Below are 130,688 nucleotides of genomic sequence, written 5' to 3'. Positions count from 1 at the left end.
GCTTATCCTCTAATAGTCTCATAAATGCATGTTAAATAATTCTAGTTAAACATAATGTGAATATAAAATAGTAAATAAAATTTCTCTACAAATATGCCAATGCTTCTATAGAAAATACCACCCAAAGGCTTATTCTCTGAACTTCTTATAGATGTTAGTAAATAAGTATATTCAAACATATGATTAAAACAGCAAGTGGAGATTTATAATATAGAGAACATTCTGCTTATTGTTTTCCTACACTCAAAGTCAGGGAAATAAATTGCTGAGACAATGCAGGGGACAGAGGAGAAATATTTTCTAGGCAAACTTTGCTCAAAATGAAAGCATGCTCAACAAACAAGCTTTTAAAATTCTTATGCTTGAGGTTATGAAATTGCTAGTGATATTGAAGCTTTTTGATGGTGATTTCTTGATATACTGCAATGTTTAAAACAAATATAAACCCACAATATACTATTTTGATTAAGATATAATGTGCTACTGTCACAGAACAAAATTACGGTCATGCATGATGGCACCTGGCCTAGAATGGCCTGGAATGCCAGCACTTGGCAGACAGAAGTGAGAGGGTTGTAAGCCTGGGCTATGAAGAAAACCCTGACTTAAGAGGAGTAAAACAAAACAAAAAGTGTCAAGATTAACTTTCATTGAGGAGAAAAAAAAAAAGATCGGGACTGAAGAAATGTCTCAGCAGATCAGAGAGCAAGTGCTACCCTTTCAGAGGACCTGAGTTTTGTTCTGAGCAAACAAGGCAGCTCACAGCTGCCTCCAACCCCAGCTGCAGGGGTCTCCAGTAACCTGTTCTCTGTGGGCACCTGCACACGTGTGCACATACCCCCACACAAATACACGATGCATGTACATATGTGTGTGTGAAAGTTTCAATTAATGCATTGAAAAAACAAACAAAAATAAATCTTAAGAAAACAAATAACAACAAATGCTAGAGAAGAAACAGGGATAAAGGAACACTTATTCACTGACGAGAAACTTAACTGGAAAATAGAATACTATAGAAGCCTACACTGAAAAACGCTACAGGTGCCAATAAAACAGACTCTGCTCATGGTAGGTGAACTATGTGCTGTTTAGACTTCTCTCAAGGAATGAGGAAACTGTTCACGTTCTCAGACGTTCTCACAGGTTTATTTACAAAATAGTCTGATGAGTGTCATATCCGCTCTGTATGTGACTACATTAAGCCATAGGCTGTAGGCGTAAAGACTGCTAAAAACTACCACAAAGCATCAAGGTCTTAATTGTCTTTATTTCTGACTTTAGAGCTGATGTGTCATGTGTGTAAACTGAAAGAGTGTCTGGCACACTGACCAGAGGAGGCTAGCCGGGAAGAAGTTGTAGACGGGAAGCCTAGAAATGCAGAAACTGAGAGCAAAGTTCGTTTGTAATTTCAAAGCTGGAGACCGGATGGCAGAGCTAGAGAGAAACAAACTGAGCAGTTGACAACTTACTGAGAGTCTCATGGACTCCGTGCATGGTATCAACTTCACTGCGCTCGTTAAAACTGGCCTGCTTGGGAAACGGCTCCTCTCCCGCAAGCCCCGTCAGGATTTACTAGAAGGCCAGACATCAATTTAGCTGGAGTTAGGTGAAATGGACCCTTAGAACGAATGGCCTCATTTGGTCTGGTTTGTTTGTGCCCAGTGTGACAGCTTCGTTGAGAACAACGGGCTCCTGTAATGCTTATCCAACCATAGTCACCAGGCTTTCCTTCCTGGTCTGTTGTCTCCTTTACCTGTATTAATTTTACCCATGCCCTTTTCCGTGAACATTTCTCTGACCTGTAGAAACCATGATGTCCCATCTGCCTGTTCAACAGAAAAGAGAACCAAACATGCCTAGACTTGTGGTAACTTTCAAAGGCACTCAGTGTTAATGGCAGGAACAACAGTAAAAATTCTACCTAAGATTCACTGAAGTACAGTGAATCTCTTACTTAAATCCGTAAGTTCATAACTGTGCTAGAGACGGTTACAGAGAACACCAGGGAATGCAAGAAAATAATCTTATTATTGAAAAAACATGATTTTGAAAATAATTATGCATTTATGTAAGCTGTATTGTAGATGTACCAAATAACAGAAGACAGGAAATTTCTGTTTTTTAAAAAAAAAAAATGTCCTACGGTTCTTCCAACCTCAGTTATGCATGATAAAGTAGCTGGTATTGAAATAATCCTCCTGCTGGAAAAAGAAAAACTGTAAAGTATATAAGTCAGCTGGCTGAAGCCACTGGCAAGAAACCAGTCAGGGCAGGACTATCCCAGCTCTGTGAGAGGGAGACACATGTTGTATGCTAAGGCTTTGCTGAGGGCATTTTTCGAACTGTGATGAAGGGAGATACAGTGGCACTGAAAGTGAGGGTCTTACTGGACTGAGGAAAATCTGGTCTGAGTGCAGAACTGCCAAGACAGCTTGGAATTGAGCCTTGAAATCTCAGACAAGAAAAGAATCGAAAGAAGGATTCAAAAGCCATATTCAAATGCCCCTTAACTCACAGCAGCTTCTCATGCTGACAAAATGGAAAATGGAACCAGTACAAACAGTGACAGGTAGACAAACGGAGTCTGACTGCTGAGGGCTCTTATATTCGTGACCAGTGTGTCTTGATACGAGTTCAATAAGAGATGAACATATATACTGTAATTAAATGAAAATCTCTAAATTTTTTTATATTTATTTAGTTAGTTTTTGATATCAGAAGACAGCTTTCAGGAGTCTGTCCTCTCCTCACATTATGTAGATTCCAAGGAGTAAACTCAAGTCATCAGGTTTGGAAGCAAGTGCCTTTAACACTGACACATCTCACTGGGCTAAAGAATAAATTTAAATGCATATCTACAACGTTTACTTTCCTCATCACTGTGCCCAAGTATCTACCAAGAAGCCAATTAAGAGGCATGAATTTTGAATCATGCTTTGGATCATAGTCCATCATAGTCCATATTTCCTTCATGGAAAGCATGAAGGAAGATGTGGTTGTGGACGTATGAGAGGGCTGGCCCAAATTTGGGTGAGTGAGAGAGCAAAGACCAGGAATGTTGGTGCTTATCAGGCTTTCTCTTCCCTCCCCCCGACCCCTTTGTCAGTCTGGACCATCAACGCATGGGGAAGTTCCCAGTGTGTCTACAGTAGTTTTTCCACCTTTAATTAATCCTCTTTCAAATAGTTTCCATGTACCCCTTAGGAGATTTTAAATCCAGTGGAGGTGACAGTGGAAATTAAGCATCACAATAACTAAAGGCTGGCAAAGGGAATATGGAATAAACAATACCTGATTAATCTAAAACAGTTAAAGAGAGAATCAATAGTGGACCAGGAATAGATAGGACATGGGGAAAACAGATAGTGTAGATTTAAATCCATGAGATGTAAAGAAGGCAAAGACTTCAGTCAGAAGACTATCATGTTGAATTTCAAAAAGGAAAAAAAAAATTACGGCAAAACCCAAGCATGTGAGCTACTGCTTAAACAGAAGGACACAAAAAAACTTAAAGTAAAAAGAACTAGAAAGATACATGCCATACACATATTAACAAAGCTAGTGTTTGCTTTATTAATCCCAAAGTAGACTTTTAAGGGAAGACAAATAATTAAAGCACCAACTAAGCAGAAGGCTAGAACATTCCTTTCTGACTGCCATATAAAGGCTAAGGAGGCAAATTCCACAGCTGTACTTAAAAATGCAACCACAACTGACAAAATAATCAAATTATGGTAATAAAGAATAATCAAAATCATCAGTAAGAATATCAAATACTTGAGACAGTCAGCAGCCCTCCATAACTGGCAGACAGACACTACAGCCAACAACCTCAGAGGACAATTTTGCCAAATGCTTGTGGACATTTATCCAAACAGACCAAGGCAGCAAATCTATACCAATTCCAAAGAACTGACGTCACAGGATGTTTTCTGATTAGTAAAGACAGAAACTTAAAGATGATTAGGAAATTTCTCAAATGTTTGAAAATTAGGTGACATGCTTCTATATAATGTGCAAGAAGGAGGAAATGCAACAGCAAGCTTTACATCCAAGCTCTTAGCAAAATGCTTCCATGAAATGATTAGCTCTTCAGGGGCCATTTCAAAAACAGCTCTGGGAAATGCCAAGGAAGTTTCTGCTAGGCTCTACTTCTTCAACCTGAAATAGACATTCCCCTTCCCCACCTACACCCCTGCAATTATTTGTAAAGAACTGTAAAATAGCCGAAGTCCTTCTTCTTTTGCTACCTGATAATTCTAAGGATGCTACCAAAGAGCATGAAGCTTTGCAGGAAAGTCCTGGACTTCTCAGCTTCACAGGCATCTTCATACTGATTCCTGTTTCCCAGTTCCATAGCAGTGACACAGAGCAATACAAGAAGACACAGCTCTCTATGGTGCCTGCCCCAGTGACTGCCTTGCCCATTTCCTCAAGACTGAGGGCTTTTTCCTAGACTTCAGCACTTTGTGTTAGAATAATGAAATCTCAGGCAAACCAGAACACTGGTCATCCTTTGCACACAGAGTTTGCATCACAGCTGAGACACCCTGAGCTTAAGAATCACCAAACTTTTAAAGAAAAATGCTCTCAAACCTGCCTTGTTTGGGTATAGAGAAAGATCTTATCTTTATTAGTCTGGACAGCAAACATGTCTCCCCTTTATCTGGTACCCAGACCCGGCTTTTATCTTGTGAATGTGTTTGTCCTGTAAACACACTTGAAAAGATACTCCAGGACAAAAGCTGTAAATGTGTCTGTGAAGATGTGCAGAAGCACAGGAGACTTGAGCTGAACTATTTCCCACCAGCACTTCAGTAAAGCTATAGTACAGAATATAGAAATAAAATTATAGCAAAGTTGTCATGGGGGTCATCTCTGTACTAATCTGTGTCCAGGATTTGAAGATAGTGGTTCCATACCAAGTCTCTCTTGTTAAAATATAAAATGTTTGCTCATTATACTTTAATAGAAAGCATATGATAAAGACACATAATTCTACTGAAAGAGATGACCTGTCTCTCAAGAATGAGCTGCTATTTTTTTTTAATCTCAGTAACAAGGATTTAATAATAAAGAAGAGATTTTTTTCTGCTATCTAGATCAAGAATATACCTACTAAATCTTTCGCTTGTTAAAAAAAAGGGGGCGGTCAGGACCCATGAAGACTTAAAGAGAATTTTAAAATGGGAAGAGGGGGTTAAGTCAGGAAACATACTGCATTCCTTTTAGTAGATAAAGTGTATGCTAGAAGATTAAACTGATTTAGACTTTATGAAAATGGGACAATCATTTTTTTCTGGACTCCATCAGCCTGCAGATTCCAGCGACTCACATTAACTGTAATAACCGATGTCTCCCTGTTTTTTCCAAGCCTGTTCTGACACTGGGCACCCACCACACACCACAGCTCTCTGTGTTCCTAGGCCTCCCACCACGCTCGGAACCTGAGGCCCACAGTAAACAAACCTGCATCATACTGTGCTACAACATTAGATTTCTACTGACACACAGCAAAGTGCTGCATGTGGGATGCCTCACAAATTAGCTATCTCTCACTTCTGTAGGTCAAGTTTGTAAGTGGAGTGAGCTCTTTGGATGCAATCAGATCTCCCAAGGCTGAAATCAAGGTATCGCTAGGCTGGACTTTCATACGGTGCTCCTAGGGGGGAAAAATCTACTTATTCATATTGTTGCCAGATATCAACGGAGGTCCATATTTTCTTTCTGGCTGTCATCCAGGGACCACTCTTAGCTCTTTAGGCCACCTGCAGTCTTTGGCACAAGACGGCTTCCTCTCCTGTCCAAAAAGCAGTGCAGCAAATCTCCCGTAAGCTTTGAATCTCTAAATTCCTTTTCTGTTCCATCTACAGACCAACTGCCCCCTCCCACCCCACTTCAAGGGGTTTGTCTGATTGGGTTATGATTACCCAAATAATCACTGTATTTTATGGACACCTAACCTGAAACTTTAATTGCATCTGCAAAATCCCTTCCAAAAAGAGTGTCTAGGTTAGTTCTCAATAGAAAACTATTGAAAGGCCAAAAGCATTGAAATAGAAGGGAGGGGGCATTTTTAGACTCTTCCCCATAATCATTATTGGGGGCATAGTCTGTCTTTCATTTTTTCCCACTATAGGAAAGCATTGCTTGTATATTTATACTTGAAACATTTTAGAAAACCAGGTCTTGGTGTGTGTGTGTGTGTGTGTGTGTGTGTGTGTGTGTGTACAGACCCTTTGCTTTCCATAGGACTTAAGCTCACATCTAAAGATACCCTAAATACAAGTCAATTGAAAGTGCAAATTTTGAGCAATGTTCAGAATCGCATCCACATAGATATAAATAACGTTTTGACCCTCTGGGGTCAAACTGTTTAGAGATATCTTCAGTTTCACAGAAAATGGTCTTTGGGGAGGTAGCTTTACCAGTACATGCCCAGACATGCCTGAATTCCAGTTTATTGTTGAATCTTACACATTTTCACACTCTTGGTGTGGGAGCCACAGCCTTGTGTCCATTTGAACACTGTGCACATTTAACTTCTGCTCTCTGAGAGAGTCTGCTTCCTGCTTGTGGCTAAATGTCTGACCTGTAGTTTGAAACAAATGGGGATTTCTGCATCCCTGGTTTATGTGTTTCCTCAAAGGATAAGCCTCAGGTTTTGTGCTTGGAAAGGGTAAGAACAAATCACCACTTGAGCCAACACATTTCCCAAAACAAGACAAGTAGAAAAATGATCAGTATTCGGTCAACAAAATGGTCTGCAGGTTCCAAGCCCAGTGAAATACGAAGATTCATTTATTTAGGTATAGAATGGGAAGCAGGATAATCAAAAGCAGGAATAAAATGGTTGTATTTTGAGAAGTATGGTTGTTAATCTGGATTGTCAATTTGATTGGATTACGAAACACCTAAGAAATGGGTAAAGCAGACCTCTAGGCATTTTCAGCAAAGCTGGACAAAGGGTAGCCCTGAATGTGCTGGTACCTTCCTGTAGTGGTGGTCTAAACATCACAAGAAAGGAGAGCCTGCACTAAATAGGTCCCAAATCCGTCTCTATTTCTGTCTCTCCCTGTCTTTCTCCCTTTATCTTTCTCCCTCCCTCCCTTTTTCTCCTCCCTCTTGCCTACCATGAGGCAATCTACTGTGCTCCACCATGCCTTCCCAACAATGGAAGACTAAAACCACATACCAAGATAAATCCTTCTCTCAATTTTTTGTCATAGTGATGGAAAATCTGGCTAACACAGTTATGCAGTTGGCTGTGGGCACATAGATAGTCTGATTGTGTACTGTGACTGAACTGTGAAAAGGCCCAACATAAATGTAAGAACAAAAGTTCTACTACTCTGATCAAATTTTAATTTTTGAAATTTTTATTGTTCACACATGGCATATAAGCATGTGAAATCACTCTTAGAAGTAACAAAAAGGGGGAGAGAGACTTAGCTCTAGTAACCAAACAGGAAAATATGTTGGGATTTTCCATCAGTCTAAGATCTGTATTTCTGTTGTCTGTCTGTTAAAAGGCTCTATCTTCTGTTTTGTCTTGACTTCTGATTTTTTCTAAATGGAAAATAGCCAAGTGATTTACTTAATGTATTGCATTTTTAGGTAGTTTTCCCATGAGCTGGATAGTTTTATATCAACTCAAAACAAGCTAGAGTTATCTGAAAGAAGAGAACCTCAATTGAGAAGATGTCTTCATAAGGTCTGGCTGTAAGGCATTTTCTTCACTGGTGATTGATGGGGGAGGGCTGAGTCCATTGTGGGTGGTGCTTTCCCTGGGCTGGTGGTCCGGGGTTCTATAAGAAAGCAGACTGAGCAAGCTATAAGGAACAAGCCAGTAAGCAGCACCCCATACCTCCAGGTTCCTACCTTGCTTGCTTGAGTTCTTGTTCTAGCTTCCTTCAATGATGATCAGTGATATGGAAGTGTAAGCCAAATAAACCCTTTCCTTCTCAACTTGTTTTTTGATCATGATTTTTCATTGCAGCAATAGAAACCTTAACTAAGGCAGCCGATTAAACCAACCATTTACAGTTGATAAAGTAAACCAACAAAATCAATGAGGAATTTAATTTCAGGTTTTTATTTTTCTCTTTTGAGCCTCAAATTACTTACATGGGAATAAATTATACATATATAAATCTTTCACACGTATATTATTCCATCCAGAAGGATTAGGTTATATGATAACCCCATAAGAACAAGAACTAGATTGTATGTCTGTGTTCAACCAAGGCAAAATGATATAATGTCTTAATAGTTCTGTTTCCAGCCTACTATGAAGGAGGGGAGACTGAGGGAAAGAATGAAGGAATCAAGGAAGGGAGGGTGGGAGGAAATCCATAGGCCTATCAAAAAAAAAAAAAAGGAAAAAAAAGAAACAGTATTCCTTTCTGTAAATAACTAATGTAATAAAAATGAATGTTCATAAGAAGAAAATCAAATATAAATTATTGGCAAGCAAGCATATAAATCCTTCTCATATATTTACTCAGCCATGACTTCTCAAAAGTGCATGAATGTATTATGATTTGGTTAAAGTAAGAGACAACATACCATCACATAAAACTTAGCATCTGTTAACTACTGACAAAGAGCTGTAAATTTCTGAAAACTGTTAAGAATATTAGGGCCACCATTATGAATGTAAGGACTTGAAGTCAAATGGATGCATATTTGGTGCTTAATTATACCCTTTTAACCATAGGCAAATTTCTCTTTTAAAGAGTAACTTAGTTAATATATTTATATGTGTATATGTATGTGGACACCCAGGCCAAAGTGTACAACAGAGAGGTCTAACTCAGGTCATCAGGCTTGGTCACAAGCACCCTGACCCAGCTGAACTATCTCACCAGCCTGATAATAGACAATGTCCCAGGTTCTCTAAACTTCCATTTCTTTAGCAGTACGTAGAAATAACATTGTTCTTATTTTTTGTACTAGATATGCATTTCATGAACTTCCCTAATTCATCTTTTTTTCCCTAGATAGGTATGGCAGAAACTGACAGGCTATTTCTGTAGCTTAGCAGCTGAGGAGTGAGAGTAAGAATTCACGATTAATGTTACCATTTCCTTCAACTGTTTGAATGTGGCTTCCTGTCTCTGTATGATGGCCTCTGTTTTTTTGTTCGTTTCCTCTCTATATGCCACTAATTGTGTCTCTACTTGTGTCTCTATTTGTTTGGCTATATTTGACTGTGTTTCTCTGAGAGTTTTGTTCATTTCCTCTTTCTTTGCCTCCACTTGGGTGGCCAATTCTTTGAGAGAACTGTTCGTTTCCTCTTTAACTGTCGGTATTTCTATGGCTATTTCTCTGAGAGATTTGTTTGTTTCCTCTTTATATGCCTCTAATAACTGGATAAGCATAGCTTTCAAGTAATTTTCCTGTTTTTCCGATGAATTGGAATATCCATTGATTTGGGGGGTTGCTGGTGAAGCCATGATATCCTGATTTTTGTTGGATGTGTTCTTTCTCTGACCCCTGGCCATTTGCTTATCTGTAACCTTCACTGTTTGTTCCTGGATTCTGCAATTGAGACTGGTACTGTCTTTCTCTGAGGTCTGGAGAATTCTTCATAAAGATAAGAGATGTTCAGTTGTTTCAGAGTGTGCATTGGTGTTTCAGCTGTACCTGTGGGAGGAAGGTACAGAAGGTACAGGTGCAGAAGGACAAGTGCAGGCAAGTGTGTGTGTGTGTGTGTGTGTGTGTGTGTGTGTGTGTGTGTGTGAAAGTGTGTCTTGAGGGACAGGGTACTAGAGAATGTAGAACCCTTGAGTGTGTGGAAGGGGCGCTGCCTTGCAGGCATAGTTGGGGTTGAATGCACTGAATGTGTAGCAGGCGCTGGTGATAATTGCTGGCGCAATTTCTTAATGCAAATTCCCTGAATACCTCAGTGGCCTACAGGCAGTACTGGTATTCAGCTCTGTCAGAGCTCCAAGTGTTTTTTGCCTGAACTTCTTTGGTGGACCTGCAGAGCAGGGGCTTCAATGTCCTGAGAGTCCCTCTGTTTCCCACAGTGGGTGTGTGGGTGGGAGGGATTTGACTACTAGCTTAGAAGGACCCTGGATCTGGGGTTCTGCAGGCACTTGAGGGCACACTCACTCTCAAGCAGGTCACATCGGCTAGGATCTGGGTACCCCAGCTCTCTACTCTCAGGTTTGGACCTCCTGAGTCATATGCAGGAAGACTGACGAGCTCTGCCAGCTCAGTAATGCTGTAACTGATGAACTAAAGAGTCCAGCTGTAGCCAAAGACTGGAAGGCCAGTCCAGATGCCTTCTGGGAAGTCCTGGGGAGCTACAACAGTGGTCCACAGACCTAGGTGGTCCAGTGCCTGTTGCACGTGATTTGTTTGGTGGGTATGCTGGACTTTGGTGGCTGTACAGCTGGCTATCTGCCACTGAGGGGTTGGGCAGGCCTGTGGAGTCAGTGGGGCCACTTGCAGACGTGGGACCCAGGAGGATGGTGCCACTGATCTGGGACTCAGAAGGCTGGTACAGCTGGAAGCTGCGGCTGAGGAGGTAGGAGCCCCACCTCTACTGTCACAGTTCCCAGGCAGTGAGTTCTGTGCTGAGAATCTCTGTGAGTGGGGCTCCACAGTGGAGGAGGAGGAGGAAGGCCCAAAAAAGGGGAAGGCAGGGGGAACAAAAGATCGTTTCTCTCCGTCCCCAAAGAAGTCCGTGGGTGACCTGAGTCTAAAGGTCTCAACTCATGTGATGTTCCCTCTTGTTCAGAAAGCCTCCCTGTCAATTTTCTGGCTTTAGCTGTCCCTCCACTCACCAGTTCTGGAGTTTCGGATCCTCTGCCTCTCATATACTGTGTGTGCTGGTCGCTGCCATCTTGGATCTCTCTCAACGTTACCCAACTATGCTTCAAGGCAGCAGCCTAGCATAACTCCTCTGAGAGACTTCACCTAGAAGCTGATGAAGAGACACATAGCCAAACATTATACAGTGCTTATTGCTTGTCACTAACAGATTAAAAAGTTGCTATTCAAAAGCTTAGAAAAAGAAAATTAAATGGAAAAGGAAAGAAAGAAAGAAAGAGAGAGAGAGAGAGAGAGAGAAAGAGAGAAAGAGAGAAAGAGAGAAAGAGAGAAAGAAAGAAAGAAAGAAAGAAAGAAAGAAAGAAAGAAAGAAAGAAAGAAAGAAAGAAAGAAAGAAAGAAAGACCCAGAGCTTGCTGGATAGAAAAAGTCAACCAGTTTTGTCTACAAATCATAAGATTGGATTTCAATAGAGATGAAGCCTAGAGTCCTGTCTGACCGAATGACTCAGACTTTGCATAGAAATTCATATCTAAGGTGTGGTTTTCATGCTCTAGCCTGATAGCCCAATAGTTGATACCACTAAGCTGAGTTGATATAATGTGGGGTTGAAAGGAGAGAAAAGAAAAAAAAAAGAACTGAATGTAAGAAGAGAAAGTCTTTGCATTTTATTAGGCATATGGAGATGACAACATGAGTAAGTAGAAAGATGCTATTTTTTAAGAGAAATATAAGCCTGCAACAGAAAAGTTTTTAGTTTTGAAACTTACACAGAGCTTGGGTTTTCAATTTCCATGAGCAGGTAATATCCTGAAAGGTTCCATAGCTAGGGAGGACTTATTCCTAATATCCAGGTCAGAGGAATCCATGGAGAACAATAAACTGGGAACAATCAGCTAGCAGGAGCCACGAAAAGCAATAGACAGGGAAGATATACAAACAATAAAAATTGGCTTCATCTAATGACTTTGTCTCTCATGAGCAGCATGGCTTCAGTGGGATTCTATAAATGCCACATCTAATGATTTCCTAGCATCTTCCTTTCTGCCTTTCTTTTTTTCTTTTTTTCAAACAAAACCAGCATTGGGTGCTCTTGTTCTGAGTTTGGGCAGTGAATGGTAACAAACGAACAACTTGGGTTTTTTGTTTGTTTGTTTGTTTGTTTAATCACTGTCTACTGGTCCACAGGGAGATACATCCAGGACTAAAGGAGAGAATGGTCCATCAGTTAGACATTCTGGAGTTTAAACTAGATAGTGACAGATGAAGCAGAATCTTGGAATTCCCTCCTGAGAAAAGGGTGATTATATGGTATGCAAAAAGGGAAGCATGGAAGTGAGGTTTAATGACCAAAACACTGGTTGATGAGAAACTGCTTAAATACTTAGCATCTTTTATCTTTTTTGGCACAGAGCTAATCTCTGCTTCCCAGACCCTTTTTTATGTAGAACAGGACATATGACTAGTTTTCACCAGTGTAGAATGAACAAAAGTATCTCTACAAGTCAAAGGCAGTTCTTGACACTATCTATCAACAGTGTGATATTGGACATCCTTAGTGAATGTATCAGAGCCATGAGGGACAGAAGGAAGGGGAGGAGAGACATCCAGGGATGCAGACCAGAATCTGCACTGAAGTTTGTAAATAAAATGACTTCTTGTGTTGATCTGCAGAGATTAGCAAATTAGGTTATCAAACTATCCATGTCTCCATCAGGAGCCTCTGTAAACAGGTAGCTCTTTCCCCATCAATGACAGCTGAAAATGGTCACCTCACTGTGGTGGTTGAATGAGAATGACCCCATAAATCATATTTGAATACTTAGTTCCCCTGTTTGTGGAACTGTTTGGGAAGGGTTAGGGATACGGCCTTTTAGAAGGAGGTATGTTACTGGGGAAAGATTGGCGGTTTCAAAAGTCCTCACGCCATCCCCAGTGTGTTCTCTGTTTTCTGTTAGTGCTTTGCAATGTGAGTTTTAAGCTTCTTTAAGCTATGTCTGCTACATCCTGCTGGCTATCTCTATTCTGTCCTTGTGGGCTCTAACATCCTGGAACTGTAAGCCTCATTAAATGCCTTTTTTTTTTTAATGAGTTACCTTGGTGATGCTGTTTTACCACAGCAATAAAAAAATAATACGACCACAATTTTTTTCTCCTACAAATTTAGAGCTTCAGTGTGTAATAAATGTAACGAAATGTGTGCGTTACCATGGAGCCTTAAATGACAAATCAGTTCCATCCACGCGATAAAGTCATGAAGAGGCAGAAAAACCATGAAAACCAAACCACCGGGTAAAACCATAAAATGTAAGTATGGTGATTTAGACAGAGACTCTCCTCCATAGTCTTACATATGACCCATGGTCATTGGTGCCATTGGGGGGTGTTACTGAACCTCTAGGAGGGGCAGCCTTGTTGAAGGAAGTACTGGGAGCTGTCTCTGAGAGTATGCAGTCTTGCTCCGCTTCTGCTTTGTTCTCTGCATCATATGTGTAACTGAAGATGTGGTTTCTAGCTTCCTGTCAGGCTGCTGGCTGCCATGAGCATGGACTCAGATCCTTCTGGAACTGTAAGTCGAAATAAACTCTTTTGTAAGTGGCTTTTCTCCATGAGTGTTTTGTTTCTTTTGTTCTTTCTTTTTCTCTTTCTTTCTTTCTTTCTTTCTTTCTTTCTTTCTTTCTTTCTTTCTTTCTTTCCTTTCTTTCTTCCTTCCTTCCTTCCTTCCTTCACATCTTCATTCTCCCCCTCCCTCTTTCTCTTCCTCCTCCATCTCTCACTTTCTTTTTCTTTTATTCTTTCTTCCTTCCTTCCTTTCTTCCTTCATTCCTCCCTCTCTCCCCCTCTTCTCTCTCTATTTCTCACTTTTTCTTTTTTCTTTTCCTTCTTTCCTTCCTTCCTCTCTCCTCTTTGATCACAGCAATGTAAAATTAACTAATGCAGTAAGTTTTCAGGGATGAGCAAGGTAGCGGGTCAAACCTGAGAGAAGGTCTGTGGGGTAGCCACAGACATGTACAGCTCACATCTCCTACTTAAAGAAAAAAATCAAACTGTTTCACCTCCAAGAAACTGCCTTAGCATCTTAGCTAAAGCTGCATTCTTCGGTACCTTTAGTCAGTGACTGAGCATATGTTGTAGGTAGCCATTTGTGCCTAAAGAAGGCTTCTCCAATGCAAGCTGCAGACCTATGTGTTGAACTGTCCAAGACTTGTCAGATCTGCACTGTAGGTTGAAGTTCCCGTTACCTTTATTTGACTCCTTCAACCCTTTCTTTCAAGGGAGAGATCAGACCAATATCAGAGGCTCTTTGTCCATTCTTGCTTTCCACGTTTATCTTTCATAGCCATTTCTCCCAGTAAATGTATAGCAACCTTAAATTTATGCCAGTATTCCTTTCTAGCATTTCTGAGCCTGAAGTCAAAACTTTACAGAGATATTAAAAAGATATAGGGCCCTATCTATAATCATAAATATAAATATTGGATCATGAAATGTGTGTGAAGAATTTCTAAATTTTCCTAATCTTCATGCCAGTGACTACCCTGAGAAATTTGTGTTTCTTGATTTGTAAATATAAAAGTCTTAATCAGTACCACCCAACAGGTCATCCTATTTTTTCTTGATGTTTGATTTTTATATCTATTGGTAACTTAAGCCTCATTTCAGGGTCAGTCTTCATCCTAATGAATATGGAGATGGAAATAAGATGGACTTAATATTAGCTGTATATTGCTATGCAATAAATTATGCAAGACTGGGTGGTATAGAGCAACATTTGGGGGGGGATCCTCAAAAGGTAGATCAGCGGTGAAGAACATTTCCTACTTGTAGGGTTAGATTTTTCAAACACGTACTTTTTCTTGATAAAGAACTTATCAGCTTCTTTTTTATTTTTATTAATTACAGTTTATTCAGTTTGTACCCCCCGTACCTCCCCCACTCCTCTCCTCCCAATCCTACCCTCCCTCTTCCTCATCTGTGTCCCTCTCCCAGTCCACTGAAAAGGGAGGTCCTCCTCCCCTTCCCTCTGACCTTGGTCTATCAGGTCTCATCAGGAGTGGCTGCATTGTCTTTTTCTGTGGCCTAGTAAGGCTGCTCCCCCCTCAGGGGGAGGTGATCAAAGAGCAGGCCAATCAGTTCATGTCAGAGACAGTCCCTGCCCCCATTACTATGGAGGCCACTTGGACACTGAACTGCAATAGGCTACCTCTGTGCAGGGGTTCCAGGCCATCTCCATGAGTGGTCCTTGGCTGGAGTATCAGTCTCAGAAAAGATCCCTGTGCCCAGACTTTTAGGATCTGTCACTGTCCTTGTGGAACTCCTATCCTCTCCAGTCTTACTATCTCCTACTTCCTTTATAAGATTCCCTGTACTCTGCCCAGAGTTTGGCTATGAGTCTCAACCTCTGTCTTCATACCCTGCAGGGTAGAGCCTTTCAGAGGCCCTCTGTGGTAGACTCCTTTCCTGTTCCCTGTTTTCTCCCTCCTCAGATGTCCATCCTCTTTGCCTTTCTGAATGGGGATTGAGCATCTTAGCCAGAGTCCTCCTTCCTGATTAGCTTCCTTAGGTGTAAAGATTTTAGTATTCAAACACGAACTTTATTTAAAATTCTTAAATGCCTCTACCTCCCTTCCAACACCCCCCCACACAAACATGCACACCTTACATAGGAGATTAATATGGAAAGAAGCTGTAGACCTCTTTTAGCTACTTCCTGATGATTAGAATCATTGGGTTCTTTGGGGATATAACAATCTGATAGTCAGAATACCAGCAGTCCAGTCAAATAGCAAAGCAGCAAACCACAGCAAGTGTTCCAAACCATTGCAAGGTATAGAGAGAGATGCAGAAAGCACATTTCACTGTCTGTGGGCTTCTATTTATTCCTTCTCAGAGTCTACACAAGGACGTTTTCTAACTCACAGAAGCCATGCCCCTCTCACGAGGTAGTTTTCAGCTGACAAACATCACATGCTTTTTCACCAGTGGCTGTTTTCCATGGGGGGGGGGGCATTTCCACTTGCCGCACTTGGGACAAAAACCAGAAACATATTCACATGTCATACTGAGTTTCCAAAGAAACCAAAAACTTCCACTTTACCTGCTCTTACAGAGGACCTGGGTTCAATTCCCAGCACCCATATGGCAGCTCACATCCAGTTCCAGGGACCTGTTGTTCTCCTCTGGCTTCCCAGGGCAACAGGAATGCATGTAGTACACATACATTGAGGCCAGATGCTCAACACATAGAATAAATAAGTCTGAAAAATCTTTAAATGAAAAAAAAAACAACAAAGTATTTGGACTATCTCATAGTTTCTGCATGTCAGAAACGAGTGTGTGGCTTATGTGGGTCTTCTGACTTGGGTCTCTCCTTGTCCATATGTGACTTGACAATTCTCACTGTGATAACTTACAAGATGTGATGTGAATAAGAAATATTTTGATTAACAACACAATCAGGTGTTAAACTCTAAGTTTGTATCATCATCTATAATACAGGTTCATATCTCGGGTTTTGGGCATTGGCAGCCTTTAAGAGAGCCCCAGTGGTTCTTGCCTCCTGATAGTCTTTGTGCAATTCCTACTTCTTTTCAACTTCATTGGCTGAGTATGACAACACAAGCACTTCTGTGGTTAAGTATATAAAATAACAAAATAATAATAACAACAACTTTTACTTTCACCTTCCCAATTGATTCTGCTCTTTCAGTTTGTTTTTTGTGGTGATGGAGATTGAATCTGCTGCCTCACTCATACTCAGAAAGTGCTGTATCCCAGAACCCTCAACCTTTATAAATCTACTGGGAAAAAATGCTATAATGTAAAGGACAGTATGGCAAAGACACAGCAGCACTTTCTTGTAAGAGTCAAGGAGGAAGGGAGACTCATTGTCAACTCATTGTCCCGTAGTCCAGTTGTAGCCCCATCCACTGACTGTCTCAGCTTCTCAGGCCATACACACTATGATTTTGCTTAAAGGCTGATTTTGCTATTATTGAGGACCAGGGAACTAAAACAACGACTCCTGTGGCCTAAAAGGTGTTGATTGCCAAAGTAAAGAAATGTTTTGGAAACAGAGGGAAGACTGGAGTGATCATGGCTGTTTAAGAGTAACTAAAAGATACTGAAGCAATGATGCACAAAATTGCCTTCCCAGATGGTGGCTGCCACCTACCACGGACACTACAGCAGCGGGGCATTAGGTCCAGCTCTATGGCTATCCCCTCCCTTGGCCACGCAGGACGATGGAATGAAGTGGTTTTATAGGTTAATCTTCAAAATCGATTGCATTTCAAATTGCCTGGGGGAGCAGGTGGCCTAACAGGGAGGGGGAGAAGCAAAATAAAGGAGATTAAGTGGGGTAGGGGGCAGAATACACTAAAAGAACATTATATACATGTATGAAAATATCCTAGGTAACTCGGTGCTATGTGTAACGAACGAGGAAAAATTAATGAGGGAAAAATGAAAATGAATTTTTAAATTCCATTGTTTTATCCTTTCTTATTTCTCAGCCTGGCAAGATATGGGGTCATGATGGGCTATAATTTACAACATCACACCCAGTCCAACGTGGTCTGGAACTCACTTTGCAATGTCAGGAAAGCAAGGAACACAAATCAGGGAACACAAGACTCCTTATGAAACAAAAGAACAAAAGGTCGTTTGCTCTTCAACTTGAATAGGAGTAGAAGTAGTATTGTGTTTTTCCGCCTTCCGATTGTGTGTGTGTGTGTGTGTGTGTGTGCGCGCATGAGCGCACGTGTGTGCGTATGTGTACGTGTGGGACTGCTCACAGAGGCCAGAAGTGGGTGTCAGATCCCCTGGAGCTGGAGTTACAGGCAGTTGTGAGCTCCTGGATGTGAGTGCTGAAAACCAAACCGCCGTCTTCCACAAACTCAGCAAATAGTAGATGTTGACAGCGATACTCCGTGGCCAGAAATTGTTTCTGGTATACCATTTCTGGGCTAAAATTCAAAAGGTATGAGGCTGGAGAAACGGCTCAGCAGTTAAGGATGCTTACCCCTTCGAGCCATCCCTCTGAAGGATTAATTCACGGGGCTCAAAACCTGTGTTGTCAGCTTGTCCCTCTGATGTTTCTTAAAGCCTGTCACCTTTGTGCACTGGGGGAGCCTGGCACCGTATGAAGTTTTGATACAGGGATTCCTGGGCCCTTGAAGTAAAGTGATGATGGCTAAGGCTCTGTCAAAACAGATGGAGGTGTAGAAATTCATTAAGGGCAGTCATGCTGTGTACCAGTTAGAATCAGCCACAGATACTGTTGAGGAATGCTTAAAATCAGGAGTCATGTGTTTAAATTACGGATTTATTACCCAGAGGTGGAACTGTTTGAATCCAAACAAAATAACAATAGTAAAACTGTTCCGAAAGTAAAACGCTTTCTTAAAACAAAACATGAAAATTCTTCTACATTTATATTGAACACTTGAACATCATTCCGTTAAAAATAAAGTGATTGTTTTTGGTACATCTCCATGCACTTTAATCAGTCTCTTTGCTTCCAATAACATGTCACAAGTATTTTCTTTAAAGAAGGTAGTGTCTTCTAGAAAATCTTTAAATATTTTCAGTAAACTGCCTCCAGCATTCATAATTCTCTACTTTTGGACGATGAAATTAAGATCTCCATTGACACAAGGTAAAAGCGATACATCTTAAACCAAACAGGTTCACTGAGGTGAGAGTGCACACCAGGGCTTTTCTGGCCCAACCAGAACAACATGTACATTCTAACTAGAAAACCAGAGAGAGAACCAGGTTGGGATTAAACTGATTCCCACGCAGATGTCAACCCTCAAGTGACACATTGGTAGCAAAAACACAAGGACGTCAGCCATCAGAGGAGCCACCTCGGTTTCACACATGGAGCCTCGGAGACCCTGATTAAGTAGTGTCATCCGGTTGCACTGCCATCCAATTTCCCCACCCACCCTTTATAGAAGGAGAAGAAAAAAGCTGCAAAGTGACATCGCCAATGGGTAGGGAAAAGCATGTGGGTAAGATGAATATATCATAACACGGGGGGGGGGGTGGTGGTGGCAAGGAATTCAACTCTAAAGAGACAGTGTGTCCGCTAACAGCACTTATGGTCCTCTGAAGTCACACCGTCTCCGAGAGAGAGAGGTGGCCTCGCTGGTGATCCAGGTGCAGCTGAAAAGAAGAGGAAATTAGCTGACAGATACTTTTTCTTTTTACCCTTCAGGGAGAATTAAAAAAAAATAAAATAAAAATCCAAGTACTAAACAGCCTTTTGCAACCCAGGTTGAAGAGTCCTGTGCTCATGTGACATTCTTGGTCCCTCCCAGAAGTCACAGTGCAAGCTCACAACCCCCTGAGGGTCCGTGTCAGCACAGCTGAAAATGGTTGCGTAGGCTCAGAAAACCAGGTGAGAGAGAACCCACACACTGCAATTATCCATTGACGTTATCTGGAATCGGTATTTCTGTTTTCTCAGTATGTTCAAAACAGGGATTATTTTCCCCAAGAACCACAAGAGGGAGTATTCTCACTTCTTTGTCACTTGTCTGACTGCTACTGAAAAGATAACCTTATGTTTTTTTTGTGGGTTTTTTTTTTATGATAAGGCATATTAGTAAACACTAGGCAGGCTCCTTTATATTTATCTAAAATCTGAGTGATTACCTGCTTGTCTTTCATTGATTCATATTTATTATGTCCTAGATATCTTCTTGGCCCCTTGTGATGAAAGAGAAAGCAGACAGCGTTTCCCCCTGTTTTCTTCTCCTCTGTGTGTTACCTGGGCCTGTGAAGGGAGACTTCTCCATTAAGCTGCGTTCGCAAATACACGATCCGATCCGTGGGCAGGGCTCATGAACCAGGAGCAAGGAACTTGGTTAGCTAAAAGTAATGGCTGCTGCATCAAACTGGCTGCTTTCTTTGTCCCTGAAAGAATAACTGTAAACCACAAACCTGAGAGAGAAGGAGAAAGAGAGGAGAGCGCGCGCGGAGCTGGGCGGACTGGCAGAGCCTTCTTTACCCCAGCCTAGAACAAAAACGGAGAGCTGGTCTCAGAAAGCTAATGATATTTCCCTGAGGCAGACGGAACACAGCAAACTATGGCATATTCAAGGAGGCTGAACCAATGCAGAGTTTTCAAAGACGGAACAGATGATTTTTTACATCAGATATTTTGAAATAATGACCCTTGGCCACAGTGGTGAATAAGAGTGGTCTTGGTCCTGGACTGGGACAATTTGGACTGATGTCCCTGTACAAGTACTCTTTACATAAAGTTGTGGTAGCTGTTTGTGGCTGCATTATGGTGCAATGGAGACTGCAATTGTTTCGTGTCTTTTGCGGAGGTGCTTACCATGCAATTTTGCACAAGAAGCTTCCTTTATAACCCCTGCGCTCTGTTTACTTTTTTTTTTTTTTTTTTTGGTCAGAGTTGACAAGGTGAGTCTATTTTGATTTTGAAAAGTTTCACATTTCTTTTACACAAGGGATGACTCAAGGATTCAGGTGTCTTCCGTTTTTCTATTTCAGCATCTTCAGTCTCGGTTTGTGCGCAGAGTTAGATAACTGTAAGGGCTAAAGTAGGAAGCGGTCCATTTTATTTCTTTCCGTGCGCCATCTCTCCGTCTCATGACCCACTTGGATGGAAAGTGAGACTTTCTGTGTGCCTGGATAGAGGGTACAGAACTACGAAGTCTGTAGAGTGCAGGTCCTTAAGGTAGGTGCTGGGGGTCTTCCAGAAGGTCTGTCGGTTGGACTGAAAATAAATGACACCCTTTAACCCAAATTTAACATATCTTCCAATTAGCTGTGGCAGATGCTGTACTACTCAAAGCCTCATGCTACTGAGTTCATCTGAGTTCAGCTCAGTCAAGGTAAGTGACTGCATATGTGGTATCAGTGTCTCTCCTATGAGATGATGCAACTGTCCCTTTCTGAATGAGTTATAGAAAGGTCACTCAATGGATGCACAGGTGCTGCTTAAAAGTACAAACCGTCTCATGACACAGGACAGCACATACAAAGGGTTCAGTAAGGGTTCACATGTAAACAGACTGTCCTCGAGTTCCTTATTACAGCAATGCTGAAAAAAACTCTAAAAGTTTCAAAGTTTCCCGAGTAGACTCCGGTTCCATTTGTTCTTAGCGAAGACCAGTTCAACAGCAGAATACTTACTGACTTTTCTCTTTCCTATCCCGTTCTTCCCAGTTGCTCACTCCTTCCCAAGGTAACCACCCAAATAAACTATTTATAGGAAGGCATCACGTCAGCCAGTTTAAGAGCTGGTGTGGAAACAGGTTCTAGCAAAACATACCTCACTGTGAGGCTTTCAAACTAAATTGCCATAAAGTAATACAGCAACTGTCGCATGTTTAAGTGTGAATTTGAATTTAAGTGTTCAAATAACACGCGTGCTGTGACATCACAGTGACTGTAAATGGTAAAGGAACAGGACAAAACATCAGCACAGTTCTAACGTTGGAATGGTATAGAGGAGTAATTTCTCAACCTGTGGGTCACAGCCCCTATAGGGGACAAATGACCCTTTCACGGGAGTTGAACGTCAGATATCCTGCATATCAGATATTTACATTATGGTCCATAACAGTAGAAAAATTCCAGTTATGAAGTAGCAATGAAAATGATTTTATGGTTGTGGGTCACCACAACATGAAGAATTATATTAAAGGGCTGCAGAATTAAGAAGGTTGAGAACCACTGGTATAGGGACAAATGTCTTTTAAAGGGATGAATTATGTAACCTTGGTTTGGTGAATCATGTTCATTGTTCATAGTCCTTTAGGCAGAACATTCTCTATTTGTTTGAGGCAAGCATGAACTGCAAAATTAAGTTCCGGGATAGCCTGGTTTACAGAGTAAGACCCTGTCTCAAAACAACACCAGAAAGAGAGATGTGTAGATAAGAGTGGGAACTTGGAACAACAAGTTTCTTTTAAACACTTTACATCGTGAAAATGGTCCCTATCTTCTGCTAGAGGAACAGCCTTTGGTACACAGGAGTCCTGTTGTAGCTTAGCTAGAGGAGATGCTCATCACACGTACCTATTGTCTTCAAGATCTGTACTTCTTTCACTGTCTGCATGTCTGTTCCAAAATACTGCTACTTAGCCCATGGAGGGAAGAATAATTCTTGGAGTAAATCACACAATTTGCAAGGTTGAGCCAATACGAACTGACAAGCATGCACCTAGGGTTAGGAAACATTCTATGACCCTGGCTGAGGGAGGCTTTATTAATGAGACTATTCTCCCTCAGATCGTAATGTCCTAGAGTCACTTACTCCATGTTGCTACAATGGCTCCATTATGCTTGAATGTGACATTGTGCTATGTTAAATGAGGTAGAGATGACAGAATGTGTTTGGCAAATTGATGGAAGGAACAAAAATATTAGATGAATGGGCACTTCGAATGGATTAATTGTTTGAGACCGAAGAATCTGCTCCCTGACTCTGTTCCATAGAAGATAAAACACATCTTTCTCCAGGGACAAAAGTGGACCCTAGTGATGGAGATCCCAATGCCACTGAGAAGTTTGGTCCAGGCTGCTAGGAATATAATTCTCTTAACTTTATGGGTTTCTTGAGGATTTTATTTGGGACTCATTTGATTTCACATAAGTTATACCTACCAATCTCAAAGCAACACTATTTTTAAAACTTGTTTAAATTCACAAGTATCTATAGCATACAACATGATATTTTGACGTATGCATACTTTCTGGAATGGCTAAATAAGCTATATAGAATGTGTTGATTATTACTTCATATACTTTTCTATTTCCCATTAAACTGAAATGAGAAAATACTTTCCCTCTACTGAATTTAAGTCACATTTCTGAGAACCTTCCCGAAATCTCTCTGATTGCTGGACTACCTTAAGACGTTCTGAGACAGAAACAAAAGTAGCACACTCACATCCTTGGATCTGTATTTTCCTCAGTACCAAAGTCCTTGCCCTGGGACCTATTTTTACTTGCTTCCTAAAACAAATTTGAGAAGTAACTTTATTTTCATAAAGTGACTTTTAAAAAAAATTCAAATATTTTTGTTTGTTATTTGTCGATTTACTACATGTAAACAATGTCTCGATCTATCTACCCTGCTAGCCTGCCTCATCCTCTAGGTATCCCCAACTCATCCCCTACCTACTTTGATATCCACTGTCCTTCTGTTTGTAACCCACTGAGCTTAATTAGCTCGGCCTATTGTGGTGTTGACTAATATTGTGGTCTTGTACGGATAGCCGTTAACAGCTGCAGTGACTTTCTGAGTCTAGTGGCCGTACTCTGCCCAGAAGACAGAATTTCACGGCGCTCTTTTTTCAACTTCTCCCACTTGCATTCTTTCTGCCTCCTCTTCCACAATGTTCCCCGAGCCTTGAGGTAGGAGTGTTAAAGATGAGCATTCAATACGATAGTCCCTTATTCTCAGCACTTTGGTCAGTTATGCATGTCTGCATCAACTGTTACCTATTGCAGGGGGAATCTTCTTTAGACCGATGGCATCACTGATCAGTGAATATAAATGTATATATTTGAAGGCAATTTGGCAAAAATGTCTATTTAGCAAGAGAATTTACAAATAGTAGTACTTTCCCCCCTTAGGACCTATAGCCTTCTGAGCAATAGGCTCTTGCCCAAGCTTAGTACTTTCCTCCTGTAAAATGGGCCTCAGATCTATGCCCAACATGTTTGATTGCTGCCTTAATCTCTGTACAAAATAGTCACTTTCTGTCTGATTATTACATTCCGTTACCTTCCTCGCCTCTCCTTGCATCTGACTGTATAGTCTGGTCAAATATATTGACTATAGGTGCCAGAGAAAGCAAAATGGCACCATTACCACTGAGCTTGAAACTTTGGATAGCCTGTCAGTTTTTTAAACTAATTTCCTATTTTTCATATTAATGTCATATGTAGTAAGTAGTATGTATCAAATATCACATATCTACACAAGTGTCCCAGTTCTTCCAATTTACACCACATTTTTCTCAGCTTAAGTCCCCACTAAAAGTCTGTCAAAGGCCAACAGGTGTCTCTTTAAGACATCAGACTTTCTTTTTTTTTTTTTTTTTCAATGCAGTTTATTCAGGAACCTTGAACAATCCTCGGACCCTGGGGAAAGCCAGCCCACAGCTTAAATAGCCTCTGGGTAGCCAACCCAGGCGTGCCACGGGGGCAATGCAGATAGGTCCACATACATGGAAGCAAGCCAGATCCTCGGCCTTAGCCAAAGGTGGAGTTGTTCGTGACAGAGAGCACTCACCATCGGGAAGGTGGAGGGCGGAAACCAGCTCCATCTTTAAGGCATAGCATTCCGCAGCTCTCTACAGTTCCCCCTTTTTGTTTTAGACGCATCGGGCAAGAGTAGAGGTCTGATCTCTGATATTAGAAATAAATTGGGACTTTATACAGATGTTCATTTAGGTGTCATCCACCCAAAGAGCATCAGACCCGTCCGATACCTTTTTCTCAGAGGCGGGACCTGGGGCATCAACCCGCATGCAATCAGACATGCTCTTCTCTGGGTCCAAAGCGGCTGACCCTGAGTGCAGTGCTTAGCCTCGCATCCTGAGCGTATCATTTTAGCTTTTTATGGTATCCAACCATGCTTGGGGAGAATGTCCTGCTTCAATGGCTGTAAAGGCCTGAATGATCATGGCTGCATCACACTGTTGTGAGACTCTAATCTTGCATATATACCACAGGCAAACCAAGGAGACCAACACCAGAAGGCCTGCTAACACTCCCATGCCCGCCCATTCCTTCAGATGATTCATGGCTGCAGCAATCCATGTTGATAATCCTGTGGCTAGTCCTGCGTCCACTCCGGTAGAATTTACTGTGAAAATGGCCACTCTCAGCTGCTCCATCGTAGTATCGAATTCTCCAGTCCAATTACCTAAAATATAGCTCGACAATTGTTTAGACATATTTGCAGCGCAGGAAAAATTCTCATGTTGTATGCTAGTGACACAAAGTCCAGCATACTTTCATTGACAGCCAGGTTGAGCGATTTGCCATAGGGTATCAATTTGCTCCTGCAAGAGGTCAATCCTCTGATTGAACACCATCAAGCTTCCTTTTAGTTGAGCATTAATTCCTTTATGTACAACTAAGGCATGAGCTACATTGGCTAAATGATTATTCAGGGTCTGAGCAGTCTGCCCAGTATGACTCATGGCTAATGCCCTGGTGGTAGCTCCAACAGCCGTCAATGAGATGGTAGTAACAATGGTGGCTGTAGTTCCAAGATCCCTTTTCTGTCTGAAGAGAGTCATAGCGTGAGGGGCATCAATGGGCACAGGCACCCAGTGAGGCATGCGAGTAACCAGGGCATACCTAACTTTATTAGCATTCCAGCATTGGGCAAAAAAGCAAGTATCATTACCACAATTACTTGGCTCTATCTGGCTAATAATGAATAAAAATGGGGGATATAGACAAACAGGTGTGGGCTTATAGGAAATATTATGAGAAGCCTTAACCCCTCGTTGGAACATCCTGCGTCAGTTCTAGAACTAGCAGTGGTGGTGTCCGAGGTCTGAGTAGGTTCAGGAGACCATTGCCCCCAGGGGCGAGACGTGCTCCATGCCAATTGACTAACTCCATGTTTTCCTCCAATTTTGAAAGTCATTTAAGGTTCTTAAATTATTTTTTTCCCTTTTTTCTTAAATTTTTCATCAATTACACTTTATTCATTCTGCATCCCCCCATAAGCCCCTCCCTCCTCCCATCCCAATCCCACCCTCCCTCCTCCCTCTGCTTGCATGCCACTCCCCAAGTCCACTAATAGGGGAGGTTCTCCTCTCCTTTCTGATCTGTCAGTTCACATCAAAAGTGGCTGTATTGTCCTCTACTGTGGCCTGGTAAGGCTGCTCCCCCCCCAGAGGGAGGTGATCAAAGAGCAGGCCAATCAGATACTGGGAAATAGTAAGAGCTGGAGAGGACAGGGTCTCCACAAGGAGAGCAACAGAACAAGAAAATTTGAACACAGGGAACTTCCCAGAGACTCATACTCCAACCAAGGACTATTCATGGAGATAACCTAGAACCCCTGCACAGATGTAGCCCAGGGCAGTTCAGAGTCCAATTGGGTTACATAGTAATATGAAGAGGGACTCCCTCTGACATAATCTGATTGACATCAGACTTTCATTGGCAATTTCCTTGGGATTCCATAAGAGTCACTACCTTTTTAGGTTTCTACCACAGCTTCTCAGAAGCTCCTTAAGGAGGGAACTACTAAAATATATTCTGTTTATCTATGGCTAGATAACAAAATACCCAAAAATATATAACCATGGAACAACAGCAACACATACTTTACCTAAAAATCAACAGCTTAGCCAGGTTTGGTAGTGCAGGTCTTTAATTCCAGCTTTTCTGGAAGCAGAGGCCAGAAGACAGCAAGTTGAAGGCCTCCCTAGTATGGAGGATGGGGGACTTTAAGGCACATAATGAGACTCTGCCTCAAAATGTTGTTTTAAACAGGCAAGAGTTATCACTTGGTAGCAAAGTTCTGGATGGTCATGTACACAAAATAATGAAAAAAAAAAAAAAAACAACAACTTGAGCAGGGCTCATTTGGAACCGGTTACACATGCTCTTCTTAGCTTTGGCTGGGCAGCTTAAAGGTTGGTAGTTTATGTGTCTGGTGATTATTGCTGAAGACGTGGAACATTAGCTATGAGTGTCGGCTCAAACATTTGTTTTTTAGCTCAAACATCTTTTAATCTGCGTCTGTATGTGTCTCTACAACATGGTGGCTGATTTACAAGAGTATGTTTCTCAAGAATGACAGGCACAAAAAAGCTGTACTGTCTTGGCTGGCATATTGTAGATACTCGCACAGTTTCATATTTCGGTTCATTTGATGCAATTAAATAACATTGGGCATTGTGGAAGGAGACAGTGGTTCAAATGGACCTACTGAAAAGCGTGTTAGAAAACCTGTGACGGTTTCACAAACTACACCCACACACAGTTACTTAAAACTAATTTATAATTTCCCTCTGACCTGACTAGAGGCACATATTATTCCAACTGCTAATAAAAATACTTCGTCAAAAATATAAAATCTGAGATAAATACAAGACTTGGCGGGAAACCACCGGGTAAGCTTAATAACAGAATGGAAATGGCAGAAAACAGTACCTTAGGGAAATTATCGAAAGATCTAACATTTGTGTAATTGGAGATCTGTAAGGGAAGAGAAAAGGATACCATAATACCATCTGAAGAAAGGATGTCTAAAACTGCCCAGTGTCAGTGAACATCATACATTTATAGATAAGAGAATCGCCAGCAACACCATAAACACAAAAGTGCCTATGCCAATGTGCATTATAAGCAAGCCTTTAAAAATGAAATAATAACAAAAAAGCTGTAAACATCGAATATTCTGCAAACCTGAATCTTGAAGGCTTCAGCTCCCAGCGTCCGTCTGCTAACATAGGCCTAGAATGTTTCAGCCTCCCAGACTTAACTGCTGAATGAACTCACCCTTTCTAGCGCTTTCTGAACTCTCACTGGCTGGTTCAACGCGGCTGTTCTGGCGCAAACTCCTCTCCAAGCTGACTGATTCATCCTGGTGTCTCTCTCGGCTTCTGACTGACTTGCTCTGCTTGGCCTCGAAGCAACTCTGGCATTATGTTCTAATCTCACTCTCATTCTCTGGCTGGTTCTGTCTTCACCTGTGTCTAGCTTGTTCTCTCTGCAACCTGTCTCTGTCAAACTGTCCCGGTGAAACGGCCACACTCACTACTCACACGACACTACTGCCGCTGCTGTTACTACTGCCACCGCCACCGCCACTACCATGACGGCTGCCGCTGCCACTGCTAATCCCCTTTCTTCCTGCACTGACTTAAGCAGCCCCTCTTTTGCTGTCTGTTCTCATGAGAGTTGGGTGTATCTTCTCTCTGACCCACTCTGCGAAATCTTTCTCTGATCTGTCGCTTTCTCTGGCCCTCAATAGACATCAGTTGCAAACATCACTGCTTCCTTCTATAAACTAATCTTACGTTTATTCTGTGGGACTAAAAGTGTGTACTAAGGGCGTGTCTGTATTCCAGCCAGACCACGTAGTTCTAGAAAGTCTTTAGATTTGTCCCCTGCCAGACCAGCCAAGTTGGATTAAAATTCCTCTACACTCCGATCCTTACACACATATAAGTGCACACAGGAACACACACATGCACTCTCACGCCCGCTCACAAAATAAATAAATGTAACAAAAAGTACACTTACTAGAAAAAAAAAATTATTGCATTGTCTGATAATTTTTCAGTGAACATTGATGTAATAGCTTGAACAAAACTTATGAAATAAAAATGCCTATAAAATGGTAAACTTAATTTATTCTAATGCAAGGGGTAAAATATTGTGTCTAACCAGCCTATGAAAAGTTAGTTATTCCTAAAAGCTTGATGCATAAACTATAATTAAAGACATAGTGAGACATACAATAGAGAAGATGCTCATAAAACACAAAGGATGATGGTAAAGAAAATATACAATAAAAAGGGTAAAAGGAAAATATCAAACAGTAAAGTGCAGGCCAAATCCAGATTCATCGGTTATTCAATACATGTAGTCAACACACACAAATAGAAAGACAAAGACCACAAGAAAAGATTTTAAATGGAAAACTTTTGACAAGTTAAAAGGAAAAGGATGACCTGGAGCACAGCCAGCAGAGGTGAGGTGCACGCTGTCCCCTTCAGCCAGGCCCCAGGAACTTCAAGGTTAGACCCTTCTTCTCCCCTCCCCCATCAACCCACTGCCTACCAGGTCCACCAGAGGCACAGCCAGCAGAAGTGAGCAGCATGCTCTTCCCTGAGCTCCGCTGTCAGGATCAAGGCTCTGCCTGTCCCATCAAGGAGTCTTATCAACATCAGGAACACCACACCAGCACCAGGGACAACCTGATGGCTAAAGGCCAACGTAAGAACATCATCAACAAGAGCCAGGTCGTTATGGCATCACCAGAGCCCGGTTACCCTACTACAGCAAGCCCTGCATATCCTAACACAGCCAAAACACAAGAAGATGACCTTAAATCCAATGTCATGAGGAGGCTAATAGAGGCCTTTAAAGAGGAAATGAATAAGTTCCTTAAAGAAATACAGGAAAACACAAGAAAATGAATAAAACTGTTCAAGACCTGAAAATGGAAATAAACAATAAAGAGAATACAAACTGAGAGAATCCAAGAGATGGAAAAGCTAGGGAAGAAAACAGGAACTACAGAAACAAGCATAACTACAGAATACAAGAGATGGAAGGGAAAAATCATAGAAAATGTGATTGAAGAAATCTGTACATCAGTCAAAGAAAATCTTAAATTGAAATTTTTCTTGACACAGAAATCTGGGACACTATGAAAAGACCAAACCTAAGAATAAAAGGACTAGAAGGAGGGGAAGATTCCCAGTTCCAAAAACCAGAAAATATTTTCAACAAAATCCTAGAAGAAAACTTCCCCAACCTAAAGAAAGAGATGTTGATAAACATACAAGAAGCTTACAGCAGAACACCGAACCAGAAAAGAAAATCCTCCTGCCACATAATAGTCAAAACACTAACTGTACATAACAAAGAAAAATATTAAAAGCAGCAAGGCAAAAAGGCCAAGTAACATATAAAGGCAGACATAACAGATTTATACTTGACTTCTCAACAGACTCTAAAACCTAGAAAGGCCTGGACAGGTATCTTGCAGACTCTAAGTGACCAGAGATGTCAGCCCAGACTACCATACCCAGCAAAATTTTTAATTACCAAAGATGGAGAAAACAAGATAGTTCAGGTCAAGACCAAATTTAAACAATATTTATCTACAAATCCATCCCTACAGAAGATGTTAAAAGGAAAATTCCAGCTCAAGGAGGCTAACTATACCCAAGAAAACAGAGGAAATAAATAACCCCACACCATCAAAAACAAAAGAAGTTCTCTCTCTCTCTCTCTCTCTCTCTCTCTCTCTCTCTCTCTCTCTCTTTCTCAACATCAAAATAATAGGAATAAACAATCACTGGCTAAGAGAAGAGCATGTCTGGTTGCATGCGGGTTGATGCCCCAGGTCCCGCCTCTGAGAAAAAGGTATTGGACGGGTCTGATGCTCTTTGGGTGGATGACACCTAAATGAACATCAGTACAAAGTCCCAATTTATTTCTAATATCAGAGATCAGACCTTTACTCTTGCCTGATGCGTCTAAAACAAAAAGGGGGAACTGTAGAGAGCTGCGGAATGCTATGCCTTAAAGATGGAGCTGGTTTCCGCCTTCCACCTTCCCGATGGTGAGTGCTCTCTGTCACGAACAATTCCACATTTGGCTAAGGCTGAGGATCTGGCTTGCTTCCATGTATGTGGACCTATCTGCATTGCCCACGTGGCACGCCTGGGTTGGCTACCCAGAGGCTATTTAAGCTGTGGGCTGGCTTTCCCCAGGGTCCGAGGATTGTTCAAGGTTCCTGAATAAACTGCATTGAAAAAAAAATGCAACTAAGTACATAAAAAAAAAAAAAACAACCAATCACTGGTTATTAATAACTCTCAACATCAATGGACTCAGTTCCCCAATAAAAAGACATTGGCTAGCAGAATGGATGGGAAAACAAGATCTATCATTCTGCTGCACACAAGAAACACACCTCAGCAACAAAGATAGACATTAAAATATATAAAGAACTCAAGAAATTAAACACCAACAAACCAAACAACACAATTTAAAAATGGGGTACAGAACTAAACAGATAATTCTCAACAGAGGATCTCTAATGGTCAAGAACCACTTAAAGAAATGTTCAATATCTTTAGTCATTAGGGAAATGCAAATCAAAACAACTCTGAGATTCCATCTTATATCCATCAGAATGGCTAAAATAAAAAAACTCAAGTGATAGGATGTGGAGAAAAGGGAACATTACTGGAGGGAGTGCAAACTTGTATCACCACTTTGGATATCAATCTTGAGGTTTCTCAGAAAATTGAGAATACATCTACCACAAGACCACTACACCACTCCTGGGCATATACCCAAAAGATGCTCCACCATACCACAAGGACACTTGCTCTACTGTGTTCATAGCAGCCTTGTTCATAATAGCCAGAAACTGGAAACAATCTAGAAGTCCCTCAACTAAATAATGGATAAAGAAAATGTGATAAATTTACACACTGGAATACTACTCAGCTTTTAAAAACAAGGACTTCGTGAAACTTGAAGGCAAATGTATAGAACTAGAAAAGATCATCCTGAGTGAGGTATCCCAGAACCAGAAAGACACGCATGGTATGTACTCACTTATAAGTGGATATTAGCCATAAAGTACAGGATAACCATGCTACAATCCACAAACCCAAAAAAGCTAAGTAACAAGGAGGGCCCAGGGGAGTGTGCTTGAGTCTCATTCAGAAGGGGAAATAAAATAGACTTTGGCAGTGGATGGAGGGGGGTAACTGGGTGGGAGATGGTCTGCGAAGGGGGACAGGGTTTCTGAGTCAGATGTGGGGAAAGCAAGAGGGAAAGGTCTGGGAGAGAATAAAAATCAGTAGGGGGAGGCATCTGTGGGACAAACAAAGACCTGGGACTGGGAAGGCTCTCTGGAGTCTATGGGACTGACCCTAGCTGAGACTTCTAGCAGCAGGAGGATTCATCCAGCAGCTGATGGAAACAGACGCAGAGACCCAGAGCCAAACAGCAGGCTGAACTCAGTCTTGTGGCAAAGGAGTGAGGGAGCCACAAGAAGACCTACAGAGTAAACTAATCTAGGCCCATGGGGTTCACAGAAACTGAACGACCAACCAAAGAGCATGCATAGGCTGGAACTAGGCCCCTACACATATGTAGCAGATGTGCAGCTTGTTCTTCATGTGGGTCCCCTCACAATTGTAGAGGAGGCTATCTCGGACTCTGATGCCTGCCTTTGGATCCCTTTCTCCTAGCTGGGCTGCCTAATCAGGCCTCAGTGGGAGAGGATGTCTTTAGTTCTGCTGAGACTTGAAGTGCCAGGGTGGGTTGGTACCCATGGGGGGGGGGTGGACTCTTCAGAGAAAGAGAAGGGAGAATGGGAAGAGAGGGGTCTGAGGGTGGGACTGGGAGGGGAGGAGGGGCTGCAATCAGGATGTAAAGTGAATAGATAAATTAATTGATGGTAAACAAGTAAAGGGATAAAAATGGTGCATCATTCAAACACTTATCAAAAGAAAATCCAGCAAAAGGCAGGGTTGTCATATAGTAATAGGAAAAACAGCCCTAAAGGAGAATGGAATAACAACAGAGCTTCAAAATCACAGGAAGCAAAACCTGGCAGAAAACAAACAAACAAATAAAAGAGAGTAAGCAAATGTGTAATTACACAAGGCACCCTCAACTTCTCCCCATGTTCCACAGAGCATTCAGAAAGAACTGAGCTACAGTATCAACTAAGGTGTAATTCAAATCTGTAAAACACTATATCCAATAAACTCAAAGGACCCGGGGGCTGGAGATATTGCTTGGTCAGGAGTTAAGTGTACTGGCTGCTCTTATAGAAGACCTGAGTTTGGTTTCCGGCACGCACCTCAGGCAGCTCACAACCATCTCTAACTCCAATTCCAGGATATCCACTGCCTTCTTCTTGTGCCCATTCTTTGTAGATGCATAAAGTATATATAGTATAATGTTTGCATTAGGTTTCACATTGAAGCTTAACAAATTTAAAATTTAAATATTGTATAAGATATGTTATGAATGTCATGAAGACCATGGTTCAGCTAAGAAATCTCTAAAAAGTTGAAAAGCATATTGGATTAAATAACTTTTATAGCCAGTATTTTAAAAACCAATGGCTGGAGTTGTAGCTCTGTGACAGGCAAATTATCTGACAAATGCCATGCCCTAGGCTCCATCCATAGCACTGAAGTGTGCTTCTAAAGCTGTCTTTGGGGGACAGTGGTAGCATTAAAGGCTCGTGCTATAAAACATAGAGGGCCTCAAGTAAATATTTAAGCTTTTCCTTTAAGAAACTAAACCCAAAGCATAAAAAAGAAACAAGAAAAATGAGATAAGATATTAAAAAGATGAAAACACTAGAGAGGGGAAATGAAAGCTCAGGCAAAACCAAAAAGGAAATTATCACTCTTGGGACTGAAGGATTGTGTCACTTAGATCCTACTTTAATGAGAAGCACTGTGGATGAGCAATTACACATTAATTCAACAACATAAAGCTCACCAGTGTCTCCAAGCACCACCAGCTGCCAGTACTCACTGAAGATTAAAAAAAAAAAAATTCTAGGTAGGCTCGCCATTTTGTTAAAAATTGAATTTGTAATTGAAGAAATGTGGCTCCTAGATTTTCCTGGCATATTTGGAGAAAAAAAAATATTATCAATCTTATAGCCTCTTTCACAAAAAAGAAGAGCAAAAAGGCTTTCCCAAATCTGTTCATGAGACTAACATGCTTATTTCAACCAATGCTAGACAAAAATGGCAAGAAATTCATTTTAAATCGCTGACTTCTACACATCAACACAAAAATTCTATATAAATTATCAACCAATAAATTTGGATGTGTGAGATATTCAGTAATTCCAGCACTTGGGAGACTGAGGCCAATGAATTTGCATACAGTAATAAATAAATAAGTAAATAAATAAACCGTATACTGTAACACATAAATAATGGCCAAGGGCAGTTGTAAAAAATTAATGTATCTACCGTGATCGCTATCTAAGTCCAGTCACTACATGATATCAGTAGATGCAGGAAAAAAAATTAATAGACATCACTTCATGATGTAAGAAAGAGAGAAAAAAAAGCCTTCCATCATGTTAGGAATAGATAAAAACTCTCATAACATGTTTTTTAAAAAAAATCATCTACCGAATAACAAAATCTAAAAACTCCATCTGACATCATACTTATCAGTGAAAGTCAACACTTTAGATACAGCACAACAACCCCCCCCTTCCATCATTCCTGCTGAGCACACCAAAGTCCAACAGTGTAGCAATTCAGTTGTCTCCATCTGTAAGAGGCAAAACCGTCCAGGTAGAAAATCCAAAGTGATCGACAAAAAAAGCACCCAGAACTAATAGGTACATTTTGCAATGTCTTGAGAAATGTCATTAACACAACAAAAATCAATCATTCCTACACGCTCACCATGAATAGCTGGAAATGAAAACTGTTTTTGTAAAGAGATGGAGCTCCTGTAGAGTGAAATGCTCAGACACAAATACAACAAATATCTGATGAAAGGAGCCGTCTCAAAATGCACGGAGACTGTGTTCTTAGGTTAGGTGATTCGGCATAATAAAAGTGTCAATTCAGATGTATTTCCCAGGGTTTTGTACACACGTACAGTAGAACCTGATTCTGAGCTGTACAGTGGGCCTGCAAGATGGATCCAATGGAGTTAAGAGCACTTGCTATGCAATCCTAGCCCAAGTAGCAGCCTCAAAATTGGCAAAAGGCCAGATGCAGTGACTCCAGACTCCGTCCGACTCTGTAATCTCAGCACCCCTACTGGGAGATGGAAGGTGGAGACAGGAGAATCACTGAAGCTTTCATTTAGGGAGCCTGGAGTAAACAGAGCAGCAGAATCAAGTGAGGACTTGCTGCAGCAAAATGGAAAGAGCGAGAGAACCAATTCCTGCATGTCATCTGCTGATACACACACACACACACACACACACACACACACACACACACAAACACGTGGCATGGTACAGGTACACCCACATGCACACAAGTAATAATTTAAAATGAAATTTTAATTGGACTGGGAAAAACAAAGAAACTAGAGTAGTCCAGACAATTTTGAAAGAGCAGAAAAGCTGGATGTGATTTAGAAATGTGTAAAGCTATGGTATCAAAGCAGTATGCTACCGATGAAGACATCTAGAAAAAGACTAACTGAATGAAATAGGGAATACAAGAGAAACCCACACTAACAATTTATTGATAATTCCCTTACAAAGAGTAGATAGTCAATAGGAAATTATCTACTCAACAATGGGACTATTGATATCAATATACAAAGATGAAACTCAAGCTTTACACCTGATACAAAACTTAATCCAATATAAAACCTGGACCTCCATATAAAAATACGAAACGATAAAACATAGGAACTATTCATGATGTGAAGTTAAGCAAGGAATTCGTAGCTATGATAGTAGAGATACAATTCAGGGAGCAGAGAAAGAACCCACAAATGATAGATGGGATTTCATCAAACTATAAAACCTTCCAAAGACTACGAAGAGATGCAGGTCAGCCATAAACTGAGAAGAATATTTGCAAGTCATGTATTTAACAACTGGAGGAAAAAAAAAAAAAGACGCTTCCAACTTATCAACATGACAAACAATTAGTTTTTGAATGGATGGAAAAATTGTATAATTAATGAACTTAACAAATAATTTTCATATATGTGCATGAAAATATACTCAACATTGTAAAAATTATGGTGAGATGTCATTTCACCCATACCAAAAATGCCAAAATAAAAAAAAATTAACAATGGTGTCTTTTCTCCAATGTGTATTATTGCCTCTTTGTGAAAAATCAGTTGGGTCCTCAATTCCAGTCTCGTCTATTTTTATGTCTGTACCATACTACTTTTATTATTAGAGCTGTATAGTATAACCTATACTATACAGGTATAGTATAGGAATGGTGATACCTCCAGTAGTTATTTCATTGTTAGGGATTATTTTGGCTATCCTTGGGTCTTTTGTGTTTCCATATAATTTGATTATTCTTTTCAATTTCTGTGAGGATTTGCATTGTGATTTGAATATGTAGATTGCTTTTGGTAAACTGGTCATTTTTCACAATGTTGATCCTACTACTCTATAAGCATGGGATATCTTTCTGTCTTCATTATCTTCTTAAATTTTCTCCAGTATATTAAAGTTGTGTTGTACAAGTCTTTTATTTCCTTGGATAGATTTATTCCAAGATATTTTTAAAGGCTATTGAGACTAGTATTATTTCCCTGATTTCTTTCTGAATACATGGGAAGGCTACTGATTCTTTGAGCAATTTTTGTATCCTGATACCTTTCTGAATGTGTTTAGCCCTGTAGGAATTTTCTGGTGGAGACTCTATGGTCTTCTACAGAGAGAATCATGTGATCATCTATAATCATGTAATCATCTGCCAATAAATAAACTTTGACTTTTTTCTTTTTTTATTTGTATCCCCTTGATCTTCACATGTCTTACCACTCTGGCTAAGACTTCAAATACTATATTGAACAGGAGAGAGAAAATAGATGCTCTTGACTTTTTCTTGGTTTGATTGGAAATGCCTTGAAGTTTTCTCCATTTGCTTGATTTGGGCTGTATATTGTCTTTATTATGTTGAGATGTGTCCCCTGTATTCCTTGATATGTAGGCAGTACAGTCATTCAGAAAATAGTTTGGCAGTGTCTTATACACTAAACATTACCTTGCCGTAAGACAATATTTGCTCTAGATAAGGGACGCATTCATTCAACAGCTCTGGTAAACAAAATTTTCATGTTGTCGATCTTTGTGTCCCCAAAAGCTCATGTGTTGGAGACTTGGTTCCCACCAATTGTAAAACCAGGCACTGTTGGAAACTCTAAAAGGTGCCTAATTAGAGCTGCATCTCATTGGGCATGTGCCTTGATGAATGTACAAGAACTCTGGTCCCTTTTCTTTTTCCCTTCCCAGCTGCTAGGAGTTGCTCAGTCTTGCTCCAGTCTTAAGTATAATGTTCAGCCTCATCACATACCCAGAGTAACAAGGCCAAACAAGCATGGACTGAAATTTCTGACACAGTGAAATAAAATAACCCTTTCTTCCTTTTAACCTGTTTATCTCAGGCATTTTGTCACAGAGAAAAACACCTAACATACAACCCAACTGTCTGTCCTTTGAGAAATATATAAACTGTGACACAGGACACAGAAAGATTTCCCAATCTGCTATAAAATCCTGTCTACTAAATAATGCCAATTAACTGCAGTTGTGCTGTCACACTATTTTAAAAGAAAATTTCAAAGCAAAGGTAAAAATAAAACCTGAAGAGGCAAGCTACGGGGAACTGAACTCAGGGCTCTACCTACCACTGTGATTTTTAGCCCTTCTTTTCTTTTTATTTTGAAAGAGGAATTTGCAAAATTACCCAAGCTGGCCTTAAACTAGAACTCCTGGCTCAGACTCCCCAGTGCTGGTATGACATGTGCCAGCCACCATGTCTGTCTCATCAGGAAAACTAAATCTTATCTTTTAAACCACCTAGCAGTGGATTGAAACAGATGCTAAGTCTTACAGCCAAACATTAGGTGGAGCAAAGGGAGCCTTGAGGAAGAGTGGGAAGAAGGATAGAAGGACCCAGAGGAAACAGAGTCTGTACAGGAAAACCAACAGAGCCAACTAACCTGGGCACAAGAGGGACTTGCAGATACTGATGCTCCAACCAAGGACCATGCATGGACTAGACATAGGCCCCCTATGCATATGTACACGATGGACAACTTGGTCTTCATGTGGGTTCTCTAGCAAGAGGAGTAGGCGCTGCCTCTGACATGGACTTTCTTGCATGCTTTCGATCATTTTCCCCTGGAAGGCTACCTTGTCAGGCCATGGTGGTAAAGGATGCACTCAGTCCTGATATGACTTGATGTTTTGGGATAGATAGGTGGAGGGGGCTCCCCTTTTCTGATGAGGAGGGAAGAGAGATACAGGGAAGAGGGAAAGATGGTGGGAACAGGAGAAGAGGAGGGAGGAGACTATGATTGGGATGTAAAGTTAATTAATTGATTAATTATTTGAAAAATACATTTCATTGTTACTGTCTATGCTGTCTGATCAAGTCATACCACAGGCTTTCACTTCCTGTTCTTTCTCAGGTTGTGTTAAATAATAATTAATTAACTTTGTTAGTGGTTACTGTTATTCTTAATTTAAGGTGCTGTGAGGGAGGATGCATTGCTTCCCTTGTGTCTTTGCACACATCACACACTCTTTCAGCTTTGGGAACACTGAAAGACTTTGCCCAATTTAATTTAGCATCAGTCTGATATGATAGTATACATGAGCAACCCCAAAAATTCAACCAGAGAACTCCTTCAGCTGATAAACACCTTCAGCAAAGTGGCAGGATACAAAATCAACTCAAAAAAATCAGAAGCCCTCCTATATACCAAAGACAAAAAGGCTGAGAAAGAAATTAGGGAAACAACACCCTTCACAATAGCCACTAATAACATAAAGTACCTTGGTGTGACTCTAACCAAGTGAAAGACCTGTTTGAGAAAAACTTCAAGTCTCTGAAGAAAGAAATTGAAGAAGATATCAGAAGATGGAAAGATCTCCCGTGCTCATGGATTGGTAGGATTAACATTGTGAAAATGGCCATCCTGCCAAAAGCAATCTACAGATTCAATGCAATTCCCATCAAAATACCAACTCAATTCTTTACAGACCTTGAAAAAAAGATTCTCAGCTTCATATGGAGAAACAAAAAACCCAGAATCTCCAAAACGATCCTGTACAACAATAGATCATCTGGAGGTATCTCCATCCCTGATCTCAAGCTGTACTACAGGGCAACAGTAATAAAAACTGCATGGTATTGGCATAGAAACAGAAAGGAGGATCAATGGAACTGCATAGAAGACCCAGAAATAAATCCACACACCTATGAATACTCCATATTTGACAAAGAAGCCAAATCCATTCAATGGAAAAAAGACAGCATCTTCAACAAATGGTGCTGGACCAATGAGATGTCTACATGCAGAAAAATGAAAATAGATCCATATTTATCACCCTGCACAAAACTAAAGTCAAAGTGGATCAAGGACCTCAACATAAAACCAGATACCCTAAATCAATTGGAAAAAAAAGTGGGGAACAGCCTAGAACTCATTGGCACAGGAGACAACTTCCTGAACAGAACACCAACAGCACAGGCTCTAAGAGCAAAAATCAATAAATGGGACCTCATGAAACTGAAAAGTTTCTGTAAAGCAAAGGACACCGTCATCAAAACAAAATGACTGCCTACAGATTAGGAAAGAATCTTCACTAACCCTTTATCTGACAGAGGACTAATATCCAGTATATACAAAGAACTAAAGAAGCTGAAAAGCAGCAAACCAAGTAATCCAATTAAAAAATGGGGAACAGAGCTAAACAGAGAATTCTCGACAGAGGAACATCAAATGGCAGAAAAACACTTAAAGAAATGCTCATCCTCATTAGCCATCAGGGAAATGCAAATCAAAACGACCCTGAGATATCACCTTACACCCATCAGAATGGCCAAGATGAAAAACTCATGAAAAGCGACAACACATGCTGGAGAGGTTGTGGAGAAAGGGGAACCCTCTTCCACTGCTGGTGGGAATGTAAACTGGTACAACCACTCTGGAAAGCTATCTGGCGCTTTCTAAGACAATTAGGAATAGTGCTTCCTCAAGACCCAGCTATACCACTGCTAGGTATATACCCAAAGTTCGTTCAAGTACACAAAAGGGATACTTGCTCAACCATGTTTATAGCAGCTTTATGTGTAATAGCCAGAACCTGGAAACAACCCAGATGTCCATCAACGGAGGAATGGGTACAGAAATTGTGGTATTTTTACACAATGGAATACTACTCAGCAATCAAAAAGGAGGAAGTCATGACATTTGCAGGCAAATGGTGGGATCTAGAAAAGATCATTCTGAGTGAAATATCCCAGAAGGAGAAAGACAAACATGGGATATACTCACTTATATAGACCTATATGATATGATAAACATAATGAAATCTATACACCTAAAAAAGATAATCAATTGAGCGGACATGGGGTAAGATGATCAATCCTCGTTTAGAAAGACAAATGGGATGTGCATTGAACGTATGACAGGAGTCTACTGAGCGCATCTGAAAGACTAACTAGCAGTGTTTTCAAAGCAAAGACTCATGACCAAACCTTTGGCAGAGTACAGGGAATCATAAGAAAGAAGGGGAGTTAGTCTGATGGGGAAAGGATAGGAGCTCCACAAGGACCAAATATATCTGGGCACAGGGTCTTTTCTGAGACTGACATTCAACCAAGGATCATGTATGGATATAACCTAGAACCTCCACTCAGATGTAGCCTGTGGTAGCTCAGTAACCAATTGTTTTCCCAAAGTGAGGGGAACAGGGACTATTTCTAACAGGAACTCAATGACTGGCTCTTTGGTCTCCCCACCCCCGAAGGGAGGAGCAGTCCTGTTAGGCCACAGAGGAGGGCTTTGCAGCCAGTCCTGAAGATTGATAAAACAGGATCAGATGAATGGGGAGAAGGTCCCCCCTATCAGTGGACTTGGAAAGGGGCATGGTGGAGATGAGGGAGGGAGGGAGGGACTGGGAGGGAATGAGGGATCGGGACACGGCTGGGATACAGAGTTAATAAAATGTAACTGATAAAATAATAATAATAATAATAATAATAATAATAATAATAAAACAAAAAAAGAAAAAATAATAATAATTTAGCATCAGTCTTACTCCCTCATGTTCCTCAGCAACATAGAGGAAACACAAGCACTTAAAATAATTGCTGCAAAAAAAAAAAAATAGCCTTATCTTTTGAGTTCGGAAAGACACGAAGGAAAGAGAAACATTGCTTGGATGGGTAAGCAGGCAGGTCAGAGTGTAAAACCACTGAGGAGTCCCTTAGTCATCAGAAGCTACATGGCTGTCCTCTTCCCTCAAGACAGATTATGTGCACATCCATAAAGAAACTTGGGAAACTTTCAAAGATCATGAAAACATTATGAACTAACCTAGAGATCCCCTAGTATTTTTGGTAAAGGATCAAGCGGTAATGATTTTGTGCTCTCTATTCCATGTATGATATATCCCAATAGTAATTTACAAAAACAAGTGCGGGCTACCTATGTCCCTGGGCCAGAAGTTGCACACTCCTGAATTTGTCAAACCAATATAACTATACATTTGAGCTGTGGATGAAATCACAAAAGATTTATACCTATAAAAAAATTGACTTTCCTATAAATCTAATAAAGAACCAATATTTGTTGATGCCCATGACTTCATACACCTAAGCCTTCTCTTTATGTGAAAGCTGAAGAGCGTACACAACCTATGAGAATTGTTTCTGCCTCAAAACACCGCTGTCTTTACTATTTGAAGTTGTAAGATGTGTTGAGAATTACAGAGGGAGGGTTCATTAATCACAAACCTGCTCTTTCCCTCAGGTTTCTGTAAGGGTTCTAGAATGTGCATGGATGTAAATGTGTGTCAACCGTGTACAGAACTAATGAGTTTCCTTTATTCATTAGCAGCGGTCACCTTCACTTGACATTAGCCAAACAATGGTCTCCTTTAGAACATATCCTCTCCAAGCTTTTCAGCAAGCCTTAGCTGAGCCATGAGGACTCCCCAAGTGAATGCTTTGAGCTTGACCCTTTGATTTTTACTGAGACAGGAGATACCTGACAATGCATAATCCCAAACTTACTTCATCACTTCATCAAAGGAATAATAAACAACTAGACGGGGCAGCATCGTACCTAGGTGACAATGACTGGGGTGTTATAAGAAGTATGAGGGCCATGACTAGATCACCTTAATTTGTGTCTATATCTGGGATGTTCTCTTTCAGAAGAGAAAATCCGACATTATCTAGAGGCACTAAAATTCAGGTGAGTCAGCAGGTCAGAAATAAGTTGTACAAGTTGTTTTTGTTTTTTTTTTTTTTTTTTAACCACAAAATGCACAGTGCATCCTGCCTTAAAAGAATACTCTGATGCTTTAGCAGTAGTAATGCTTTTATTTTATTATGAGCTGCCCACCGGCACTTCTCAGGTTGTAACTCACTTAAACAGGTTTGTTGCTTTTGTTTTTTTGGTCTATTCTTCCTCCAGTTAAAGAACATTTTATTCTCAAATGAGAAGGGGGAAGGGGAAGGGGAGGATAAAGAATAAAAAAAAATACTGGGATGTCCCAAAAAGGAGTAGAGTTAGCACAAATATGGAATGACAGGCAGTTTAATCAAAGACCAGAAAAAGAACATGATCTCTTGTTACACTGAAGCTAGTATGTGATTTCTTACATCTAGTATTTGTTTCTCACGACTATATTTTTGGGAGCCGTATTATCATGAGTCATCATTCTGTTTACGATGCTAACATTTTGTTCTCTCCTGTAACTGTGATGAAAGTCTGAAGAGATGCTCACTTCATTCTAATTTTCTCTCCTGAAGCTGCTGGTTTTGTTTGCAGCTGACACTCTGGGTAAAAAGTATCATGAATTTCTCTGGGTTTGAAACTCCCAAGAAGAGTGCAAAGACCTGAAATCCCTTAATCAGGTTTCTAATCACACACAAGATGGCCTCGCATTAAGAGCCATTTGAGAGCAGCAGTTGCATCATGTCTTCACCATATCAAACAGGATTCTTATTTTAGCACCAAAGGCAGCTCTTTACTTGTAGAATGCAGCAAACCCCTGAACAGTTTGTTCAATAACAGAACACAGTACCATCTCACTCTCTCTCCCACGTAGTTCCAGAGGCTATTATATCATAGCTAATGAACAACTAGGATTTTGTGGATTCTATTTTTGGTCCTTAAATTCTTGTGTTAACCTTGTTACATGGCTACTATTGCTATCTACAAATTACAGAGCAGGTGGGATACGAGAGCCTGTCACACAGCCAGCAGGTGGCAGAGCCCAGACTCAAAGCAATGCACACCGGTGATTAAGATTTAGAACTGCTATGAAAACAAAGCACTAGGAATGTCTTTGGAGGAAAATTCTAGATTTGGTTAATTGAAGATCCACCTTAAGTGTGGAAGGCGCTGTGCCATACAGCCCAACGTCCTGATCTGAACAGAAGGATAAATGAATGATGTTAAGGTCTTCTAGTGTCCAATTGCCAAAGTCTCTCTCTATTTTGGCAAGGTTCTAGGGTCCGGGGTAGGAGTTGGGATGGGATGCAGAGTTCCTCTTTTTGTTTTATCTCTTGGGTCTCCGAGCTGATGGCTCAGGCAATCAATCAGCAACCGATCATGAAAGATGATTGAAAGGGAAAAGAAGAGAGGAAGCCAAGAATTCCTTTTCTAGGTCTAGGAAAGCTGTAGCTGGTCACCTTTTTTTTTTTTTTCTTTTTTTTCCTTTCCCTGAAGCCAGGACTGTAGAAAAGGCTTCTAGCCAAAACTGCAAGGAGTTGTGAAAAGGGGGCTCTCTGATCTGAGAACAGCTCCTGCTCAGGGGTAGGTTGCCCACAAGGCCCTCTCAGGCTAAAATGAACTTTTCCTGATTGCCCTAGGCTGATAATTAGATTCTGAATGCAGTTAACTTGTTTCTAAATCAGTAAGAAAAAGAAAAGAGGGAGAAAGTAAGCAAAGACCATTCATGCACATATGCTCAAGGGAAATAGGTGGATGAAGTTAAAAATTTTAACTTCAAAACTTCCCACAAACTAACATATGACATGATATTGATTTTAGCTAGTGTTCCTCTGCAGAAGCAGCAGCAAGCTTATGCTGCCAGTCCATAACATCAGCCCATACATGCATGTAGATAAACAATCAGACATATAGACCTGTATATATTCATACACACATTCAATGGATGATAAACATACAGTTTACATACATTCATATAAAATATATACAAAAAGCAGACAGACATATTTACACGTAAACACATATCTGTATGCATATTTACAACTCATGGATGAAGCGAATTCCAGCCAGCTTTCATTCAATGGGCTTCCACCACCAGACTTCTGCCAGTGGTGTCTGTGTGTGTGTGTGTCCTGCCACTGTTTATTGTATCATCTTCTTATCTCTGAGCCAAAGCTCCCAGAAAAGGAATTACCTCATAGTCAAAAAGGCAATTAATCACAAAAACAGATGAATTCCAAAATACAACAGGTTATATGTTTTAAAACTAAACATTTCTTATCTATGTATCCATTACATAAATTCATAGTGAGTTCAGAGTGATGAAGGTTGACAAGATCTAAAGGCTAAAAGGGTCTAAAAGTTCTAAGAATTTATGTCTTTTCAATTATGACTGACCTGGCTACATGTTTTTTTGTTTGTGTTTTGTTTGTTTGTTTGTTTTTGTTTTTGGCTATATTTGGGGCAATAATCTGTCTTTCCAAGAAACAAAATAAATTTAAAATGACAGTATATGATGCCATAATGTGACAAGGTATAAGGAATTACAAAATAAAAGTTTGTATATAAGGACATAATTTGGGTTCATGGGAAGTTTAAACAAACTTGCCTATAATTATTGTGTATACAGGATTTGTGAGTGAAGGCTATCTGAGGCTACAAATCTGCCTTAAGCCTGTTTCCTAGTGAGGCATATAGAGGTCCAAAAAGGTATTTATTGCAGCCAAACACTTTTTTTTCTAAACTTGTTTAAGAAGTTCTAAAACAATTTAACTTTTAAAATTGTTTGAATTAAGTCAGGAATTCCATAATCAGGAATAAATTCATCTGAGCAGCAGTAAATACCCAGAAAAGGATGATTCACACCACACCAGACTATAGAGAGATGAAGCAGTGCACAAAGAATGCGTGTCAGAGACTGGAAGCAATTCTGGGGTGTATCATGGTACAGACCTTGCAAAATACCAGACCCCTTTCCAGAAGGCCCACATGCCTAATGAAAGCTCCTTTAGTGGAGTGGCTCCTGACAGAATGAAGTTGCACTCTAACATTCACCTCTCCCTGCTTCCTGACTGCAGGTGCAATGGACCCACAATCTCGTTCCTCCCATCATGGCTTCCTCATCATGATGGACTGTAACCTTGAACTGCAACCTGCCTTTCTTAAGTTGCTTTTTTCAGGCATTCTTGTATCAGCAAGGAGAAAACTATCTAACCTCCCACCTTCCCCGCCCATGCTCCAGGCTCTGAGTGAGGATGTTCTTGCCTGAGCTTCAGACTGCACAGCCAAGTTGCTCATGGCTACCTGTCCTCCATCTTGTATGTCTCCCGCAGGTTAGGCAGGACCTAATGAGAAACACACCACATAAGCAACATAGAGTCATCATCTTGGATAAAGTTAAAATGTATAATTCCTTCTCTCTGTGTGGAACTTATGATTCAATAGACAAGAATCTCACTTTGACAGTTGGTTGGCCTCCATAGTTCCTTTGTATATTTGTTCATGTTATAGTTTGTTGTATACCTCAGAAGTTTCATTTTTATGCTAATATTACTGGTGGCCAACGTGCACTAAACCTGGATGACTTACTTTTTCAAATTTAGTTCACCTTATGATTGGAGAAATTGAGATATTTGTGCAGTAAGCAAATTAACACAGTTAAATTGGTGGCTATCCAAATCTGTCTAGACACAGACTAATATGGTTTTAATATGTCCCACACAAAGTTTATATGCTGGAAACTTAATCCTCAGATGTATCTGTTAATGATACTTAGAGGTGATTAGGATTAAACAAAGTTACAAAAGAACGGCTCCTATAATGACATTAATAGGACATAATGCCTTCTGGACTGATCGGAAAAAAAATCCTTTTTTTCTTGTTGGCTATTAATACATAATTTATGCTAGTGTTTTTCTAATTTTTATTAGCATGTATTAATTGTTCAGGTTAATGGGTTTCATTATGACATTTCATACATGTATATAGCACATTCTGGTAATTTTTAATTCCCTATTACCATAGTCTACTCCCCCCTCCTACTGTTTCTCTTCTATCTCCAAACCCTCCTTTCACTTTCTGGTATTATCTCTTATCATCATCCTTATCTCTTGAATTGTTACATGTATACATACATATAAATACATACATGCAACCTGCTGAGTCTGTTTAGTGTTGCTCATATGCATTTGTATTTATGGGTAACCACTCAGGACTGGATAACCAACCAGGATGACTGATTCTCTGGACAAGGCTGATTCTCCCTCTCTCTGCAGCCTTCAATTGTTTGTAGCTCTTTGTCTAGGGGTAGGGCCTTGTAGAAAGGATTTCTCCCTTCTCTGTTTTTATATATATATATATTTTTTTTTATGGTGGAAAAAAAATGTATATATATTTAGAGTTAAACAGCTGGACTCAGTTTAGATGATCCCAATCTTGTTGGCAACATCCAGAGCATCGTAATCAGCAGCCAACCGAACGTATGCCTTCTTCTCTCCATCAGGCCTTATCAGGGTATTGACTTTGGCCACATCAATGTCATAGAGTTTCTTCACGGCTTGTTTGATCTGGTGCTTGTTGGCCTTGACATCCACAATGAACACGAGTGTGTTGTTGTCCTCTATCTTCTTCATGGCTGACTCGGTGGTTAGGGGGAATTTGATGATGGCATAGTGGTCCAGCTTGTTTCTCCTGGGTGCACTCTTTCGAGGGTATTTGGGCTTTCTCCGGAGCCGCAGGGTCTTGGGCCGCCGGAAGGTGGGTGACGTGCGGATCTTCTTCTTTTTGTGGCTGTGGACGCCTTTCAGCACTGCCTTCTTAGCTTTCAAGGCCTTCGCTTTGGCCTCGGCTTTGGGAGGGGCAGGAGCTTCCTTCTTCGCTTTCGGCGCCATCCTCTGTTTTTATATTGATCAGTCACTTGCTGGTCTTGTTTAGACAGTCATATTGTTGAGATTTCTTGGGCTTGGCTTTCCTGTTATATACATATAGACACAGTCTTGCAGTAGGCATGCTGATCCTCTGGCTCTTGCAGTTTTCTGCTCCCTCTTCCACATTGCCCCTTGTGCATTAGGTGTAGCACTTGTGTTGTCGATATATCTACGGGGCCTCGGCTCCCCGCAGTCAGTTGTTCTCTACACTTAATTTTTTTCTTTACTTTTTAATTTTTTTGTAATTATAGTTACATCATTTCCCCATTATTTTTCTTCCCTCTTGTGGTTGTTTTAATGAAAATGACCTCCATAGGCTCTCAGGGACTGCCATTATTTGAAAAGAGTTAGGACATGTGGCCTTGTTGGAGTAGGTGTGGCCTAGCTGGAGGATGTGTGTCATTGGGAGCTGGGTTCTCTCTCTCTCTCTCTCTCTCTCTCTCTCTCTGCGGCCTGCTGATCAAGATGTAAAACTCTCTTGCCTTCTGCCATGACAATAATGGACTAAACCTCTGCACTGTAAACAATCCCCAATTAAATGTTTACCCTTATAAGGGTTGTCATGGTCATGGTGTCACTTCACAACAATAGAAACCATAGCTAAGACACTTCCAAACCCTACCGTATACCCCTCTTCACTCTCTTTTAGATTCATGGCCTACTTTATAATTAATTGTTGTAACATATATGTGTATGTATGTAATATACATGTGTATATTGTATATATATATATTTCTAAATACAATTTGCTCAGTCTGTACAGTATGTTTTATGCATTTTGACCAGTTATTGCTTTCTGTAATCATCTCCATCTTTGGAGGAATTTCTAGATTTGGTTAATTGAAGCAGGAAGATCTACCTTAAATGTGGAAGGCACTGTGCCATAGCCCAAGCCCAAGGTCCTGAGCTGAGCAGAAGGATAAATGAATGAAGTTGTGCTCTGGCATTTGTCTCTCTCTGCTTCCTGACTCCAGATGCAATGGACTTCTAGTGGTTAATATCTACTTAACTACATATATTTGCATACACAAACACATACACTATGTTGTTTTTACATAAACATAAAATAACATATTAGTGTTACTAATCCCTTCTCCTTCCCTCTGTATTGCCCGTGTTCCCCATTACCATTTAACACCCCCCCACACACACACACTTTTCCATTTCTCCCTTCATGGCATCTGTGATCTGTATTTCCCTCTTTAAAGTTCCTTTCCCCTCACCATGGTCCCTTTTAACTTTCCTAATCTCTGCAGTTACTCCAGATTCTATACTCACACTTGAAGATTTGTGTCTAGGAATCACAGATAAGAGAAAACAAGCAATCTTTTGGGGTCACAGGCTATATTTTCTAGTTCTAACCATGTTCTTAAAAATCTCATGATTTTGTTTTTCTTTACAGATGAATGTATTCCATAGTGTACGAGTACCACATTTTTCATTATCTATCCATCAGTTAAAGGACATTTGGGTTGTTTCTAGCTATTGCAAACATGGCTGAACAAGTACCTAGAAAGAGTATGGAGCTATTTGAGCACATGTCAAGGAGTAGTATAGCTGGGTCATATGGCATATTTATTGTTAGATTCTTAAGAATTGCCCACACTGATTTTCAGAGTGGCTGCACCAGTTTACAATTCCACCAGTAGAGAACAAGGGTTCCCCTTTCTCTGCATCCTCCCCAGCATTTGTTGTCAGGCATTCTCTTGATCTTAGCCATTCTGACTGAGGTAAGATTAAATCTCAAAGTTGTTTTAATTTGCATGTCCATAATTTCTAAGGATGATTAACACTTTTTGAAGTATTTTTTATCCATTTTATTTCTTCTTTTTAAAGCTCTTCGTTTAGATACATAGCCTGTTTTCATTTTTTATTTTTATTTTTTTGTTAAAAGTAGATTCTTCTCTCATACAATACATCCCCACCACAACCACAGTTTTTCCTCCCACCACTCATCCCGGCTCCCTCCCTCCCCCCATACACCCATCTCATCCACTCCCCCTCCATTTCCTCCTCAGAAAAGAGCAGGCATTAAAAGACAACAGCCAGATAGAACAAAACAAGATACAATAAGACAAGGCAAAAGTTCTTGTAATGAACCTGGATGAGGCAACCCAATAAGAGGAAAAGAGTCTCAAGAACACATAGCCTTTCAATTGGGTTGTTTGTTTTCTTGACTCTCCTTTATGAATTCTTTATATGGTATGACTATTAATTAAAGACTAGAAACATTCTTCAGAAAAAGGAAATAGTTATAAGATACAAAGATGCAAACTTCAGTACACCAGCTATTAAAAAATAAAAATCCATGTCAGTTTAGCTATACCTCATATGGTTACTTGAAGGTTATTTAAAAAAGAAAAGAAAAGAAAAGCTCAGTGTAAGTTGCTGACTGAATCAAACTTGTGAGAAAAAACTAGAAACATTTTCATCCAAAAAGGCAATAGGATTAGATGATTAAAGAAAATCCCCACCAAGGTGGAGGACAACAATGAACCAGCAACTGGAAGTGTTCTAAAGCTACATATGAGAACAGGAACTGTCTTGGAGAAATGAATGCAACCAGTGTAAGGCCACTAAGCCAGATGGCCCAGGAGGGGACCCGGGAGACTCTTAGAGGGGGAGAAACTGTGATGTTCATGGGGCAGAGGAGGCTACAATTAGGGCAGTTACTGGGACCGAGGCAGGGACCATGGGGGCTTCTTCTGAGGGGTCCAGAGGGTAGAGACAGCAGCTGTTTTGGCTCTGGACTCCAGGGGTGAGCACAGGCAGGATCGAGGGAGAGGCCATAATAGCCTGACTCCTGAAGTTCTGCAACAGTTCTTCCTGTACCCAGTGTTACCTTTTTATTTTGTAAACTTTCAATTCAGAATTGCCCATGAAATGCGCGCGCGCGCGTGTGTGTGTGTGTGTGTGTGTGTGTGTGTGTGTGTGAAAGAGAAGAGAGAGCAAGAGAGAGACTACTGTAATTGTTACCATATATCTGGTTCCCATCAAAAACCATCATTTTAGTAAAAGGAAAAGAAAGTCTCCATCAAATGTTTCTAAGACAAGGAAGTGCTATTTGCTTTCTAAGTATATCCTTAGCTATAGTTAATCTGGCCTAATGAAACATATGAATGCATATGCCAATGTTCTAAATCACATGTTATAAGACTACTTCAAAACTCTAATAAAGATCTATGAAAGCAAGTATGTTTCATATCAGGAATAAAGAAAATTCCAATATTGAGACATTTATTAAAGTAGAAAAATCACATGATTATATCAAGAGATGCAAAAAGAACACCCGATAATATTCAACCATGTTCCTGATAGAAATCTCTTAGAAAATAAGAATTGAAAAACATTTCCATGATGTGGTTTCTAAATGGTGTTTATTATAATTAGTAGTGAATATGATTTTAGACTTGGAATGCACAGTTTCTTACAGTCAGTATGAGAGAAAGTCTCTACATTTTAGGTGATTATTCATCTTTTTCTCTTCAACTGAAATCCCTTGAAAGTAGGAAACAGATCATATTAATATTATACCATCACATTTATTACCACTTTTAGGGTATTTTACACACTATATCTTCATGCCTCATACTTTTTAGTAGAAGCAACCCCTAAGTTATCTCATAGACCCATTGACTGAAATTAATCAGCAAAAACAGTCATTCACATTTAAATTCACAAGTAAGAAACACCAGCAATTCCTGTCTAGAATAAAATGGTTCCTTCCATAATTTAATAGTTACGTAACACACGAAATCTGTCATTCATCTCACCTCATGCTTAAAAAGAGAAAGAGGAAAGAATAAAGAAAGAAATGGAAGGGAGAGGGGGCGGGGGTAGAGAGAAAAGGAGGCAGAATTTCCTGACCAGAAATTCTCATCCATGGTGGAAATCTGCTTCAGACTGATTTCTGTATTCCCTTACCACTTTTTACTCTACTCTGTAAGATGAAGGTTCTAGGAAAAGGACAGATTTGAAGATATACTTCTCATTCAGAGCTAAGAGCTGGTTGGTCCAAATGTTTTAGTCAGGTCCTCTGGGTAAAATTTGCCCTGCCTCTTAGTATCTTGATAACATTTTCCTCAGTCTTGCCTGTATGTCCTTGGGAACCACTTCATTGGGCTTTTTATGTCCAGAGATGGAGAGCTCACTCAATCAAACAAGCCTTGTTCAGTTTCCAGGGGCCCGAGATTTGCACAGGATCCATTCTTAGTCTTCCCTGTATTGATAAAAGGATCTTCTCATTATTTTGCTATCTGAATCCCTGCTCCCTTTCTCTGGTATTTCATTTCGAAATGTTCAATGTCTTTAGTCATCAAGGAAATACAAATCAAAACAACCCTGAGATTTGATCTTACACCCATCAGAATGGCTAAAATAAAAAACTCAAGTGACAACACATGCTGGAGAGGATATGGAGAAAGGGGAGCCCTCTGCCGCTGCTGGTAGAAATGTAAACTTGTACAACCATTTTGGAAATCAATGTGACACTTTCTTAGACAATTAAGAATAGCGCTTCTTCAAGATCCAGCTATACCACTTCTAGGCATACATCCAAAAGATGCTCAAGTACACAATAAGGACATTTGCTCAACCATGTTTGTAGCAGCTTTATTTGTAATAGGCAGAACCTGGAAGCAACCCAAATGTTCCTCAACAGAGGAATGGATACAGAAACTGGTTCATCTACACAATGGAATACTACCCAGCAATAAATTAAAAAAAAGAAAAAAAAAAGGAAATCATGAAATTTGCTGATAATTGGTGGGAACTGGAAAGATCATCCTGAGTGAGGTATCCCAGAAGCAGAAAGACACATAGGGTATATACTCATATATCATAAGTGGATATTAGGTATATAATAAAGGATAAACATACTAAAATCTGTACACCTAAAGAAACTAATTAAGAAGGAGGTCTCTGGCTAAGATGCTCAATTCCCATTCAGAACGGCAAAAAGGATGGACATCAGAAGAGGGACAAAACAAGGAACAGGACAGGAGCCTACCATAGAGGGCCTCTGAAAGGATCTGTCCTGCAGGATATCAGAGCAGATGCTGAGACTTATAGGCAAACTTTGGGCTGAGTTCAGGGAATCTTATGAAAGAAGGGGGAGATAGTAAGACCTGGACAGGAGAGCAACAGAACCAAAAAATCTGGGCCCAGGGGTCTTTTATGAGACTGATACTCCAACCAAGGACCATTCATGGAGATAACCTAGAACCCCTGCACAGATGTAGCCCAGGGCAGCTCAGTGTCCAAGTGGACTCCATAGTAATGGAAACAGGGACTGTCTCTGACATGAACTGATTGGCCTGCTCTTTGATCACCTCCCCCTGAGGGGAGAGCAGCCTTACCAGATCACAGAGGAAGACAATGCAGCCACTCCTGATGAGACCTGATAGGCTAGGATCAGTGAAGGGGAGGAGGACCTCGCCCTTAAGTGGACTTGGGGAGGGACATGGGTGGAGAAGGGAGAAGGAGGGTAGGATTGGGAGGGGAGGTGGGAGGTGGGATACAAAGTGAATAAACTGTAATTAATAAAAATTAAAAAAGAAAAAAATGGGTTTCTGCCTTTGGGGGCTACCCCTTACTTCTTCAGTCATGGACCAGATATCTGCTTGTGCCCTGACCACACATTCATATGTTGAAATCCTAACTCTCATATGATGGTTCTAGGAGGTGAGGACTTAGGTCCATGTCTCTCTTGCCCTTGTCCCCTTGGAAGGTAGAGAAGAGAGCCACCTGTGAGTGAGGACACAGCCCTCACCAGACCTCAGATCTTTCACACCTCTCTGAATTCTCAGCTCCCAGCTGCGAGAACTAGATGTGAGTTGTTCAGTTTTACTTAATTAACGAAGTGTGGTGTATATGTGTGCGTGTGTACACGAAAGCATGCATGTGTGCTAGTTGTTGTGGTATGGTGGCCCAAACCGACCAAAACACCCTGCTTGAAAAGTACAAGTGATCACTTTCACAGTCACAATTTCGTAGTTCCTAAAGTTTTCTATCTTCCCCTTTCCTCCTTTCTTTTATCTTTCTTTTTTCTTTCTTTTTCTCTCTCTTTCTCTCTTTCTTTCTTTCTTTCTTTCTTTCTTTCTTTCTTCCCCCTCATTCTTCCTTCTTTTTCTTTCTTTCTCCTCCTCCTGCTCTCCTATACCTGCCTTTGGGAGACTGTAGGATTCAATTACCATAAAAATGGTTCTTTAGTAGCATAGTATATATTATAGCATGACTCAAGATGAACAGTCAAAAATATCAGAGAGAGAAAAACTCAACTATGGCTTAAGTTGGGGAATGTAAACTACTTTTGGATTTCAGTACATTTTCTCCAGCAAAAAAATAGTAACAAAATTATATTTATCTGAAAAAAAATAATTAATCACTTAGATTCCATATCAGAAGAAAAGCATGGGGAATTTGGAATGAAGTCAAGAGTCTTAAAATATACCTAGCAAGTAGATGAGATTTTAACTTAGAATTACTTAAATTTAGATTAAAAAATAAAACTTCTCTGTCATCTTTCTGGCTTTAAAAACATGTAAAGACTATCCTTGTTCCAAGTTTTGATTATTATAGTATGTGCTAAGTGTCCTGTCAGGTGTGTGTGTGTGTGTGTGTGTTGTGGTGGTGGTTTTGTTTGTTTGTTTGTTGTCAACTTGACATTAGCTAGGGCCATAGGGAAAAGAGGTCCTCCACTGACTAAATGCCTCCTTCAGCGTGCCCTGTTGGCAACTCAGTGGGGCCTTTTCTTAAATAAATATTGGTATGGGAAGGCAGGGCCCACTGTTGGTGGGGCCACAGCTCGTCAGGTGGTCTTGGGTTACATAAAAAATAAATCAAGCTGATTGAGCCACAGAAGGTAAGCCAGTGAGCTGTTTTCCTCACTGATGGTTTCTGATTCAAGTTTCTCTGCAGAATCTTGCTTTAGTTCCTGCCCTGACTAGCCTCAGTGACGGAATGTAATCTATAAGACATAATATATCCTTTTCTACACAAGTTGCATTTGGTCATTATTTTATCATAGCAATGAAAAAGCAAAGTAAGATAATAAGTGTGGTTTCTGTTGATTTCTGTCTTCCAAATGTCCTCCATTAATCACTTATCTGAATCGTCAAAGGTATACATATTTTTTTAGGAATTGTTTGACATAATAAAATGTATTTATAAATAATTTTAGTGAATAAAATTTGAATGACAATTTTTTAAGTTTTCAGGATTTTTCCTTTTATTTAAGATAGATTATTTTCTCACACAATATATCCTGATTACAGCTTCCCTCTCTTTATTTCTCCCTACTTCTCCAAGCCTACAGATCCACTATGAGTCTGTATACTTTCTGCAGTTTCTGTTGTTAATATCTAGCTCTAACCCATGACAGTCTGATATTATACAGGGAGTTTTTTCAATTTTCTTGTATCTGTTGAGAATTTTTTTGTGTGTCTGAGTATGTGCTCAATTTTGAAGAAAGTTCCAAGAGGTGCAGAGAAGAATGTATATTCTTTTGTATTTGGGTGAAATGTTCTGCAAATATCTGTTAAGTTCATTTGCTTTATAATGTCTGTTACCTCCAGTATGTCTCTATGTAGTTTTTATCTGGGTGACCTATCCATTGGTGAGAGTGGGGTATTGAAGTCTTCCATTAGCAGTGTATAGGGTCAATATGTGATTTTATGTGGTAGCAGTGTTTCTTTTACCAACTTGGGTGCTCTTGTGTTTGGGGAGTAGATGTTAGGTATTGAAATGTCATCTTGATTATTGATTCCAGGCATTTTGTTGTTATTTATGGCAGTGTTGGTGGTGGCGGCGGCAGTGGTGGTGTGTGTGTGTTTCCCTTCTTTTTATTTGACTGTTGTGAGATTGTTTTCCTTTGTTTTCATGACTATAGTTAGCCTTCTTAGGTTGGAGTTTCCCTCCTATAACTTTCTGTAGGGCTGGATTTGTAGATAGATGGTGTTTCCATTTGGCTTTATCATGGAATATCTGATTTTCTCAATCCATGGAAAGAAATGCTTTCTCAATCTAAACTTTTCTGGGTATAGTAGTCTGTGCTGGCACCTGGGGTCTCTTGGAGTCTGTAGCACATCTGTCCAGGCCCTCTGGCCTTTAGAATCTCAATTAGGAAGGCAGGCATAATTCTAATAGGTCTGCCTTTATATGTTACTTGGTCTTTTTCCCTTTCAGCTTTTAATATTCTTTCTTTGTTCTGTCTGTTTAGTGTTTTGATCATTATATGGCAAGGGGACTTTCTTTTCTAGTCCAATATATTTGGTGTTCTGTATGTGTCTTGTATCTTTATAGGCATCTCCTTCTTTAAGTTAGGAAATTTTTCTTCTATGATTTTGTTGAAAATGTTTTCTGGGCCTTTGAGCTGAGGTTTTTCTCCTTTCTTTATTCCCATTATTCTCTATTCCTACTAGGTTTGATCTTTTCATAGTGTTTCAGATTTTCTAGGTATTTTGTGTCAGGAGTTTTTTATATTTAACATTTTCTTTGACCAATGTACACATTTCTTCTATCATAATCAAAAATGCCTGAGATTCTCCTTTCCACCCCTTGTATTTTGTTGAGGAAGCATTCCTCTGTAGTTCCTGTTCAAATTCTTAAATTTTTCACTTCAAAAATTTCCTCTGTGTCTTTTCTATTGATTCAATTTTCATTTTCAAGTCTTGAGCAGTTTTATTCATTTCCTTCAATTGTTTGGTTTTGTTTTCTTAGGTTTCTTTAGGGGAATTATTAATTTCTTCCAGGTTTTCATTTGTGTTTTCCTGGCTTTCTTTAAGAGGGTTTAATCATTTCTTCACATAGTTTGTTTTTGTTTTCTTTTATTTCTTGAAGAGATTTATTAATTTTCTCTTTAAGGACCTCCACCATCTTTATATAGTTGGTTTTAAGGTCTTTTTCTTGTGTTTCAGCTATGTTAGAATATTCAGGGCCAGCGGTGGTAGGATAGCCGGACTCTAGTAGAGACATTTTTTCCTCCCTGTTTTGATTGTATTTTTACACTAACATCTAGTCATCTGGGTTTGGAATGATTGTAGGTCTAGGTGCTGATTTCTGGATTTGTCTTTGTTGGATGCTTGTTCTGTTCCTTAGACTTTGTTTCTTCCCTGGATTTTCAGAGAGTGTGATGGCTGTGTACTGCCTGTTTTCCTGGCCTGCTCAGCTGATGTGCTCATAGGGAATGCCTGCTGGTGTTGGAGGCTGGGATGCTGGGATGTTGGAGGAAGGAAAGTTGGAGGAGAAGGTCTTTGTGATCTCTTGGGAATGGGCCAGAGAGGATCAACAGAGTCTCACTGGGTACACAAACCATGTTAAGGACAGACCCCACACCCAGCACTAGATGGCTAACATGAAACAAACTCAACAGCATCTTCCTAAGCTCATAGTACTTTGTCACAATGCTTTTCTTCCTTCCTTCCCTTCCTTCCTTCCTTCCATTTTTCCTTTCATTCTTCCTTCTTTCTTCCTTTCTTGCAAGTCTTTTGCATATATATTATGGTTTTCTGTGTTGTGTTTTTCTGAGATTTCCATGTATTCGAATGTGTGTGTTTCTGTGTCTATATTTGTTTTTTGTGCATTTTCCTTAGCTCTTTTTCTTCTGTTTATTTATTTATTTTGTTCTATTCAGATTTGCTTTTATTCTAGATGCCTATTTGTATTCTAATGAGAGAAAGAGAGACAGAGAGAGAGAGAGAAGGGAAGAAAGAAAGAAAGAAAGAAAGAAAGAAAGAAAGAAAGAAAGAAAGAAAGGAAGGAAGAAAGAAAGGAAGGAAGGATATGGGTTTGGGTGGATGGGAAATCAAGGAGGAACTGGAAGGCGTTGAGGGAGGAGAATCATAATCAGAACATATTATATGATAAAAAATCTATTTTCAATAAAAAGAGTTCAGTATTATGAACCTTTTCAACTGTAAGATGTAATATTCTGATTTAAATTTTATATTTCAAATCCTTAGAACTTAAAATATCATGAAATTGTGTTATTTAGAAATCTGTGAATAGCAAGAAACATTGTGTTACTGTAAGATGCAAGATGGGCTTGCATCTTACAGTGCATACAATAGCTATCGATTAAAGGAATGTGTCATTTTTCAATAATACTAAATACTCTTTGCCATCTTAAAATGCATTTAAATAAAATAACAATCTCAAAGATATTACCCATAGTGATCTTGATTTTTCTATCATCTAGCTTTCTCTTTTGTCTGAAAAAAAAAACTTAACTTTGTTAACAGATTTAGCGAATAAAACCATGTATGTGAATCAATCAACATGCCCTATAACTATATAAGTATATATTTGTATGTGTATAGTGGATTGTTTTTACATAATTTTATAGCTGCATTTATCTTCTTTTACATAGGGTAATGCTTATTTTTGTGTACAGTTCTTTACTTTTTTTGACACATGGGAATTCATTCTGGCTCTATCACAAAGTAAAAAGTCCACCCCACAAGTTCTCCTTATTGCCAAAGTGAAGCCCAAACCACCCCTCACACCTAAGCCTTGCAAACCACTGACTCCTGTTACTACAGCCACATCGTTTCCAGACTGTCGCTTACACTGAACTTTTGACTGACTTCTTTAACGTGATCTAATATATCTTATGTCTAGCCATGCTGTGAAATGTACTAAAGATTCAACTTTCTGTTGCTGAAAATATTCCACAGTTGATCGCCATTGATCCAACTGAAGAACACTGAGTTGATTCGAGCTAATACAATATAAAAAAAATGCTTTTCTGTTTTAAGCATTTGGCCCAGATATTTTGTGTGAGCATAAGTTTTGATTTTCCAAAGTAAATAGGAGTCGTATTTCTGGATCCTATGACAACTGTATGTTTATCTTTCAGGAAACTTTCAGATTTTTGCCACCATCAATCAGTACAAGGAACTTTCAGTTCTTGCGTCCCTTTGCCAGGATGGGTGTGGTGGTTTGAATGAAAATGGTCCCAATAGGCTCATGGGAAATAACACTATTAGGAGGTATGGGCTTGTGGAGTAGGTGGAGCTTTGTTGGAGGAAGTGTATCCCTGAGGACAGGCTTTGAAGTATCAGACGCAACTCAGGCCCACCGTAACTTCCTGCTCCCTGCCTATCCGGATGTAGAACTCCCAGCTACCTCTCCAGCAACGTGGCTGCCTGTGTGCCGCTACGCTTCCCACCATGACCTCTGAACTATAAGACAGTCTTAACTAAATGTTTTCTAATAAGAGTTACCTTCAGTGGCTGGCTCTTTGACCACCTCCCCCTGAGGGAGAGCAGCCTTGCCAGGCCACAGAGGAGGACAATGCAGCCAGTCCTGATGAGACCTGATAGGCTAGGGTCAGATGGAAGGGGAGGAGGACCTTCCCTGTCAGTGGACTGGGGAAGGGGCATGGGAGGAAATGAGGGAGGGTGGGATTGGGAGGAAATAAAGGAGGGGACTGCAGCTGGGATACAAAGTAAATAAACTGTAATTAATATAAAAAAGAAATTTAAAAAAAGTTTGCCATGGTTATGGTGTCTCTTCACAGCAATAGAAACCCTAACTAAGACAATGGGTATTGTCTTTTTTTTTTTAATTTGCCATTTAAGCAGGTGTATGGAGATACAGCACACTGACTTTCATTTGAACACCCCTACTGACAAATGTTGAACATCTTTAACATTTGTATCTGGAAGTCATATTTTTAATAAAGTATCTCTCAACATACATCATCTCACTGTATTTCATAGTGTGTTGTTTTCTTTTTTTTTGTTGTTGTTGTTACATTTTTTTAAATTTTCTATATTAATCACAGGTTATTTACTTTGTATCCCAGCCGTAGCCCCCTCTCTCATTTCCTCCCAATCTCACCCTCCCTCCCTCATCTCCTCCCTGCCCCTTTCCAACTCCACTAACAGGGGAGGACCTCCTCCCCTCCATCTGACCCTAGCTTATCAAGTCTCTTCAAGACTGGCTGCAATGTGGCCTAGCCAGGCTGCTCTTCCCACGTGGGAGGGGAGTGGAAGAGCTTGCTATTGAGTTCATGTCCCTGTTCCCTTTACTAGAGAACCCATTTGGACACTGAGCTACCATAGGTTATATCCGAGCAGGGGCTCTAGGTTATATCCAGACGTGTTGTTTTCTTATGGTTGAGTTCTGGGAGTTACTTCTAAACTATGAACAGGATTTATTTGATGAAAATAACATTTTCAAATATTTTCTGTGTCCATGGTTGGTTTATTTTCCAAAAAAAAAAAAAAAAAATTATGTGGCCCGATGTATGGATTTTACTTCAGAGAATCTAGCTTTTTTACGTAGTGTCTAAGAACTCCAAACAGAAGTAGTCGCACATGACTGTAATCCTAACACTCAAGCCATGAATCACTTGAGAGCGAGAGTTTGAAGCCAGCCTGTGTAACATTGCAAGACCATGTCTAAACACAACACACATGCCCTTGGCTTAAACTTAAGCCCTGGGTTTTTTTTTATGTTTCCATGAATGAGATTTTAAGCATGGTGTTGGGGCAGTTGGGGTACTGTGTCTTCTTTAGATTCCCCGTTCTGAGGCACTGCTGTTGTCCCGCTCATTCTTCCCTAGTGCCACATGGGTCCATAATGAGAGTGCCAAAGTAAGCCTTTATACTGGGTAGCATGAATTTCCAATTTTATTTTTATATAATATAACTGTATCTAACATTACATAGAATATTCTATTTTCTTTTTGTATAAATTTTTAAAGGAGATTGTCTGTTTCTACCAAAGGGCCTGGTGTGATGTGGTGGTGTTCACCTTTAATCCACCACTAAGGAGGCAGAGGCAGCCAGGTTTACACAGCAAGCTCCAGGCCAGCCAAGGCTACATAGTCAGACCCTGTCTCAAAATAAGTAAATAAAAATAGGTTCTTTGGGATTTATCATTTTACCCATGAATAGGAACCATTCTGTGTCTTCTCTTCTGATTTTAACCCCACTCTTCTAATTTTGTTTTACAAATTGGAACTTCTAGCAGAATGAGTAGGAGCAATGAGAAAGGATACCCTAACCCTCCCTTTGCTTTTACAAATACAATATTTAGTCTCTGCTTTGAATATGGTGCTCATTCCAGAAGCTCTTTATAAGTTGTATTACAGAATTCCTTTTCTTCTGGCCACTTGAGAACTTCTTTAAATGACATCTCTGAATATCAAAATAGCTATTTGATTTTTCTGTTAACAGGGTGAATATGTTAGTTGGATTTTGAATGCAGAACTAGCCTTGCATTCTCAAGAGAAACTCCACTTGATCACAGTGAACTATAATGGAGTTTTTGGCTCATCCTAGGCTCCCTGTGCTACAGTTGTACTGAGGGTTTGGGATCTGTGCTTGTGAAGATCTGCAGTTTTCTCCAATGAATTGTTTTCATCTGCTTTGGATATTGGAAAACACTTCATACTTAATGAATTGGTAAATTGTCTTGCTCCTAGCTCATCAAAATATTAAAATTTGGTTTTATTTCTTTAAAAAAACTGTTTGGCATAGTTCAACAATCATCTAATAGGTTTTTTTCATACCATTTTAAAGTATGAATTTAAATTTATATAAATATGAGACCCTTTTAGTCCTCTAATTTTAATTTTTGTGTCTTTCAAGAAATCAGTCTACTTTATTTTAATTATTAAATGCATGTGCAGAAAGTCACTCACAATAATCTATTGTACATTCTTAGTGTCTACAGATTCCATAGTGATATTTCTCTTGTCATTACTAACTTTTGTCTCTTCTCTCTTTTGCTTTCCAGTAGCCTTCTAGAGACGTATCAACTAATTAAGCTTTTCAAGAAGCTGTCATTTGGGTTTTACAGCCCCGATTCTTTTCATGTTTCAATTTCTTTTATTTCTGTTCCGATCTTTATCTTTCCCCCTGCTTTTTTACGGCAGAACCTGACTTCTTCTTTAGTTTATTACAGTGAAAGCTGACATTATTGATTCCAGACTTCTGTGCTTCCCAGTATTAGCATTTGGTTGGTAGAACTTGCTCTCCAAGGACTACTTTAACTGTATCACAAAAGTTTTACTTCATTGTATTTTCATTTTGTTAAAAATATTTTATTTCTTTAAGACATCGCCAGAGTACATTCTTACTGCCGGGGTTACTATCCAGACACTCTTATGAATTCATAGTTTACCTCAAGCAAGAACTGTATTTTCCCACATTAGGTTAACACTCTGGGGAATATAGAGATGTTGCAGAAAAGGAAAATCCCTTGAGGCATGAAGGAAAGGATGCTATCAGAGCCAATTTGTAAAAATAACTTTCATTCGCCAGATGTAATCACCATGTCAGAGGCTTACTGCCTCCGTTTGCTAATTTTGACCTAGTCCTGGAAGCTTCTAGCCTCAGTACAATCTAATTTGGGTCTAGGATGTTCATCCTCTGAGACTTACTGCTTAATAAGATCACTCTTTCTAGCTCTTTCTGAACTCTGGCTGGCTGGTTCAACTCAGCTGTTCTGGCTCAAACTTTTCTCCAAGCGGTCTGATTCAATGTGGCTTCTCTAGGCTTCTGTGTGAATTGTTCTGCTTGGCCCCAGACTAACTCTAGCAATCTGTTCTAATCTTATGGCTCTTTCTCATTCTCTGGCTTATTCTGTGTTCATCTGTGTCTAGCTTGTTCTCTCTCTTTCTCTCTGAAACCTGTCTCCGTACAACTGTCCCAATAAAATGATTCTACCTCTCTCTCTTTCTCTTTCTACCCCATTCCCTACTCTCCTCCTCTATTGTACCGAACTCTCTACTGTATTCTACTATATTGTCTTCTCCTCTCTCTCAACTCTACTGCTCTTAAGTAGCTTCTTTTTCATGTCTTATGAGAGCTGGGCACATTGTATCTCTGGCTCATTCTGTCAAATTGTCCTCTATTCCTCAATTATATGTCATTGCTTATTCCAGCCAGGAGGATTAAAGGTGTGTGGAGTGTAGTCATTCCAGCTGGATCACACAGATCTAGGTCTTTGGGTGTGATCTTTTGCAAGAGCAGCCATATTGCTGGATTGAAATTCCTCTACACCAATTAGTAAATAATATTTAAACCATATGTTCCAGACTTTTAAATGTCTCAACTGATGAGACATAACTAATCTCTGACTCAACGAAACATTCTCTAGGCCAGGAGCTCCAAGAAAAGAACCTTCAGGTGTCCAATGTGTTCCAGGTTTCCAGATTTTAGTGGGCTGCTATTCATGCTAAAGTTGGCTTTGATGATACAGCTGTCTTTGGGTCATTTCTTCACATGTAAGGAACCCCTCACCCTTATTCCTCTAAGCAATCTCAATAAAATTCATTGATTCACCAAGGTGAACTTTGTAGTATCCTTACTTTGATCTGTTTGGGATCCTTATCTGGAGTAAGTAAACATGTGAGTGTGTGCGTGTGTGTGTGTGTGTGTGTGTGTGTGTGTGTGTGTGTGTATTGTGTTCTTTCTCCCCAGGAAGTGTCAGTCACACAACAACAGGTAACAAAGTCCTTCAGATATGGAAGGCAACTTTGAATAGCAGACAGCTTCTATTCAAGACCCACAAACAAGGCAGCTGCTTTACTCTACGGTATTCTGTTCTTGAGTTCCTTCCCTGTTTTCTTTACTCCTTTTTGATTCAAGCTTCCTTATTGTTGTTAGCCAGCACATATTGCTTCTTGAACATAGTACCTGCAGAACAACTATCCTTAATATTTGGGGCTTGCTTATATAGTTCTTGGCATTAATTCTAACCCCGCTTATAATTACATTGAAGTTCAGCCAGAGAATTCAATAAAACTGACTTTGGGGCCTTCCTTGTTTTCCTTTTGGTGCTTTCCAGCCTTGTTTGGTGCCCTGCTCTTCTTATTAACAAGCTGGTTTCCTCATTAACTGACCCCAGTCAGCAAGCAATGTATATGGCTGCCAAAACTCAAAGACAGATGAGACAGAAACCTAATTTCTATACTATGAAAAACCTAGAAAACAGCATTCATTCTAGATAGGACAAAAATGGAAGGCAAGCTCACCATTGCAATCAAGATTTCACAGAAAGTCCAGAAAAACAAACAAACAAACAAACAGGAACAGATGTTATATATTAGATTTCTCTCCCTTTGACAGACATGTAAGAAAGGTACCTGAGATAAGGTAAATCTTCATCTTCTTCCAACTTACAAATTGCAGTTAATAGTTTTTCACGCCTCAAATGTAATCCTAATTTTTACAGGCTTCAGTGATCAGCTTTCAATGGAAATAGTTAGATGTGAATGTCTTGATAAAATCAGCCTGATAAAATCAGGCAATGGAATTCGTGCTGGGCTAATTCTGTATGACATGACATCTACCTCTGGGTATTCAAAGTATCAATGATTATTAACTGCCATCTATAATCTTAGAATCATACAGGGATGATGTCATTAATTGATGTCTAGTTTCAGGACAGTTCCTTAATAATCTATAACCATTTTGACCTAGAAATTTCCCTCCAGAGGAGAAGAAGAAATTTAGATAATTTAATTCATAAAGGAAAAGCTCAAAATTTCAATTGATTTTAAAAGTAACCAATGAAGAAAGACAATTTGAAACTCCTTTCTTCTACATTTCATACTTTTTGTGAGATTGAAAATTCAGTAGAATTCTACAGATTATGTACAGAGGAAACCAGATAATGGCCAAACTGCTAAAACCATACAAATACTCATCCAAGGAGTTCGTAAATTTAGGCAGGTTAAATGAGAGGCCTTTTGCAGAGGAGTGCAAAACAAATTGGAAAGAGTGTTCCAATAGTTGTTGGGTCTATAATATTACTATAATTATCAAAGAGCTAAATACAAAAGTCATGAAACTGTGTAGCATGGGTTATGCCCAGCTGTGGCCTTTTCAAAATTAGACATCGGTTCTTCTCATTTAATTTGTTCACCCTCTACTCATCTTGTACTAATTATCTATGCTGCAATACTGAGGTGTGGACTCTCCAGGACCTATTCTCTGCTGAACACTTGCTGTTTCATCACATACTCCAGACATAACCTTTCTAAGAAAACTAGGAATTGTTGAAGATTTAAATAGCTACCATATGAATATCTTGACCAATGCAACAAACAGTAGTACAGTTCTGAATTGATGATAGCCAATCCTATGGTTTGAGCTAGGGAAAAATTAATAAGAAATCAATTAATTTCCAATCTTTGTGATAATACCGAGAGCTTGCAGTAGTGCAGTAGTAGATTTGCTTTGCAGAAACAAAGCAAATATAATTACTTTCATTTAATTCTGGAATTACTACCAAGAAAACAAAACTGTATACCATTTTAACTGTTTGCTTATAAAGACAAGTTGTCACAACTCTTCAAGCCCTTCATCTTGCTAAACTCATCAATCCAAAGTTCCTTAACTTGCTACCATCTGAAGTTAGAGCATCAACAACTCACCAAATACCCCACTCCGGGGGAGTCACTTTGTGTAGAATTTTAATCCGGCAACATGACTGCTCTGGCAAGGGATCACATCCAAATACCTAGATCTGTGAGATCTGGCCAGAACTCAGACACACCACACACCTTTAATACATCTGGCTAGAATACACATTTTTAACCTCTATGGCTGGAATGAAGACACACCCTTAGTACCTACCTTTAATCCCAAACAATATCTAATTGAGAAACAGACAAAGTGATGAATCAGAGAAAGATTTGACAGAATAGGATAGTATCACAAAAACAGTACAGGAAGGAGAGGCTGTCTAAGAGGGCACAGGGAGAGGCAGTGTGGTCTGAGAGTTGAGTTCACTCAGCCAGTTGGAAGTCATTGTGGAGTCAGTGCAGTGAAGCTGAGTTTGGTGAAGTTTAGTTGAGTTCTTCATGAATTTGTACAGTTCAGTTCAGGTCAGCAGAGGCAGTTGCAGGGAGAGAATAAAAAGGAGCCAAAAGATTAGAACAAATTGCTGTAGTTAGAGGTCACGCAGAACAATTCAGTCAAATGTCGAGAGAAGCCAGATTGAATCAGTCAGTTTGGAGAGGAGTTTGAGTCAGAGAAGGGTTGAACCAGCCAGCCAAAAAGAGCAACTAAGGTTTGGAGAAGGGTCTATCTCATCCCCTCACCTGAGTAAATAGAAACATTTACAACTTTGAGACCTCTCTTTAAGATGGCTCTTAAACTCTCTAAGTATTCTTCCATAATTTCCACATTTTGAGAAATTGTCCACAGTTAATGAGGTTGGTGTTCTTCTTTAGCATTCATCTAGTAAATGCAAGCTTGGTTTATAGATAGTTTTTTTAGTGATGTATTGGGAGTGGGATAGAGTTTTCTTTCATATACATATATATTTGTCTATTTACTTTAGTGTATATGTGTGAACTTGTGGAAGGTTATTCTCTCTTTTCACCATTGTGGCTCCCAGGAATTGAACTCAGGCCACCAGACTTCCAGTGACATCTCACTGGAGCACCTGACTGCTTTTTCTATAATTAATTATCTGTTTGGGTTTCTCACAAAGTTATATGACAGTCATCTTTGATGACAACTGCTTATTTTTACAGTGGAATATGGATGACTTATTGGAGATGTGGTAGAAATGGAAATATTCATTGTCCCATTCCTCTGATGAACATGTTTTGTTGAAATTACCTTAAAAGATAAACATCTGGAAAAATTCTCTGAGAATAAGAGAATAAGAAACCACCCCAGCCTTGGTGGTTTCACAGACAGAGAACAGAGGTTCTCTGGGAGACTGTGGCTTTACATTCTGGACCAATCTTCCAATTTCAGATATCCAGTCAAAACATTTGCTCACATGGTTCCCTTCATCTCTTCATCCATTGTTCCAAACCTTTTCTGAGTTTGTGTTTTGTGTCTTCCCCATCTACTCTCCAGTAACAGAATGGGGGAGGGGGCAGTAAGTGTTCGGATGACTAATGCTTTCTTCTTTTGTATTGACACAAATTACCCTAAAGCCCATATTATCTACACTCAATGAGGGTGATGTTTAACTACAATGATTTTATACCAAGATGAATTAGCACAACCTAAAGCCCGTTCCTCTGTGTGGGACTCTTTCTTATCCTTATGACCTATGTCCATGCAACTACTAAGTTAAATAGGGCCAATTTATGATATGACATCACTTTCCACTTCTCCTCGTTTCTGATCTATAGCTGTGAAAAGACACCATGACCAAGGCAGCTTATAAAAGAAAGCACTTACTGTGGGAATTGTTTACCTTTTCAGAGGATGAGATCATTACGATTACAGCAGAGAGCATGATGGTAGGCAGGCATGGTGCTGGAACAGTAGCTAAGGGTTTATATTTGATTCTCAAGATGGAGGCAGAAAGAGGGCTAACTTAGGCCTGGAATGGACTTTAGAAACCTCAAAGCCCATCCCCAGGTGACACTCTTCCTCCAACAAGGCCACATCTCCTAGTCTTTCCTAAAAAGTCCACCAAGTGAGAAGCAAATATTCAAATATGTGAGCCCACGGGGAGGCGTTCTCATTCAAACCACACAGCTGAACAAGGCACTTGTGCATTCTTAGTCTAACTTCAAGTGGCCTGGCTTTCATTTGCTTGTCTATATGTAGATGAGCCTGTTCAGTGCCCAGTGTCTTATCCTAGAGATAAGGAAGCAAGGAAAAGGTAGAGATCTGCCTATACTGAGGGCTTCTGAGAAACCCAGGTTAATGTAAAGCCTAAGACCTTCCACTGATGACTATGTGTTACCTTCAGGAATATGTGTCACCATTCTTGTTTTGAGAGCAACAGAGTTCCTGTATCCTTCCACCAGAGCAACCCTTTTCATTACGCCGTGACTGTCATACATAGCAAAACATTTTATTGTAAATTATTTGGGCCATTAGTCAATGTCAATCTTTTCCCATAAGAGCATAGTCTCTGCAATGTCGGGAACCATGTTAAAGCACATGGCAATGGTTGGTGCTCTTTGCCTAATGGTGGACACTCAGCAGGACATAGAAAGAGCACAGTAAAGCTCTTCAGTGGATGGATAAAGAAAGCTGCATGAACACAAAGGGAGTCAGTTGTTTGTAGGCAATGCTTCCTAAATCAGGCTTGTCACAAAAGTTTCCACCAAAATGCAATGTGGTGAGAAAAATAAGTAAAATGGAGTGAATTTTCATAATGCCACATAGTTTGCACTGCATTTTATCCCACTCTCTTAGTATTAAAAAGCCCTCCGCCGCAATTTATAAAATGGTGGTATTACTGGGTAATAGTTTTCAGTGTTTGTGATTTTTAAATTGACATTATTTGAGAAATTTAAATTGGCTACTCTATCTCAGTCATCCAACTTCATTTCATTTTAATAGCACCCCCTCTCATAAAAGCCTGAGAGTCTGATTTCATTGATCCAAGACACGTCAAAGTATAATTTTCTAAGTAATAAAACATGAGTCTAGTACAAATATATAGTGTACAGGTATCAGAATGTTTTGAACTCATTAATGAGAAAATGAGCCAAAGTGTTACAGCTTTTCAAAGGACATGAAATGTAAAGAGGAAGAAAAGAAATTGAAATAAAATTGTAATTTAGATAAAGGACAATGAAATCTTAACCACTGGGGTTACCTTTTCCAAAGGACAAAAAAAAAAAAAAAAAAAAAAAAAAAAGCATTGAATCATTGAATCATTCACCAGGAAAGCAATAATTTGAACTATGTCAACCTTTCCTAAGTTGACATGTAACTTTAGAGAATTTGGACCTTCATCAGTAGTAAATAGTAAACCAAGCAAAATTGCATCCTCTTAGTGTGACAGGAAACTCACATGCATTCATTAAAATAGTCTCCATCTGAATAAAAAGACAGCACAGAAATCTTCTTGCTTTTTTTTCCAGTTTTAAATAATTGAAAGGAAAATTTCTCCAATCTCCGAATTTAAATCTGTTTATGTTTTTGTGCATTTATGTGTGGGATGTATATATGTGTACCTACATGTAAATACACATATATATTTATAGATTGTAACTAGGAGTAAAAAACAGTTATTATGACTTGAATCCATTAAGGTGGGTTCAGTAACTTCCCAGAGGTGCCATAACACAGTACTGCAATCCAGTGGCCTAGAGAACAGAGATGTGATGTCTTCCAGTTCAACATCAAGGTGCTGGCAGGGTAATAATTCCCTAAAGAAGCCAGGGGAGGATCTGTTCCAGGTCTCTCTCCCAGCTCTTGGTGGTTGCTTTGCTTATGGCATCAAAACCTTCCTTGTGTAGTGGTCGCATGGCAGTCTCCTTGTGTGAGTGATCACATGACACCCTCCTTACGTGAGCATTCAACATGGCAGTCTCCTGTGCAAGTCTTCTTGCTCCAGTTTCCAGACATATTATATTAGGGCCCATCTTAGTCCAGAATGACTTCAACTTGACTGACTACACCTGCAAGGACCTTATTTCCAAGAAAGGCCACTTGGAGGTAAGAGTGCTTAGAACTTCAACACGTGAACTGGAGAGGGAGTACAATTACATCTATAAAAATACATACGTTTTTACTGAGAATTTTCTTTACTCTCTAACTTTTCAGGGAAAATGATGCCAACAGCCATTCCCAAAAACACTAAGGAATGGTTCCACAGCCTTTATTAGTTTTTTGGGGCAGCCATAGCAACTAACCATGAACTGGAAGGCTTGCAAACAGAGGTCCATTTTCATAGTCTAGTGAGTTAGAGGCCAAAATCAAGATCTTCATAGGGCCACGGTCTAGATGAAGCTTCCAGAGAAGAACTATTCTGCTCCATCTGTCCTGTGGCAGAGGACAGTCCTTAGCATTCCCTGGCTTTCTTTACATCTAATTCTTTTTAACTCTGTTTTTGTGACCTGAGGTCTTAGGTAGCCCTAGCTGGCCTCCAGCTCTCTTATGTCGCTGAGGATGACCTTGAATACTGGATCGCCCTGTTTCTACCTGAGTGCTAGAATCATAGGAGTGCAGTCCTCCCTACACCTGCTTTATACAGTGAGGGAGATCAAACCCATGGCCTCATACATCCTAGGCAAGCACTCTACCATTTGATCTACAAACCCAGCCTTTTTTGTTTTCCACGTTTTAATTTTTTAATTGTCCTAGGGCTAACCATAAATGATGTGAGTTATCATAATCAAATTAAGATTAATGCACATTTGATACCAGTGAGATGAATGAATGGAACTACAATACTGTATAATATAATATGTCTACTGACTCCTTCCCATTTCTGTGCCATTGTTTTCTTTGTGTGTGTGTCAAACCTGAAAATACAAGGTTGTAATCCAATGTTATGCCTACTAAAGCAGCTAAGAAAACAACAAAGTGAAAATTCTTTATAAAAATGTTTATAGTCACCTTAAAATTTGCAATTTCTAGTCTCTACTTGTTGCCCTGAATTTATGTTACTATCTCAAACTCCCTCATTCTCATCTGGAGCTTTGCTGCCACTCATTTTCTTCATGTTGTCACTAATAATTGCATCCCATATCTATGCTTACCTGACTGTTACATGTAGCTGTTCTTAACCACATTTAAGTAAGTTAAGAAAAGAAACAAAGAGAAACCTGAATTTACGGTTTGAGGGTTCTTCTTTGGTTATCTCCTGCGTGGTCCCCCCGGCACGCTGCTGTTCTTATCAGTGTACCGACCTCTGCCCAACTGCTAAGCATCAAAATCTTGATTATTGTTGGAGCGCACCCTTAGGCCTGAACTCTACCACATTCTTCTCCAACGCAGCTCCGTTCCATTGGGGAAATTTTTGAAGCTCTGTGTTCTTGGGAATTACTTCTCCAAATACGAAAAAAAAAAATTAAGAAGCCCGGAGCCATTGTTAGGGATGGAGAGCGGGAGCAGCAGTCTCCGTTGACCTTCCCTGCCATGAAATCTCCCCTAATCTTGAGTTGAGACAAAAGAAATCAGAGTGCCAGTGTTTTTAACGCTTATTCTTGGATAGTGCTTCCTGCTAATAAGCTGGGACTGGCTGGGCTAAAGGGCCCTCGACCTCTCAACCACACTCGCAAGGAATTTAGCTTCTGCAGCTCGGTAATGGAGTGTGAGAAATGCTAGGACTCTGTCTCTTCCTGTGAGACGTTATATCCACTGATTGGCGTTTAGGAAAGGTGCCGGTCTGGCTATAGCCACCCATGTGGAGTACCAGTGCAGGGATCTGGTATCACAGCAGTTCTGGTTTTAAGTGAATATTCTCAGATCAATGCTTTTTCTTCGCTGCAGTGGTTCTCAACATTCCTAATGCTGTTCCTTTACGTTGTGATGACCCCAACCATAAAATTGTTTCATTGCCACTTCATAAGTGTAATTTTGCTGCTGTTAAGATTTGTAACATAAACATCTGATATGCAGAATATCTGATACGGGCCTCCAAAGGAGGTCATGACCTACAGTTTGAGAAGCACTGCTTTGCTGAAAACCATTGATACCAGTTCTATATAATCGAAATTGTTTGATTTAGAAGGAAATACATTTCACTAATTATACTTGTTTGACAGGAGAACAAGTTCACAAAATTTCCTGCTACTGTTCCTAATATCACTCCACAGTAATAGGTTTGGTCATTTAGTTTTAACTTGAACTAACATACAGTGGCTGTCAAAATTGGGAAAAGTAAATATATTACCAATGTTGTCTTTTGTGACATTCTGTTATTAGAAATATTTGATAAGTGGATGAGATGCTACTTCATATTTTTCTCTCACACCCTATGAGAGACTGCCAATGTTTAACAAAAGATGATTGGAGAAAAATATTTGAGAATATCTACTGTGTTTATCTTATTATAAAATTGTTTGAAAATCTACACTTGAAGTCCAAAGCAGACTTGTGTTAAAGTGAATAGTCAAAACTGAGAGCTGGGGGGCAAACCAGAGTTACTTTATGCATCAGTCCAACCACAAACATTGATCTAGGGACAACATCTCTGTTAAAGGAACAGCTAATCCTATTCATTAAACCTCTATATCAGGCCCCTACTCATGCCATTCCTTGGTCCATTTAGTGCATTAGAAATAGTTTTCATTTCAAAATAAATTAGCAAATAAATCAGTAAGTAATCTCTTGTGGACTTTATTTTAAAAGCAGAGTAGAGCATTTTAGGATGTTTTCTTGTTTGTGATTTCATGTATTAATATTCCCCGTGATGTGCCTTGAAAGTGATTGTCAGTTTACAAAATGTGACATCTATAAATGTGCTTTAATTACTCATTCATTTCATTCATTTAGTCAACAAAAACTTATTGAGTAAATACTGAGCCAGGCTGCTCTGAATTCTGCGTATACTAGTGTGGGAGATAATCAAGATCCATGTCTCTCACAGCTTGCTAACCATTGCCTTAACCAGAGAAGCGTGCAGCGTGTCAAACTGGATACAGTGGTTCACTATTCAAGCACCGTCAGGAAAAAAAGCAGTCATTCCCATTAGCTGCTGGGAGTGTTGACTCTCATAGCTACATCTCTGTCTCTCTTTTGAGATTGTGCTCTGTCAAAGGGACCTTCCTTGTCCAAGGTTGCAGCACCTCCTCTAGAACATCTTGTAACCAATTACTGGTTAAAGTGAAGCAGGAAGACCTGTTGTGCCTGTCAGTCTGTGAGTGACTCTGAAGAGATAGTACAGCCCTGAAACACCCGAAAGGACTATGTGAGGCTTCGGTTACCGTTCTGTTATTGTTCGATTTTTGTCGCTGTCCACTTCTGCTCCTCCAGCAGTCCACACACAGTCTCCGTTTCGTACTATTTCTAGGAAACTCAATGTAAGAAAAATGATGGGTACCAGAAATAGTCCTAGAAGGTGGAAACTAAGTAAGTTCTTTTGAACGACATCACTTCCTTCTCAATGGTGGAAAAATGAATTATAACTGTCACCGACCTTTAGAGAAGCTTGGACTGCTAACCCCACAACTCTGGTACAAGAGAACCAGGCTCTGATGAAGAAATGGTACCCTGGGGCTGGGGGTGGGGATATCTAAGTGAATACACTTGAGACCCTAGGAGTCCAAATCTAATTGAACCTGGTGGGCATTGGAAAGTGCTCCACTCCTCTCTGCTAAGCACAGATCTGTCCTTCTTTCACACAGATGATCCAGTGATGGCCTCTTAAAAGACAGCACCATGATAGCTCCACCCATCTCCTAGCCAATAGCCCTTGATTTAAGGTCAAATCTTCGCTCAAACCATCTGAGCAATTTGGGGTCTGCTAAGAAAGCAATGGGAACCACACCATAAGACAACAGGCTACCTCACTGAACTGGTGGAAACACAAGTGGATATATGAGACCAGAACACAAGGTTGCTGTCCTACAAAATACAACAGGTGAGCTGGAAAGATCAATCAGTGGTTAAGAGCATGTATTACTCTTGCAAAGCAAAACAAACAAAACCCTTGAGTTCAATTCCCAGATCAAAGGGAACTGTCAGGCAACTCACAGCCTCCTGTTAGCTGCAGCTCCGGTATATCTATCACTCTGTTATGGACTGCTCATGTGCCTGACTCATAGTGCTGTGATGAAACAAACACCATGACCAAAAGCAGCTTGAGGAGGAAAGAGATAACTTAGCTCACAGTTCCATATAACAGTTCATCACCATAAACAGTGAGGGCAGGAACTCCAGCTAGGCAGGAACCTGGAGGCAAGAGCTGATACTGAGGCCACAGAGGAGTCCTGCTCACTGGCTTGCTCCACATGGTTTGCTCAGCCTGATTTCTTACAGAACCCAATAACTACCAGCTCAGAAAAGGCCACACCCACAGTGGGCTTAGCATTCCCTCATGAATGACGAACTAAGAAAATGACCTACAGCCAGATCATAGGGAGACATTTTCTCAGTTGAGACTCCCTTTTCTCTGATGACACTAGCATGTGTCAAGTTGACATAAAACTAGCCAACACAGGACAAGTGCACATACGTGTAATTCAAAAAATTGAAAATAAATCGTAAAGAGAAATATAGAACATATACATATATATTTATTTATTTATTTATGAAAGATCTTGATATGTGAGTATTCTCCTATAATACATAACACTTTAACCAAGGCCATAAAATCTGTTAGGATGTCTCTGGAGGCTGCAAGAAAGCTGTGACCTACACCAGAGTTTGGTTGTTTGGTTGTTCTTTTTCTTTCTTGTATTCTTTTCTTTTTCTTTCTTTCTTTCTTTCTTTCTTTCTTTCTTTCTTTCTTTCTCTCTCTCTCTCTCTCTCTTTCTTTCTTTCTAGACAAAGTTTTTCTGAGTAGCTCTGGCTGTTCTGGAACTCACTCTGTAGACCAGGCTGTCAGCAAATTCAGAGATCCGCCTGCCTTTGCTTTCCGAGTGCTGGGATCAAAGCGTGGGCCACCAGCTTCCATCTATACCCCAACTTATTGATCTGCATGTGGTCATTGTGAAGAAAGCACTGGCAACAGTAAAAGATACCTGAACACACGATGACAGAAAATTAATTCAGAATCAAATGCGGATCAAATCCTGGAGCTTCTGTGAGCTCTCACAGTGCAACCATAGGACTTGGCTGCAGTCTTGGTTCTGAGCCTGCAGTGCCCACTTCCCGCTGTATGATGACCCTATGCTGAGACAGGTCAGTTCAGATTCCAAATTACTTCGCTTTATGAATTGCAGTGTTTTGATGGTATTGCAAGGCCCTCTGCTCCTGCAGGAAAAAAAAAATGGTTTGGAGCAAAGATTTATATTGTTTTCCTATAATCATTTCTCAACAAAAGTATCAAATTCATTTATCTTTCCTTTAGGGTGTGTAAAAGTGTGTGATTTTTTTTTAAACTACTGTTTGAGTTGCTGACTTAAGTTTCATAAAAATTACTAAAGTAAGCTGAGCATGGTAGCACACTCCTGTAATCCCAGCACTCAGGGAAGCAGAGACAGGGGGATCTCTTGAGTTCAAGGCCAGCCTGCTCTACAAAGCAAGTCCAGACAGCCAAGGCTACACAGAGAAATCTTGTCTCAAAAAAACAAACAAACAAAAATACTAAATGAATTTTGGATTAGTATCTGGACAGAATTTCCAACAATTTCTGAAATGGCCATAAATATGCTACTTATCTATACAAAATGTCACTCTGAGCATAGACAATTTCAAAAACAACAACAAAAAAAAACATCAACTCTGAAAACCATTGACAGTGTTCTGTGTCCTGCAGCATTATTAAATGTCTAGCCAGGACTCCATTCTTTATGTAAAATATAGATGAGCACATTTATATCATTAGCATGCAAATTTGCTTTCCTTGTTAGTAGTTTGTGAAATTATATGAATACAGAAGAATTGTTTTAAAATTAATTTATTTATGAGTTATTTGCAGTGTATGTTTGGTCTGCATACCTATTTTACATACCTATGTTTCCAGAGTCATATGAACATTTCTGAGGCAAAAGAGGGTGCGAAGGGAAAGTGTTCAAGGAGGCTCTTCTGTGCCACACGATTGCTAAGTCTTTTCAGGGAGTTGAGGAGGAAACCAAAAGGCTTAGACAGAAAGCATACGAGACTGAATGCATTTCTCAAGGCCTACAAATCATCCTTCTGCCATCTCTGCTACATAAGAGGACCCAGAGAATGCCAGTTACCAAGCAACCAGAAAATGAGCAGTGTGCTGCTGAGGACACTGGCCTCATTGTGAGACTCAGAAGTAGCTGTTTTCTTTGGGTCGTGACCACCATCACTCACCAGGCCTGCATTAGCAACTCTCAGCTCACAGGACTACACCACATTGTGGGTTGATGTAGCATCCTTGGGACCAAAGATAAAGGAGAGAACCAGCTGATGTTGGTCGATAGTGGAGTTAACTTGGCATGTGCTGGCAAGTGGCAGACTGCTGCTGTACCATTCAGGCATAGTCTTGTGTCTTAGCTCCCTTAGAACCAGAGTCTGGGGCAACAGAATTCTGGAGGCCCAAGCCAAGGTGTTGTGAAGACCATATTCCATCTAGGGGCTTCAAGTAAATAATCCCTCCTGGAAATGCCACCTACTGGTGGTTGCTGGAGGTCCTTAGCAGTCTTGGCTTGTGGCCATGTAACTCTCAGCCTCTGACTTACATATCTTTCCTTTTTTTCCCCATGTGTCTCTAAATTCTCTTTTCCTCTTTTTTTGTTGTTGTTGTGTGTACATGCAATGTGTATGTTCATGTGTATGCATATGTATATGTATTTACATGTGTCTGTACATGTGTTCATACATGTGGGGGCCAGAAGATACAATGAGTTGTAGTTACTCAGTACATTCAACATGCCTTTCTCTTTTTATAAAAAAATTGTCTCTTGTTTGTTTCTTTGTTTGATCAGATCTCTCACTGGTGTGGAACTTACAAAGCAGACTTGGCCAACCCCGGGATTCCACCTATCCCAGCCTCCTGGTGCTGGAATCACAGGTATGTGCTGCTCCACCCGCTTATTTTGTTTTTAACATGGGTTCTGAAGGCTGAACTCAGTCCTTGTGTTTGTCCAGCATGACCTTTACCATGTGAGTCATCCTCCAAGCATCCCTGCCATGTTTTTTATAAAATACTTGTTAATGGAAGTAGGGCCAACCATAACCCATATGAACTCATCTTAATGACCATCTCTGTACCTAGCCAGTTTCCAGGCAAGGTAACATTCACAAGCACGAGGAGTTAGAACTTCCACATTTGCTTTGGGGGATATAGTATATATAGCACGGAATACCCCGGATGCCAGAACTGAGAAATTCTCGTTAAGAATGACCTTCCACAGAGCACTGGACTGTCTGCTTAGGTACCCAGTGTGTGGGAAGAAAAGAGGCCCAAGCTAAAGGTGTATGCACTCTCGTGCCGAGTGAGCAGTTCAGAAGAGACGCACACGGGGGAAAGGCACACGTCGGGTATGGCAGTAACACAATGAGGGCTATGAAGATCTAGCCCAGTTCTCTCAGTGTAGCAGTGACTTCAGATAGCCAACACCACTCCAGATTATGGATGGAGAAACAGAATTGGAGAGAAAGGGGCTAATTTGTAGCACAGAATTTGGGACTTGCATGTTGAAACCCTCTTTCTTTAGTCTTTCTCTGGCTGCTCCAGGAGTTCCTGGACCACACGGAGGGGCACAGGTGCATGAGAGCCAGTGGGCACATGCCTCAGCCTCTCTGATCCCACCAGAATATTTCTTGGTTGTGTTTTACAGGTTCTCAGAGGGTCTAGGTGGGACTGAGCTCTGAACTCAGTGGTAACCAGCTTGCTAACAAGCTCTTCCCTGGCCTTCTCCATCACCCTACCTAACTTCCATTCACATCCTCTCTTGTGCTTGCTTGAATCTTCTTGCGAGTGAGTGGCTGCCATAGCTTTGGTGTCAGAAGATATATACAAAATAAGGCGAAAACTCTGATGCTAATGTCACACCTACAGTCTCTCAGAGTTCTTCACATTCTTTAGCATACAAGTCAAAGTCCCTCTTCACACCAGCCAAAGGGCTGCTCCTTCCTCTGTGGTGTAGCACTTGCTGCATCACTGTGGGCTCACTTTGGCTGAGAAGCCTCACAGGGGTGTCTATAGTCCTCAAGCAAACATCATACTATGTGTACTTATTTCCTGTGGGACAAGTGCATGGGGCTTTTTAAAAAAAATAAGGATCTGGAATATTTGGGTCTGAATATGGAGAAGGGAGGCTATTTGGACCTATAGTTTGTGAAAAAATATAACACTGGTGAACTTGTTTGAAGTCTTCTCTAGGGTCAAACACTACAAGTAGTGAGAATACACTAAATAGTTTTGTTGGTTTTGTCTTAGGTGTGTAGGTTTGCTTACAGCCCTTTGTGAATCTCTATAAATCCAACTCTAGCATGGAAAGCTTGGATGCGTCTATGCCTTTACCTTCTGAGCCCACACTACATGGTATAATCACTTTTTTAAGCAGTATATAACAGGAGATTGCCAAGGGAACTCTATAAAAAGAATAAGAAAGAAAGGGTCTGGACAGGAAACAGGTTGTCATGTAGGAATGAACCTCTGTTCCAGCTGTGTGGAAAAGAGAAACTGGCCCCATTGTGCTGGTAGTATTGGTCCTCATGGCCATTGCCTCTGAAAGAAGATAGATTACAGAAGGCAGCCTCAGGAGCCCACTCATAGGATCTGGTGATGGTTGATGCCAGTTGACACATCAGCATGACTCATTTGTTGTCCTCTGCTCTGTACACACAAAAAAAAAATCTATTTTTTGGGAAAAAAAGTGCAAACTAGAGGTGAAAATAAAGGGCTGGCAGCTCTGAGATTCCCTCTCCTAGGAGGTGGCCAATCACACTCATTGTCTCCATTGTTCCTATTGACACCAGCTAGCCAGTCACACCTCCTAGTTTTATTTTTGGCTCAAAAAGTAAACCTTCATTCACCCTCCTTTCCCAAGCAGATGATAAAAATCCTAAATCAACAGAACTATCGCCAGCTCCCTGTGCGCCTCCCCACAGTGCTGGAACTAGGGAAGAAAGACACAGCATCCTTGAATAACAATCATTATTCAAGTACATTTTTCGATGGATTTCAATACACTACATGTTGTCTTGCGTGCTCAACAACATTAGCTACATTGATCTTCACAACAGTTCTACAGGGCACATATCATTAGGATGCCTGTTTAACAGAAGTGACCATTGAGACTTGGCATGTTCAAGTAACTTGCCTTTCCTTAGAGCCAGAAAGGTCAGAGCCAGGCTTTGAATGCCTGTCCTGTGCCCCCTCAAAGGGTAGATAGCTACAGAAGAAGAAAGAATGACAGGGATGAATGGGCAGTCAACAACATAGGAGTAGGTTGTCTGGGTTCAACCGGGGGAGGGGGGCACAAAACCAGCAACAGATGTGTATAAAGTCTAAAGAGGATTTTTATGTCTATTTTTCAGTGATGACAGGCAATTTGTAGAGCTGACACAGCAGGTGTGAAGTCTGTAGGAGAAGACTAGGACAAGAGAAAACAATTAGGACCCAGTAGCAGTTGCTAGGCACTCACTCAAGGAGGATTTAAGCCTCTTTAAAGAGGCTTCCAACTGAGCAAGTCCGAAACACTTGGAGGTGAGGTGAAAGTGGAGAGCACATAGTTGGGGTTATCTGTTTTTCCTAGAGGGTAATCGCTGTCTTGATCACCTTAGTTCAGCTGATCAGGGGCTGTAGTCACAAGTACAGTCCCTGCCCGCCAGCACCTAGATAAGTGGCAGAATGGCAGGCTGGAGGTGTGGCTAGGCTCCAGTGTTGACAGCCTTCAACTCCTCCTGGAGAATTGCCCATATACCTCACCTTAACCAGAATTGTGCCTAGGCGGCAGGCTCAATAAAAAGTCATCATAGGAAGCAAGTGAATTTTAAAGACACAGAGAAGGGAGTGAGGGAGAGGAAACAAGATCTGCAAGGAAGAACAGGGAAGAGACTCAACACCTAAGGCATCCTTGAGAAAGGCTGTAATCCTCAAACTCCCACAGAGACTCCAGTGCAGAAGTAAGTGGCAACTTCCTAGTGTTTACAGGTGAAAAGGGAACCTTCAGTGGGGTGTGGAGCTACCTAAAGGACACAGTGCATGATGCACAGAGAACCTAATAGACCAAAGTACAGGGAGAAGGTGATGGGGTGAGCACCATGAGCTGGAATCGAGCTGACCATCTTTTATTTCTCACACACTTTACATATGTAACCTAACATACAGTTGGTAGTCATTTTTCAAAGTAGCTGTGTTCTGTCATATCCACCACAAACACTGAGTTGAGGAATACTGAACCATTGCTCCTAGGGGAAATTGTGGATCAGGTTCTTAGGAGACCCAGGTCATAATGTTTTCATCAACCACTCATGGCTAACTTGACTTAGGCTGTGTTTCTCTTAAAAGACACCTTATTCAACACGTGCAGTTAATTAACGCTTGGTTCATGGCCAACAGCACTATTACTCATACCTGCACAAAGCTTACTCAAGACATGCATTTCCTCTACAAGGCTTTACTGTGCTTACAAACGCTGATCAACATTTCAGTTCTACAAAGAAACATCTATGCATAGAAAAATAACCAACCAAAAATGCTTAAAGCTAACAAGACCACAAAAAGGACACTTGTTTACAAAATGACCACTGAACCATAAAAGGCAGAAAATCACTTTGTTGAGTTTCAGTGGAGGCTGTGCCTACGGGTTGACAGATTTTTTTTTTTACTTTTCTGTACCTATCTATGAGTGACTATGAGACCACTCCCAATATTAAGTTGGAGATCACAAATAAATTTTTAGCCAATGTGTGAATGGAAAGGATAGGATCTGAAAATAATGACCATCAACAGTATGTATGAGACTTTATTGTTAATATAAATGTTTAGAGAGTCACAGTACTCAGCACTATTGATGACATCACTCTAGACAGATTTATGATTATGTGCACAGCACACCAAACAGTAAGACTGAGCAAGCAATCCATTATTCGTGGTCTTCTGAGTTTGGGGCATCCTGGCTCTGAAACTCCTTGGCTTAAAATCTGCTGACCAAGTATGTTTGTGGTTTTTGTTTAACCACAGAGGCTACTCTTCTTTGAGTTTGGGACCATGGTTCATCGAATTCTATTGTGTTTATCCTGTCTACTTGTGGTTTCTCCACTGTGGATGGATCTATGACAAGTGTTTGACTGTCCTGCTCTCCTGCATGCTTACTGCAAGTGCAGTGGAAGACACCTGTTTGCTGACTCTGCCCTGGACAAGGAAATGTGTATACAGCCAAGAGCCAACAGGCTTCTAACAGTATTAGCACTGCTCTTGAATAAACTAAGTACTGGCCAGAAACTCTCATTTCCCTAGTTCAGGCCTGCTGCCCTTTTCTAGACATATGTTCCTCATCTCAGCCACTGAAGATTCCAGTCAGTTTGGGTTATAATGACTCTCTGCCTGTTACTGGAGGTCTTCCTAATAAGGTCTTCCTTTAACTAAACTGAGTTAGTTAAAACACCACGCCCTGCTTCTTCTCTTTCCATCACTGAAGCGACTTCTTTACAGCAGAGAAAAGAAAATTAATCAAAATGGAATTTCTTTGGCCTAGCAGCATAATATCAGCATCTTGACTCCTCCTCCCCCTGACACTATTCTTCACTAAAAGGAATAAACAGCAAAGCGATGTATAGGCGATGTATGCCTATAATGCCTGGAAGGTGAGGTAGGAGGGTTGCCAGTTCAAGGCCAGCCTGGGCTAAATAGTGAGAGCCTGCATCAAAAAATCCAAAAGAAAATAAATAACAAACGTGAATGGCCATTCCGTACTTGCACTGGAGGACACTTCCTGCCCTGCCCATGACCTTTGTCCTTCTTTTCTACTCAAGGGTACCGCTTGGTCATGAAAATCCTTTCTTGTTCCACCATCATAGACAACGTTACACTCATATCTGACAGCATAGCAAACCACACAAAGACATCTTTAGTAGCATGTGTAGGGGAAGACAGATTAACATACACTATAAGAGGGGTCAATGAGTCTTTTCTAACAAATGAGCCAGCTTTTATTGGCTTCATTATTTTTCATGGTGATTTATAAATTGAGGAAGTTCCGGAAGGATATGTCAAGAGTCATTATACTTTGTAAAACTGCTGCTGGAATTTTGTGTGTTTGTATATTTGCATGTTTTTTTTCTTTCTGTCAAAAAATAGTCAAATACTATTCAAAATGAGAATAATAAAAATAAAGGATTGTATTTCCAAATCATCATATAATGTCTGTATAAAGGAAAACAAGTGTTTTGGACAGACTAGAATTTTAGGTAGCTCATGAATGTTAAACACAGAATACAAAAATATGTGTTTATGTTCTCCTGTTGTCTGGTTTTAAAAAGCAAACACATGTTGCTTTTGTTCTAAGAAACATGCATTTTTGCATTTCAAAATAATTCAAACTTACTTCTTAACTACACTAAAAGAAAATGAATGTATAATATGTTTGTTTCCATTTTTAAATATTTTTAATATCCCAGCAAATTGCGTACATGACCCAAATCAAAGAAGTTTCCTCAGCTCACTGGGTAACCATATCAAAAGACAATGAATGTTCTTTTGAGGCGTCAGGGGTTACCAGTAGCACACTTATGCTCTTGGCATTTTTAGCAGAAGCTCCTTTGATATGAGTCTGTACAGTAGTGTGTATGATGAGTAAAATACACACCACATGGTAATAAAATGAATAGAGTGCCTGTCATCCCAGAGAAAAAGTCTCTCAGAAAGAAAAGAAAATTACCATCTAAACTGCATGATATACAAAGTTATTCCTTAATTCCAGGCCCCCCAAAAAGTGAATTGAGGGCTCTCTTTTCCCTCTGAAAGCAGATAACCAAAATGACGATAATAGTTGAGATATTATTTTGGCTTTATTCTATGTTGATAAGGTTTTTTTTTGGTATAGCTATTAACTTGTCAAACAATTTTCACCTTTTTCTCTTGATAAAATATTATTCAATTCTTATTTTGCCATTTAAAAAAAGTAAGTCTTTTCATTATTAGGATCATAGTTTGTATATGTTATTGAAGTTTGCTAATAGGCTAGACATTTTTGCTCATGTTCTGAAGAATAACCTGATGGAGAGGCTGAGCTATGGGGCTTGCTTCAGTAATTTCAAAATTTTTGTTTGGCAGGCATAGTAAAATCAGTGGTAATGATGCCTCATTTCCACAGTGCCTTTCATCTGGAGAGCTCAAAACATCACACATTTACAGCCTATTACTACTAGGTCATGCTCGCAGCATAGGAGAAGAAATATATTTTGGAAATGTTTAATATTTTGCATCCTTTCTCTTCCTTCTTAGATTTGTCGGTGCCTTTGGAACTTTTAAAGAAAATTTCATTACTTGCACAACTTGGAGAAAAGTCTTCACCCAATATAGAGGTTCTAGAATACCGCATAAGGTATTGGGTGTATGTGGGGGGGGGGGAGTGTCTTAGCACATTCAAAAGAAAGCGTCATGAATTTAAGGTATTTGTAACATTTCACTTATCTCTGACGTACCACTCTCTATATATTTCAGCCTTTTAATAGCGATATATTCATAACAACTATTAGGAAGCCAAACAGTAGGACGCTTACCTCCATCTATGTAATCATTTGTAATAAGAAGTTGTTGGCACTTGTAATAATCGGGTCTAAGTAGGCAGTGATGTGCTAATTTACTCTTCTTACCCTAGCTGAAACTTGTGCTGGGGATGTAAAGATAGTATGGCTGTCAAGGTGCCTGGTGTCAGTTCTTCGGTACTGTGGTGGTTTGAATGAAAATGGCCCCATCTGCTCATGTCTTTGTCACCAGGGAATGGAGCTGTCTGAAGATGACACCTGTTAGGAGGTGAGGTCTTGTTACAGAAGGTATGATCTTGATGGAGGAAGTGTGTCACTTGGGGTGGGCTTTGAGATTTCATAAACTCCTGCCAGCTAGGCCTGGTCTCTCTCTCTCTCTCTCTCTCTCTCTCTCTCTCCTACTAATGTGAATCAAGATGTTATTCTCATTTACTTCTCCAGCACTATGTCTGCCTGTCTGCTGCCTTGCTCCTTGCCATGACAATAATGGACTCACCTCTGAAACTATAAGCCAGCCCTAATTAAATGCTTATATATAAGCATTTATATATAAGCATGCATATTATATGAGTTGCCTTAGTCATGATGCCTTTTCACCGAAATGGAACAGTGAGTAAGATAGGTATCAAGCTGCCATTCATCATTATGTATTTTTTTAGCAATGTATCAGCTCATCACTTCCAGAAGTCGAATATGAGAATATTCATTATTAGAAATTATCAGTTCAACTCTTTCTTAGTTGAACTTATCAGGATTAAGAGGTTTAAAATATTTTTGACATAAAAGAAGAAATTTTTACAAAATGTGAGTAGTAGCAGTGTTCATGATAAGAATTCATTAGTGACTAAATTACTTATCAGCATCTAAAACGCAGCTTAACAACAATTAAAAAATGCTGCACAAGTATGATAGATACTGTTGAAAATTAGAAGATAATTGGCAGCTGAGAGAGGACTTATTTCATCATGGGTTGTGGTTTCAAATGCTGCTGTCTTTTGACATGTAAGGAGGACATTATGGAAAATAGCATATTCTTTTAGATAAAATAGGACATGCAGCATTCTATCAGCTAAAATGCTATGTAATAATGGCAAAAATGTAAAGATTGCTTGACAGTAAAAAATAGTGAAACACATGTAACCCTACTGGCAAATGATAGTGAAAGCAAAGATTGAGGACAAAATGAGCAAAATGATTAAGAACTTGAGATTGTCAAATCAGAGTTTTTATTTTAGAATTTCAGGCGTGAACAGAAAGTAAAGACGCAATTGTTATTCAGAGGAAGGCAAAGTGAATAAATTTCTCCAAAGACTGCTGAAGCTACTAATACTGTCTGGTCAGAAAAAAAATCTTTCACATTTCTCTCACATAATCTAAATAAAAGAGTTTGTTAAAACTTTAAAACATTATCTTAATTAAATCGCACACCTGATGTAGTATTTTAAAATGTTATCAATACGTTAATGTAATTAATAAACAATCACAGGAAGTGAGGTGAGGCTGAGCACAGACGATGCCAGACAACACCCAGTTGGGCAAACAGGAAGATTTTACTAGCATGGCCAAGCTTTGGTGCATGCTTTCCATTGTGTTCAGGAAGAGGTCTAGTCACTGGAGGTATTCATGAGATTAAGGAAAATGACAAATTAAATGCCAATCCGTGCAGACCACTGCATTCTCACAGTGGTGTTGGATCTTATGGGGGAAAATAGAAAAACAATGCATATCATAAGTACAGCTAAAAAAAAAATCAGAAATTTGAGGCTGGAGAGAAACTCAGCAGTTAAGAATTTATGCTTCTCTTCCAGAGGACCAAGATTCTTTCCCAGCACCCACATCAGGTAGCTTAAACCATTTGTAATTCCAATTCTAGTGGATCTGTCATCCCCATTTTTTTCTGCTGCACCAATATTCGTTCAGTATATGCAGGCAAATATACTTTTAAAATTCAAAACTTTCTATCCTTTGTAATTTTTAAGTTCTCTTCTGCACATGGAAACCATTATATATCTAATGCACTTCACATATTTATTTAAAAAAATTGCTCATATCTTGTCCTAACATGGCCTCATCCCAGACCTAACATTTTGCTACCAGAACAGACAGTAGTAAGTCAATACTGAAAAAGAGCCAGTTGGCGGACTCACACTGTTTGATTTCAAATCTTATTTTAAAGCCATAGTCAACAGAACAATGTGGCACCGATTTGAAGAGAGACTACAGAGTCCAGTGAGACAAAACCAAAGAAACATCTTCAAGTTTCTCACAAAGGTAGCAAGACACTTCAAAAGGCAAAGAGATTCTTTTTAATAGACTGTTCTGGGAAAATTGACTTACTACCATCAAAAATACAACCCTTTAACTCAGAATATGAATGAAGTCAGCTTACTCACACACAAATAATAAAAGAATGAATCAGTTCGTAACGGACTGTTTACAACTATGAATATTCAATAAAAATAACATAGGACAAATCTCTGACTACAGCTATGCGGAGTGATCTTAATATGTGCCACAATTAAGAGTTAGAAAAGAAAGTAGCCGATGACTTCAGAGTCGTCAAAATTAGGACGCCATCTGTGTCTAGATGCGTCAAGAAAGTGAGGAGGGGATCCACAGAGCAGGAAGCAGAACTGCGTGTTCCTTATCTGATAAAAGCCTGATATCCAGAATGTGTGGGAATGTAGGCTAGTGCTAGAGCCGTCGCCTAGGGTTCAGGAGACATGAGTGCAATGTCTGGCATTAAAAAAAAAAAAATGCAGTAACAGTAAGACACAATTAACTATAAAAACAAACAAGAAACATTAGAGACATTTCTATGGCTATAAACACATGAAAAGGTGTTCAGCATCGTTAGTCGTTAGCAGAATGTTGATTAAAACTGATTAAGATATTCCACACCCAGGAGAATAGCTATAATCAGAACGAATGACTTGGTATGGTGAACAGGCTTGTAATCCCAGGTGGCCGGATCAGTTGGATCTCAAGTTCAAAGCCATGCAACCTACTGAGTCGCACTTTCTTTACACCTTTACTAATAACAGTGTCAAGTGTGTGTGTGTGTGTGTGTGTGTGTGTGTGTGTGTGTGTGTGTGTTTTAATGGGTATTGAACCCAAGGTCTTGCACATGATAGGTGAGCACTTTACTCAATAGGTTGTACATTTAGAGACTCCTGACCATCTGTAACTCCAGTCCCAGGGGATCTGACATCCTCTTCTGACCTTCTAGGCACACATATGGTACACAAACATATAAGCAGACAAAACAATCATAGACTTACAATAAAATAAACAAATAGATCTTGTTTAAAAAAATTGTGCCTGAATTTCCAAAGGACTGGTTTTCATAACACTTAGAAACTCTGAACAATCCAATACTGACTAGTTGGTAAATGGTTGACATTATATAATATCTATACATGAGCATCTACTCAGCCATAAAATTAACTATATAGTGATATGTGTTATAAAATGGTAAACAAACAAAGAAAAAACTTTTTATGGTTTGAATTTGGAATATCTACCCTAGGGTCATATTTTGAGCCTTTGGTCACCTTGTGGTGCTGTTTTGAAGACTGGAGTCTTTGGCGGGTGAAGCACGGCTATCAGAAGAAGGCTGGTGGGGATGGGCCTTTGAAGGTTGTATTCATCCCAGGTTCCAGCCTGTGTTCTCTCAGCATCCTGCTTTGCACCATGGAAAAATCCTCTGCCACATGATCCCACTTCCACTGGCAGAGTCAGTACTTTGTGCCTTTCCCTCATGTGGTGGACTGAAATACCTCCGAAGCCGTGGACTAAAATGACTCCATCCCTCTCTATACTGTTTCTGGAAGGCAGGTCACAGCAACACAGAAACAGCTAGTACAACGCACTGTGCAAAATGAAAACCAGCAGATGTAAGAGAGTACATAGTGTGTGATTCCATTCATATGCAACATCTAAGAGTTAAAACGTAAACAGTTGTCTAGGACTCAACATGAGAGCAAGGATAGACTTCAGATGTCCTCAAGGGGCAAAGATGTATGGAAAATACTTTAAAGCTGGACTGTGGTAATGGTACCAATCTAGAATCTCTATCATTCACAAGAATGACAATGGGTGAGCAGGAGGATGAGGGCAGCTTCCCCAGTGCATTGTCTCAATTGCTTGGCAGAACTGAGTCATTCTGACTCACAGTCCATTTATTCAGAGACAAATATAATGAAAGTTTTGGTTTCTTTGTAAACTCAGTTATGTTATATAAACATGTTTTTGTTTTAAACCCAAGTGTGGGAACTTTACTTGGACTATGGTTTGTCCACACCTGTTAATTGTCTCTCGAAGGGCATAGCTTTGCCAGCTGGTAATGACATGCCATTGCAGCACAGAGAGGGGTGAGGATATAAATTTGAGAGCCCAGAAGGTGCTGGTGTGGTGTTCAGTGATGGCATGTGGTATGTAGCGGTTTGGAGAGACCAGAGACGAATGGTGTGGCTGTTTGGAGTAGACAGAGGGAAAGAAATGCTTCGGGGTGCAGTAGCGTGGAGGAGACTGCTAGCTGTGTCTGGGGTTGACCAAGATTGGTATATAACCTTAAACGACCCATTGACCCTCAACAGACAGGAGAAGTAAAGGGGCCCTCTCTCCCCAGTAACCTTCTCTCTCCTACATAGGCTTGGGAGAATGGAAGGGAAGTTGAGGAAACACCCCAAATAAAGAAGAGTGTTAAAAATGAGCGCTATAGGTGACACCCAATGTGGTTGGTAAGATAAAAAGGGCTAACAAGTGGGGCCCAAAGTGGGGCTTGGAATAATGGGAAACTGGGTTTCTAATGCCATAAAGGAGAGGGTACAGAGAAACGAATATACTGTTTCAGAATATCAGCAAAAAGTTTGCTATGGCTTCTACCGCCGGTTTCTCTCCCTCTTTACTCCCAAAGGGAAGTCTCTGGTTTTGTTTCATCATCTTCCTGTGCTCCGTTGTATTACTGTTGTTATTGTTGTTATTATCATCATTTATTATCATTTACTCCAATTTATTCAATTTGTATCCCAGCTGTGACCCCCGTCCCTCATCTCCTCCCAATCCTACCCTCCCTCCCTCCTCCCCTATGACCCTCCCTAGTCCGCTTAAAGAAGGTTGGGGAAATGGTTGAACGATTGGAAAAGTTGCAGAGGTTTGAGAAAAAAAAAACAAAAAAAAAATTGATGAAATTTTTAAAGATCAGAAGGTTCTCACATTTTAGGATGGATTGCAGAGTTGACAGTGCAACTGGAGCTTCTGCGGGTAGAGGTTAAATGCTTGGAAAGCAAAGAGCGAACTTGGTAAAGGGAGAACACCTGGTGACTAAGAGCCAGAGTGTCCCACAGTTACTGCCCAGCCCTGCTACACAACTTTTGGTGTCTAGTTCCTACAGGCCCTGCATGAAGTAAGGGGCCAGAAAGAGCAGAAAGCCACACAGAGCAAAAGGGCTAAGGAGAAGAAAGGGTTAATCTTGAGCAGCCTGAGGTACCAGAGGAGTAGCCTCAGGTTAAGAGAGTACCACCATTAGCTTTCCAAGTAGCCATCAAACGCCTTAAATATAAAAATGTTCAGTGCTTTAATTGCAGTAAATTCGCTCATGCGAAAAGAAATTGTGATTGAACCACTAACAGCCTCAGAGCTTAAAATGGCTGGTGTGTTAGCTCTGAGAAATATGGTACGTTCTGGCAGAGAAGCAAGGAGCCATTTCTGGCAGCACTGGTTCTCTCGGCAAGAACCAGAGTTTGTAGACGCTGTGATAAAAGGGGTCATTTGACTAGTGAATGCATGTCCAAGAGAGACATACGAGGTAACATCTTGCCTTTAGGAAACAGCTTTGGAGTCTTAGCTCAAAGCTCAAAATGTACGAGCCATTCCAGACAAGAGCAGCCGAGAGTTACCAGGTTATAAAAGAAACTATTGATCCAAAAAGCATTTGGTTTCTTGATCATCTCATTTTAAAAAAGCAGCAAGTTTCATTCATATTTTTTTTAAACAGAAAGGGGGAAATGTTGTGGATGTGACCGTGTTTTTGTTTTGATCGGTGTAGGATATGGGACTGGTTCAGATTGTCCACAGCAGCAAAGTATTTGCTTCCTGCAGACTCTGAGAGGTGCTCTTCGCCAGCTGCAGATAGTTTAATTCTGAGGACTCTGGAGAGAGAATAAACGCCAGAGCCCAGAAAGTGTTGGGGGGTAGGGGCTTCGAGAAAGAAGAAGGCTGCTGGTGTCCGCCTGCTGCATCTGGTTGCTATTGATGCAGTATGACTAGAAGAAGTTGGAGATACCCTGAAATGGAGATTAGACTTGTCCCAAGGAACCTGATGACCCACATAGCAGGAAACTGCTAAGAAAAACTATGCCCCTTCTCCCCACTAATCTTTTTTCTGTCCTACCTGGTGTTAGGGTGTTGGAAGGGATTGGGGTAGAGAAGGGAGAAAAAGGCATAAGAAACCAAAATAAAATAGTATAAAAAGTAACACTAACAGACAAAAAAAAAAAAAAAAATCTTGTGAGCAAGCACTCCAGACACAACAGCAGAAATTGACCTGGGTCTTTTATTCAGGTGACAGGAGAAAGAAGAAGTCCCAGAGCTGGTAATGGCTGCTGAAGAGTGTGCTGCTTTCTGTTACTGTAACACTTGAGATAATTTATAAAATGAGAAGGTTTATTTGGGCTCATGGTTTTAAGAGATTTCATTCTATAGATTGACTCCACTGATTTTGGTGAAGGAGCACATCTGAGCAAGGACCAGGTGGTGGAACAGAACTCAGGGCCAGGACATGAAAAGAAAGAAGTCGCAGGGTCCCCTTACCCACACACCCTTGGGAACCCCAGGGACTGGAAGACCACCAACACACCGTACTTCTTTACATTTCCGCTGTTCGTTGTTATCTGAAGTCTGAGCTTCATTTCTCTGGAAAGCACTCTGCACATGACAGCCGAGCCTGTGGAGCTCTGACACCAAAGAAAATGTGATGTTATAATCTCAAATCCCACAGAACTGAAACCTTAACATTCACTGGATTGCTAGGAAAGCTTGTTGAAACTCTTGAACTCAGGCCAGTGAGATGGCTCAGCAGGTAGATCACTTCCTTTGCAGGCTTGAAGACCTCAGTTTGATTTCAGAAACCCACAGAAAGGTAGACCAAAGTAAAGAACCAACCCACAAAGTTATCCTATGACCTCCACATGCATTCCATTGCACACACAGATACACACACAACACATTTAAACACACAGGCAAAGTAGAAATAAAAGATAATTTATATTTAATTAAAAAAAAAAAGCTCTTGACCAAAACTGAGATCTTGGGTCAATGGGCTTCTGAATTTAGTGCAGGGAATCTTATGAAAGAAGACGGAGATAGAAAGACCTGGAGGGGACAGAAGCTCCACAAATAGAGCAACAGAATCAAAAAATCTGGGCCCAGGGGTCTTTTCTGAGACTGATACTCCAACCAAGGGCCATGCATGGAGATAACCTAGAACCCCTGCACAGATGTAGCCCATGGCAGCTCAGTCTCCAAGTGGGTTCCTAGTAAGGGGAACAGGGCCTGTCTCTGACATGAACTCAGTAGATGGCTCTTGTATCACCTCCCTCTGAGCGGGGACCAGCCTTACCAGGCCACAGAAGAAGACAATGCAGCCAGTCCTGATGAGACCTGATAGGGTAGGGTCAGAGGGAGAGGGAGGAGGACCTCCTCTGTCAGTGGATTGGGAGAGGGTCATGGGAGGAGATGAGAGAGGGGGAGAAGATTGGGAGGGGATGAGGGAGGGGGTTAAAGCTAGAATACAACGTGAATAAACTGTAATTTATTTAAAAAAATTACTAAATAGAAAACTCTTGACCTTCTTACTGACACTGAGATCCTGGATCAGTGGGGTTCTGAATTTATAACAACCTCACAAAAGGTGAAGACATGAGGCTCAGATGGCACAGGCTACATGATATCAGGAAGCAGCATTTTTCTTTTCCTCCATCATGGTGTGAGACAACTGGGAAATTTGCTGACATTGACATCCATATGAACCATGAAAGTGTATAGAATGAAACTATGACAGGTGTAACACATCAGTGCACAAGAAAATTATATCACCCCGTCAAAGATAATTATCTGTCTCATTTGTTGCTTGTTTCAATCCTTCGTTCAACCACTGAAGCTCATTTTATCTTATGATCAAGAAAGATTACCCATTGTTTCCAATTACATATATAATTGGAACATATATAAACAGGTACAACGAATTCATTTATTAATAATGATTATAATCCATTAGTAAAAAGATGTATAAATGAAAGACAAGTCGCTTAAATAAAACAGAGCCCCAGGGGGAAAATATATGACTATACATAAAATCAGTTAATCACAAGCTTGTTATGATGATGGTTAAGGAAAAATACACAAAATAGTCTTCGAGTACTCAGGTAAATGAATCTAAACAGACAACACACAGCCAGCTCTATGTAAAGTGTGCAGTGAATATTGCCACACTGAGACATCTCTGTTAAATATTATCAATGATGCATTGCCTTTGTCCTTGCCTGCACTTTTATTGTGCAAAACTCCATATTGGTGTCATCCATTAAAGCGTGACATTTTCTCCCAAGCATCACTACTCAATAGTCGAGAATGTGATCACATTGTGGATAATTGCTAGATTGTTGCTTTTAAAATAACATCTGTGTGTATGTAATTTGGACAGAAATATGTCAGCTCCATTGCCAGAAACTGATGTTATTACAACACTCTTCAGAGGTATAACAGCTTTCAGAAGAAACTCTTACAACACTTTATTTTTATCACAGGAAAAACTTAAGAGCATGCACATGAATTTGCGACAAAACTATGCTTCCCAGGGCCATCTAATTTTTCAACATACTTCTCTTGTCATTACATTTACACCTGTGGAAAGCCTAGAGGCTATGGCCTGTTCCTGGACTGTCAGGGACCCTTTTCTTTAATAAACAAGCTAATGCCTACTGCCTGGCTGCAATTGTGTGAGACTATAAGAAACAATCCCACCATAAATGCTCTGCTTTTAAATTTTGTTTATAAAAGTGATCATAAGGAGAGAAACCTTGAAAAGAATATTAATGTTGTAAGTTTCTATATAAAAAGACTTTTGGTGCTACCCTAACGTAGCTGACTGTTTGGTCGTCGCATCAGGAGCTTTCTGGGAATCACTGGAGTGATGATCAAGGCCATAGGTTCTGCTGTCTAGCCATCCACAGGATCCACTCCTCCAGACTTGCCCAAGCCCTAGGATCACTTCCCGTACAGCAAGGAGCACAAAGGAAAGGCTCTTCAAGGGTATTTTCTGCCTGTTGATGCCTCCGCAACTAACCAAGCAAAGATAAAATGCTTCTAGCATGTCGTCATCATCTTTCTCCCAGGTAAGACATGCACATACCACCATGGCCGCCTCTTATCACTTCCCCACTTTCAGCAGTCTTCTATTTTTTATTTTTGTCTCTTTTTCTTAGAGAAGAAATCAAATCATCATACTATCCGAATATAAATCCATTTGTGCACAACTCAGGCATCCGCGCTTCCATAACTGATGGGACAAGTAGACAGAAGGCAGGTAAAGATGCAGTAGACCTGACCCCTGTCATCAGTCATAAGGGCGAATTGACATTTTGAGAACATCTCCCCTAGACTGCAGCATGTGTGTTCAATTCCGCTCTGTGTGGACCAGGCACCATTAATGACAAGGCCAGATGTTAGGGCTCAAGACTCAATAAAAAAAAAAAAAAAAAAAGATAGGAACCAGACAGCAATATTCTCTGACAACCACAGAGTTAGATTAGAAGTCATATACAGAAAATATGAGGAATCGCTGGAAATGAAGAAGTTACATGCCATGATTCTAAACAATTCATAAACAAAACAAAAAAATGGACATGGTACTCATAAAATACTTGAAGACAATTGAAAATAAAAACAAACCATATCAAAGTTTATAGGATACAGTGTATAATAGAGGGGAATTTATTGTTCTAAATTATTCATATGAAGATGTATCTATAATCCAAATTAATGGTATATGCTTTCTATTTTAAGAAGAAAAGAAAATGGGGTAAGGAAAACACAAGAAAAAACCTGCATTTGATTGGAAAGTGCATTTTCTGAGGAATCGGGGTCATACCCCCAAACTGAAGGAATTACAGAGAAAAATGAGGGCACTGTAGAGACAGAACCAGGAACAGGATTCAAGGCTACCAACCCACTGAAAAAAAAAAGCCTTTTTTTTTTCTCCTTCAGTTTCTCCTACCCCTACCCCTCCTCTTCTTCTCCTTCTCCTTCTCCTCTTCCTCTTCCTTTTTCTTCTGCTCTTCCTTCTCCTCCCCTCCCTTTCTCTCCTACTTTATTCTTTACTTCATGATGCTGTGACCTTCTCTCCTCACATACATAGCAAGGGACATGCCTCATGTTGCCAGTCCCTGAACACAGAGGAAAGATACTGGTTTTCGCCCAGATTCTGTTTATAACACTCTACAAAGGACATGAGCTATCCTGGTCCAGATCCCCTGATGCCCCTGTTGAGGTCATTGTAACCATGGCAATGAGTCCATTATGGCTGGTTATCTTCCCTATGACTAGGGTACTTCCGCTCAAGGGAAAGAAAGGAGGTACCAGGGCATGCAGTGAAAGCATAGGCCGTGCCTCAGTGTATCACTCAGCTGTCAGGTACTGAAATGTTTATTAATGAGAACACAGGTAAGACCCATGCTGACCTACACTGACTATAAGCACACACACAGTAGAAACTAGAGCAGAGTCAATTCTATATTTCATCTTCAGGATATGCAAACAGCATCATTGTGAAGCACTGTAATAAATACTTACCTCACTTAGAAATCTGCTTGTGTAGTTAGGGATTTTTTTTTTAAATGGTTTTTATGAACCGGGTGCAGCGGCGCACGCCATCAATCCCAGCACTCACGGAGGCAGAGGAAGGCAGATCTCTGTGAGTTTGCAGCTAGCCTAGTCTGCAAAGTGAATCCAGGACAGCCAGGGCTACACAAAGAAACACAGTCTCAAAACAAACAAACAAACAAACAAACATGTTTTTCGTGAAAAGCTGAGAATTTCAGACTCTCAGATAGGTCAACCAAAAGCCTGCTTTTGGAGAGGTCAGAGAACAAGGTCAATTTCTAGTGATGCATGAAGCAGAAACCAGGGGTGTTTTGAGAATCATTCATCTCTATACACAAACAGCCTTTCCTCTTTCAGTTCATGCTTCCAAGAAGAAGTACAGCAACAAGAAGAAGAACAAGAAAGAAAAGAAAAGAAAAGAGAAAAAAGAAAAGAAAAAAATTGTATTTCTTAAATTAATTCATACTTCCATCCAGTTAGGATGTAAATCTAAATTTAGTATGTTCTGGCTGAGAAGAATACAAGATCAGCATTTGGATATTGTAATGGTGGTTTTGGTTGGTTTTCTGTAGAATAAATCAGTTTAGCTGATTCCATGTCACTAACAAATGATCAGCCATCACTGGTAAATGCCCAATGTTCTAGCATCTAAAATTAGAGATCATGCATGATATGCAATTTAAGTTTTTCAGGATGATACAATGGCACAGATACAGACTGAGACATCACTATAAGCCAGGAAAAATAATTTCTGTGAGATTCTCAAAATCAAAATGATACTGGAATTTTGTGAGTAAAGGAATCCTAATAGTAACTGAGACAAAGCTTGTTCAAAAAGTTTGTTCAAGCTACAGAACATTAAATTAGATTAGGTGTAGCATTCAGCCTTATGTGAAACTATTAAAGCAAATATTGAGTAAAAGTGTTCTAACTAATTTGATATAACCTAGATTTAAACCAAATTTTAGAGAAGGGCCTTCAAATGATATAATTATAGACAGTTGTCTAATAAAAATATCTTTAAAATTTTACATTCTATAAATTTACATAAATGAATTTTTATTAAAAAATAATGGTACTTGTCTAGCCCAGGATTCATGCAGATTCTCTATAATATATTATAGATTACAATAATTTAATGATATTCAGAATTATGAATAATATATATACTGTCATGGTTTTGGAGTAAATTACATAATCCATTGGTATGTCCATTAGGAAGGTCATGCTATGAAATGATCTCCTAAGCACAGTTAACACTGTTCTTGCTTTGATGATTAAGAATTTCACACATGCATATAATTTTCTTTGATCGCGTCTACACCCCATTCCCTGCCCTCATATTTCTCCTCTGTCCCCGACAACCACTTTTGCTTCCCAACTTCATGTGTTCTCGCTCTTGTTTTTAACCCACTGAGTCTGTTTAATGCTGCCTGTGTTCTCGTGGGTGAAGATCCATCTACTGGGGTGTGGGCTTGCATCCTTGACTGTGCTTCTCTGTGAATCCATCAACGGCCAATAGCTTCTTAGTGAGATGGGCCTTCGTGAGCCCCTCCTCACCCATGTTGCTTGTCAGACATGACGGGCCAATTGCACACATGAACTCATAACAGCTGTGACTTTATGCATAAGACTGAACAAGAATAGTTTTCTCTAAGTACTAGGACAGTTTGGTGATAAACGGTGTACTTAGATAATGTACTTAGGTCTTGAATACTAAAGTCTCTCTTCTATTTCTGAAAAGCCAGAATAGGAAACGGTTTGGAAAAATCACAGTAGACCAGGAGGCTGGATATCTAGACTTTTGTGCCTTTTGCAACCTCAGAGCCTGATGAGCCGCCTGACTTCCTGGGAGCATCACCATTTCTGTTAAATAAACAGGTTTGATAGCTGACCTAAAGTTCATTCCAGCACGCTAATCCCATGGCTTCGAGCCTGTACATGTGATTGGTAGTGTGTGGAGCACATGGTAGGTGCCATAACATTCCCTTTTTCTCTCAATCCTTTCTGGGACTATAACTACAGTCCATTTGTTTTCATTCCCTACTTCATCTCCACCAGCGGCCCAGAGACTAACAAGCATTGCCGTCAACTCCATCCAACTTGACCTAACAGTGAAAACTTGTCAGCGAATCGGACTGTTGTGATTAAAGTGCAGAACTGAATTAGTAATTTACATTCATCGCAAAGACAACGTGCTAAGGAAGCTGAAGGACTGCTGTTTTAAGTGAGGCCAGACATGACTAATCAATACCCAAAATGGATGTTTTAATGATTAGGAACTCAACGGGCAATGGGAAGAACCTCATGTTCAAGGGAGGCGTCCCGCAACCATGCACTCAGCAGAAGGACAGCTAAGATTCTATTTCTCTGTTGTATGTCTATAAGAGTGAGTATATACCATGTGTGTCTTTTTGCTTCTGGGACAACTCACTCAGGATGATCCTTTCCAGATCCCACCATTTACCTGCAAATTTCATGATTTCCTTATTTTTCATTGCTGAGTAATATTCCATTGTGTAGATGTACCACAATTTCTGCATCCATTCTTCAGTTGAGGGGCATCTGGGTTGTTTCCAGCTTCTGGCTATTACAAATAAAGCTGCTACAAACATGGTTGAGCAAATGTCCTTTTTGTGTACTTGAGCCTCTTTTGGATATATGCCCAGGACATACAACATAGGACAAACCCACTAAAACCTGTGCATCTAAAGAAACTAAGCAAGAGAGAGGACCCTAACTAAAATGTCCAATCCCCATCCGGAAAGGCAAAGAGGATGGACATCAGAAGAAGAAGAAAACAGGAAACAACCTAGGAACCTACCACAGAGGGCCTCTGAAAGCCTCTGCCCTTCAGACTATCAAAGCAGATGCTGAGCCTGATGGGCAACTGTGGGGCAGAGTGAAGGGAATTTTATGTAAGAACTAGGAAATAGTAAGAGCCAGAGAGGACAGAGTCTCCACAAGGAGAGCAACAGACAGAAAATTTGAACACAGGGAACTTCCCAGAGACTCATACTCCAACCAAGGACTATTCATAGAGATAACCCAGAACTCCTGCACAGATGTAGCCCAGGGCAGTTCAGAGTCCAATTGGGTTACATAGTAATGGGAAGAGGGACTGCCTCTGACATAATCTGATTGACCTGCTCTTTGATCACCTCCCTCTGGAGGGGAGCAGCCTTACCAGGCCATTGTAGAGGACAATGCAGCCACTTTTGATGTGAACTGATAGACTAAGATCAGAAAGGAGAGGAGAACCTCCCCTACCAGTGGACTTGGGGAGTGGCATGCATGCAGAGGGAGGAGGGTGGGTGGGATTGGGAGGGGAGGAGGAAGGGGCTTATGGGGGGATGCAGAATGAATAAAGTGTAATTGATGAAAAATTAAAAAAAAAAGATTCTATTTCTCGTGGGTCTTCCACCCTGGAGAACCAGCTATCCTAGGATGAACCATCCCTTGTGAATAATTCTTAAGTGACAAATAACTTATCACTAATAGAACCGCCACAGGCATATCTATTACATTTAGCGTTCCTGATTATGATGAACTGTGTAATTATCACGCTTTATATATTCTGAGAGTCCGTCTACTGTGTGTCTGTGATCCTCATCTCTATTTTCTGACAAGTGTTAAATATATTTCATGCCATAGATTTAGATCACGGAGGCTTACATGGCAAATCTTGCCGTCAGAATTTTCTCCTTTTTTTTTAATTTTTATTATTTTATTTTACTTTTCAAGAATGTGTTGTCTGTTTGTTGGTATTTTGCCAATTCACATAAATGTTTATATCAGCTTGTTAATTTTCACTAAGAACACTATTGAAATTCTAGTTTTAAAGACGAACTTGAGGAAAACATAAGCCTTTGTAATATCAAAACTGTCTCTCTGTGAACTGACATCTCTTCTATTTACACAGCTCTTCAATTTTGATAAAAATTTTAAATGTTTCCATAGGCTGATCTATTTTTGTGAATTTGTTACTAGAAACCTCTGCCTATCTTGTCGCTGTTACACATACCACCTTGTGCTTTTTACTTTCATTCTTGTGGTTTACCATGATACTGGGATTCGGGGCATAATGTTAAGTAGAAGTGCTAATGATAAGCAATCTTCCTGTTTTTAAATGCAACGCGAATATGAATGCAGTAGAACAGGAGACATGAGACTTAAGTTTCACTCTAAATAGAAATCCCTTACTGGGTTAAAAATATGCCCTTCTACCCCTACTCTAAGTGGGTTTTTAAGATTCTTTGTACTTATTCAGTCTGTGTGCACGTAAGTATATGGGCCTACATGTATATAGCACATATAGAAGCCAGAGGACAACTTGCTGGATTCAGTTTTCTCAGTCCGTCATTGTGAGTACTGGGATAAAACTCAGGTTGTCGTATTTGGTACCAAACAACTTTACCCCCCGAGGCTTCTCACAGACTCTTTCGTAAGAGTTTGTGGTGACTGGGCATTGATTTATGTAAAAAGGCTTTATTTATGGCATAAAATAAAAAATGTCACCATCAATCTTGCATACATGTGTGTAGTATGGAGAGTAGGGGGGCATACTGGTGTTTCTGGGTTCACAGGTGTGTGCTCAGAAGTGAGTAGAGGCCAGATGTTGATGTTAGGTCAAACAAGTGATGGAACTTTATCACTTCCCATCATGTACGTATATTTTGTGCTGTTTTATGTTCAAATACAAGTTTCCACAGGTGTGTAGCAATCACAGCACATGCTCGGTTTTTTAAGTAACGCCAAGCAATTTTCTGGAGTGCCTACACCAATTTGTATTCCCATCAGTGATGTATGAATGACCCAGTTTCTTTGTCTCACTGGCATTCCGTGTTACTTTTCATTTAGCTCTGCAGCTAGGCATATGATCAAATGCATGGTGGTCTTGCATTGCATTTTCATGATGAATAATAATATTGAGGGTTTTTTCATGTAAAATTATTTTCATGTGCCCATTTGCTGTATGTGTGTCCTCATTGGCTTAATACATTGCCCTTGGGTAGAGGAAGCATCGGATAGTAAGCTGATAAGTACAGACACTGCACTTGTTAAAAGGCTGAGAAGCTGTCCGACCCTGTTTATATAGGCAGGGTTTCCTACTTGAGTCTAGAGTGCACTGAATCGCTGGCTTACTTACCTCTTTCTTGTCTCCTCCTGAGAGACTGGTGGTATTACAGTCAGGCTGAAACACCTGACCAATATTTATATGGGTGCATTGATCCAATCCCCAATCTTCATGTTTGCACAATAAATGCTCTACCCACTGAGCAGCCTTCCCAGCTCCACTTTTTATCTTCTAATGCAGTAGATTACAATTGTGTTGTTTTGAGAAGATAGACGTATTGATCAGTGATGCAGAATAGAGTTCACTTCAAAACGCATCAAATATAGTGTTTATAACATAGATAACCAATGAGTAATAAATGCAGGAGAGAGCTGTGTCAGCAGGAGTTCTACGATAAATAAGCCATTTATCATTTATATAGTAATGGCAGGGCATTTGTAACTTTACAAAAGCATGCAGAAATAAGATTCCTAGGAAAGCTTATTCTAAACAGTAGAAAATTCATGACAACTAGAATATAGATTCCATATACATTCGCATTCATGTATGCATTCATGGTGTGTGTGTGTGTGTGTGTGTGTGTGTGTGTTTAGCTCACTAGATCTGGCTTTTGCCAGTGTCACTACATCTATTTTGCATCTATGTTCACACCTGACTTTGGAAAGTGAGTCCTTTCCACTGCACAAACTGTTTCAGCTTTTAACTGCCGCATAGCCAAGTACTTTTTTACATACGTACATTAATTAATTAATTAATTTACAATTTATTCACTTTGTATCCCAGCTGTAGCCCCCCCTCATCCCCTCCCAATCCCTAGGTCCCTCCCTCCCTCATCTCTTCCCATGCCCCTCCCCAAGTCCACTGATAGAGGAGGTCCTCCTCCCCTTCCCTCTGACCCTACCCAATCAGGCCTCATCAGGACTAGCTACATTGTCTTCTTGTGTGGCCTGGCAAGGCTGCTCCCTGCTCAGAGGGAGGTGATACAAGAGCCATCTACTGAGTTCATGTCAGAGACAGTCCCTGTTCCCCTTACTATGGAACCCACTTGGATACTTAGCTGCCATGGGCTACATCTGTGCAGGGGTCTTAGGTTATCTCCATGAATGGTCCTTAGTTGGAATACCAGTCTCAGAAAAGACCCCTGGGCCCAGATTTTGTTTTGGGGGGATTTTTTTTGTTGTCGCTATTGTTTTTGTTCTTGTTTCTTTTGGTTCTGTTGCTTTCCCTGTGGAACTCCTGCCCCCTCCAGGTCTTTCTATCTCCCCCTTCTTTCATAAAATCCCTGCACTCTGCCCAAAGTTTGGCTATGAGTCTCAGCATCTGCTCCAATACCCTGTTGGGTAGAGTCTTTCAGAGGCCCTCTGTGGTGGCTCCTGTCCTGTTCCCTGTTTTCTCCCTCTTCTGATGTCTATCCCTAGAAAAAATCATCCTGAGTGAGTTATCCCAGAAACAGAAAGACACACATGGTATATAGTCACTTATAAGTGGATATTAGACATACATTATAGGATAAACATACTAAAATCTGTACGCTAAAAGAAGCTAAACAAGAAGGAGGACCCTGGGTAAGATGATCAGCCCTCATTCAGAAAGGCAAACAGGATAGACATCAGAACCAAGTACTTTCAAACAGAGGCTTAAAGCAACAATCTGTTTAATCATGCTTCCCTGTTTTGTGAGCTGGACTTTTGATTAGCGTTTCCCTGGGAAAGCTTTCAGTTTTGTGTGGTATTAACTGAGATGGAGAAGTAGTATTCAGTTAGTGAATGGGCTGGGCTGAAGTCCAAGACAAATTCAATCAAATATGTCTTGGTGGAAAAACTGGAATGCTAAGCTCATTTGGGCCTCTCATCTTGATCCAGTCCCACGGCATTGTAACATGCACTGCACAATAAGGCAGCCTTCTTTCTCACGTAGTAACCACAGCATCTAGAGACCAATGTATCACCGCCCTTCTTTTTAAAAGCCAGCTTCAGAACTGTCGTGGCATCGCTGCCATCGCACTTAGTCTTGGCAATGAAAGTTCTAGAGGTGAAGAAGTTTATCTCCTCTTAGGAATAATAGCAAACAATTCACCTCTACCGCAGCAACTGTTTAAGGTTTTATTTTCAGGACCACTCTACCATGAAACATGAGTTTGAATTATTTTCTATTTTTCTATCCTAGAGACTACACTTAGAATGGCTTTACTGTCCTGCTTCTTAAGTCCTTGGTAGGACTTACATTGCTTCCAAAACTCTCCATATCTAATGCTTTCTTCATGAGGACGATTGTAAGACTACCTCAGCCCTGTATTCCTGAGTTAGTTTTGCTAAGTCATGTTTTCAATAAATCACTCATTGTGTCTACATTCTCTGTCTCTTGGCACAAACTTGTTGATTACTCTTTTCTTTACAGACTCCAATAGTTATGTCATTTTTATTATTAAAATACATATTGTTTATTATTTATTGGTGAAGGTAAAACCCTTTGACTTTCTTAGGATTTCGGGAACTAAAATAGTCAATTCTAATGAATGTTTGAGTTTTTTCTTCATTTTCTGTTTTCACCTTTACTATTTCTTTCTCTTCATCATGTTTTGCACCTTTTGTTCCATCTATGATGTATCCCCATTTTTTTTGATAGGGGCTCACTGTGTAAATCTGGCTAACTCAGAATTCACAGAGATCCATATGCCTCTGCCTCCCAAGTACTGGAATTAAAAGCACACACCTTCACCCCCTATCTTTATACATTCTCAGCACACACTTTTGGATGATGTGTTATAAGTTCCCACTCTATTCTTTTGAGAATAGATGCTGTTGATTTTAAAGTGCTCTGTTAGATAAATCTTTTCTTCTGTGTTAATTGTTTTCATATTTATAGACTCTATCATGTATTAATCTCAAAGCAGTCCAATACTCTACCACCTGGGATTGATATTGGGTGGGATCAGGTAGTGGGGAAGTGTAAGTTTTTGTGTTCATAATTACCTATATGACCCAGAAACATTTGTTGAGAGATACCTGTTTTTACTGGTCTATATTTCCTTCCATAAATCAAGTAGACTCATATGTAGAGTTATTTGTCTGTATTATTCTATTACATGGATCTACTGCTCCATCCTTGTGACAGTAATACATTATTGTAATAATTATAACATTATAAAAAGCTTAATAACATAGAATAAGTTCTCTTCGGCTAAGAAAGTTGATTAGTCTTGACCTCTAACTTGTTATAGCCCTGTGTCTATTTTCTAATGATCTTGTCAATTTACATGTAGAGTCAGGCTATTTCATTAAAATTATGCTCAATCTAGTTTAGACCATATTAGGAAAACTGACATTAAAAAAGCAACTCTTTCAATGTATGAATATAGTATCTGTTTGTCTTCCAATTTTTTAGGCTTTTGTTTTGTTTTTCTTTATTTTGTTTTGTTTTATAAATGGTTTTCTGAGTAGTTGTGTACAGCTTTGGTCAGTTTGTTATTGATATCTTGATTATAAATATGGTCTTATTTAATGTTCTAACTCAATACTAATGTGTATAGAAATGTAATTTATGTAACACTTGCAAAAACTTGGTAAAATAACTCATGAAGTTTAATTGTCAATGACAGATTTGTTTAAGTGTGTGTTTATGTTGTGTGTGAATAACTTTTCTACTTAAATTCTTGCTTGTTTCCTTTTGAGATATTGTACTGGCTAAGATCTATTGTAAGAAGGTGTCTTAGAGTAATGATAGCTAACTCAATATCTCTAAATGTTATCAAATATTGTTCTGATTCTATTGTGTTGATCACATTTTCTCCTTTAAGCTATTAATGTAGACTGTATTGATTTTATAGTTTAAAACTACCATTTCTGGAACAAATCAAACTAAACCAGTATTTTATATTTTATATATATAATATTTGATTCTGATGTTTTTATAACTTGTACTATCATGATAAGAAGTAGGTTTGACCTGCAATTCTTTTACTTGTTAATATCCACCTTTAAATTACATTATGGAAATTATACTGGTCTAACAAAGTGAGCCTGGACAAGTTCTTCCTACAAAAAAAAAATTCTAGATATTTTATAAAATTTGCTACCAAATATCCTAATTCAAGTATGTTTAAAATTTCTAATTCTTAGGTCAGTTTAATCTATTTTCTAGGACTTTATTAAAGTTTCTCAAATTTATTGGCTGAATTGGGTACATGAAGTTTATATAAATGTTACTCTTTGTTTCTTGTAGTAGATAATTCTGTATTTTTCATTTTTTCTTGATAAATCTCATAAAGAGTTTATCGGGTTGTTTTTTTTTGTTTTTTTTTTTTTTTTTTTTTTTTTTTACCCTTTCCAAGATACTGCTTTTTTCTTTTATTGATTCTACTCCATCTTTTTAGGAGAAGAGGTCAAAGTGCATATTTACACTTTTATAATTTCTTGGCATAGTAAAGGAATTTTTTCATTACAATCCAAAATTCCTAAAGTGAAGAGGGTCAGCAGAATAATGAAACAGAAAAGGAAATTGAGAGGGCCAGGCATTTATGAGACATGCAACTAATCACAGCACTTAGGGTGCAAAGACGGGCAGATCACCGTAAGAGTAGTCTAGCCTATGGAACCTTGTTCGGATGAGGACGGCCCCATAGGCTCATATATCTGAATGTTTGGCTCCTAGTTGATGGACCACTTAGGAAGGATTCAGAGGTTATAGGTGTGACCTTGGAAGAGGTATGTCTCTAGGAGGGGGCTTTGAAGTTTCAAAAGCCCATATCGGACCCAGTCTGGCTCTTTCTACCATGTGCTTGTAGAGCAGATGTTATCAGATACTGTCTCACAGAGAGAGGAGAGGAGGAGGCTTGGAAACCTAATAGGAAGAAGAAAGATTTTAGCAGGAAGAGAAAGGACCTGGGAGAAAGATTTGAACAATACCAGTGAAAAATATGGGTTTGTTATCTAGCACAAGGCATGGGAAGATATCATCCTAATTTTTTTTTCTGTAGAATAGGTAGAGTTTATATGTATATACATATATATATATATATATATACATATATATATATATATATAAAACACTTGGACTGGCAGTTAGAAGACAGAGTTGTGAAAGAATAAAAGTTAGGAGTAGACACCAAGGTTCACTGGTGAGGTGACTGCATATATTGACTTTCAATAGTGGGGCAATGAAAATGCACAGATTACAGTAGATCTATAGTAAGAAGTGTCGGGCAGAATGCAGGGAATCCTATGAAAGAAGGGGGAGATAGAAAGACCTGGAAGGGTCTAAAGCTCCACAAGAAAAACAACAGAACTGAAAAATCTGGGCCTAGGTGTCTTTTTTGAGACTGATATTCCAAACAAGGACCATTCATGGAGATAACCTGGACCCCTTGCACAGAGGTAGTCTGTGTAGGCTCAGTCTCCAAATGGGCTCCCTAATAAGGAGAGCAAGGGCTGTCTCTGACATGAACTCAGTGGCTGGTCCTTTGACCACCCCCCCTCGATGGGGAGCAGCCTGACCAGTCCACAGAGGAAGATTATGAAAGACAGTCTTGATGAGATCTGATAGGCTAGGGTCAGATGGAAGGGGAGGAGGATCTCCCCTATCAGTGGACTGGGAGTGGGGTGGAGGCATAGGAGGAGATGGTGGAGGGAGAGGGGGAGGGACTGGGAGGGGATGAGGGTGGAGCTACAGCTGGGATAGAAAGTGATTAAATTGTAATAAACAAAAAATTATGTTTGAAAAAAAGAAATGAAATCTCTTGAAGATTCAGTGCTTTGGATCTGGACCTCAGAGCCATAGACACTTCCACCCTGACTTGAAATTGGCCTAAAAAAAAAAAAAAGCCTAGGAGAAGTTGGGGACCAGCACTTCCAACAATGCCAGGGACATAAGTCTCCAAACTCTCTGATCTTCAACTCTTTATTTCTTCTCAAACATTGGGTGCATGACTTTTCTGTGTGTGTGTGTGTGTGTGTGTGTGTGTGTGTGTGTGATGAGGACTGTGAGGTTGGGAGAATTTGACAATTGGTGGCGTATGAGTGAGTGAATGGCAAATACATTTGTATGTATATATGTCCAGAAGCCCTATTTATGAACATCTAATGAAACTAGGGATCTGACTCAGTATTTACCATATTTCTTACTGTGATCATGTTTAGGATTGGATTTGTGTAAATGGGATGCCCTATGTCAGAACCAGAAGCTCTGTGGCAGGGAGAATCCCACATCTTGCTGAGATAGGAAACAGTCTTTTTATTTCATTCTTTTTAAAATTAAGTTATTAAGAAATGTTATTCTAAACCAGGAAAAGAGGAACCTGCTTCTCTTTCTCTTCTTTCTTTCTTTTATTTTTCTTTCCTTCATACCATTCCCTAAAAATACCGAGCTTTTTAAAGCTGTCCCTTCAGTTTCCAACTAACCAAATCATCAAAAGGAAGAAACACAAAGCCCTTACAAGGTGGAAAGGTAGCAAGCGTTCTTATGCCAATATTCTAAACTGGAAAACCTGGAGTTCTCCATACATTAGGACAAGGTAGGAAAAAAGATGGAAGACTTTGTGTAGCCTGAAAAAAAAGGAAGTAGGTGTGTCACAGAATGAGATACCTTTATTAAGTTTTAACTAAAACCTGAGATTGCAGTTACTGTTTACAGCTGGTGTCCCCATCAAGATACTTTTTAACTTACCTCTAGCAATGGATCCACCTGGTGTGTTCCTTTCCAGAGACTAGCTGGTACTGTGTGCTCAAGAGAGGGGTCTCGGAGACCTATGGAACCCCTGATGCCCTGACACCAGGCCACTATCATTGGCTCCTTGGCTTGTTCTTTTTCTCTTCTTATAGCCTGATCGCTTCCCTGAATCCTGCTGCCTATCTTTTTTTTTTTTCCAGTCCTACACTGAGTTCTGTTTTCTATATTATTTGTATTCTTCCTCTACTCTTCTGGATTTATTTACAGACTCTTAAAGACATGGACTTATTTTATTTTCATTAATCTTTCTCCTTTTCTAGTAAACATATTCAAAAATAAAAATTTCTCTTGATGTGGCTTCAGCTGTGTAGCTTGACTGTTAATTCTACTTCGATGATTTTGTCCTTAAAGCTATTTTTTCTGGCTTTTTGTAGGCATGTCCCCATATTTACATGTCAACAGCTTTGTTATGATGTACCACGTATGATCCTGTTTTTATTTACCCTTTTTTCAGAGTCATAGAGCACTGTGGATCAATGGCTTGATGTCTTTAGTCCAGTTTTTAAAACTGTAACTCATTTTCACTCCAAATATATTTCTGCCCCATTTTGCTCCTACGTTTTTCTCCAGAAACTGTAATCATATAGGTGTTAGTTCTCTTACTATGCCCTTGTTGTTCAGTTTATTTTTCTTGTTTAAGTGGAGGTTTTCTCCAAACTATTTTCTGATTAATCTCCTCTTCTGACGATAAACTCAACACTGAGTTTTCATTTCCAGATTAGTGTTTTGTAAAGGGCTGAAATCTCTGTTGAAATACCTTGAACAAAGCCTAGTTACTTGAAAAAGACATCTGTCTTGCTCCTCGGTGTTCTGAATCACCTGTGAATCTCTTCCATTATGTGCTGTTTCTTTTGGATTTTGATGTCATCTCATTTATGTGCTTTTTAACTCAGTACCAGATAGTCTGTACAAAAGATTTTTTTAATTTAATATTCAGCCTTCTGGTATCCTTCCTGGGATGTAATTTCTATCATCTTGGCAAATGGTTAGGGGCCCTAATCTGGAGTCACCGTCACTGTTTGAGGTTGAGATTGCTTCAAGTTTGTTTCAGACTTGAAAGCGCTTGCTTCACCCCTGTTGTCCTCTCTGCTAGAGCCAGCTGAAGTAGGAGTCTCCAGATAATACAAGATATCCTCTACAGTCAGCTCTTCAGGGAAATCATCTAAGGCACGGGGACTCTAGCACTTCCTGTCTCTCTTGGTAAGCCCTCGTCTCCAAAGTTTTGGGGGGAAATGGGGCCTAAACTGAACACACCATCAAGCAGAAAAAGATTAAATTTGTTTCTTCTCATTCTCAACTAGTACTTCTGACCTTGCCTAGTCTCTTTCAAGATCTCAGCTTAACCCAAAAATCTTGGATAGTTAACTCAAACTTGATGAATGTTATGGCTCTCTGACATTGGCTGTACAGTCATGGTAGCCCTGTCCACTGCCCATGGCTCTAGTATACGTCAGAGAATTTGGTTTATGTTTTCTTTTTTAACAGATTGGATTGCTATAGAATTTTCTTTCTCCCCATGAACCTAGAGACCAAGGAAAGACTTCCTACTGCAGGATTTATGCATAATCTTGTTTTATGGCAAGTACAAAAGAAAAAGTCCCTGTGGTATTAATTATAATTTACCCTCTTGTGAGCTTTTTTTCTTAAGGTAACATACTTGAAATGTTTAACACAAGTTAAAGGTTAAACTCCTCTTAGGAAAAAAACTATTAGTGGATAAAACCACATACTTCTACCACTGGAAATTGCATGTATTTAAAAAGTTTTTCAAGATAAATAAAATAATTAATCTCTCTCTCTTCTTTCATTATGTTCTAGTAGTTTTATTGATGACTAAGGAGCCTCCAGTGAGTCAGGACACTCTCATTCTCAAATTGACTGAGTCAGTACATGACATTCTCATAGTGGGATGATTAGGTTGCCACAGCAGCCATTTATTTAAACAAAGTTCTGGGGAGAGAGAAGAGAGGGGGATTGATTTACACAATGGCAGCCATCCCAGGGCTCGTATTCATCAGCTTTAGAACAGCCTCCAAACCTCACCTGCGGACCCAGTGTGAATGGAGTATTCAGTGGGTGCTGAATGAAAAAGAAGGGCAGAAATCCTGACTAAAACCTATGGAACTAATTATGACATTTTTAAATTGAAGCAAATCATTCTGTTTCTTTTCAAGACTGAAATGTAGCCAAAGAGCTGGTATGTGTAAGAAGACAAGTGGGAGGTACCCAGCATTCCAGGAGCATTGTTCCAAGCAGCTTCCTTCTGACTAGCCATTCAGGTTTTCACTATGAAGACAGTACTACTGTGTCAAGACCATGAGTAAACTGTGAAGTGCGCAGAGGTTAAAACTATAAAATCCCAAGAGACTGACTCAGGGCGTCAGTACCATTTCAACTCTCTGCCAAGAGCGCAGCCCGATGGGTTCCTCCCTGGCCTCCCACATCCCTGCTGAGATATTAGTACCTGCCTCATTTGATCACGGGGCTTGGTGATACCTTGCGTCTCTAACATGTTCAGGATATGGGAAGTCTAGTGGTCATCTCTTCCTTACCTTCCCCACCCCCCCAGCAAGAATGGTTCTCTGAAAGGTCATCCTTCAGCCAAGTTCCAAAATAGACCTCTGGGTTCTGAGGGAACATGAAGTTGTCTCCATCAGATCCCTCCTCTCAGGGCTCAGGAGACTATTCAGAAGAGGAGGGGGAAGGAGTGAGAGGGGATGGAGAACACTCTAAGGGATCAAGAAGGCCTTCCAGGTACAACGGGGCTGGCACACGTGAGAATTTACACTGTGGCAGCATGCACAGGACCTGCACAGGCCTGCACCTGATGCAGTCCAGGAGCTGACAGGAAAAGTAGACACGTGCCCCTATCCTTACCCCAGAAGCTATCTCCACCGATAGCCGCCTGCTAATTAATTTTCTCCAAGGGAATCTCACTGGGGGAACAAACTACTCTCAAGGGTAGGCTACATTCCAAGCAGTAGACAGCCAACACAAAACAAACTCAACAGCATCTTTGGAGGTTCTTTATCTCTCAATATTCTTTCTTTTTTCATCTTACAGGTCCTTTGTGTCTGTATTATGGCTTCCAGTTTTGTTGTTTTTTAATGGTATCCCTGTGTGTGCGGACGAGAATGTCTCTGGATCTATATGCATTTCTTGAGCTTTATCTTTGGTTCTTTTTTCTTCTTTGATTGTTTTGTGATTTGTTTTTGTTTTTATTTTGCTGTATTTTTTTAATTATTATTCCTTATATGCCTGTTAGCCTTCTAGTGATTTGGCAGAAAGGGTGTGAGGCCATATGGAAGGGGATATTAGGAAGAAGTGGGAGGACTGAGGGGAGCCATAATTGTATGAAAAAAGTCTACTTTGAATAAAAGTGGGGAAGAGATCATGAGTTCAAGAGTAGGAGACCTGGATACTACATAGTAAGACCTTCTTCTCAAAACAAACAAACAAAGGGATGAGGGTAATGGCTGTCATTCCAGCACTTCAGGAGGGAGAGGCAGGAGATTCAGTATTTCAAGTTATAGCTATGTAGTGGGCTCAGAGTCACTCCGGGCTACACTGTTCGACCCAGTCTCACAACAGATGGATGAAGTTTATGCTGACATAGTTAATATTTAGAATAAGAAAAGCTTTAAAAGTATGTCTCATTTAGACAATGCAGCTATCCAGGTATTTTGCCAGCTAGACTATCTGTCACACTTCAAATCACACAGGACCTCTATATTCATAATCACCTTTGGAAGTTATTTGCGTCTTAATATTTAATACAATTTTAATTTTAAAATAGTATTTTAATGTGATGCTTAAATAGGAATTTACTGGTTGTTTTAAGTAGTAGCAAGTACTGTACTGGCTCAGCAAAAAAAAAAAAGTGCCAGAGGAGGTTTCTGCCCTCAAGTAAAGGCAAGCATTACAACATGCAGAAAGCTGAGGGGATCACAGCCTCTTGTAAGACACGGCATAGATCAAGTGCATAGACACTGAGCACGAAGAGGTATCTGAAAACATCAAAGTGAAAAGATTGCTGCCGTGTTGCTAGCGGAAAGGGTATGGACTTTTCCGTGTCTTTCCTAATCCACCCTAGCAAAAATAATAGATTACATGTATTGATTTCTGACTACTATATGGATCAGGCACCGTGTCGAATTCCTTAAATATCTTATTTAGTGTTCACAAAAAACCCCAGAGGGTCAGCACTTTTAAAATTCCATTTTCTAGATAAAAGGGATTAAGAGATTGGCCCGGGCTCTCGCGGCTGGAAAAGCGGCAGAGCACAGTTCCGAGTGAGTGTAACCGGAAACCCCCTCCAGCCCAGGCAGCACACAGTTCCCCGAGCATCTGGGCTGCTGGGGCTTGGTCCAGATGGAAACTTATCTTGTGTAAACTGAACACAACATTCTCTGCACTGCTTGGGGACACTTCAACCCGGACCTTAGTACCGACGTGATTCTTAACGTAATTTTCACACAATGTTAGTGCTCATACACTTAACTCAGGACAATCCAAAGCGCACATACTGGCCTCGAGCTCAGAGAACCTGTGTCTGTCTCCCAAATGCTGGGATTAAAGGGTGTGCCACTACCGCCCTGGATTCTGCAGTTTTTAAAGTGTGAAATGGACCCGCAAGATGGCTCACAGGACAAATGGGTCTGCTGCCAAGACTGACGACCTGAGTTAAATCCCAACCCACAAAAGAGTGAGTTGGTTTCCCCTTAAGCCAGTCTCTTCTATTTGCATGCTTCATCGCAGGTGTGTGTGTGTGTGTGTGTGTGTGTGTGTATGTGTGTGTGTATAAAACTGTAATATATATATTTTTTAAAAAAATAGACTATGCTATGTAAGCCAAATAAACCCTTTTCTCCCTAAGTCGCTTTTGGTCATGTTGCTTTGATACAGCAATAGTAGCGATAACTATGACAGCCTCCGTATCACAGATGCATGGATTATGTTGCTCATAACTGCCTTGCACAAAAGTCAAGACACACTGATTCAGAATTTCCTGAAACAGGCTTCTCATGATCACTTCCTGTGGACTGAATGAATGTCTAGAGCCAATTTTGTCATGGCTAGATCCTGAGACTTCTATGTAGGAGCTGAAAGAGGAAAGAAACAAAAATGAAAACCTGTGATCTGGAATGAATCGGTCTTAAGAAAGAAGCAGTGTGGAGCCAAGCATTGAGACGATGGACATTCTTTTACTAATGCTCAAACTTGTTTTAGCCTAAGTGAAAGTATTTGCTTCACCAGTCTGTAAGTTGAGTCTTTAGCTGGAAAGAAAGTAAAGGTAGAAAAATAAGAATAGATTTACCTCTAACCACCATTAGGATGAACAGAACCATGGGATAGAGTTGTTTATACATCACATACCTTGTGAGAAACACTGTAGACACTGATCCCATTTAAGAACTGGTGATACTAATGATTCCATCCCAAAGTTCTTCCCTTCCCTCCATGAGACAGTTCCGTGCAAAAGTCTCACTGTGTCTCTGCCTGATTATTATTACAAGTTCTGAACAAGTATCTTCAAAGTTCCCAACTGCGATTTTTCTCAGTGTTTTCAGGCTGTGGCCCAATTTGCCTCTGCCACCATCAAGAGAAGCCCATAAAAGCTCTCATGTTTGCGACAGTAATGTTGCTTCTTATACTCCTCAGGCAACAAAAGCTTGAGTTTCCTGCCTGCCAATAGGACAACTGAACTCTCTATGACCTAAAGTCCATCAGTTGCATTAGTAGGGAGAGGGTATCTCCCTACTATGTGAAAAGAATTACTATTTATGACTGAGTTCAACACCCTTGCTCTCCTTGGTTCCCATGGAACAAATTGTTTCAGGGCTCCCTAGAATGTTGGGCGAAACTTTGTCAGCTCTGTGGGCTTTCTCTGCTCTATATGCTCAATACGTTTCATGGGTGTTAGTCCCAGTGAACTGACTCAGTTTACTGAGTCTACTCCCTGGCTCTGCCTCAGTGCTGCTTCCCAAACTGCATTGCTGATGCATCTGGGTTAGGTGCGAAGAAGAACAAAGCTTTCTCTCTTCTTTAGGAATATCCTGTACCCGCCCAGATTCTCGAAACACATCTAGGTCTGTTCTGTTCCAGTTAGGCCCAAATTGAAATTTTTCTTGATAAAAAAAAAAAATTGCATCATATAGCTTTGCATGCTAAATGAATGATTGTTAAGATATAATACATTCATAGAACCCTCACTGAAGAAGACAGGTTCAGTGCTGGAGAGGTGCCTCAGCCATTGAGAGCCCTTGATCTCCTCTTGATCCAAGTTAAAATCCCAGCACTCATGTGTCAGCTTACACCTGTCTATAGCTTCTATTCCAGGGGATGCAAAACCCTCTTCTGGCCTCCAGAGCCTCAAACCATGCAAATGATATGTATGTGTAAACACGTGCAAACGAAACACTTATAAAAATAAAAATATTCTGAAAAAGAATACCAATTAACATGTATAATACATTTATAGGAGAATAGAAAGTTAATCTTTTGGGAAAAGGCTATTATTTTTTGAATTTATGTATCATGTTATTATTATTACTGGGGTGTGGCATGCCATGATGTATCTGTAGAGGTCAGAGGGACAACTTTGAGAGCTGTTTTTCTGCTGCTTCACCATGGGTTATAGATATCAAAACTCAAGAATTCAAAAGACAAGTTCAAATGAAATGATCACATTCAAAAAGTCATCAGGCATTCAAGGCAAGAGCTTTTAACCATGAGCCATCTCCTTGGCTGGAGAACTAGTTTCAAACTCATATGTATTTTGTGAATTGTTGGATATCTAAGATGCCATTTACCACCTTTGTGTTGGAATCTTAGTGTTGTTTGCTTGCTTGTTTGTATGTATGTGTATATGTATGCTTGTTTGTTGGAAACAGTATCTCAGGTAGCCCAGACTAACCTTGAATTCAATGCATAAAGATGAGCTTGAACGTCTGATCCTCCTGTCTCCAACTCCAGAGTGCTAGGATTACAGGCATGCACCATGGCACCCAGTTTGTACAGTTCTGGAGACTGAATCCAGATCATTGTATGTGCTAGACACGCAGTCTACCAACTGAGCTATAGCAACCCTAGCCCTCATACAGTTATTTCTAGCTTTATTAAGACAAGTGTGTGTCTTTAATTAGCTTGTTGGCACAATGCTAACATGCAAGCTATAGCAAGAGAAATCCAAATGGACATCTTGGACTCAGGAGATGTGGGAATTTGTCTGCAGTCAGATTCCTTGTACATTTCCAGGAACTTAAACATACCTTAATAAATGAACAGACCTTAACTCCTCCATGATTTTGCTTGCCATATGATAATTCACAATTAAAAAGGGGATATTTAGTTTAAACTGTTAATAGCCAAATATTATATAATAATAGAGTTTTTTAAAAAAAAAACTTCAAGCTTAATAAGCACATAAAATTGGTTTATAGCCTTCCCTTCTCTGAGAAGAGGGTAGGTGTGAATGTGGGACTGGGAGGATAGAAGGAAGGGGGCTACTATCAGGCTATAAACTGATTAAATAACTTAATTAATAAAATAAAAAACAAAATTGATTTACATTATGAAAGTGGTATATAACAAAATTTTGATATTTAATAAATGAGGGACGTTTTCAACTTTAGAAATCTAGAAGTCAAATCTACCTTTGGAAAATAAGGCATGCCTTCTTTAACACTGGAATTGGAAATAAGATATCACCTAGTCAAGGGCCCTCATATTTCTGAAGATGGTCATAAAATCCCACAGCAAAATGGCATAACAATTCAGTTAGGAGGACTTGGAGCATCTTTGCTCCAGAGTCTGAGATTCCCTCGGATTTGTACACTTCTCTGCCCAGGAAGTTCCTCTACTTTCTATCTTTCACAGTTGTAAATGTTGCTTTTATATACTCAGATGAGAGGATGAGGTGAGAGCCATACCTAAGCTTTATGAGTACATGGCTTGGGCTGAGCTAAAAGCACTTCTATCTCTGTTTAACTATCCCTAGGCTTGGAAGCTTCTAGCCTTCACACAGTCCTATCTTCTGTAAGCTCAGACCTTGAAGATTTCAGTTCCCAGCCTCCATCTGCTAACCTAGGCCTTGAATGTTTTCCACCTCTGAGACTTAACTTCTGAAAAAGCTCTCCCTTTCTAGTTCTTTGTGAACTCTGGATGGCTGGTTCAACTCAACTGTTCTGACTCAAAACTCCTCTCCAAGCTGACTAATTCAAACTGGCTTCTGTTGACTTCTCACCAAATTCATCTGCTTAGAAAAACTGCACAAACTAAACTGTACTCAACTGAACTGTACTGTACTTCCAAACTCTACTGCCCTGTTTCCATGAACTCTTTTGCTCTCTCTCTCTTGCTTTCTCTCTCTCTTTCTCTCTCTCTCTCTCTCTCTCTCTCTCTCTCTCTCTCTCTCTCTCTCTCAAGTAGCTTCTTTCCTTTTTGAGATTTAGGTACATCCTATCTCTGACTCATTTTGTCAAACTGTCAATTTGTATACCCTTCAATTAGACATCATTTTCAAACATGCCTGCTTCCTCCTATAAACCAATCTCACTTTCATTGTTTGGGATTAAAGGTATGTACTAAGGGCATGTCTGCATTCTAGCCAGATCACATGGACCTAGAAGGTCTTTGTACTTGCTCCCTTGCCAGAGCAGTCATGTTGCTGGGTTAAAATTCCTCTACAAAGAGGAGGGCAGAGACTTAAGAAGGTGGAGATCAGACCTGGGGAGAACAAGGACAAGAGAACAGAAGGCCTGTAGAGAAAAGAGAAATGGAGGATGGGGGTATCTCTGTGATAAGCAGAAGACCTAAGTCAGGGTAGGCCCCTGGGAGGATATGAGAGGGATTCAAGCAGTGACTTCTAGTAGAAGAGGCCATAGAGACTGAAGAGGACACCTTCTAACTAGACTAGCCTCCTAGTAGAGGAGGGAAACTCCAACCCACCCACAAAAACCTCAACTCCAAAATTGCCCTGCCTACAAGATGTGTAGGGATAAAGATAGAGCAGATAGAGTAGAGATTAAAGGAATGTCCAACCAATGCCTGGCTCAACCAAAGAGCCACCCCATGGGAGAGTGCCAACCCCTGACACTATGAACGATATTTTGATACTTTGCTAAGCTTGCAAAAAGGAGCCTGACAGCACCCCAAACAGATGCTAAGACTCACATTCAAACATTGGTTATGCTTAGGGATTCTTGTGGAAAATGAGAGGACCTGAAGATGATAGGAGCTCCACAAGAAGACCAATAGGGCCCAGAGGAGCTTGCTGAGACTGAAGCATCAACTAAGGAACATGCATGAACTGGACCTAGGCCCCCTTCAAAGATGTAGCAGATGGACAGCTTAGGCTTCAAGTGAGTCCTCTAGTACGGGAAGTACGGACTGCATCTGACATGGACTCACTTGCGAGCTGTTTGATCACTTTCCCCTGGTGGGACTGCCTTGCCAGGCCACAGGGGAAGAGGACATGCTCAGTCCTGATGCAACTTGATGATCTGTGGTGTATGGGAAAGGGAGCTCCCCTTCTCTGAGGAACAGGCAAGGGAGAGGGAGAACAGTTGGGACTGGAAGAGGAGAAGGGATGGGACTACAACTAGGATGTAAAGTGAATTAAAAGAAATATATTAATTTAAAAAATTCCTCTACAAGGGGTATTGATTCCTTCCAGAGTTAATGATGGAGCAGATATCATTTCAGCAGCTAGACTGAAGAGTGTCACATTTGAATTAGAGAAGATACAACATCCTGACATTGCCCAGGGAAGGACCATCTCCCCTATGTGCCATAAGTAATGCAATAGAAAAAAAGGAAGAGAGAGGGAGAAAATGGGAACAGAGAGAAGATTAATTGTTCTCGAATTTAACCCTTGTAGCAGATCATTGGCCCCATTGGGTTCTGGGAAGGATTTTAGACTGTTAGAAAAAGAGAATTACCATAAATGAGTTTAGGTTGCTTTCTTCCAGAGTTCATGGCCAGGAAGAACCAACAAAATCATCTACAGTGGAGCTACTATAAAATCAGACCATGACCTTCAATGTCCATCCTCTGACCTCCAATCCCATGGTTTGCACCCACTCACATAAACACAAAAGATTTGGCAAATCCATGGAAACACTGAGGGAGTTAAGGGAAGTTGCTGAATGCTCGTTTTATCTCCGGCATAGGCAGAAGAGAAAATTTTGAGATAGTTGTCACACATTTCTGCCACTCTCCTTTTGTCCCACAAACTCCATTTAGGCTAGTCTGGCAGTGTGATCCAGCTTCCAAGCTCCCATTCGAGTTGCTCCCTTTTTGAACGGGGTCAGTTGGTTTCACAGGAGAGAGGGAGTGCCACCCAGAGGCCCAGCTGGCAGCTGACTTCTGGCTCACCTTCTTTCTTAATGCACTATCAACACTGTTAAAAGGAAAGCCCGTCACATTGAAACATCAGAACCAGCCCTTGCTGGATCAACACCACTGACTGCGGTGAAATTAAAAAGAGAAATTTAGGGGAAAAAATACAAGTAAGGAAAAAAAAATGAGGTCCCTGGGAGCAGACCTGTTTCTGTCTCTTGCCCTTTCAAATGTTCTGTCTTGGACGGGGGAATGTTAGGTTACTAAATTCACTGGAATATATAGAACTCTCTCCTATGTACGCCCTCCCCCCGCAGCACACTGCAGGCATTAATTAAACAAACGTTTATCAAATGCGTATGGTCAATCAGGTGCTGAATTATTTCTGCGATATTATTTTCTTGGATAATTCAATCCCTGACAACAGTTTTGGAAAGTACCACCATTCTCTTCTCATACTTTATCTTATATAAAGATAAAATAATAAGACGGAAATTTTTACAAAACCAGTGGAAGCACCCAGGACTGGCAATTTACTGTCCACTGTGCTCTTTAAAAAGCAGGTGAGTATAACGGTTTTGTGCGTGTTTGTGGAAAAAAGAAAAAGCAAGGTAATCAAATATGAATTATGAACCCTGTGGCTAAAAACAAAAATTCAAAGAGAAACACATATAATGTTGCTGATGATTTTAGGGAATCCCACTGGAGTTACAGCATGTTAATGAGGAGGGCAAGTCCCTTCTTCCGGTTCCTTGTCTGCTTAATAAAAGAATTTAAGGACAAATTCAAATGGCAGCTTGAGGACAATTTTTATTAAATTTTAAATAAAAGTCCCACAAGCTGTAAACCTTGGCAGCTGCTTACAAGGGTAAAATAGATAAGAGCAAAACCCATGCTGTTTGAGATAAACTGACATGGAGGTCAGTGACATGGCAGACAAGCAACCACTTGGTGGGGAGACTTCAGATAAAGAGGAAGATCCGAAGTGTGGGAAAGCACACTCAGAAAGAAGAGTGAAAGGAGAAACAGGAGGTCACACCATTCTGAGTAATGCAGAAAAGCAGACAGCATACAAAGCTGCCGGCCACAGCCGTGTGAGTGGTTGTGACAGGACTGGGAATTCTGGGAAGAAAGAAATACATTCTCTCATCCAAGGGTTAATTATTCCTCCTTTCTAGGGCTGGTCCCTGAGCCACATGATTGACCCAGTCCAACTGGAATGTTAGGTTTCCACCCAGGCCAAAGAATGACCCTCCCCCAAAAATAAGAGTTTTCCCTTAAAAGACCTTTATTGCTGCTATAACATTAGATTCCTCTCATTAAAATTCACAGTAATTAGGCTTTACTTGGGTTTTCTCCAAAGTCCAAAGCTAAGTCATACCATCCAAATTTACAATGACTGATAACCAGCCTCTGCTGTTGGCCATATGAGACATTTAACACACAGCAGATCGTAGATCCAAATGTCACTTGTGTGTTGGGTGAGCCCTACATGTGTGGCCACCGCAATGTTTCTAATGCCCTATCTCAAAACCGAATCCCAGACTTCAGCCCCATCCCACACCGCCCTCCAGGCATAAAACTCATTCTATTATTCTATTCCTGCAGAACAACATGCACAGGCAGGCAGGAGGATTCCAGGGACTGAAAAAAAAATTGGAAAAAGATGAGATATAGAGGCCAAGCTTCAAGTCCCAAACTCCACAGCAAAGGAAGGAAGAGCCTCCTTTGAGAGGATGGAGAAAGTGATAATGTTGATTCTTGTCCCTTCTTTTGGAAACACAAAATCCAGAAAGGAGATATCACCATGCCCCACCCCTCTCTTTCTCTCTCGGTCTCTTTGTCTCTCTACGACTCTGTCTCTCTCTTTTACACACACACACACACACACACACACACACACCTTTTTCTACATTTGATTTCAGGCACTTTACTGACCTGATCATCTTATTCTCAGCAACCAGTAGGAAATAAGAAATAAAAAGACATAGTCCTGCTGTAGGTAAAATCAAGGTTTTAAAAGGGCAACATTCCCCAGCCTCTCATTCTATGTATGTAACATAAACAAACATGTGTATAGATATATAAATGACATAGAGAGGAAAAAGACAACTTTCAGAGTTAACTACGTTAATAGCCAATGGTTCTATTTACATCTCATAAAGAAGGCAAGCCGTAGCTGACTCACTATACCAAAGCGGGGACAAGGCAAGTGGAGAGGTTACTTGTGAAGGCAGGAAGGGATGAGGGAAGGTAACAGATGCTGTGTCTCATGATAACAATGGGACTGAAAGTGTACAGAAAAAAAGTCAAAATTAAAAATAACTTAGCTGCTTACCCCACAGAGGCTCGATCACCCTCCCCATGATGGGTAATTGGGTTCAGGGCTGGGGTGAAGTGTGCCAGCTGGAGGAGCCATGGTGAAAATGTCAGATCCCACGGCTGGGTAAGATTCAGGTCTAAGGGTTAACTTAGAAGATTTGAAACCACTGCTGTTAAGTTCTATTCCTGCAGTGTATGCATATAAAACACTGGTCATATCACTTATTTTGCTTCTCAGTTATTGGCAGCTTAGCAATAAAATCAGGATATGTAATTTTCCGGCTCCTACAGACCCCTACATGGCTATTATAGAAACAATGGATTCCCAACTCATCACCAAAGACACCTATACCACCTTCCAACAGGCAATCCGGTTGCTTTCCATCAGACGCTTTCAACAAACTCCTGAGTTTTTGCCACTTCCCTTGCCTCAGGCTTTTACTAGAAACGAGACACAAGACATTAAACTATGTCTTGACAGTCTAAATGCTGGTAGCTTGCATGGCAAAGAGAAGGGCACACAGAACAGCTCTTGACTTCACAGTCCACAGTGCCTAGAAGGCTCAGTGGTAACAGCAGCTGTCCAGATCTTCGCCGCTCAGGATTCTTTCAACTGACACCATTCCCAAGCCACTGATTTCCATAGCACTGCCACTATTTGGACTCCCCAAATTGTCTTTGCACTCCACATATTTCTAAGTACTCGAACCAAAACATCTAAAATCTCCCATTCAGAGCAAAAACTTATAAATGAGCTGTGGATCCCAATTGATCCTTGCCTTCCCTTCTTTACTGTCAGATTTTACCCTGGGAATAAACTATGGTTCTATAGATGGTTTAGGAGGTGGGTCTGGAAAAGGTCTAGAAACTACTCTGAAATCCTGTGCTAGTCTAAATGTGTGCTGTTTTCGGGCAAAGCATGCAAAGTTTCCATGGGATTCTCCACGCTCAAGATCCTCTGTGTTATTCGGTTTAAGTGATTGCATCACTTTCACAAGAATTACAACAAGCCTGCACAGTTCTTTTATTTCTACTCTAATTTTTTTATTATTAGTTACATTTTATTAACTCTGTATCCCAGCTGTATCCCACTCCCTCATTCCCTCCCAAACCCTCCCTCCCTCCCTCATCTCCTCCCTGCCCCTTTCCAAGTCCACTGATTGGGGAGGACCTCCTCCCCTTTCATCTGGCCCTGTTTTATCTGGTATCTTCAGGACTGGTTGCAAATTCCTCCTCTGTGGCCTAACAGGACTGCTCCTCCCTTGGGGGGTGGGGAGGTCAAAAAGCCTGCCATTGAGTTCCTGTCAGAAACTACTCTAATTTTTAACAAGAAATGGAATTCCAGGAATAAGGGTCTTTTATGGTTGGTTTGTTTGTTTGTTTGTTTGGTTGGTTGGTTGGTTGGTTGGTTGGTTGGTTGGTTGGTTGGTTGGTTTTGGTGAGGGTATGTATGAGTATATATGTGTATGTGTGGAGGCTCCTCTATCACACTATTTTATTTCCATGACAGAGAGTCTCACTGAGCCTACAGCCCACCATTTTTTGGCCAAGCTGGAAGCCAATTTTGCCCCAACCATTCTCCTGTCTTGTCTCCTGTCCACTGCCACCCAGCCCAGTGCTAAAGTAAATGTCATGGGTGGTCATGCCATGCTTTTTGAGTATGTGCCTCCTCAGGTCTTCATGCTTGAATAGCAAGTACTTGTACCTACTGAGTCATCTCTCAGCCCCCATCCTCAGCTGTGTTTGATTTTTTTTTAATTGCTATAACAATGGCAAAACATAAAGTCTGACAGAGGCTTATTTTGAGATATAAAATGACCAAGAGTTTCAGTAGCTTTGCATGGCTTTCCTACATATCGTGAAGGAGAAGCTCAGGAACTGCACTAAAATGAGTTGCAGTTATATGCACAATGTAGAACCAGTTGCAATGTAGAACCATGATGATCAATGCCAAAATTATTGAAATATATGCTTAACAGAACTGCTTGTTGATCTACATGTCTATTGTTTGATACTAAAAATACTTCCAGACAGTCAGTAAGAAATTCAAATTTCCAAGAAGAGATGGACCCGTAAAACAAAAACCCTCAATCTTAGAATTAGGCATCTACAAATACTTTCTTTTTTTAATTTATTTATTTTTATTAATTACAGTTTATTCTCTTTGTATCCCCCCCATATGGCCCTCTTTTCTCCCCTCCCAGTCCCATCCTCTCTCCCCCTTCTTCACGCATGCTCCTCCCCAAGTCCACTGATAGGGGAGGTCCTCCTCTCCTTCCGTCTGATCTTAGTCTATCAGATCACATCAGGAATGGCTGCACTGTCATCTTCTGTGGCCTGGTAACGCTGCTCTCCCCTCAGGGGGAGGTGATCAAAGAACAGGCCAATCAGATTATGTCAGAGACAGTCCCTCTTCCCATTACTATGTAACCCACTTGGACACTAAGCTGCCATGGACTACATCTGTGCATACAAATACTTTCTTATATTCTAGTTGTCTTTTGGTGTACTAGAAATATCTCCAGTGGCAATACACATTCTCAAGGAAGCAGATTTTAATAAATATTTAAAATAGTGAATAAATACTTCCTCTCTCGGATCTCAGTTGTAAAATCCTTGGTTCAAAATTAAAGATGGGAGAAGAGGGAAAAAAAACTTCATTTTATTATTGCCTTTGGGTGCGACTTATTCTGTATGTAATCAGAGTAAGGAGAAAGAATACATTTAGAAAGTTAAATAGCTCTGTGCAATCTAAGCCCATACAGGAACAGAAATGCAGGTAGCTTTAAACAAAGAAAGAAAATTATTCTAATATCAAACAATTGAAGAAAAACACTGCAGAAAAATAACATGAAGCTAGTTTTCTGGTTCTTCAGGAAAAGGCAAGGTATGAATTTAAAAATTAGATGTAATAGATGTTTGAAAGCTAATCCTTATGAGCCTCATCAATGTCTGCCTGTGCATTAGTGGTGCTCACTAGTGCCTAGAACAGAGTATATGAATAGAAAAACAAAAACTAGGATCTAGTGATAAACACTTGTTTACTTCACAGAGACACTGGTGCCAATTCCCTTAGAAATAAAATGCCACGATAATTTGTGGGAATAAATAATAATTTGTGGGAACTATCAAGAAAAAAATACGATGTTTCACGTTATAATCTTTCAAACTTTAAAATATGAAAAAAGCTACCTCCCTGGATTTTGTAATCCAACATACTATAAAACATGATGCATGAAAACCCATCACAGTTTCTTCTAAAAATTAAGGCTATCATAACATATTAACATGCCCAGATAATGAGACCCACATTATTTATAATTAAGAAATGGAAAGGTGCCTAATTTTTCTACTTTATGATTTCTGGATTTGTTTACAGTCCCCTATGTGATTGCTACGTGTTCTGAAACTTTCTTCCTTTTTTATACAGTGCAATCAAGAAATGAAACAGAAAGATGACACTACTGTATTCATCAAATAATGTCCCCTCCCCCAAAAACGTCTGCTAAATGATTAAAAACCGGAAAAACTAAAGTGTCTAACTAGATGGGTGCACTGCATTTACTCACCAGCTCCGTTGTTGGAGAGGTGAGAGGTTAAGCAAAGCACAGCTCTTTCGCTTCCTCTCTCCCTTTCCAGCCATTTATTTTTATGACTCCATCAATTCTGCACATCGTGATTTAGAAAACCGTGCAAGAGGAGTGTCAATCATAAGATAAAGGGAGCAGAGGTGTAAAGGTAATGTTTGAAAAGGGAAACCAAGAGATGAAGTTGAGAATTACCGAACAGCCTCGTATAATATATTACCAGGGAAAACCAAGCATAACAGAAGAACGGGAGAAAGGTGACAGTGGGGAGAGATTATATAAAACACTAATATGCCCCAGAGTTCTGGAACTAAATGGTAAGTGGTGTGTTTAGATAAGGTAGAGAGAGCTCATTTTAAATTTGGAGTTCATAATATAAAATGACATAAACAAAGAGATAAGAACTTGAGCACAGAGGACAAATGAATTCCCCCACAGCCCTACAGGGGCAGGGAGAATGCACTGATTGCTTTTGCTTCTCCGGAGGCCTTAATTTGCTGCGCAGAGGGAGTCCACTACACACCTTAGCTACCTCTAGAGCCTGTGTCACTAACCATGCCTCTTACTGTCTCTGCCTCTTACCTACACCATATCTGTTTTCAGACATATAATTACCAACATCTCCCTGGTCTCCATTTACCTCTCCTGCCACTTAACTGCTTCTGGCCTTTGGGAAAGGAATTAATAAGTCCCTTTGCTGAAATCATTAAATGACTTTGGAGGAATTGAGAAGAGTTATTCTGTGTATAGGGCCAGCAATATATGTCCTACTACCCATAGAAACTGGCCTAAGAGAGACCAAAAGTATCCCTTGACAATCAGCCACAAGTATATTCATTCATTCATTCATTCACGCATTCATTCATTACATAAGATTTTTAAAATACCATATTAGATAGCTTTGCATCACTGTGACTAAACACCTGGCATACACAATTTAAAGGGGGAAAAGTTTTACCTGGACTCACGGTTTCAGAGACTCTAACACAAAAGGTCAACTGGATCCTTTGGTTTGGACCCGAAACCAAGCAGAATATCAAGGTAATATATGGTAGAGAAGACTACTCACCTCACACCACTAAAAAGGCAAAAAGACAAACAAATGAAGAGACCTAAAATCAGGTGATGCCTCCAGTCAGCCCCTACCTTCCACAGTTTCCACCTCCTCCCAATAATCTGCTTGATTATAAACCTTTTAGCAGAGCCTGGAGAGACAGCTCAGCAGCTACAAGCACTTGCTGCTCTTACGCAGGACCAAGCTTCAGTTCCCAGAATCCACATGGTGTCTCACAACCTTGGGTAACTCCAGTTCCAAAAGAGCCGATATCCTCTGCTGGCCTCCCATGGCTGTCGTAGGCACATGCTACACATGCACATACACACGAAAATGAATGAATAATTTTAAAATAATAAAATCAAATCACTCTTGAGGGTTTCATCCATTGATTAGGTCAGAATCCTCATAATCCAACTGCTTTCCATAATTCTGTCAGATGGCAAGCTGAGCCTTTAACACATGAAACTTTTTGTGGGAATGACACTTAACCTCCAAACCACTACAAGTAGGAACCGTATCTTGGGTCTTGTGATACCAAGGCATAGTAGGACTGAAAGCATCTGTTAGGGAGTTCACTGTTTATTTGCTGATGGGACCGCCCAGCTATGAGAATCTAATATGTGAGCCAGTTAGGAGCACTAGAAAGAGAGAATCTGAATGGGAAGGAAATGAAAGCATCATGGAAGACTACATGACTCATAAAGGCTATGCAGGAGTTTGCAAGGGTAATAAATAGTGGAGCATCCCAGAAAGGGTCCACACAGCTTTAGCAGCAGTGAGAAAGTAAACTAGTGGAGAAGACTACCAATGACCAGTTGTGTGCGTTCGTATGTGTATCTGTTGCTGAGAAGGTACCAGAGGCCTGCTGTGTGAGAGTCATGTGTGCTGCCACAGAGAACCTTCATTCTCAACCCTTCTGCTCAAATACCCTGTGAATGGCAGTTATGCTTCTACCTTTTCACTGGATGTGTTCACCCTACGATCTCAGCTTCTGGCTTCATATGGCTTCAACAGTGTTGTCAGTGACACTTACTGACATTCATTTCCCTGGATGTCACTCGGCCTGGGTTGCTTTTCCTGTGTTGCTGGGTCCCAGCACTTCCTTCTACAGGCTGTGTATCAGTCTGCTGACTTACAGACATTACATCTCCACTTGTTCTCCTTCCCTCTAGTCGACGTGGTACATCTGATTTCTTTCCCAGTCTCTATATTTTTTTATAGATGATTTCACTGTCAGACCATTCATAAATACTTGGCTTGTTATGTAAACATCAGATTTAAGCTCCTTGATTGATATTCTAATTCCCTAGGGTTAGCTATACTGATCATTTGAAAGAGCTTCCTGATGGAATGAGCAAGCTCTTATAAATCTGGCCACATAATTTCATGGGCAAAATAAAAGACCCAATAAATGTTTCCAGTTGTAACCACTAAAGCCACGTGAATAATATATTACTATAGATGCATCATGAAGTCTACCAGTAATGCCCAGTTGCTAATAAAAGTCTCTAACTATCCCATTCCCTCTTGCATGTGCGTACATTAAAAAGAAGCTTAATTAGGGTAAATATATTTTAGACAGACCGACTGTCATGACTTTGTCGTAATTAAGTTATAACCATTATACCCAAATAACACGATTTGTCTAGAAATAAATATTATCTATTACTAGAAACATCTCTCTAGAGGTTATCTCTGCATCTACCTGACCAAGTGGGGAGTCTTCTGTGTGAGGAGACAGGCTGCTGGTTTGCCTGCCTGCTGAGGTCCTTCTACCCAAAGTGTTCCGTCTGCTTGTTGTATTGTGTAAGCGCACACGCTAGCATGGTCACAGTGAACAAGAAAATGAAAGACAAACGAGAGAACGACCACCCATCATGGTCATAGTGAAGGAGAGAATGAAAGAGAAACTAGAAATGAATGGAGTTACCAGAACCAAACTCTTCACCATTTTCCTCTTCCATTTGGAGGAAGGAAAGTAAGATGTTAAAGAGAGGAGGGCAAAAGGTTACCCTTCCATTGAACACTCGAATTTCCAAATCTATAAAATAGGTGTGATTAATTATTCCGTTTGCACACTTACAGAGGAAGGCAGTTACTTGCCCGACCATAGTGAGCAAAAGGATGGCCTTAAATCCCAGCTGTACTGGCTCCAAACACCAGTCCTGGAAAAACTGTTGAGGATTCTTGGTTAGAAGGTTTCCCACTAGGCTCATGCTACTTTATTCTGAACTGCCTGTGTTTCCCTGGAGGAACCCTGAGAGAGGAAAGTTCCCTTTCCAGTTTCCTCTAACCTGTTGATTGCTCCTACTTCACCAAATCAGCGTAGTAAGGGCCTCTCAGGACGGCCTCTCCGTAACTGTCAAGCCCCATATCTGCTCCCTTCAGCAACATTAATATGTGTCAACTATAACTAAGCATGCTTGTATGGAACCATGTAGATAATGTCTCAAAAAAAATGAAGCAGAACCCATAATATTTTTTTGTTAAAGATTGGTTACCTTTCCTAGGTTCTGCTCATTTTTACTTAGAAATTAGAAATAATCCAGCTTCTAAAATCTTTACAAATTTCTGCATCAAACATTCTTGGTAAATAAAGTATCTAGATAAAATGTTGTTGTTCCCATACAAAGATGTGAAGCCTTTGACTTCCCTTTTTGTTTTGTTTTGTTTTGTTTTGTTTTATATCACCTTTGAGAAGTATCCTAACCTCTCTGAATTTCACATAAATAGGTAATATTTGTAACCCCATGATATCGTCAACTTGACAGGATCTAGAGTCCCCTAGGGCACAGCCTTTAGGCATGTCTGGAAGTTTCTAGATTGGGATAATAAAGATGGAAAGGGCCACCTTAAATGTGAGCTGGACCATCCATCCGGCTGCAGCTCTGTATCAAATAAAAAGCAGAAAGCAAGCTGAGGATCGTGTTAAGCTAAGCACCATGTTTCTATTGCTCTGCTTTCTGAGTGTTGATGCAATGAGACCAACTGCCTCATGCTTCTGTGGCCATGGTGATTGATGGGAGCTTCAAACTCTGAGCCAAAATAACCCCACTTTAAGTCTCTTTTATGAGGTATTTTGTGACATAAACAAGTAACCCATATGCTGTGTCTGGGAGACACCAAGTGAGACCTGGTTGTTATTAGGCTGGAAGGAGTGATTGCTTAATCACTCTAAGTTGAAAATCCCTGATTATCTCTGAACCTCCTCCTCCAAATGTATACAATGTTAATGATATTAAATTTGACAATTAATAGCCTTTGTGTTGCCCATTCAAAAGGCCTCCTGCTGAGATGTAGCCCGTAGGCAGCTTAGTCTCCATGTAGGTACCCTAGTAAGGGGACCAGAAGCTGTCTCTGACATAGACTTTGGGGCATGTTCCTCAATCACTTCTCCCAAGAGGGGTGGCCTTGCCCAGCAACTGAGGAAGAGGATTCGAGCAGTCCTGAAGAGACTTGATAGGCTGGAGTCAATTGTTAGAGGAGGAGGGCTCCCCTTTCTGAGTACTAGAGGAAGGAGGCTAGAGGGGAAGAGTGAGGGATGGTGGGACCAGGAGTAGACAAGACAGGGAGCTGTGAACAAGATAAAAAGTGAGTAAATTTTTAAAAATTAAAAAAAAAAAGAAATCCAGGCCAAGAGCTGGGCCTGATGGTGCATGCCTGTAATGCACTAGCGGAATGGAAGCAGTAGAGTCAGGAGTTCTCAGCCAGTTTAGGGAGAGCCAGTGCTACACGAGACCCTATCTCTAAAATAAATAAATAAAGCAAGACAAAAAAATAAAATAAATTTAACAATTAATGATATATTACAATTCAGATACATCTAATTAAACATTTATTGTTTCAGTCTTACAACTTTCACTTAGTATTCTGAGCCCATAGCTTGTTCGTTTTCCTCTCTGCTCTCAGATGTTTGTACTGGCCCTAGAAATTGTCACAGGTACTGAGCACTGTTCCCACAGAAGCCCCTGGATAGAAAGGCCTTTGCCAAAGTAAATAGGACCGTTCTGAACCTAATCTCTTTGGCTTCAATCTCCATCCCCATCATAGCCTGTTTCCTGGAGAATATTTTCTTCTCCCAGCAAGGGTTTGAAAAGGGAGCCAGTAGCCATTTCAAAACTAGCCAAGAAGCAATTCAGAGACAGAGAGTGAAGCAAAACCCTCGGTACTTTCAGTGAGCCAAAATTCTTAAATCACTTTTGGCTAAGTTCAGAGTTTATGCCAAAACCTATGCCAAGACTGACCCTGATATTTGGCACAAATAGGAGAAATAGTGACTTAGTCGCAGAGTGTAAGTGACATTAATTTTTTAATAATTAATTAAGTTTTTAAATAGAAAAGGATTGCTGCACGAGAGACATGTAGGCATCCAGTAGCATGCCATTTTGATTCTAAAGTGTTCAAGCTTATATGTTCGAGAATGAAAATTTTACCTCAATGTATCAGATTGACAAAATATCATTTAGTATTCTGAAAGATTTAGATTTCCAAGACCACTTTTACCCTCGGAGGCCATAGTTCTCAAAGTGTGGCAGATGGTGAACCTTGAGAGCAGAGATATTTTAAAATCATACTAAAGGCACCACTTCCTTGCCTTTGTGAGTTGCATTTTGAAAATGGATTTATACATGTGGTAGTGGATTAATCTAGTTGTCCCTCAGGTCATACCAAGGCTGTAAAATCAGAAAGGACCAATAATGAATGTATTCTGTACCACCACCCAAGTAAAGAGAAAAAAAAAATAAGAAAAAAAAACTTCACTCAAAAAAATGTTCTTGATGAAGCAGAAAAAAAATATTATTAAATCTCAACAATTATTTATATCATGCATGATGCGAGAGATAAAGCATTCTGCTGCTTTCCAAAGTCTGGTGGTTGTGGAGAGGAAATTTTGAGTTACAGACTGAACTAGCCCCTTTTCTCAGGAAATGCATTTATATTTACACATATAACTGGCAACAAATTATGACATCCATAGTTGGGGCATCTGGTAATTCTATTTTACTAAAAAGGGAGAGGAGAAGCCTGGTGCTTGAAATAAAAAAAAAGGCAAACTTGATAACTTTCAAGCTTTTAAGCTAAAATTCGAATCTTGGAAGATTTGAATTTGCCATGTTTCACAATCCTAAAGGGCTTTTCTAGTGAAGCTGGACGTGACATGAATGAAAGTAATGAGTGTCCATCTGGGGTGTGTGTGTGTGTGTGTGTGCAAGAGATACGCTTACACAGGCGGAGGCAGAGGAAGATACTGGGTGTCGCTTCATTCTCTACAACTCTCTGCCTCAGACTCGAGACAGGGTATCCCACTGTTCTGGATGTTCCCTGTTTGGGCTAGGGTGGCTGACTATCAGGCTTTCAAGGATCCACCGTTCCCCTAGCCTGGAGTCATGACATTGCCATGCCTGGCTTTTTTACATGGGTGCCACCAAGCCCTGGACCCAACCCTGTGACATTTTGATACTGCACAATAAAATGGATCAATATTTAGAAGACATGCATAATTTAATTAACTACTTTCCCCATGCTGGTTACCAGCTTTTATGGGTGGGGGGTTGTTTGTTTAGTCCTGGCTGTCCTGGAACTTGATACGTACATTGTAGGCTTGCCACAAGCTCACAGAGATCCCTCCTGCCTCTGCCTCCTGACTGTATGTTACCATGCCTATCCTAATCCAGGTGTTTAAAACATTTATTTACATGTATGTAATGCAATATGCCCTTCTTTTATATTTTTTTATCTGTAGCAGGTAGAATTAGGGTATGGACGTCGGATGTTTGTCTTGAATTCTCAAAACGCTGAGTTGGCTTCCAGTACCACATAAACTAGATGCTACCAGTGTGATCAGTCTTAGGTGGTGGCAGGCAGATCAGAAGTCTAAGTTATCCTCAGCTGCATAGTTTTGGAACAAACTGAGACAAACAAGACTCTATCTTAAAAAGAAAAAATTATTTTCCACAAAATAAAATATATTGTGCCACATGTGATGAGTTTTATTTAAACTAAGGAAGATCTTAAGACTTGCTTTGTTAATTTATAAGATCCAAATAAGTATGACCCACACGAACAAAAGCTCTGTGTTCCTCAGTCTGTTTTGTTTGGCTGATTTTGTTTTGTTTTTTGTTTTTGTTTTTCAAGATAGGGTTTCTCTGTGTAGCCTTGGCTGTCCTAGTCTTTTATTTTGTAGACCAGGCTGGCCTTGAACTCACAGTGATCCACTGCCTCTACCTCCCTGAGTGCTAGGCCTGGCTTCCTCAATCATTTTTACAAGAGAATCCATCCTGTGACAAAAATGTTGATACCTGCCATGCTACAGTGGTCTGTGTTCTAAGCTAGTGGCCATTGTGACATCACTATCAGATGAGGACCACAGGAAGGATCACATGCAGTGAGCTGTTAATTCACCAAGCTCTGAAGTTAGGCTGCTTGGAAGAGGCAAGCCACTTAACCCTGCCTGTTGCTGCCTTTGATATTCTCAATCTGGTACTCAATGATGTAAGCAGCAAAGAACTCCAGCAAATAGGAAGAGAAACGCCATATCGCACATAAATCGCTTCTTCCAGGATTCCTGTCATGCTTCCCAGCACTTTGGGTCTTACATCTCAGTGAGAAAAAAAAAATGTACAGATTTCACACCAAAAGAGTAAAAGCTGCTGCGGGGCATGTGTGGACTTCAAATCTTCACAAGATCAGACGATCTCTTAAAACCGCTTACCAGAAATGTAAGATCCAGCACTCATATTCAACAAGCTACCCAACAGTGCCTTCTTATGATTATGACCAAGGTGATCTCAATTTGAATGAAGAAATGAATGTAGCAGCAATGCTCCAAGACATTAAAACGGGACAAACAGAACTCCTCAACCACATGACTAACGTTGTCAGCACAGTATCAAATACCCAAGACAAGATCAACCATTACCAGAAGCACATGGAAGTCCTAGAAACCAAAATAAACATTAGCGAAGACAGACAAACTGCAGTCACCGAAGAAATCCTCTCTATGAAAGAAGACATCAACAGTCTGAAGAAGAAGGTGACGGAGCTAGAAAGCCAGAACTCTGTCTCCAGCATACACTGTCTAGAGGTTCTGGAGGGACAAAAGGGTAAAGAAATTGTACAACTGCTCCAGAAGCTCCTACAACCTGAGAGCCCGAAGGGCACAGCCACCCCTACAGACACCGTCCTCTCTTCAGCAGAACCAGAGAGGGTGCCCAGTTACCCGGAGCTCACTTGTCAGCTGAAGAAAAGAACAGTGTCTCCTCAAATTATAACGCTGAAGAAAACTGATAGCCTCCGAAACGCATCAGTGAACTTTAAAGAGGCAAGGCCAAGTATCTATATTTACCCTGACTTCAGCACATGGATCAAGCTCACTTTTGTGCATGGGGGAAACTGGAGATTTTTCCTCAGTGCCACCAAGCTAGAGGAATTCATCCAGTGGCTTCTGTCTAGACCACCCATCCTTCCAGAGGAACCGCAAATCACACCCCAGAGAGACTGTGCCGTCACTGGAGCCATCGAGAGCTTAGCCACCATCTGCCTCTCTCTTTTCAACTACATCTACTACCTTTTTGGTTCCTCAAAAGAGGAAGTAACTCGACTTTAGAGTTATTTTCTGCGTGGCTTGGTACGAAATAAATGTAGCCCGTTGGCCTCAAGCAGTCCTATGTGTTTGCGCTGACTGTGAGCTCCAGTTTGGTGGCTGTGTGTGCCTGCTGTCCACGAAGTTCCCACACAACTACCACTGAGTTGTATCATCACACTGGACTTCTATGATCCATTTCCTACCAATGTTTTTGCCTTCTTCACAAGCAGTTCATGAAGTCAAATGAAATGTGAAACATTTGGGAACTTCCTCATCAATCTAGTTGCTGTGGTAGAAAAAAAATTGTGATATAAGAACAACAACAATAACAACAACAACAACAAAAAGAAAAACGTTGCCCAAACCACTAAAGTTAAGAATATATTGGGGCTGGAGGGATGGTTCAGAGATCAAGAACACTTGTTTTTCTTACAGAACCTGGGCTTGGTACCAACTACCCAGGCTAGGCTGTTCACAGCCACTTGTAGCTCCACTTCCAAGGGGATCTGATGGCCACTCTGCCTCCCTGAGCATCTTCAGGTACATATATGAACTCAGGCACACACATACACATCAAATAAAATCATCAAAACATATATAAACGAAAGGCCAAGTTATTGCAAGGAAAATGTTAATTACAACAATAGGATCTTTTTCTTTAACTTCATCTCTATTAGTCAATTAGATATGAGAGGGAATCCTAAATATAGTTCAGCAATTTTTTTTTACACTTTTCTTTCAAGGAGACAATTACTATGCACATTTGCTGCAAAGAAAAAGGCAAAAACTAAAGATGTATTTGTGAATTAAGTAAACCTCATCACTATAATATGATATTAAACCTTTACTGGCAAGATGTGTATTCAACTGAGATGCCCAGGGCAATCTTAATTTTAATTGATGTTTGTCACTATAATGCATTTTTTTCTAAATATCACACAGAACAGGGGTTTACAAATGTTCTTCCCCCACTTCTTATTCCAGTTAAGGAATCATCTTTCCTATTGTAACCATGTTATTAAACAAAGTATTCTCTATATATGTACTAATTTTAATTACCCCCAGTCAGCAATCTGAAAATGGAAAACAAGCAAGGTAGGCAGAGCAGAAAGGTGCCACTGGAAGGAGAGCAAAAACTCCAAGAGTAATACAGTGAGCACAATTTTTTTGATTCTTTACAAATTTACAGATATGCATGTACACAATGGCCTTCAATACATTGCTTTAGAAATACACTCATGCGCAATACACTCAGTAAAATCCAGGGTATATCTTAGATGGATCAGCTTTGGAAATCTCTATGCATGATTCACCAATGTGTGAGGAGCATTTCCAGATAACCATTTCAGCACACTGGGCATCCAGACACGATGAAGGTGGCCTTGGCATAGGCAAGTGACAACCTAAGTGGTGTCTACCAAAAGAAAAAAAAATTAGTCACCAAGTACATGCCTGGGTATGGGGTGTTCTTTGTGTCAGAGTAAACATAATTTTCCACTTCTTGCACATGTCAGACAGTGTAAGATTTTGCAAGAGAATGCTGTGTAGTAAGAAAATACACATGTGGGAAATCACAAGATAATATGTTCTGAACCTCAGCTCTAAACCCTACACTTTGAAGTTCTATTACTTAATTGCAATTAGGTTTGTTCTGCATATTGTGAAAGGGGAATTACAGTAATCTGATAGTAATTTTTCCCAGTGAAATAAGAGATCATGGAGGATAAGAGAGGAAGCAAAAGACGTTCTCTGTACTTC

General features: G+C 40.2%; 2 protein-coding genes and 1 long non-coding RNA gene across 3 annotated transcripts; 2 read left to right on the top strand and 1 right to left on the bottom strand.

Moving 5' to 3' along the window:
• Positions 1-20,328: 20,328 nt before the first annotated feature.
• On the top strand, positions 20,329-81,217 carry LOC132648756 (uncharacterized). Its single transcript, XR_009587156.1, has 4 exons — positions 20,329-20,499; positions 71,412-71,647; positions 74,625-74,710; positions 81,095-81,217. It is a non-coding gene; the product is annotated as an uncharacterized LOC132648756 (long non-coding RNA).
• LOC110562419 (large ribosomal subunit protein uL23-like) lies at positions 45,840-46,355 on the bottom strand. Its single transcript, XM_060370996.1, has one exon. It carries the CDS (start codon positions 46,352-46,354, stop codon positions 45,884-45,886), a length of 471 nt encoding a protein of 156 aa, XP_060226979.1. The 5' UTR covers position 46,355; the 3' UTR covers positions 45,840-45,883.
• A 46,744-nt stretch (positions 81,218-127,961) lies between the features above and the next one.
• Ccdc54 (coiled-coil domain containing 54) lies at positions 127,962-128,951 on the top strand. The gene has a single exon (XM_021659138.2). The coding sequence runs from the start codon at positions 127,962-127,964 to the stop codon at positions 128,949-128,951; it is 990 nt and encodes a 329-aa protein (XP_021514813.2).
• The last annotated feature ends 1,737 nt before the right edge of the window (positions 128,952-130,688 follow it).

Source organism: Meriones unguiculatus, chromosome 17 (genome assembly GCF_030254825.1).
Source record: "Meriones unguiculatus strain TT.TT164.6M chromosome 17, Bangor_MerUng_6.1, whole genome shotgun sequence".
Taxonomy (NCBI): Eukaryota; Metazoa; Chordata; class Mammalia; order Rodentia; family Muridae; genus Meriones; species Meriones unguiculatus.
This window is presented reverse-complemented; position numbering and strand designations above follow the sequence as displayed.

What these genes read in the sequence shown, in the direction of transcription:
- Ccdc54 (XM_021659138.2), top strand. Translation starts at nt 127,962, where the DNA reads ATGTACAGATTTCACACCAAAAGAGTAAAAGCTGCTGCGGGGCATGTG.
- LOC110562419 (XM_060370996.1), bottom strand. Translation starts at nt 46,354, where the DNA reads ATGGCGCCGAAAGCGAAGAAGGAAGCTCCTGCCCCTCCCAAAGCCGAG.